Source organism: Mustela erminea, chromosome 16 (genome assembly GCF_009829155.1).
Source record: "Mustela erminea isolate mMusErm1 chromosome 16, mMusErm1.Pri, whole genome shotgun sequence".
NCBI lineage: Eukaryota > Metazoa > Chordata > Mammalia > Carnivora > Mustelidae > Mustela > Mustela erminea.
Window position 1 is genome coordinate 83,379,553 of NC_045629.1, and position 122,841 is coordinate 83,502,393.

The window sequence follows — 122,841 nt, forward strand, 5'->3', positions numbered from 1 at the left end:
CCCTGGGCTCTGCTGTCTCGTGGTGCAGGGATCCAGAAGGGCTCAGTGGGGGCGTGGGGGGTGTGTGTCCTGGAACCCTGGCTCCTGCAGCCAGAGACTCATCAGGGAAAATGTAGCAAAGGGAAGGGAGGGAGGGGTTGGCAGGAGTGAAGGGGTGACGGGCATTTGGGCATCAAGTGCTGGCTTTGGACTCAGTGGGCCAAGGGCACCCCCTCTTGTCTGCAGGGATCTGGTCCTGGTTCCCGTCCCGGTGGTCCTGGAGAGGATGCCCAGGTGTTCGTGGCCCGGGGGCTGGGCCAGCGGCACCTGCACGCGGGACTCCTGGGCCAGCCTCCATGCCCCTGGCTACACTGCTCTGTGCCCGCTCTCAGCCGGGCGCTCGGGCCCTCTGGCCCCTGGGCCCCTTCCCTCTGACCCACCGGCCCCCTCATTCTGTACCCCCACCCCCGAGGCTGCCCAGCCCCCACCCCACTCCTCTGAAGCCGCTTCCCATGCAAATGTGTTCAGAATACATGACATTTCAGAAACATCTATTTGTATATATTTAGACTCCATTTCAAAAGAATTATTCAAAATCGGAGCCATTTGGATAGATGGGTGTGGAACGGATTGTTTCTTAAGTGTTCACGTTAAAAATACCATGTTTTCTAAGTGGATCACAAATGCTGTAATTATTGAAATGGGCACATTCTGCTGGGGAAAATTACCGAATCATGACTTGATTTACGGATTCTGTGTCCCGAGGACACGGCACCGGGGCACCCGCCCCAGGCAGTGCTCTGAGGCTGCGGACAGCGCTCCGGGGCAACCACGCTAAAGGGGCGTGGGGAGCCACTGACAGCTGGTGGCTTCGCCAGCGGCTCCACTGAGACCGCGAGCACCTGCTCCCAGCGGGGGCCTGCCCTGGGGGACGGAGAAGTCCTGGTGTGAGGAAACGGGTGGAGGCCAGTGACTGAGGCCGAAGTGGGAGCTGGAAGTTCTGAGGTCGGGCAAGGGCCTCGCTCTCCAGGGGCCTGGGACATGGAGGGGCTGGAGTCGGGGTGACCTGGGCTCCCGCCCAGCCCTAACACGCGTGTGCTTGCTCAGCTGCAGACTGGCCACAGTGACCCCACTCTCACAAGGAAGGAGTGGGGAAGGGCCTGGAATGGCATCTAGAATGCCCCGTGATTGCTGTGGGGCTCAGCTGCAGGGGGGCGGGCCTCAGCCAGGCCTCATCCTCGCTCTCCTGGTCCCCTCACCCCAACCCCTCCCACCCCCACAAAAAGCTCCGCCTGTACTCCTGCTTCTCTGAGCCTCATGCGAGGCCTCACCAGACTGAGTCCTCTTCCCTCAATAGGGAGCCCAGCCCTGGCCCCAGGGCCTTTGCATGGGCTACTCCAGCTGTGTGAACCACCCTAGACCCCTCTCCCATCTGTGCATGTCCTGCACTTTGGGGGATAACCCCCCAACCCCTGCTGCTGCCCTCTGGGATCAGGACAGCTGGGGCTGGTCTCAGCTCTCTTCGGAGCCCCTGACATCTGGTGGGTAGGGCTCAGTCATGCCACGCAGCGTCACTGCCGGGGACAGATGTAGACCAGGGAGCCAGACGCCACATACTGCAGACCTCACTCGCTGGCTGCAGAGAGCAGGCTAGGGGACCACCCTCCGTGCATGCGTACAGGAGTGAGGCCAGCATCCCTCTGAGGGGTGCCCAAGGCTGCCGGCGGGCGGCGTGTGTGCCACATGCCAGACCCAAAACGGGTGCCCTATCAGGGCCGGTCCCTCCGGTGGAAGGTCTTGCTGGTGAATGAAACCCAGCCCGTGTTTTCATGCCACCCACTGGCTTTGTCTGGACCCCTCCCATCGGGGGAGAGCCCACTGGTGGGCCCTCCCCTGGCCTCAGGGGAGCGAGGTTGGAAGGCTCCAAACAGACTCCCCCCCACTGCCCCACCCCACCACTTGGGGGGTCACTGGACGCCCAGCCTGTCCCCAAGGCCCCTCCAGGCTTCCGAAGGCCACCGACTGGGTGCCATGAGTAGGTAAGGACGTGCGGGCCCCGCCCCGTCGCATAGCGAGCCCCCTGTGGCATCAGAAGGGGGTGCGCCAGCTGACTCCGCGGGGAGACACGCAAGTGGGAAGGTGACTGCAAGACGGGCCCCAGGAAGCCGTCCGGGCCACAGGGGGTGATCGTTGCCTGGAGACACGACACCATTGTGCCACTGTCAGCACCACGGTCTCTTGGGGGGCGGATTACGGGGAGCTCACATTCTGTTTGATTTTTGTTTTTGTGTTTTGGCTACAAAGAGCTTCTGTAATGAAGACAAAAGTCTGGGCAGGGAAGGCTTTCGGGAGTCACTGCTGCTCTTCCCAGCTGCCCCGGGAGAGTAGGGCAGGGAGTGTCCGGGCTGGGACCCGGGCCCCCAGGAGGTCAGGGCAGGGACCAGCCCCCAGGCCCCACCCTGACCTCAATCCCTCACGTCTTCCCTGAGTCTCCGGGGCAGCCTCCTGCGGGCACTAGGCAACCTCTGAGCGTGTCAGACACGGAAACCCACCGATTAGCCCCCTGCCCCTGCCCTATCCCTGTGACTCAGTCCCCAGGGCCCCTCCTGCTAGGGGCTCCAGGACAGGGAACAAACGAAGATCCCCACAGACACCCAGCTCCCTAGCCCCAGCCCCCACACGGGTGTCCCCTGTGTCCCCTGATGAACTGCCACTACTCCCCAGAGAGCTCCAAACAACCCCCGACTCTGGGCAGAGTCGCACCGATACCCGATTGCCCCAAGCTCCTCCCTCATTTCCAGAGTTCGTAACAAATACGCACTGCCTGAGTGCCGGACGATCAGTGCGGAGGCCGCAGCCCTGGTAGAAGGACCCAGGGAAAAAGGGGACTTTCAGGGGAAACCCACAGGGTACAGCGCTGCGATGGAGACTAGGAGAAGAAGAAGCAGTGGTCAGGGTTGGTCAGCAAAGGCATCACTACGAAGCTGACTTTTCCGTCCAGACCAGAAAACAGAAGGGGAGGGAGCCAGCAGATTTGTGAGAATGGTCCAGGCAGAAGGGCAGCACATGCAAAGGTCCTGAGGCACAGGGCACCTGGGTATCCCTGAAATGAGGGGACAGCGCTAGTGTGGTCTGAACAATGGAGAGCAGAGGTGAGGCCTCGGTGCCTCAGGACCTTTGCATGTACTGTCCACACCACCTGGGGTGCTCATCCCCGAATACCAGCCTAACCCACACTCACCTCCCATAGGTCTTCACTCATTTGGCAGCAAGACCTGCCTGTCCTCGGGGGATGCGTCCCTCTTCATGCCATGCCCTCCGCTACTCGTCCCTCTCTGCTCAGTCATCCGTGTGCGGTACTAGTGTCTCTGGGACTCCTGCTCACATGCAGCTCCCCCGACTGGACCGTCCACTCTGTGATGACAGGACAGTGGCTCAGAGAGGGGCTTGTGTTTTTGGTGGTTGCTCTGGTAACCGTCACCCTGTCAGGGGTCCGCGGCCTTCCACGAGCTACTCCAGCTGAAGGGCCCCGAGGAAGGCAGCTCCCACGGCACGCACAGGTCTCCCGGCTCTGCCCCGCCGCTCGAGCTGGTACCGGACCCCCGGGTTCTCAGTGTCCTTATCTACAAAACATGGTAACGCCGGGTCTCGTGGACTCAAGGGAGGTGGCACATGTGGTCCCTGGTGACTTCAAGCCGTAGGCACGCACACTCTCCTTGCTAAGAGCCTCCCGCACGGGCATCCTTCGGCGCCCTGGGGAACCCCCGCACGACCCCAAGTAGCAGCGGGAGGAAACGCCGCCTCTTGGCCGAGAGTCGGCCTCTCCCCCAGCAGCGTGCGCGTGACGATGCCACGGGGGCAACCGCGGTGCTCACAGCGCCTTCCTGGGCAGGGGTCAGAATCGGGGTACAGGCGGGTCTGAGACGATCAGCTGTCGCTCGTCCTCGCCTCCCAACCTGCGCCGCGGGCCTGGATCTGTGCCTCCTCCCTTGGGGTGGCGGCCAGCCCGACCCGTCGGAGGGAGCCCAGCCACTTTATCCAAAGGGGGGGTTCTAGAACCCCCTTGCCCACTGCGTGAGGCCTCCTGCCCCCCACCAGCCTCTTCTCTGGGAGGAGGGCCCCAGAACCCGGGTCTCCATTACCCCAGCCCCCTCCAGGCTGCACGGGAAGTGCTCGGCTCCCCTAGACCCTGCGCCCCCCATTACCACCATCGGGCAGCTCCCGACTTCTGCTGGCTGAGCTCCGCCCTGAGGGGCGTCCAGCTGGGCTACAGAGGTCCCACCTGCTGCTCAGCCCACTGGCCGCTGGCATTCCCCAGAAGCGCGCCCTCCAGCAGAGGCCTCTGTGGGACACAGCCCTCCCCTGCCCCCCAGGACCACCCCCCACTCCTCCCGCCTCCTGCAGACCCCACCCAAATTGGCGCAGCGCAGACACAGATTCGCCAGGCACTAGCAGGGCCTGGGGACTGGAGGAGAGGCGCGGGTCAGGGCAAGGCTCCCAGGGGAGGTCCTGGGGGCGAGGGCAGGTGGAAAGAGAGAAGATCCACACTCTGAGGTCAAGGTCGGGCTGAGTGCCCTTGGCAGCCCAGCCATAGCCCTCGGTAGCCATATCCCCCTGCCAGCCCCGAGCCTGTAAGGACAGGGCCTCCTGGGGGCACCGGGAGCCCCTGCCTGAACACCAGCGGCCACAGCGGCTGCCCAGGAGCCTACGGGGGGCAGGGGTCAGACAAGGACAGTCAACACAGTACACAGCTCCACCAGACAGAAAACAGGCAAAACCGCCATGGAGGGCGGACCACGAGCCGTGGGGGATAGGAGCGAGGCGCGGGCAAGCAGCGAAGTCAAGGCCTCAGGGTGGGGCTCCCCGGGAGGGTACTTGAGTCGAGTGGGGCTGCGGAGGGGTGCATCTGGGCGGAGGGAACAGCCAGAGCAAAGGCCCCGAGGCAGCAACGTGTGGGTGTGGGTGAGGAACTGCGTGGCTGGTCCCAGTCCATGCCTACACCACGCGCTGAGTTCTCAGAGACACGGCAGCCCGGGCCTCGGGACCCCCGCCCAGGGGGGACCCCAAAGACGTAAGCAGGAGAGATGCCTGGGGAAGCCACGTGGGGAGGGCAGTGAGCTTGCTGCCCCCAGCGCCTCCTCCAGGGTGACCCCCTGGGATTCCCCCTCCTGTGCCGGAACAGGTCTGCTGGTGAGGACACCCCGACTTACGCCCCGACCTTACCCCTGACTACCCTCACAAGCCATTAACAAGTCGGCGCCTCAGGGTCCTCTTCTGGAAAGGCCGAGCCCACCTTCCTGGGCTGGAGGGGGAGGGCCAAGGTCACCCATGGTGCGTGCAGAGCTTGGAGCGTAGGACAGGGTCCCTGAGCAGAAATGACAAGTGTCCGGCTGTCGCAGAGGCTGCGGCCACCATCGTCATCGCCCCCGACGAGAGGCCAGAGAGGAGGGGAGGAGCCGCGGCCTGGAGGGGGTCGCCTGTCCCGTCAGCGCCGGACCCTCCCCGCCGCCCCCCACGTAAGGCAGCGCTGGCAGGAGGCTCCCCACCCGAGACTGCCGTCCCCACCCCAAGCCTGTGCCTCAGAATTAGAAAGACACCGTTTGACGTTGTTTCCTTTGGTTTCAGGTGAAAAGACCCAGACCACATTGGAACAGCCGGAGTCTACGGGGAGACGCGACACACCGAACACTCCTCAGCACAGTGTCACTCCTGGTGCCCCCTCTGGGGAGGGGTGCCTGCAGGCTTCCCCAGCTGTTCCCACCCCCGGATTCCTGGCTCGGGAGGGGCCGCGCCAGCACACCTGTCCCGTGCAGGCAGACCCCGACCGTGGGCTCCAGCTCCGCGGCCGACCCCACGCCCCGGGGAATCCTGCTGCCCCGAGACCCCACAGGGAGAGCTCTCGGGGTGTGGCCAGTCCCGTTCGAGGTGGGCATGGTCCCCGGGGACACGCCTGCCTCAGAGGGCAATCCCGGAGCGCTGGCCGGGGACTCCGGGGAGCGGGCTGGGCTGGAGCCGGCAGTAGGGCAGCCTGCTGGGCAGGGGGGACGCCAGAGTACCAGCCGGCTGGACGGTGACTGCCACCTCCCGCAGGGGCTGGGAAGCCAGACCCCGAGGCCATGGGCCCGGAGGCTGGGAGAGCAGAATTCAACGCTCTCCAGAAGAGAGTCCTGATTCCAGCTGAAGCCGAGACCCGGACGTCAAGCACGACCAAGAGGGCAGCCCGGAGAGAACGGGCGGGCGACCGAGGAGCACGAACACGAGCCGGACGGGCCGGTGTCCGGAGAACGCAGGACACGGCCGTGGGAGGGCGGCAAGAGGCCGCTAAGAGCGAACAGACATATCTAAAACAGAAATAAGCTTTTAGAAATGAAAACCGTAATTTTTGAAGACCACCGGCACCACGGGCGGAGACAGCGTGTGAGGAAGGACCGCCGGCGCTGGTGGAACCAATGGCCACGAGAGTGCACCGGTCTGAAAAGCACAAACGCAGAAGTTTGGAAAATCCACACCCGGTGCCTGGGGCTCAGTCAGTTGAGCGTTCCACTCTTGACCTCAGGTCTTGATCTCGGGGTTGTGAGATCCAGCTCTGTGTTGGGCTCCACACTCAGTGTGGAGTCCGCTTAAAAAAAAAAAAAAAAAAAAATCCAGACCCGGAAACATCATGGAAACATTGCAGAACCTAAATGCGGAGACAAGATGTTAAATTAGCCAAAGGAAGACAGATCCCGAAGCAATCAAGGCAGACAGACTGCAGGCCCCATGGCGATGGGGCCCGGGAGGCCCTGGGTTAAATCGCGCTCCAACTAGAGGTGCTCCCTGAGCCACTCTGTGGCCTCACAGACACCAGCCATCAGAGGGGTCAGCAGGGAACCACGCGCTGGAGACACCAGGACGGAGGAGGAAATCCCAGAAGACGTGAGATAAAGGAGCGTCCCTGGAGGGTCCACACGACCTCCAGCTGTGCAAGCCCTGAGGGGCGCTGGCCACGCGAGCACCAGGGCCCGGGGCACGGGGGCAGGAAGACAGCACGACCGAGGGAAGCAGAGGCGCTCGTTCGCTTGGCCGGAGGGAGGCCCCCGGGCTCATGGACCCCCAGGCGCGAGCCTTGCTCAGGAAGGGGCCACGGCCTGAGACCGGGTCACAGGGGGGACACCTGGCAAAAGTGTAAGGAAAACAAAGGAACGACGGAAACACAAAGTAGAAACGGAACACTTCTTAAATAAAAGAAAAACATGAACTAATTTTTTGAAAATGCAGCTGATTATAGACCCGTGACAACGACGTTGGGTGAGATCAGCGGACACGGTGCTGGGATCCACCCCCCCGCAGGGTCCGTGCTCCGCCGGGAGCTCCATGAGCGCAGGTTTGCGGCGGCCACTGACGGCGGAGCATCCAGCACCGAGCACCGCGCCCCGAGGTGACGGCATAACAGGCGTCGAGGGACGGATCCACGGGCGGCCAAGGGGCAGCGACCGCCGGGGGGTGCGGCCGAAGCCCGCAGTCACTCCACACTCTTTCCCGACACGCTTGTGCACATCAGCACCGGTTTTCAAAATAACAGTTAAAAACCAATTCTAAGAAAGGAGCATCCGCAAACAAAGACAAATACAATCCAATGACGTGGGAGAAACTTGAGATGAGGCGGCTAGCACGATCGAACCCACCGGCGGAGAGACAGGGTCACGGCCCAGTTCTTAACTCCAGGCAGAACCGACGTGTCCGAGGCCTCGAGGCTCGGAAATACTGACGCCGCGAGAACGGAAAACCGTGAAGACACGAATCCTGAGAAAGCTGCCACGGACGCCACGGGGAACGGAAAGGCTGCTCCGTGGGTGGTAAGCTCCCCTGGGCCAAGACGAGACAGAGTCCCTCCTCCTACGGAACCTGAGACTTCCCGCTGCGGCACGCGGAACGCCGGCCTTCACAGAGCCACGGCGGGATGGCCCCGATCCCACACCCTGCACAAGCGTTCAGCTGGTTGCAGGTCGGGTGGACCACGGAGGCCACGGACACGGAGATCTCAGTTAGCAAGTGACGAGCTCCCCGCGCCCTCTTCTCACGCACACGTGGGGCTCACAGTCGATTCTCTAAGCTGTAAAGCAAGTTCACGCATCTCAAGGAACCAGCATCGCAAAGGAGACATTCCCCGAGCAAGATGCAACCCTTGGAAAGTCACGTAGCAGGGGCGCATTTCAAACGCCCCCGCTCCCCGCGTGTCACAGTCCGCTTCCTACTAACCCACGGGGCACAGCAAACGCCCTGCGGACAGCGTGCGTTAAGCTGAGCCAAGAGGACGGTCCAGGGCGTCCCGTGTGGGGCGCAGGGAGCGCAGCCCACAGTCGGGGGGTAAGAGAGAGCGGGGTGCGAGCGTTGGGCCGTGGCATCAAGAAGGAGGGGTGCAGGACGCACCCGAGGGAGGGGAGGGGAGAGGCGGCAGAGAAAACGCGGCCCACAAGCCGGAGTCAGCACAGAGCACGGAGGCCCGACACGAGCAATGGAGACCAGCTCCAGGGAGGCTGACGAGGGTGCGACGATTGTGGACGAGCCAGGCCGGCGGGGCAGGTGCAGGGTAGGGACAGGGCCGAGGGTGCACAGGGACAGCAGGGACACGGGGGGCCAGCGTAGGGGCACAAATCCTAAAGGAGGCACGGGCACGTGACAGCATTCTGTGACACCGTGACAGTGGATTATTGTCACAGCTACTTGCTGTGGCCACATCGGAGCTGCCCCAGAGATGCAGGAGGGTTCGGTCCGGACGTCTGCTTCCGCTCCCCCCACGGCCAGGCTCTCTGGCAGCGGCAGAGGCTGAGGACCCGTCTCACAGGACACAAGCGTGTTAACACCGCGAAGCACTCAGCGCCCGTCCAGGACTTGATGCCAGCGACCACCCCACACCGTCCTCCAGCCCTTCGCGAACGTCCTCGGTCTGACAACGAACGTGCCCCTTTCCCGACAGGGCGGTGCCGGGTGCGTCCCTGTCACAGCCGGCCCAGACACCACCAGGGCTGCCCGGCCCCAGCGCCACGGGGAAGCTGGCGTCGGAAGGACACCCGGGAGGGACACATGGGAGGGAAAGCCGAGGGCTGAGCAGAGTCGGCAGACACACGTCCTCCATTCGTGGGACTGCACGCATGTGCACGCCAGCAACAGGCTGGCCCGTGCACCGTTCCCATGAGCAGACAAAAACACGCATTTAGGGACAAACCTCTGAAAAGATAAGAAAGCTACAGGCGGAGGAAATCATGGTTTTAACGTTTCGGCAGCATCGAAGTCGGCAGAAACGCGGAGAGCGACGCGGCGTTCGCAGACGGGAGGACCCGGCGTCAGGAAGACCGGCTCTCCCCAGACGATCTCGAGCCCGTCGAACTGCCAGCGGCGGCCCCGACGGAACCTGGAGTCGGGATCGCGATATGCGTGGGGGGAGCCAAGGGGCGGGAAGGGGCCGTGTGGCGAGGCCGGCAGGCGTCTCTGAGCAGAGCGGTGGCCCCACTCCGGGAGGCGGGAGGCGGGGGAGGGACTCAGGGAGGGGACAAGCGCGGCACCGCGGAGCCCCACACGCCCCGGGGGGTGGGGCAGGCCGTCTCCCCGCACCGCGGGGGCAACTGCGTGCGGCGAGGAGGAGTGAGTGTGAGCGGCAAACAACTGGCAGCGTCTTTCAGACGAGTGTGCACGGCGCCCGGGAGTCACCGAGAGACCCCACGGGGACGGGCAGGAAAAGCTGTAGCCGGGCGGGGTGTCTGGCGCGGACCCGCAGAGCCCCAGCGTCTACGCGGGAAACCCGCGCCCATATGTGTGTGTCTACATTCCAGAAACCATTAGGAAGGAAAAAAACAAACAATCCAATTTTTAAAATGGGCAAAAGGCATGAACAGACTTTTCGCAGCACAGGAAACAGAAACATAAACATATGAAAAATTCCAGCCTCGTTAGTAATCAGGGAAATGCAAATGAAGACCACAATTAGATACTATTTAACACCCAACACATTGGCAAAAATCAAAGAATCTGACATTGTCAAATAGCGGGTAGGCAGAGCTCTCCCACGGCCGTGGAGAACGTGGCGGCCGGCAGCGCGTGGCAAACCGGGACCGGCCCCGCGCTCCCCCATGAGGCCGACGCGGAGTCGGAGCAGGGCTGTGCGGGTGACCCGAGCGCCGGAAGCACGCCACGTCCTGCTGGGAGTCGCTGTCTCGCCGCTCTAGGTCGCTCTGCGCCCCCGTGAGACCCTCGCGGCCCAGCCCGGCGCAGGCCCGCGGACGACTGCTGGGAACGAAGCTCAATGAAACGGGCGAAGCCCTGGACGCAAACGGCCTCATCATTACGCACCTAAAGCAAAACGAGAGAAGCCGTGGTCTGGCCGTCAACACACCAACACCGTCTGTTTAAAGTAACACAAAACCGAGGTAGGTAAGGGCCGGGGGGATCACAAACAGGAACTTTAGGGAGAGCTTCTGGGGGCCAAGCGGAGGGCGGGGCCGAGCCCACGGACGCGCGGGTGTGATGTGGGGCACGGGACCACAGGTGCCGCCCGCAAGCACCGACGTCGCGCCCCGCAGCTGCCCTGCGATGTGCGCCGCGTAGTGGGTCAAGCAGCTGCTCGGAAAAGAGCGTGAACGCCGACACGGACGGCTGCACGACTGTGACCACACAGCAGCCCTCCCTGTCTGGGAACACGGGTCAGGGTCCCCGGCACACCATGATCCTGATGTGCCAGGTTCATGCTTCTTGCCGTCCAGCGTTGCCGTCCGTGAGCCCAGCATTAGGATCCTGACATCCCAGCAGGAGACTCCCCGACTCTCACGTCCTGAAGACACACCCCATAAAGGTCCCGGAAGGCATGTCGATGGCCAAGGCCATGTGGGGCCGTGCTTGCTGGCTGGGCCTCCCTCCCCCACAGCCCCTACCCCGCACTCCCCGCCAAGGCGGCCCCTAAGACAGTGGGGCTCTGGTCCCCACGAGAGGCCCTCACCGTGCAGATGGCTCAGGGTCCCTTTCTCTTGGGCCGAGCCCAAGACTCCCCAGCTGCCGGGTCCCTCCGCCCAGCCCCAGCCCAGCCCCCAGCAGGGGCCAAGAGCCAGTTTCCCAACCCCTGCCCAGTCCCTGGACCGCAGACCGCTTCCTGCCTCTGCCTCCCCCAGACGTCTCTGGGCACGGCCCTGGCTTCCACCAGAGGAGGGATGCAGCCAAACCAGGCTCTCAGCCTGGAGTCCAGCGGACAGATTTGGGGTTTGGGGGAGGCCCTGAGCCTGCTTAGGGTTGGCCCTGTCCCCACCCAGACTGGGACATCCCAGGGCCCCCCGAGCACCCGGTGGGAAGTGTCCGCACGAGGCAGAAGCTGGTCGGTCGTGAACCCTCCCCCGCTATCCCCCGGCACAGCCTGGGCTCTGCACACAGGGCGAGCCAGGAGGGCACGGGCCGCTGCCCAAGGCGGCCGCACCATGCCCTCTTCCCTCCGCCCATGGAGCCCGCGTGATCTCCACAGTCGCACACCTGTGTGCGCAGGTGCCGGCGGCAGCCGGACGGCACCTTGCACCTGCGGCTCTCTGCTCCTCGGCCAGCATGGACGTCAGTCCTGGCCCCTGTGCATCCACGGAGCCTGGAGCCCGGGAGCCCACGGGGCTGGAGGGAGGGACAGGCAGGAGGTGAGGGCTCGTCCGAGGGCCTGAGGATGCGGCGATGGTGCTGACACCTGCCCAGGGGGTGGGGGACAGAGTACAAGGAGAGCACAGGAGAAGTCCTGGGAAAGAAAATCCTGGACACCTAGGACTGGGGGCAGTGGGCGGAGCCCCGTCGGGGCGGGACTGAGCCGCCGGGAGAGCTAGGACGGCAGGCCCGGCAGGGGTGTCCGAACCTGAAGGGTCACGGAGGCTGGCCGGGGGCGGGGCGGGACTGCGGCCCCTCCCTGGACCGGGAAAAGCCTTCACCCCCCAGCAGAGGCGAGTCCAGGGAACGGAGGCACGGGCTGGCGGCTTCTCAGACCCCCCAAGACGGGCAGGGCCTGGGAGAGGCCAGGAGACGGGGGAGATGAAAGCCAGGGCGGGGGCAGCGTCGCGGCGGACACGGGGGGCAACCGAGGGGATGTGGCTGTTACACACTGTTCAGGACGCCCGCGGCCCTTCTGCTCCCGCCCCCGCAGCAGGTCTGGCTTCTGGATCGCTTCATCCCGACAGGAGAGCGGGAGTGTCTCACTGCTTCCACACTGACCCTGGCAAAGCTCGCAGGAGTGTCGCCGGCCACCCCACTCCCCCTGCCCGGAGCCCAGCGGTGTCTGGGGTGCTGCCCGGCCAGTCTGCGCCCTGGAGTCAGAGCACAGGGGCAAAGCCACTACTATCCTGCTGTGGACACGAACACAGACCCAGCCTTGAGCCAGCAGGGTGGGGGGTGGTTCTGTTACTACAGCCACACAGCCTGACAGACAGACGCAGGGACACAGCCTGACAGACAGATGCAGGGACACAGCCTGACAGACAGGCGCAGGGACACAGCCTGACAGACAGGCGCAGGGAGGTGCGGGACGAGCTCCAATTCATAGAACAGAGGCTGGCAAGTCCGGCCACTGACCCGCTGTATGGGGTTCTTAGGATCCCGGCTCCCTCATTCAGAGCAGACAAGCAAGGCTCTGGTCCGTGGGCGACACGGGAGCTGAGGATGGTGGGGGGGGCAGTCACAGAGGCAGGTGGCCCCGGGCTCCCAGAATCCACGGCTCCGCTCCCGCTCACAGCCCAGCGCCTCCCTCGGAGTTTCACATCTGTCCTCGCCGCACCGTGGAAAGCGCATTCGGACGGGAGGTGCACGCTGGGGGCTCACTGGGGCTCCTGACCAGGCCAGCACGGGGCTGTGGCACCTCCACTCCCTGCAGAGCAGAAGCCAGGTAAGCCCCGGCTGGTGGGTGCCCCGTGGCAATCCTGGATGAGGCCAGATCCCAGACCCCTCCCCGAGCAGGCAGCCGGCGGGCTGGAGCAAAGGGGCGCGGCCGTCCATCCCCACCTGGTCAGCCAACCCGCCGCGCCACTCCCCCTGCAAAGGCCCATGGGCTGCAACTGTCCTGGGAACACAGGCATCCCTGGGCTTTGGTTTTTCCTTGAGAACCTTTCTGTCTGTCCTGCTGACAGCATCATTAACAAGCCCTCGTGGGCGTCCTGGAAGCAGATAAGAACCAGGTGCAGAACACAGTCGACGTCGTCCAGAAACACACAGACGTGAGCTGGGCAGAGCCGGACAGGACGGCCACCTGGTGCTCCCGACTTCCCCACGGGCAGGGGGTCACTCGGGAAAGGGCAGAGCCCCACACCGAGAGCCTCACTGACTGACCTTCCACCTGTGCCCCTCACAGAGGGCGAGGGTGAACCGCTGCTCCCCCAGGCCCAGGGTCTGCACCCGGCCAAAGAGGACACAGGGACCCTGGAGGGCGACTCGGTGCCTCTGGAGGGAAGGCGGGCTCTCCCGAAATCCTTCCTTAGACCAGAGCGCATTTCCGGAACGGGAGTACTGAGCCCCACCAACACACAGGACTGGGGGAGGAGCCCCAGTCAGGGTCATCGGATCCAGGCTTCCCAAACCCCGCCTTTGGGCAGGCCTGACCCCCTTGTTCTCAGGGACCTCATCCCACGACACCTGCTCTGGGGGCTTCTCTCTCTGTGGTTCCAGCACCCAGGGCTGAAGGGGGGCACCAGACCCCCAAAAGGCCATGATCACGAGTCGAGAGCTCATCCTCCCTGACTGGGGAATCAGGAGGGGGCACACTATGAGCCCCCCCGTCCACGTCCCTGCCCTGTCCACGCCCCCACACGCCCCACGACGGGGCCCACCGGCAGCTTCAGCACCCGCGGTTCGTCCACTTAGGGCGCACCACACTCCTGCCCGGCCCGTGGCGAGGCTGCAGGACGGCTCTCTAGGGAGTCAGGCAGGCCTGGGAGCGCTCCCGCCCTGGAGACGCACCCCTGGCTCGTTCGGGGAGCAGGTCACATCCTCCGCGGGCCTCACATGCCTTCTGTCTGCAGAGGACGCGCTGGGAGAGGCGGCTTGTTTGACGTCCGGGCCGTGCGCTTGGCTCAAGTCTGTTGTTCTCCGTTCCTGCTGTCTAGAGGTAAACAGACACCGATCCGTCTTCCCAAGGAGGCCAGACAGATGACACATTAGAGCAGGCGGGAGGAAGGGCCGGGCTGTGCCTCCAACCAGCTGTGTGACCCAGGCCAAGTGGCTGTGCCTCTCTGGGCCTCTGCTCCTCGGGTGTCTTTGGGGCCGCGATCCTGCCCCACCCCGAGCCCGAGGAGGTGCCTGCGGCAGTTGTGTTCGGGGCAAGAGAAGGCACCCGTGTGCACTCAGCCCCCGACCGGCTGCTGCCTGCCCCGAGTCACTTCACGGCCGAAACCTGGGAGGAAGGCGTTTCTAGACGAGGCAGCACGGCTCAGAGATGGGACTTAGTTTCATCGGTCTGGGAGCAGGTAACCAACCTGCTGGGAAGAGCCAGGACTCAGGCCAGGCCATTTCCAAGCTTTGCTCCTTCTCTGGCCACGAGCTCGTGGGGACACTGGGGCGCGCTGGCGTCCTGATGGCCGTCACCACCCTCGTCACTCCTGTACGCAGTGGTTTGGAGGCAGGCCTGGGGGTCCATGGCCGCGAGTGCCCACCCTGGCTCCTCCTTGCACTGGGCGGGTCTCCCGCCCTCCCTGCCCCTTGGCTGCTTTATCTGCAGGATGGACACGTCACTTCGGCCCTGCATCCTGCCCAGGACAGGTGTGAGGCTCGGCTGAGCCACGCAGGGACAGGCTTGCTCTCCGTCAGGCCCTGCCCGAGTACAAGGACCACGAGGACGTGCAGAGTTGCACACCATGCCCCCTCCTCCCTGGCTCACACCCTTCCCACCCGACACGGCACTCAGTGGCTCACACCGACTGGCCTCAGACCCGGTGCGGCTCCCCCGAGTGCAGGAGGCATATTAGGTCGCTGGACTAGGCCGACGTGGCTGGTCGGAAAGAGCAGCCTCCGTCGCGGGAGGGGCTCCGGAGCCGCACAACCGGGCAGCCTCCGGGCCAGGCCTGGGTGTCACCTTGTGTGGGGACGCAGCAGGCGCACTCACAGCCGTGGGGACGCAGCGGGCACAATCACAGCGGGGCCGGGACGCAGCCTGCCCCTCCTTCCTGCCACCTCCAGCCCTTTAGACCCAGGGCTGCCCTGGGAAGAGCCCAGCCTTTTCCAGAAGACGGGAATGATTTCACGTAGATATTCCTGGCTTTTTGCTGCGCGAGCAACACAGTTCTGTGTCTCCTTTCCCTCCTTTCTTGGCAGAAAGGGCAGCAGAGCCGTGGGCCCTGGTCCCGTAGGCCTGGCAGCACTGAGGTATTTCAATGAAACCCAACCTGCGTCTGTCTGCAGACAGCGGGGCTCAGCCAGCCGGACCGAGAGGCTCCCTGCCCCGAGGCACTGCCTTCCCCAGCACCGCTACACCTTCCCCTTCCCGTCCATCCTACCCCGCAGCCTAGCTGACCAGCCAACCCCCGTCAGCCCCAGAACAAGCTGCCATGCCCCACCGGGCCCACCGCCCCTCTCCAGCCTGCCTCTACCAGCTCGAGGCCACATGCAGGTTGAATACTCCTCGAGCTTCCAGAAAGCTCCAAATCCCCATCTGTGCACAGTGGGTGGGAGCGGGGCTGCCCCGTGGGGCTGTCTGCGCCATTGCTCCCTGGCCATCTTCTCTGGGTCTTCCCAGCTGCTTGCAGAACACCCACTGTTTCCTGACCATATGGCTCCCTGGGGAATTCAGAGAGCTGGGGGAGCTTGGCCTTCGGAGACCTGGGCTCAGAGTCTTCTCCTCCACTTGCCAGGCCCGTGATCTCAGGCAAATGCAAGCCTTTCCTGAGTTTCAGTTCCACATCTACAAACGGGTGGGCAGCAACACATCGTGAGGGGCGCGTTGGCCCAAGAGTGTGGTAAGGAAGTGGGCCACACTCCCCGAGCTCCTGGTGCTGTGCTAGGTGCCCTGTGCCCTCCATCGCCGGGCGCTGCCCCATGGGAAGCTCTGAGGAGACCACGCAGGGCCCTCTGGCAGGCCCTCCACCCTCACTCTGTGCTCAGCCCTCGGCTGACCCCCAGAATGGCCGGGAGGGGCAGGACTGTGTCTTCCCTCAGGGAGCTGGAGGCCAGGGGGGAGGGGTGGGGCTCTGACGTCCAGAGGAAGCCACTGGACATCATCCAAGGGGAGAACAGGACAGGGTGTGGTCCTGCATGTGAGGCCACGTGGCCAAGAACGGTGGCACTTCCAGAGCCAGGACCACATCTCAGCCTCCCCGTGTTGCCCACCCGCCTAGGGTGGCCTTCTTGGCAAGGCAGGAGCTCTGGAAAAGGCAGCCACTGTCCCCACTGACAGGAGAGCTGACCGTGGAGGGAGGCTGAACAATGGACCATGCCCTCCAGTGCTTGCAGGGGAGGGACATGGGTTGAGACAATGCCCTCACACCAAGGAGGCCTCTGAATAAGGTGTGAACATCTCAGCATGGAGATTTTTATTCCATTTCTCCAGTGCTTTTCACCATGCCTGGTATAGAAGCCTCATAGTGACCACCATCATCGCCACACCATCACCACCACCACCACCACCATTACCACCATCCCCATCACCATCATCACCACCATCACCACCACCACCATCACCATCATCACCACCATCACCACCACCATCACCACCACCTCCATTAGAATGAGTCACGGTGCCATGTGCTTCGCATGCATCCCTGAGAGCCGTTACTGACACATATTTTACAGAAAAGGAGAACGGGAAGCAGAGAGCTTATGCGATGCGCTCAAGGTCACACGCAAGGAGTCATTTACAGAATTGGGATTGGAACTGTCTGACCCAAGGGACCATCTTCATTTGTTTAATAAGTAGCAGCGGCTGCCCCTACTCAGTACAGCTCCTGGAGAAGGGGGTGCTTGCTGTGAAGGAGACAAGATGCTGGGCCGACTCTGGGCCTCGAGAACATGGTTGCTCTGGGCCACAGGTACTGGAAAGAAAATAGGCTCATTTGCATGTAATTTGCATACAGCTGCTGAAAATAAGCCCAGATTCCCCATCACTTAAAAACTGCATTGTTTCTGTCTTGAATGGGACCTTCCCACGCGCACGCCACCCCCAGTCACCCCACTGTGGGGTTATGTCCCCTTGTCACCCCTCTGAAGGAGCCAATTCCCCACTCGGGGGTGACCGTAGACAGGGAACCTCCTCTCTCTCAAGGAGCTAAGTCTTCCCACGGCCCTCCCGGCTGAAGCATGCAAAGTTGGACGGAGGCAGGGTGGGAGGCTGCGTTCTCCTGCAGGGGAGAGGCTGAGGGGGACCACCTTGCCTGGGTAGGTGTTTTGTGAGCCGATGAGTTCCTTGACAGCAGACCTAATGCCTCTAAACACCCGGGCTGGGCAGGATGCCAGGGGCTGCTTCCACGGGCAGGCTGGCTGCCGTCTGCCTGGCCCAAGAGCCTCTCGGGGCCTCCTGCCTTCTCCAGGCCAACGTCTTCCAGCCTCGACCCTCCCACCTGCCTGCCCCTGGGCCAGGGCTCAGGAACGCTGGGCAGCTTCCCTGCTGCTACAGCTCTCCAAAACGCAATCTGGGACTCGAGGCTGTTGGGCTAGGAAGAAGCTGGGCTGGTCGGGGCCCCTGGAGGCTGCCCCTCTGGGTGAGATTACAGAAACGCTTGTGAACAGGTTCTGGGTCTCTCTGGAGATCCACCTGAGACCGGGGTGTGTCTGGGAGATTGGGAGGTGCGGCCACGCCCCCCCCTTTATGGCGGCCCGGGTGGGGGCAGCTCAGAGGCTGCAGGTCGGGCCCCGGGCATGCCGCTCTTCTGCCCGCGTGCCCGGCTCCCTCCAACCCTCCCAGCCCTCACCTGCTCATGGCAGAGCCAGCCACCTCCCGGAGCGGCCCTTCTGGCCACTTGGCTGGTGCCACGCCCAGAAAATGGACCAGTTCCGCCTCCATGCTCCGAACGCTGCCCCAGGAGGCAGACAAGTGCTCAGGGGCACACACCATGCACCCACACACGACATGTGCACTATGCCTGGGCGTACACACCCGCCCCTGCACAGACAAGCATGCACACCCACCCCCCCCGCACAGACAGACGTGCACACCCACCCCCCGCACAGACAGACGTGCACACCCACCCCCCCGCACAGACAGACGTGCACACCCCCCCCACAGACAGACGTGCACACCCACCCCCCGCACAGACAGACGTGCACACCCACCCCCCGCACAGACAGACGTGCACACCCACCCCCCGCACAGACAGATGTGCACACCCACCCCCTCACCCCCTCCTCCGCACAGATAGGTGTGCACAGGCTCACCGCCACCCCCAGGGCGTGCCTGTGCCTCCAGGCTGGGCGCAGGTGCTCCTGGTACCTTGTACAAGTCTCTCCCTCACTGTGCAGGGGTCACAGGCATCTCAGCTCACGGGGGTCCCCAGCACAGGGAGGTTCCCCCACCCTAGGGGGCAGACCTTTCCTGCTCTAAGATCCCTCCTTTGGGAGGCTTTTCCAAATCTATCGGAGCCATGCTGATTTATCCGCGGTCCTTGTCTGGCTCACGTGCTGGCACTTAATTAGCCACTCTCTCTGGCCTCTTCTTCCGGGCCTCAAGGGCACCCCCTGACCCTGGCCCATGAGACAGGAACACAGTGGTCAGGCCAGCCGGCCGCCCCAAGCCGCCCCTCCCAAAGCCCGGTTGCCAGCACCTGCTGGCCCTCCCAGAGCGCAAGGTGGGCGCCCATTTGCTGGAAGAGCACAGCAATTCCACAGGGAGGAGGCAGCACCCAGGGCTCTCGAGGTCCGGTCCTTCTGAGCAGGACTTCTTCAAGGATCAAGAAAGGGTGACGCAGCCTGTGCCTGGGGGGGCGGAGGGCCACACACCTATCGCTGCCTCCCTCCATCAGCCTTGGGGGCACCGCCTGCGGGAGTTCACTCCCACCTGGCGCGGCCCGAAGCCGCCAAGAGCCTGGCCCCAAGGCCCGCACACCTTCCTGAGGGCTCCCCAGGTCCCGACCTGAGGACGCTCACACTGCCGGCCCAGAGACCAGGCGTGTCACCCCAGGTCCCTGGCATCCTGGACGCAGCACGGCAGACACAGAGGAGTGGGGCCACCCTGAAAGTCGGGATGAGCCCAGGCCTCAGGCGGCTCCGAGTAGCCAAGGATACTGTGGGGCAGGTAGGCGAGGGGCTGCGGGGGGCGCAGGGGCTGGGCCGCATCCCCCCTCCTTGCTCGGGAGGACACCGGTGGCTCTGGCCCACGGAGGCGGCGCAGGGTGTTACCAAACCCTAAACGGATAGATTAATCTCCGCCTAGGGCTATTTTTCTGCCGGGTGTTCTCACGGAGGAGGACTGGGGGGGCCAGTAATGCTGTGGCCGGGAAAGGGCAAGGCTCTGGGGCCCTGGGCCTGAGGCCCAAGTGCACACAGGGTCACCCCTCCCCACCCCCCCACGTCCCCGCCAGCTGTCCCTCACGGCGCCCAGAACACAGCTCACATCTACATCACTCAGCAGATGGAGGAGAGAATCTGTAACAATCTGATCAGGAGAATGAGATTGTCCCGTGTTCTCTGCGCCCGGGGACGTCACACGCTCTCAGGCCTCTGCGAAATCCAATTGCTGCTTATTTAACCTGCTCAGCCTCCAAATTAAAAGGCAGCCTCCCCTCCCTGTCCCCTGCCCCCACCTCTCCCCTCCCCCCCCGCAGCAGGCTTCAAGGGCCCCTGGGCTGCCGTGGTAAAAACACCCCGTCCCGAATGCCAGGAAGAGGCCCCCACAGCCTCCCCGGGGCACCCTGGAGCGGAGTCACGGGGAGGGCAGGGGCAGCCGGCCTTCAGGGACAGGGAGCGCGGCTCCAAGCCGGCCAGACCCCGCACCCGCAGGCCTTGGAAGGCTACCTCTCCCTCCTCCCTGCACCAGGGCCGGGGATGACTCCTGGGCCCTGACAGCCGGCAGGCACCCAGCAGAAGTCTCTGCGATTGTAACCAGATCCAAACCCCGAATTTTACAGAGAAAATGGGAAAGGTCAAGGCATGGTCATGGGAAAACCAGCCCAGAGCCTGAGCCCCTGGGAAGCTCAACAGACTTGTGAAGGGAGGGGAGGGGAGGGGAGGGGAGGGGAGGGGAGGGGAGGGGAGAGAAGGGGAGGGGAGGGGAGGGGAGGGAGGGAAAAATTAAGGGGCTGCTGCCAGCTGGGGCTGGGCCACCCTCCCTGGATGGGTCCCGCCCCTCCCTGGAGGCACATGAGCGGGGGCTGGGCCAGGGTGGCCCCCCCGAGGGGTCCTGGGCCAGGCCTGCCCTTTGCTGGGTGTGGATGAGCTCAGGAGCCCCAGCTGCTCGGGCTGAGTTAGTCACCTGCCCAGGGGGCCGGCCCCAGCTGTGCCTCCCAAAGCCCTCGAACTCCCACCGTCCCCACTGCCCAGACGAAGTACGGGAGGACTTTTATTGAGCACCGACTGCATGCTGAGCTCTGTCAGAGGCGCCAGGTGGGGACCACAGCCATAACCCTGCCCCGTGGAGCCTGCGTCCCACCTGGCAGAGACCGCGCCCGGGGAGACAAGTCCCCACGGGGGCATCAGCCGCAGGGGGCATGCATCGGGGAGTCCTCTCTGTAAAGGGCAGCGGTGGGCAGGCAAGGGCTGGGCGGCCGCACTGACGGAGGGTCCGTGCAGGGCAGGCTTGCTGGGCTCGTGGGGAGGGGGCCGGGCAAGGGGCCGCCGCCGAGTTCGTGTTCCACGACACGGTTCCTGGCATCCGTCGGGTCCTCGTGGCAAATGCGAGGCTCCGGAAAGGCAGGTCCCCTGGTGCAGCGTGGCTACGGCTCTGCCCGGGATTACTGCCTCTGCGGTCCTGGGACAGGTACACAGTCCCAGGAAAGGCGCGTCCATGGTGCCCCTTTGCCGTGGGGCCATCTCTGAGGATCAGGAATCTGGGAACTCCCCTCTTTCTCTGGTCTCTAGAAGAGTCTGTAGAGGCTGGACCTCTTCCTTGAAGGTCGGGGGATGGGGGGCACCTGAGGGTGCACATGGGCTGCCTGTGCCCCACGACCCTCTCCAGGAACCTGTGTGTTTTCTACGTTGAAACGGTGCTGGCATCAAATCCTTCACAGAATGCTCCTATTCTGGAATCTTGGCTCCTCCTTCCTGGGTCCATCTCACGAGTGGCTTGTCTACGGTCCCGCTCTCTCCGGCATCGAGGAGACCCGGCCCTCGTCGCCAGCGTGCCCCCCGCCGGCTCGCGGGCTTGTGCGGCCTCCTTCCTCCGGCTCGGACCTCTGCCTCCCGTCTTCACGCGGTCCTCCGTCCGCCTGCCTGGTTGTGGCAGAAGCGTCTAAGGCCACAGATTTCTTCCGCAGGTCCCCAGAGGTCCCCACACCGTGTGGCACCATCACTCACTCGTGACTTTCTCGCGCGCGCAGTAATGGCGCACCACTGACGAGTCCTTCCTCGACCTCTGAACTACGTAGAAATCTTTTTAAACTTCCCAACATACAAAAAACGTATTTTTCTTTTACTACTTACACCGTCAGTTGCATTTCTCCAGCTGCACGTTCTAAGCATCGGGGTGTGTTTTGTTCTTTACGGACGCCCTGAAGTCTGCCGACACCTGGCACCAGAGGGTGAGCACGTCCCCGGCACACTGGGTGCAGGGGAGGGAGCTGCTCCGGGGCGGTCCGGGCTCTGTGGGTCAGGGGAGCCCGGGCTCACTCACCCCGTCCCTGGGCCCCCCGCAGAGCCTCCCCCACGACGCGGGGCTCCCCCTGGCGGAGGGAGAACCTGGAACTTTCTTATCACAGGCTCAGAACCCACAGGCACGGAACCCACAGAACCCACAGAACCCACAGAACCCACAGTCTTCCCTGGGCGTGACCCCCTTTCCCGTCTGCCGGATGCTTTTCCTTCCACATTACTCTTGTTTTCTCTTTTTTATTTAATCTTTTCCTTTTTTGCTCAATAAGAACTTGTGTTTGCTCAATTGTGTTCTCATTCCGTTCTCACTGGTTGGAAAGCCCAATCCCCTCTTACTCCTGGTTCCAAGGGGACCCCTGCCTCAAACCTCACTGTGCTTTTCACTGATCCCGTGAGATCCCGAGATCCCGTCACGCGTGCTCTGGCCAGCGCCACCAAGACCCGCGCACCATGGCCCCGTGGCCCCCCTGCAGCTGTGCCTTGGCCACCAGGGCATTCATTCCGCCACCATCGCCACAGGGCCGCGGCTCTGACCACGTTCTATGTGGGGACTCACATGGCAGGGACCCCGAGCCCGGCCGGTCTGCTCAGAGCCCTTGCGCCGCACCACACCGCGTGGAGACATGTGCTTCCACGGCTAACCAGGAAGGACATCCGGCGCTTCCAGTCGGGGACTCCTACAAACACAGATGCTGCGGACGTCTGAGTACAGGTTTTTGGTGAACAGGACTTTTTACTTGTCTCGGATAAGTGCCCAGGAGTGCGGTTGCTGCGCGGTGTATTTAAGAAACTACCTAACCAGCTTTCAGAGTGGCCTCCCCGCAGGCAGTGCACGGACAGCCCAGGCTCCCCGTGTCCCCACGTCTCGCCTTCTGCCTCTGGGGCAGGTGTGCGGCAGGGCCCCATTACAGTTTTACGCCGCATTTCTCTAACAGCTGGTGGTGCTGGATGGCTTCTCGGGTGCTCACGGGACCACTGAAAATCTTTGGTAAATATCTGCTCAAATATTCTGCCATTTTCTCACTGAATTGTTTGTTTCTTACTGTTGAATTTAGAGAACTCTTTACATATACAGGATACAGGCCCTCTGCTTCTCTCCCTGAATAGCTTGTCTTCCCAGCGTCTTCACATGGGTTAAGTTTTTAATTTTGATGAAGGAGTTTTTACCGTGTGTAATTATTAACAGAAGCCAAAATTAATCCATATTTAACTTCCCTACGAGCAACATGAGCTGAGAAAACTTCAGCAGCTCTTCCCAGCGGCTACACTACCTGTCTGGGTGTCGGTCGGAGCTCTCCAAAAACGTCGCCCCACGAATTAGACGCTATGATCATCATCACTACCTTATTACAAAGTAACTTCACTATTTCACAGTCGTTTGTTGGCCCCGCCTACATATTTGCCGACTTCTCGCCCCCCCCCCCCCCCCCCCCCGCCCTTCCAGGGCCTCCGTCCTTCAGACGTCCCGCTGGGGAGCGCCTCCTCCTGGTGAGCCCGCCGGGCTTTCACCGGCGCGGACGCTCCTGAGTTCGTCTTCGTCCTCGGCAGGCGCTGTTGCCGGCGCAGGACTAACGCTCACGGTTATTTTCGGAACGCTTCACAGACGGCCATGCCGGGCTCTGGGCTCTGGTTGTGGCCGTGATGCGGGCGGCAAGTGCACCTGTCACACTCGTCCGTTCCACGCGGACGGGATCCCCTGCGTTCGTGCTCCTCGGCCTCTCCCCGCGCGGCTGGGACAGCAGTTGCCTCATTTCTGCTGCGGGGTGTCCCCGCGCCCGCCCCGCGCCTGCCTGGCCCACGCCCGACTCCGCGCTCTGCAACACGCCAGCCGCTCCGGGTGTCCTCTGGCCGCCGTTTGTCACGTCCTCTGCCACCAGATGCCCAGGCTCGTGGCCGTCCATGGAGCTCTTCATTCTAGAAGTTGGAGGTGATCTTTTTCAGACACACGTGGTCACTTTTGATAATCTCTTATCGCCCATTGTTGTGATTTCATCTTATTTTAAAGCATTTCGCAGCAACCACCTGCGGCACAGCCGGCTAATTCCCGCAGCTAATTTTTGGCGCCGACTGGCTCGGCGCCCCAGTGGACACAGGCCGGGCGCCCGGGACAGCGGGAACCACTCTCCTCCCGGCCCCGGCGGCTGCAAGTCCGAGCCCAGGACCCGGGGGCGGGGGGTGCTGGTGCCCGAGACCCCTCTGCCAGCGTGTGGACGGCATCTCCTCCCCGTGTCCTCATGCGGTCATCCCCCAGTGCATGTCTGCGTCCTGCTCTCCCCTCGTAAGGTCACTGGTCAGCGTGGATAAGGGCTGTCACCCTCTGAGGGCCCGGGGTGAGGACTCAGCACATGCATCTGGAGACAGAGCTGGACCCATAGTGGGGCCTGTTTTGTTATCTCTGCAACTGGTCCTGCCTGCCCGGCTTTCTGCTCTGCTGCCCCGTCACATACAGAGTGGCCTCCAGCCGTGGGGTCACATGGGCTCATTCTGTGGGCCTCCCACAGGCCTCACTGGCCGCTCCCGCCCATAAAGGGCTTTGCAGGTCTGGGGTCTCAGATCAGTCCTGAACTTGCTTCCCACGCCGCACTTCCCATTAGGGCTGCCGGGAGGCGATGGGGGTGTATCGGTTCCCTTGTCGCTTCCTGGCGAGGCAGCAAAGCACCGGAGCTGGGGGTTTCCAGGTCAGACTGTTCTAGAGCAGGGGGGCTGCTGGGATGGCTAGCCCCGTCGTCCGAGGGCAGATGTGCCCAGCTGCCCGCACGCCCCGCAGCTGCTCCAGGAGTGAGACGCCGAGGCTCCCTCACCTGGGAAGGCAGCGCAGTGAGGGGACGGGTGAGAGCCTGCGGTCCTGACCCGGGCTCCAGGCGCCACCCTGCACCCCAGACTCCTGCACGAGGGTGCACAGAGGCGACCTGCAGCATCTTCCCGATCCCGGCCTATCTGACCTCTGTGCAGTCGAGCCGCAGACCGGCTCCTGCCGCGGCCACGGACCCCTTCTAGATGCCCCACACTGCGACTGTTTCTTCTCTACCCCGCCGGCCCCTCCGGATCCCTCCCCTGGCATCTGTCAGGGCAGCCTTCCCGCTCTCTTCCGTGGGACTGCTCCTGCCTTCTCTCACGGCCCTGTCCCCCTCCTCCCGCACAGGGTCCTCAGAGCGCTGTCCTCTCCGTGCCCCTTCCCTCCTCAGGCCCCACAGCCCCAGCAACACCCGTGCTGCTGGGACAGCCCGCTCATGCACCTGCTCCCGAGCACCCCACTGCTGGGCCCAGGGGCACCTGGGACGGGGACCCCAACCCTGGCTTTACCCCCCACCTGCTCGCTTCCATCCTGAGTCTGTGCTGCTGGGGAGCGTGCGAGCAGAGTGTGCTGCTGGGGAGCGTGCGAGCAGGGTGTGCTGCTGGGGAGCGTGCGAGCAGGGCAGGCTCGAGGCCGGTGGCCGAGCTCAGGCCACTGCAGTCGCACCTGGGAGGGGGCCGTCCTTTCACTGCCTCCCTCCCACGCTCCCCAAGATTTCTCTTCCCGGGACACTCTGACAGCTCCTGTCTAATCCGAGATCACAGCTTTTTCCGAGAGGCCCTTCAGGCTCCCCTGATGCATCCCTGAGAGGAGGTTCCAGAGCCCCAGGGGTGAGGGCGGCTCCCCTCCATGCACGGCCAGCCGGGGCTCTATTCTCCCTGGGGCGTGGCCCGGCCTCCCCGTGCGCGCCGACCCGTGCCCTGCTGACAGGCCGCCGCTGTCCCCATCGTGCTCCTCCCCAGGCCTGCAGCACAGGGTCCCGGCCACAGAGGGGCCCCGAGGCCTCAGAGGCGGATGGACCAGGGGGGCACCAGCTCTCAGGCCGTGACTCCGGAGCCCACAGCAGGGGTGGAGGCTGCTTTTCCCCAAGCTCAGCCCGGACTCTCTGCCAGCCCCTCCCTCCCACCTGCTCTCCGGGCTACCTGACACCTGCCATGTGGTCTCGGGGGCCTCGGCCCGCCCACCTTCACCAGCAAGGCCACCCGCTGCCTTCGGGGGCACGAGGTCCTACCGCGGACCCCCGGACCAGGGCGGCCAGCGGCCCATTTTAACTGCCAGCCGACAGGATGGGACGCGAGCAGAGACGTCCTTCGAGCGGACGCGCCTTCTTAATCCTTCCTCTTCCTCCTGCCGCCTGGAACCTGTGTGTGTGTGGGGGGGGGGGGTTCCTGCAGCCAGCCTGGGCCACGGGCACGCGACCGAGCAGTGCCCGCAGGCCGCGTGAGCCCGAGGACCGCAGAGCCGCCCGCGGCGTCGACTCACCAAGCACGGACTGCTTCTAAGTAAACGTCATCCCGTCCGTGTTCTCCAAAACAAGCCATCTGGGCTTTCTGTCAGATGCAGCCAAATCTAGTCGAACTTAAACGCAGGAAACACTTACCCAGAATGTATTTACTTCTTAGTATTGTTTTCTACGGCCGACCGTGAGCTCCGCAAGCACAGGCTTCTGGTCTGCCTGGTCACTCCAGCATCTTCAGCACCTAGTACGGGGCCCGGGCCAGAGGAGGCTCATGGTAGGTGTTACAGAAATAACAGGGTCAGGGCTCAGGGTAACCCAGGTTAGGGCCCAGAATATAACTAGGATGAAGGCTCATAGTGTGACCAGGGTCAGTGCTCAGTGTGTGACCAGGCTCAGGGCTCAGTGTGTGACCAGGATCAGGGCTCAGAGTGGGACCAGGGTCAGGGCTCAGTGTGTGACCAGGGCCAGGGCTCAGTGTGTGACCAGGGTCAGGGCTCAGTGTGTGACCAGGGTCAGGGCTCAATGTGTGACCAGGGTCGGGGCTCAGAGTGGGACCAGGGCCAGGGCTCAGTGTGTGACCAGGGTCAGGACTCAGTGTGTGACCAGGCTCAGGGCTCAGTGTGTGACCAGGATCAGGGCTCAGTGTGTGACCAGGGTCAGGGCTCAATGTGTGACCAGGGTCGGGGCCCAGAGTGGACCAGGGTCAGGGCTCAGAATGGGACCAGGGTCAGGGCCCAGAGCGGGACCAGGGTCAGGGCCCAGAGCGGGACCAGGGTCAGGGCCCAGAGTGGGACCAGGGTCAGGGCTCAGAGCGGGACCAGGGTCAGGGCCCAGAGCGGGACCAGGGTCAGGGCTCAGAGCAGGACCAGGGTCAGGGCTCAGTGTGGGACCAGGGTCAGGGCTCAGAGTGGGACCAGGGTCAGGGCTCAGAGTGGGACCAGGGTCAGGGCCCAGAGCGGGACCAGGGTCAGGGCTCAGAGCGGGACCAGGGTCAGGGCTCAGTGTGGGACCAGGGTCAGGGCTCAGAGCGGGACCAGGGTCAGGGCTCAGTGTGGGACCAGGGTCAGGGCCCAGAGTGGGACCAGGGTCAGGGCTCACTGCATGACCAGGATCAGGGCTCAGTGTGGGACCAGGATCAGGGCTCAGAGTGGACCAGGATCAGGGCTCAGTGTGGGACCAGGGTCAGCATCTAGAAGGTGACCAGGCACAGGGCTCAGCGAGTGACCGGGATCAGAGCTCGGTCTGAGACTGAAGGTGTCAGCCTGCATCGCAGAGGAGCGGCGCTCACAGCCAGGACGGAAGTGAACGACCCCCTGGGGGCATCTGTTAGTGGACGGGAACATCCACCCTCCATCCGGAGCGAAGGTGAACAAGGCTTAAGAGCCGGCATGAACACGGACCTGCGGTTTTAGCGGAGAGGCTTCCCAGGGAGGGGCCGTCGGAGTGAGGCTGCCGTGGGCAGCCCATGGCATCATAAGCCCCACGGGGTGGGGGGCGGGATGGCGGCTGGGCCACGCCGCAGGGAGCAGAGAAGAGATGGCGCGCTCTTGAGACGAAGTTACTGGCGCGCTGCTGCGCCACGGCGAACACAGAAAACCGGAGTAGGGTCCCGCCCAATGTGCTGGGGACACTAGTCTTGACCCTCCCCGATGCTGGGCTTCCCTGGGGCCCGGGAGCCAGCACACCGTCCCGTCCACGCCAACACTTGAGGCTGCCACTTCTGGAGAAGACTTTTGTCCACATCGGTCAGGAGAAAGAAGCCGAGCGGAGATGGGCAAAGGGCACGCGGCCCAGGACCAGCGAGGACCTGGGGTTCAGGGAGCCCTGCCCTCTCCTGCTGGCCCCTGCGGAGCTGTGTGGCTGCAGCCATGTGACAGGGCCAGGGGTGGACACCAGTTCCCTGAGGGACCCTAGCACGGGTGCGGCAGGTCGCCCATGGAGCAGATCTGAACACCCCGCCAGCGCTCGGGGCTCCCTGCCGGGGCTGAGCACAGCAGCCCGTCCGCAAGAACAGCACCGGGCTCGTCTCATGGGTTGGCGGGCATCATCAGCACGGTTACTGCCTTTTTTTTTTCTTTTTTGGTTATTTTATGCTTATGTAAGAAAAATAACTTCTTTGCGAGAAAATCAGGAGGTACAAAACAGCATCCCACCCAATACAGTACCAAGTCCCACATACGTGTCCGTGTGTCTATCACACCACAGATCTAAAACCGGGAGAAATGACAGCAGGCCCGCAGGACGTGGTTCCCTTGGCAGGATCGTGGAACGCGTCGGAGCGCGGCCCACAGAGCCCGTACAAGCAGGAGGAGGCGGCGGCTTGCAGGGGGGCTATCCAGGTCGGGGGACGCTGTACCCCTGCGGCTGTCCTCCAAGGCACGCAGCCCAGCCGGTGAGAGCGCGGGACGGGAGTGGGGGCTGGGCTCGGCCCCGCCCCTCTGCCTCCTCCAGCCATAAGGTCCCTGAGTAGACGTCTGCCCAGGACCCACGGGCCGGCCCCAGAGCCTTTCCCTGCACATCACTGAGCCCCCCAGGCAATGCCCATGAAGGTGTCCTTCATCCTGACTGGCTCCATGGAGGCCCAGCTAAGCCCAGCTGCCCCCAAGCCCACCTCCCAGAAGGGCTGGAGTCCCTGCTGTGTGCCACCCTCGGGGGTCAGACCTCCTCCTCCACCTTCAGGATCATCCCTGAGAAGACCTCCAGGCCCGGGTGGGGGCGCTGGGGGCTGCCCCGGGAGCCTCCGCTAGGCCCGCGGGCCGCTCCGCCAGCAGGGGTGCCGTCCCCGACGGGGGGCGAGGCTCCCGGCACGGGGCAGGCCTCCACCAGCTTCTCGAGGGTGCGGTTGAGGGCCTCCATGCCGTCGGCCAGCCGCTGGTTCTGCTCCGCCAGCCTCTGCAGCAGCCGGTTCTGCTGGGCCATCAGCACGCTCTGCTGCTGGGACCAGCGGGACAGCAGGGCCCCCTGCCGCCGCTGCGAGTCCAGCAGCCGCTGCTCAAACTCGGAGGCCTCCCCCGCGGGCCTCCCGGGGGGTGGGGGTGGCGCGGTGGGGGTTGGGAAGGGCCCGAGGGCCCCTGGGAACGCAGCCACAGGGGGCACGGGAGCTGGGGAGGCCGGAGAGGCCGGCGGGGAGGGCGAGGACGTAGGCGCGGGGATCGTCGCTCCTCGGTCCGAGGGCTCGGGTTCCAGCAGGCTCGGCTCCTCCAGGGTCCGCAGGGGTAGCCACAGGCCGCTGGGGGCGTCCTCGTCCTCGTCCGCTGGTGGAGGGAGACAGGAAACGTCAGCCGCAGCAGCCATGATGGGGCGACACATCGGAGGGCGGAGGTGACAGAAGGGGCCCTCTGCACACAGAGCTGCTTGGGTCTGCAGGGCGCTTCTGTGGTGGGCAGCAGCACCCACACGAGGAAACTAGGGGGACTCACGGGGTGAGTCTTCATCCAGCAACACTGAGGTCCTAACGTCAGCCTGGAACTGCGAAGCCTCGGTGCCCTGCTGCTTGTCCATACGTCCAGCCAGCTGGCCGCTGTGTGTCCCCCCCCGCCTGCCCACCTGTTCCACTGCAATACCACCCACTCATCTACCTGCCGGTCTCTTCCTCCAACATCCAACCGTCTTCTTCCCTTCTTCTCTCCTCCTCCGTACGCTCATCTGTCCGCGCGCCCACCCACCGGCCGCCCACCGGCCGCCCACCCACCGCCCACCCAACATCCTTCCGTTCACACCTCTGTGCACCCACACAACCATCCAACCTTCCACCCATCCAGGCCCCCACCCATCGCTCTCCGGGTCCTCCGACGAGTGGGTGTTCCGGGAGGAGGGGAAGGTGCACCAGAGCTTCCCCAGGGCAGGAGGACCAGTCCCGGACAGGAATCCGAGAGCCTCGGCGGCAACACGGCGCAGCCTCTTGAGAGCTGGGAAGCCCTGCTCCTCCCGGAACCGCCGGCCCCAACGCGTGCATGTAGGGACGTCACCCTCTCTCTCGTCAGGTGGGGTGGGGTGGGGGGACACTGGCCAACTTCTCAGGGAAAACCTGGACCTGAGGCCTGGGCCTGGGCCCCGTGCTGCCCGCCAGGCTGGCGATGAGCGGGACATTCCCATGCGGCAGCCGTGTGGCCGCGCCTCCCGTCAGGGCCTGCCTCGCCTCACCTGTGGCACAGGTGTTACCGCTCCTCAGCAGAAATGGGGTAGGGATCGGGTCACCAGAGGGTCCAGTGGGCTCCCCGGGAACGGGATGGGGGTGGGGCTTGGGCCCAATGAGGAGCCCCCCCGGCGCCGCCTCCACGTCCTCCTGCCGCTCCTCCTCCTCACGGCCCCGTCTTCGCGTGTGGTCCTGGCACCCGCCGATCCCGCCGACGGCCGGCCCCGGCGGTTCCCAGAGGCAGCCACCGGCCGGCTCAGTGCTTCCCTCTCAAGCTGCCGCGGTAGGGAGGGCGCCCGCAGGCCCCGCCGTTCGAAGAGCTCCCGTCCGAGGGACGCCGGGCCCTGAGCTTCGGGCAAGTCTGCCCTGCATGTCATCTGCGACCTGCACCTTCCACTCCAGGAGGGCCCCAGAAGGACCAGGCCTGGCGGAGAGGCCCCAGCTGGAGGGCCTGGCTGCCCTCTGTATGCTGCAAGCTGCGGGCCGTGGGCCAGGCGGTGCGCCCCGAGCTGACGTCAGCCTGCCTCCACTCCCATCCTGCGGACGAGACCTTGGCCCAGCCCGGTTCTTCACCCGCTCTCACGGGCTGCTGTCCGTCAGCCCGACTTCTCTCCTTCCAGGGCCGCCGATGCAGGAGACGGGAAGCCGACACCAGCTGTGACTTCCCGGGGACCCCAGGCAATGAGGGCATCACAGGCCTCGCTCTCCCCAGGGTGCTGTGCCCTGCTCCCACCCACCGCGGCCCGCGCACGGGGCTCGCACTCCAGCCCCCGGATCCTGAACTGGCCTGGGTGGCTCCGCCTCCGCCTCTGAGCGCGCCGCCCCCTCCACCAGGACAATCACTACTTGGCCTTCAAGATGGAGCGCGCGCCTTCCCGGGAAAGTCTGCCTGCCCCAGCGGCCCAGAGCCCTCCTCTCACTGGACTGGCCCGTCCACTCCACCCTCCCCCTGCGATGCTCCCTCGCGGAGAGACAGGCTCTACAGTGTCCATCTCTGAGTGTCAGAGCACAGCGCGGAGCAAAGGGCCAGTGAGCGGTGAGGAGGGAGTGGGCACAGCCTCCCGGCCCTCCGCCCACCTGCATCAAGGCCGAAGCCTACCAGGCCCCATCATGCGCTCACAAGGCAGCGGCGGGTCGCACAGAGGCCCAGCCATCAGCCCCCAGGACTGCTCGAAGCCCCATCGCAAGAAGATGCAGTCACTCCCTCTGAGCAGCCAACTTGCCCCAAGCCGGGCTCTGATGGCTCTAAGAAGGGGCCGCCCAGACCAGAGCCCGGCCAGAGGCAGCCCCGAGCGACACAGGGGCCTGGGCGGCTGGTGCAGGCAGCAGGGTCAGAGGAGGGTCAGAGGAGGGGACAGAACCCACCGACCCAGCTTGCCCATCTGGGCACAAGAGACGCCACAGAGCTTTCTGGAGAGGCAGCCTGGCGATCACGCTCCTGAGCGCCCACAGCAGTGAGATCCCCCACACGGGCCCTGTTCACATTTACGACCAGTTCCCTGCCCTCCAACTTCCACTAAGCCAGCTGGGCCAAGGCCAGGGCCACCTGCCTCGGCAGGGGTGCAGACCCTGCAGCCCTACCTTTCCCTCCGCAGCACCAGTCCCCCTTGGCTCTGAGAAGATCCTGTGAGCGCGCCCTCCCAAGTACAGGGCGGGGCCTAGGCCTCCCAGGGAAACGGGACGGAGGGGGCCATGGGCCAGCCAGGCCTGTCCCTTCATACTGACTTACTTGATGCCGGCTGGCTCCAGCCAGGAGCTCGCTGGCCACCTCTGTGTGCGAGGATGCAGCCTCAAGGCTGGCTTCAATACTATCTGCAAATCAAGACAACAGAAGGAATTACAGATTGTGACCCTGAGGACACCCCAAGGGCAATGCCTGGGGAGCCCAGGCCCAGAGATGGAGTAGGCTGGAGGGCTGCTGCCCCACCCCGGGCTCACAGAGGCCCCATGCTGGCGTTACTGGAGACCAGGCGAGGAGGCCAGCCTCCAGAGCCGGGAAGAGCACTGGGCCACCTGGCTGGCGTAGGCACTGGCCACCAGAGCCATCAGGAGGCGCCCCTAGGGACAGGGGCATCTCACTCAGGAGAGGACAGAGACCAGCCCGGAGAGAGGCCTGGCCTGTGACTCTTCTGTGCCCTGGGCCAGTCCTCCTGCTCCTGACCACGGCCCCTGCCTCGAAGAAAGGAGCAGGGGACCTGTCTCTGCGGGTCCCGTGGAGCCACGGGGAGGACCCCTGCCTGGGCTGGGAGCGAAGGCGCAGGGGGCCGGCAGCACTGCGCCGGCCCAAGGTCTCCGGACCGTGGCCAACCGGCTCGGTCTTCAGTGTGGGGCCTCAGGCACACGCCGGGTAGGGCTGTCAGTGTGGCGCTGAGCTGTCCCACCGGCGGCACAGTCGAGCCACCCCCACGCGCCCCAGGGCAGCCCTAGGACACTGGAGCACTCCACGCCGCGATGCCGGCGGTGAAAACACGCGCGGAATTCATAACTGGACCCGCTCGGAGCTCAAGGCCAGGCCACGCAGACACACAGAGCGATGGTGAGTGAAGACGGCGACGTCCTCCATGGCAGGAGCTGAGTGTGAATCCCGACAGAGGACGGGTCTACACCGCGCCCTCCTCTCTCCTCGCAGACCAGCGGCCGGGACGCCGGCTGCCGCGAGCACGCAGCTCCTCCGAGGAGGAGGTGACAGGACTCCAGGCTCCAAGGACGTCGTCGGGGGCAGAAACAGCCCGATTGCTCTCTTCCGTCTCCCTGGACCGCGACACGTCCGGTCCGGAGCGGAGCGCGGTGGCAGGGGACGCCCAGCCTCTGCCCGGCGACGGCTCTGAGGGGCGGCTGTCTCCTCCGGGGTTCCCTCCCCCAAGCCCTCCAGGCTGAGCCCCACTGGGAGGAGAGCAAGGAGGGCTTTACCCCTTCTCGTGCTGGGGCAGCCCTGCTTCTCCCCCACCTGCAGCACTGGCAGCGCATCGGCCACCCAGGCCCCTGGTCCTGCCTCGGCCCCGCGGACATGCCAAGGAGCCAGCTCGCACCCCGAGGCCTTGGGCAGCGGCAACCCCGCCCTCCCCCTGCGGAGGTTAGAGACGGACGCCCAAGACAGGAGTGACGACCTGCATGCACAGACAGACTGCAGTGTCGGGGACAGAGCCTGGGCCGCCCTGCACCCTGCTCTCAGGCTCCAAGAAAGCCCGAGTCTGGTCAGCCTCCAGCACAGGCCCTGGGGACACTGGGAACCAGCTCTGACGGCAAGGGACGGCCTGGAGACACGAGCGAGCCCACAGCCAAGCCCACCTCGGACCAAGAACAAACATACCCAGCCCACAGAGCGCTCCCCAGATCGGACTCGGCTCTGCCCTGGGCTGCCACACTAAGCAGACCCGCCCCCCACAGCCGGCTCCTTCCCCAAGGGGCTACTGGGCAGCCCCCCACCACCTGGCCTGCTCGCTCTGATGCTTCATCTGCCCTGAACCACTTCTGCTCCCTCCTAAAGACCCCTGGTTGTTCGGAGCAGATCTACAGGTGCCCCCTGCTCACCCCCACTCCCACGCAGGGGCTCTGCTCCGGAGACCACAGGGTGCCCAGACTCTGGGCCAGGCCTGTGGGGGAGAGAACCTCCTGCCAGCACCACTCCCCAAACATTCAGAGACAGCAGGGGTGCAAAGCACAGAGAGCTGCCCGCTCAGCCCCTGCGGAGGCCCCCAACTCTGCCAAAGGGGCTATCCACAGCCTCTGTGGCCGCGAGGAGCCCCTGCAGGCCTCCCGCTGCCCAGGCACCAGGCCACCGCTGACCCAGACAGAAGAACTGGTGTGCCGCGCCGCAGTCATCTCTGCCACCGCCTCCTGCCCCGAATCAGGGTCTGCAGCCGCCTCCCTGACCCACACTCAGCCCTGCCAGGGAGATCCGGCCCCAGGCCACTCCCTCGCCCTCGGTCGCTCGGCGACAGTCAGCCCAGGATGCACAACCCCAGGAGGGGCTCCCATCACTAAGGGACCAGTCAGCCGCCACTGTGACGGAGGCGAGCCCGGAGCCTGCAGGGTCTAGGGAAGGGGGCTCCCGGCCCAGCTGCGCAGGCAGGGACATCTGTGCTGGACTGGACCCCACCATTAGCCAGTTTGCTGAGCCAGCACCAGCGACCTTCAGGAACAACACGATCACCAAGTTCGGGCTGGGCTGCAGGGCTAGGGACTCGTGGGGTGGGCCCAGGCACCCCAGTGTGCACCCCAAAACCGGGTCTGGCTCTGTCTCTAGGAGAATGTGGCAGCCTCCCCTGGCCTGAGAGGCTGGCTGCATCCCGTGCCGTCCCCCAGGCCCACGAGCAAGGCCAGTGCCGGGGAACGGCGTGTCCACCCACATCTTCCGCCGGGTCCGTACAAGCCGTGGCCAACTGCCGGCGTGCCTGTGTGCAGGCTGAGTCCTGTGCTGCACTGTTGGCCTTCAGGAGAGCTGGGCCTGCTCCAAGCTTCATCCCCAAGGTGCGTCCAACAGCTCCTCAGGAAGCAGAGTCTGTGTCGGCCGAGAGCAGGGGTGCAGCCGCCACGAGCAGCCTGACTGGGACATTCCGAGGCATCTCGAGGAGGAGAAGCGGCAGGAGGCATGGAAGGCGGTGGCGAGCAGAAGTCCAAGCCAGCACCCCTGGGAGCCGGAGGGGGCTGTGCGTGGCAGGGAAGACCCCATCACGCCCCCTAGGCCTTCCTTACCAGGTACAGAAACTTCCAGCAAAGGGGGGCCCTACAGACGGGCACATGGGCTCAGAGTCAGAGGGTCCGTGTACCCTGGGAAGCAGGGAGCCACTGGAGACTGCCCTGGTCAGGGGGCTGAGTGACCCCAGGGAGAAGAGCCCCCATAATGAGAGCATGGGAAGGGGTGGTCCCCTCCCTCACATCGGGAGAGTGGCCCCAGGTGGGGATAGGGAGGGAAGCGTGGCCCCTTGTCCTCTGCTCCCTGAGCCTCTGGAGGCCCTCGGCTGTGCTAGGTCATGGTGGGGGGACCCCCAGCAGGGCTCCCAGCTTGGGGCCAGGAGGAACCTGGCTCTGATCCCCAGCTCCTCAGCTGCCCAGGCGAATGGGCCCCCTCTCTGACCCCAGGCTCAGTTCCCCAGCTGGAAGCAGAGAGCTACCACACGGGCGGTGGGCAGACCCACAGGCCCCCAGCCCTCCCCTGAGGGTCCCGCTCCCTGGGGCCCTTCACCGTACCGCCAGCACGGGGGCAAGCCCAGGGGCTTCACTTACTTGGCAGGGGCTCGGCGGCCTGGCCCTCGCCTGGGGGGGCTGGGGCTGAGAAGGTCTCGGCCACCATGCGCTCGACAGGGGTGAGCAGGAGGCCGGGGGCCGGCGGGCGCTCGGCCAGCTTCTTGCGTACCGCCCCGCGCAGGTCCCGCCACTTGTGCTTCAGGTCGCCCAGGGCGCGCCGGCAGTGGCCCAGCGCGTTCACCGCCTGCAGGATCTTGTTCCACGCTCGGTGCTTCCGCGAGCGCGGGCCCCGCAGCGCCCCGAACAGCAGCGGGTAGTGGCGCGTCACCCTCCGTACCAGCACCTCCGTCTCCTGGGGGCTGAAGTTGGGCTTGCGTGTCTTGGTGCGGGAGTGGGGGCCCTGCCGCGGGGACACACAGCCCAGCCCGGGCAGTGGGGCCGCCACGGCGGGCTCAGGGCTGGAGCTCTGCTGGCACGTGGCCTTGCTGCTGCCGGACCCTGGAAAGGCACCAGAGGCTGAAGGGGCAGGCAGAGGCCAGTGGCCAGCTAGGGGGGCAGGGGACAGGCGGGCTGGGGCCGGGCCCAGCCAAGTGACACCAAGTTCACGGCCTCCACTGTCCCTGCAGAGGGGCACACGGGCCCCTGCCCATCCCCCAGCACAGTAAGACCGCCCACAGCAGCACACGGTGGGGTCCTCAGGTCTCAGCAGCACTTGGCCCCTGGTGCCCCACTCCAGGTGCTCTAAGGTCCCCAGGCCCTGATCACAGTGGCTGCGACTCAGCCCCCTCTGCACCTGCCCCTCCCAACTAGTCTGTCCCTGGGACTGAATGACCACCTGGGTGACATCTGGAGCGGACAGAACACTCAGCACACCCCACCCAGAGGCAGTCAGAGGAGGTAGGAACAGCGGCCACAGCCACGCTGAGGCCGACAGGGGTGCGAGGCAGGAGGACATGCAGCCCAGGCAGGCAGGGGCCTGGGGGGAGTGGTGCGAGGGCTGCCAGGGCACCCACAGCACACCCCAGAGCACGGCTCTACTGCGCAGCCCAGGCTCTGAGAAGGAGTGAAAGGCCCACGTGCTGGGCAGAAGGCCCCGCCCTCCTGGCAGCAGGCCCCGCCCTCCCCAGTCCCTTCCTCTCCTGCCGGTGATGGCTGGGCTGCCCCGCGGGGAGCAGGACACACACAGACTTCAGAACCTGGGAACGGAGCGGGTGACAGAGGCTGGCTGGGAGCTGGCGGTGCTAGCCAGTGGCTCTAGGGCCAGGAGTCGGCCCCATGCTTCTGGGCCAGGGACGCACGGTTCCTATTACATGCCCCCCACCCTCTGGCCTCCCAGGCACTCAGGGCTGCAGCCGAAGAACCACGTGGCCACCTGGGTAGAGAGGACAGGCTAGGTGGGGCCAACGTCCTCACATGGAGGGAACACAGAGACCAGGGCCGGGTCACCCCTGGTGCAGCCCTGCCCCCACCACACACATTTCCTGAGGCATGGAAACCCCAAGGCAGCTCTGGGCTCCACGTGTGCAGCACTCTCTGCTGGGTCACAAGCTGCAGCCTTGACCCCCCCACACACACCCAGCGCAGTCTGTCCTCACCCTGGAAAGTCCTTGGGTGGGAGGAAGGCCCAGGGCGGGAGGCATGGAGGCCCAGACTCCTCAATGAGCAGAAAGGGTGGGCCACCCTCTTGCAAGAGCCTCCCCAAACCCAGCCTTCCTGAGGGGCTGGGGACACCGGGGACACAGAGAGGGAAGCAGAGGCTCAGACCTCCAGAACCTCCCTGGCTCTCGTTTGTCTGGGAGGCAGCCTGCCCACACCTGGGGGGAAGGGCATGTGGCCATGGGGGACAGGTGCTTAGAGTGTAGCATGGGTACCCACCGATGGCATCTCCTTGCTCTGCCACCATGGAAGCCAAGTCCTTGATGATCTGATTGACATCCAACAAGTCACTCTGTGGAAACAAGAGGATGGCCATTAGGTGCAGCGGTCAAGGGCACAGTCGTCAGGGAGTGCTGGGTGGAAGCCAATAACCAGGAGCAAGCCTGGGCCACCACCCCCGAGACGAGGCAGAGATAGGTCTGGGATCTGAATATTCTTTCCTGGACTCAAGGCCAAACCCCGAGGTCCCTGGGTATCCCTGGCTGTAAGGCACCACACGGGGTAGAGATGACCAGGGCTGGCCCCTGGGGCTACAGTCAAGTGCAGAGCAGTGCTGCCAACACCATCTGCAGCTCCTACAGGCCTGTCAGCCCTGGGGACACCTCGCTCCCCGTACTTGCTCTCAGGCTCCTCGAGTAAAGGAGGGTCTCTCTCCCTCTCCACAAACACACAGCCCCTGGCACAAGCCAGCACCCAAGTGCTGCTCGATATATCCTGGAGGAGTTGGGTGGATGGTGGGTGGATGGGGGATGGAGAACGGACAGGTGGAGAGATGATGGATGGACACACGGATGGATGAGTGGGTGGATGGCGGGTGGATGGATGGACGGATGGGTGGACAGATGGATGGACGGATGGATGAGTGGGTGGATGGCGGATGGATGGATGGACGGATGGGTGGACAGATGGATGGATGGATAGTGGATGGGTGGACAGATGGATGGACAGACGGATGGATGGATATGTGGATGGATGGATGGGTGGACGGGTGGGTGGCGGATGGGTGGACGGATGGATAGAAAGATGGTTGTCGGGACAGAGATGATGGGTGGACGGGTGGACGGGTGGCAGATGGACGGGTGGTGGAAGGCAGACAGACGACGGACATACGGATGGGTAAACAGCGAATTAAAGGGTGGACAGGTAGATACAAAGATGGATGCTGGATGGTGGATGGTGGGCGGTGGACGGACGCCAGTCCCATGGAAAGACTGAGTGGCTTCATGAAGCCATGAACATGGTAAGGAGGAGAGATTTGCACCAGGAGGGTTTGGGGCATCCCACGTAAGCATGTCTCACGTCCTCCGTGTGGCCCAACTGTCTTATCTGCATTTGCCAGCAAAGTAGCAGGGCCGCTTGTGAGGGATGTGGCCACACCCCTGGAGCAGTGTTGGGGGCACGTCGCACAACACTGTCATACTCGGCAGCACCCCTCAGGCCAGGTCCCAACGGCCATCTGACAGTAAAGGTTGTGTACACTCAAGGGGGTCCGTGACCTGCGGGGCCTCTGAGAGAGAGAGATGGCTGGGACTGGCACCTGTGCCCACTGGCTCCAAGGCCACACTTTCCCTGAAGGCCACTTTGCAGGGCACAACTCCTCCACCCGCCGGCCAGGTGACTGTGCACAAGACCATTCACCTCAGGGCCAGATTTCCTCATCTATCGTGTAAGCAAAACAAAAGCTTCCTTCCCAGGAGCCCGGTCCATGGCCAGGGCCGAGCACGACTCAGGGAAGAGTCCTTCAGGCCAGTGAGAGTGGCAGGGGAGGCAGGAGTGGGAACCCGACCCCAGGCCCACCCTCTCTGCAGCTCATTCTGGAACCTCAATCGATTTCCACAAGGGTCATCAAGACAGGACGGGGAAATTCATTTCTTTTTAGGAGTGTTCTGGGAAATGAAGCAATTAGCACGATCTTAACCCTGTACGTACTGTCGCTCACAATTCAATTACGGGTTTAGCCACAGTGCAGGCAGACAGCCGCTCGGTAGAAACAGCCCGTGGCTGGGAAGGTGGCGGCCCACTGGCAAGCCTGTGGGTCTCGACTCTGCAGGTTGGCAGCATCCATCCACCCATCCATCCGTCCGTCCATCCATCCATCCATCCATCTACCATCGGAGGGTGCTGGGTGGCCCTGAGCCTGGGCCCTCTTCTAAGCTCCCCGTCATCACAGCCTTCTGAGCGAGGCCATCAGCCGGGGAGCCCAAACCTAGGCTCTACCCTAAAGCCGAGACGTCAAGGTCACGAAACAAAGACTGCAGGCTCCGAGGGCCTCAGTCACTCTGCTTCTCTGCCCAGATTTCCAGGTTTCCACCTAAGCCCTGTCAAAGGCCCGGCACAGGCCATCACACCCAACCTCCAGCTTGGTCACCAAGGCCTCCCTCATAGGAGGCTTGTTAGGGGGCCCTGAGCCTGGCCCTGGGTGCACCTGGACTCTGGGACTCGTAGGAGCCTTTCTAAGGTGACTCGGTCTCCCCACGCTGTATGTGAGCACGCCTGCCGGTAACCGCACTTTGAGGCCTGGGGAGACAGGGAGGCCAAGTCACCAAGAGGTCGAGGATCTCTCCCGAGGACACGAGACTAATCAACGTTGGCGCCAGTAATCACGCCCAAGTCTGGGCTGGCCTGCCCCAGGCCACTACAAAGCCAGACCTCACTGCTTTGGGGCACCCTGGCAGTCACGACACCCGGAAGTCCATACACGGGGGTGTCACCCACATGGGCAGGACTCACGGACATGCACTCCATCACTCCATCTCCTCCCACGCAGGGCCACGGCTGAGCTAGGGACCCAGTCTCCCTCAGCAAAGGAGCGGGCAGGGAGGGTGCTGTGGAGCAAGTGTTCCATGGCCCCACGTGCTTCTGCTGGTGTCTGCCAGGTCCGAGGGCTGCATGAACCCGGCGGGACAACAGGGATGCCGCGAGGGGCCGCCCTCAGGAGGGAAACAGACTATGGGGAAGGGCTGGTGAGCTTGGGGCTGCAGACCCCTCCCGGACCCCCAGGCAGCAGGCCCCTGCAAGCCCCTGCCTATGGGCCCCCCAACAGCTCCAGGGACGAGTGGGGAGGTGGGGCCCTATGGACGGCTCTCCACCCAGGGTGCCTGGCTCCGGGGTGTGTGCCTCCTGCTAGACACTCCCGTCACTGGGGCCTCCTGGGGTGTCTGCACCGTCTGCAGCATCGATGGGACAACTAGACAAGGCTGGCTCTGGGGACAGAGCTGCTAATTTGCCACGAGGGAGGGCCTGACAGAAGAGGTGTGGACGGGTGGCCTCAAGCCGGAGGGAGCGTGCAGAATGGCAACATCTGGGCACAGGCCACTGGCAGGGACGGTGTCCCTCTGGTCACTGTGCCTGGACCCCTGGGCACGCCTTGGTTCCTGGAGAACAAGGCCAAGGGCAAGTGGGACCCAACTCCTGGGCTCCCCTGGAGGATACGCCAAACATGTGGGCCTGGAGCCCCGGTGGGGGCCATATTCCAGCAGAAGCCCGGTCCTCGTTCTGGGGTGGGGGGGTCGGAGCCAGGCTGGTCACGGGCCTGAGGGGGGGTGGGCCCGCACTGGGGGCCCAGAAGTCCCCCGGAGCTGCCCCAGGACAGCGCCCTCCAGGGACGGCAGGCGGCGCCAGCGGTGGCCCAGGAGAGCGGGAGAGTGGGCGACATGGAAAAACGCAAAACACCTTCACTTAGTAAACGTTTAAATCATGCAATTATTTTCCTGATTGCTTCTAAAACTAGAACTCATTAAAAGCTCTCACAGAATCTTCTTTCTCCTCTTCTCCTGGCACCGCGGAGTAACAGCCTTGCACGGGGCGCGGGAAAACCGCGAGGCGTGTGTGCAAGTGCACCTGCGCGCTCCCCTCGCCGTCAGGAATGAGAAGCAAGGAAACACCGCAGCACTTTTTCCATTACACCAGCTCTTCTTATAATTAGGATCTTGGCAACCGCCAGCCTATGAGCACGACCGTTCCAGGTAGCGGAACGCCCAGTTTCACTGATTTATTCACGGATTCATAGTCATCAGCCCCGTCAAACCCCCGCCCCTGCGTTCCGGTTGCACCGTGCCGACCTCCAGGAGGGCACCCCGGGGCTCTGCCCTGCGGAGGCCCCTCGTCCTGAGCCCCCTCCCTCCTGGGCCTGCCACGTAGCCGTGGTGACAGAGCAGTTCCTGGGCTGGGTCAGGCGACACCACCCCAGAGGGAGTGGGCAGCGCCGCCTGCACAGGAGAGATCAGGTGAGGCTCGGCAGGGGGAGCCCGGGGCACAGCCGGCGGTCAGGCCCGATGGGCTGCCCAGGCCAGGAGTGGATGGACACGCAATTCCAGTCCCAGCTCCATTAGCCAGACCCAAGCCGGGCAAGCTTGCTAGGTGCTGGCCTTGGCTGGAGGCGCGGCCCGTCCCGCTGGACCTCCACGGCCTTGGGAGGGGACAGGCTGCCCCACCCTTCGGCTGCCCCACCCTCTGGGTCTCAGCCAGAGTTAGGTAGCGGCCCCTGGGCCCTGCACACCTTGGGGACTGCCTGCACACTTCCCCCGCCCCAGGAAGGCCAACAGAGGGGCGGGGATCGGACTGTACTGCCACCAGCACACCCTGCGCCTGAGTCACGCAGCCCGGGCTCGAGGCCCCGCCCTGCCACACTGGCGCTGCGCCGCGGGGCCAAGTGACGCGGCTTCTCTCAGCCTCCGCATCGTCTCGGATAAAATTGGAACACAGGAGCGCTCACTCTCGCGGGGCTGTTGTGAGGGCTGATAAAGCAGCGTATAAACAGGCAACGGAGCCTCCTCGTTAAGTCCCAGCCCTACTCGGGAGGCCCGCCACGTAAACCTCGCTCACGCCTCCACCGGCCCCCGTGCAGCTGCCCGCGCGCCATCCATCCCTCCGCCCCCCACCCGTCTCCACCCAGCCATTTGTCTGCACGACAGTCATCATGTCATGCGTCCTCTGTGGTTAGGACACCGCGACGACCACGGGCTCGGTTCTCACAGAGAAAAATCACAAGATGGTCCGTGACACGGTACGTTCAACGACGCACAGGGGAGCCCAGAATTTCAGACGGACAACACCTGCACCAAGACTGGAAGGTACAGAGCAGGAGGAAGGTGCTGGAGCGTCTACAGGAACAGGGTCCGGGCAGGAAGGCACCAGCTGGTTCAGAGAGCCAGGGCAGCTGGCGGAAAGGGCCAAGGGAAGTGTGTGTGCTCCCAGGTCGGTGCCGGAGGGCCAGGGGGACCCCCAACCCACCTGCCATGCTGTTCCTAGCGGCACCCCACACGTCTGCACCGCCGTAACCACCTTGACCACCAGAGCCCAGGTGAGGCTGTGGGCTGCCTGCTGCTGGGTCACAGAAGCACCCCCAAGCCTCCTGCTGGGGTGAACCCCTAGTCAGTTCACACCTTCCCCAGGCCCGGCAGGGTGTGAACTGGGGCACGGCCCTCCAGGAGCTCCCAGGGAGGGGTGAGGTAGGGGCTGGGGGGCTTGGGGGGCCAGCAGTGAGCTCCACCCTGCCCACCCCCACCCCCCACTGCCAGATCTGGCTCTGCCCAGGTGAGACCCCCGGAGGCAGCCCAGCTCTGCGGTGCACGGTCACCTGTGGGCTCACAAAGGTTCTTTGGGTTCCGTTAAGCCTTTCAACAACTCCCAAGACCACGGTCCCGTCTTACAGAGAAACGGAAGCTCCCAGGAGACCCCTAGGCGCTCTCACGGCCAGGCAGCGGCACGGCCAGGACTCGAACCTGGGCCAGACCCCCACTTCCCCTCTGCCATTAAGAGCGGACAGAGGCCAGACGGCCCCTCCCTACATGGGGACGAGGAAGTTCCGGCTACCACCACAGCAACCCCCCAGGCTCCGCAGCGAGACTTCCCTTTCTGCCAGGACTGCCCTGGTGGCGGCAGGCCACGCTGGACCACGGATGGGCTTGGCCGCTGCTGTGAGGACACCGGACTAGCCGCCCTCCCCGGCAGCCTCATTCCCAGGAGAAAGGAGTGAGGGGCCTCCTGGTCTGCGGCCTTGGAGCACGAGGCCCTGGACACATACCTTCTGCTCTTCTGGACAAGGGGCTCAGTCGAGGCTTTCAGAGGCAGCTGCCCACAGCCCATTTTCGGAGGGGGTCCCCAGCGCTAGGGAATGGGCTCAGAGAGGGGACCTAAGGCTGAAAGGGATGTGAGAAGCTGCGGCCCAAGGGGCCAGCTCTGCCCAGACCGGCCACGGCCTTGCGGGGCGCAATCCGCTGGGGAGAGCACAGGACGAGGGTCCACGGTCAGTGGGAACGGGAAGTGGGGCCTCAGCCCCATAGGCCGGACTCCCAGGAGGCGGCACTGAGGCCACAGAGAAGAAGGAGCCGGCCACTGGTGGGGCTCCAGCACAGCTGTGGTGGATGGACAGACCACCAAGGGCTGGCACACAGGCCTGGGGGCAAAGCTGCCCACCGCCAGTCACCAGCCAGCCCACGGTGTTGGGGGGCCGGCAGCTCTGGAGGCAGCTTAATGGGGAGCCTCTGCGGTCCTGCTTCCTCCCACCCACGTGCAGTTAAAGCCTGAGCTCCGAGTGGAGCGGAAAAAGTGAAAGCGGCCCTTCCCGCTTTACAGCAGCCCTGATACTGAGCCCCTCAGGGCCACGGGAGGTTTGGGGTCACCCAGGTCACAGCCCACTGAGGACCAGTGTCAGGAAGGGACCCTAGGCTCAGTCCAGAGACCAGCTGCTTCCAAATCAGAGGTGAGAATAAGCAGCCCCAGAAGGTCCCGGAACTAGCCTGGCAGAAGGGGGGCCGTGCCTCAAGCCCCCCGCACTCCTCGTCGGAGGGGCCCATCCTCTGACTCCTGCCCAGATGCACTGATGCCCCTCCAGATGCACCTTGCCCAGGACGAGCCAGGGCTCAGGCCCCGTGGGCCCCAGGAGTTGGCCTCCCGCTTCAGGAAGGGGGTGACGTGTCCTGAGAGCCTGGCCCGGCCCCCTCTGCAGGAGCACAGTCGCCCCTGGGGCAGCTGCCAGGCACTGCTCTCCACGGGTGGTGTCCCCAGAGCTCCCCCTGCCCACGGGTGCCTTCCTTCCCAGCTCTAGTCACCAGCCCAAACTGCAGATAGTGTGGGATCCCGTCTAGGGCAGGGGTGTCTCAGGCGGGCCGCACTGCGTGGCCCTGCCGCCCTCCTCCCAACCCTCCACGCGCTCCGGCAGCCCTCATGGGAGTGGCCCGGCACTTCCCACAGGAGGGAAGCTGAGACCCACGGGGGCCTGGGTCTGCCCTAGGCCACTCTGCTAGCACTGGGGGAAGGGGGGATAAGCCTGCAGCGCCCAGGCCCACGAAGCCAGGGATCAGGACGGAGGACGGCTGAGGCCAGGCCGGGGGTCAGCTGTGCCAACGCAGCCTGGAAGCGGCCAAGCCGCCTGGGGGGTGGAGGGTTAGTAGGAGTGGGGGGCCACAGAGCAGGGCGGGGTGGGGCGGGGCTGAGCTGGGTAGAGCCGGGCTGAGGGGGGCGGGCCCGGCCGGGGCGGGGCGGAGTCACCGTCCACAGGTCCCAGCGGCTCCGCGGGAGGAGCACGAGCCACAGAGCAGGACGGGAGCGAGGGGTGGAGGGACGGTGCGTCCAGCTCTGCGGCCCGGGGTTTGGGCACGGGCACAGACACCCGCGTGGGGGCCCGGCTCTGGTGGACAGACAGCACCGCAGCAGCCAGAGGAAGGGGAGGCGCGGGACTGACAGGGACGGAGGGAAGGAGGTGGGGGCAGACCGCGCCGGTGGTAAGCAGCCCGCTCGGTGGCACGGGGGAGGCCGTGTGAGCCGCCCACAGACATCCCCAAGCGGCAGCCACACCTCTCTGCTGTCCTCTGTAGCTCTGGACAGACGGCCCCGCAGACCCTGAGCAGCTGGGCTTTGGGCCAGCCCTGTGGGGGCCTGGGGCAGCCCACTTGTCCCCCGGGGTCCAGCCTGTCCCGGCTGGCACTGCGGGCCCCTCCCTCCCTGTTTGCTCTGCGAGCCTCCGTCACCAGGGCCAGCCATGCAGTCTGGGAGACAGACCCACAGACAAGGGCTGACCATGCGTCCACGGCCCCTTGTGCCACACGTGGAGACCCTAGCTCCCGCAAGCCTAGCCACAGTGGTCCCCCCTGCTGACCACCCCGAGGCTCTGAGGGCCACAAAGGGACTGGCTGAATTCAGGCAGCTCCCACACTACCCCAGGTCCTGGGGGGCCCGGGCCCCAGGCCTATTCCACTCAGCTAAGGTGGGCTGATCAGCCCTGGTAAAACCCACCCTCTGCCTAGTGACCATACAGAGAACTAGAGCAGGGCACAGGCCTGGGCTGCCCAGTGCAGGAGGTACCCTACTCACACAGGGGCTCCTCGTGTGAGGAGGCCTCCGCTTCATGTCTGCTCTCAGAGGTGGGTGCTCACCTGCTCAGGGGGTCCTGGCCTCTCCCAGGGGCCGCCCTCACCCCGCCCATGTCCTTATGCCCAGGGCCCTGCCCTCAGCTTCCAGCACCCGGACAAGACTCCTTCCTCAAGCACAGCATGGCCCCCTGCCCTCACCCAGCTGCCCAGCCTCCCAACCTCTGCCCCTTCTCCCCACTACCCACAGACAGTGTGCCAGAGGAGCCGCTGGGCCCTTCCTACAGGGACCTGAGTTCTCGAGCCAAAGAGGAGCCAAGTAAGTCTCCCCGCCTCTCGGGACCCCAGCACCCCGTGTCGTCAGGGGCAATCGTGCTCGGGTCCCTTGCTCAGCTGCTGGTGGAAAGCCGGTCTTGCTGTGCCGGCAGACAGGGCTCCCCGTGTGTGTGTGCTTGGTTCTTCTCTGGACGTCTCAGCAGAGCGGAGCCCCATGTCCCCGTGCCACCTCCTGCCTGGGCCACAAGCCGGTGGACTTTCCCCTCCGGGAAGCAGGACAGTGTGAAGGGACGGGTCCTCATGGAGGCAGAGGCTGAAGTGGGGAGGGGGCCCCAGAAGTAAGGGGGCTGAGCTCCGCCTCCCTGGGGGGGCATCTTCCTTCTCCCACGGTGGACAGCAAACACAGCCACAGGTTCTGTGCCACTGACTCAGTTTACCAACTTGCCCAGGTTCTCGTTTTTCTAGAAGAAGCTACTTTCAGAGAATACGCATCCAGAAATGGAGCCTCTGGAAGCAGCTCCGACGTCCCAGGCAGAGGGAGAGACGGAAGCCGGCGGGGGAAGAGAACGCACCCACATCTGCACGCGGGGGCTTGGGGGGTCAGCCCCACTGTCCGCAGAGCCAGCGTCCCTGCTGCGCTCCCCATGCACTTCCAGCACCCCGGGACAAGAGCAGTGGCACCGTCACTCACACAGTTCCGCTGCCCACGCACACTCTGCAGGCCGGTCCTCACCTCGATCCGCAGGACGGCTTCCTCGCGCAGCCGGATGGCCTCCAGGTCCTCCTCCGTGATCTCCGGAAGTAGCGCCTGCTCCCGGCCCTGCCACATGCCATCAGTCCCGTTAAAGATCTTTTCATCATCAGGCAGTTCAGCAAAAGGGGCCCGGGGACTCTGCCGGCAACAGAGACAGACCAGTTAGCGCGGGTGCGCCAGGCTGCCCACCAGGCTGAGGCCACAGCTGCTCCCCGGGCTCATGGCTTTGAGCACCAGGGGCCTCCAGGGATCTGCAGAGCCCCCAGCACGCACTCTCGGAGGGGAGAGAACCCACAGCCACGGGGCCTTGCCACGTGGGGCCACTACAGGGACCAAGGTCCAACAGACACCCCGAGCCCACCTCGGGCCACCCCAGGCCTGGCCACTGGACACACTCAGCAGCCCCCTGCTCCCCACCACAGCCCTGCTGGAGTTCAGACTCCTCGTGTCCCCAACTGCTGTGACACCTGAGAAATGCCCCCTCACACACAGACACAAACGCAGCTCCTCACGGGGCTGTGAGCCCACCGCAAGTCCACTCTGGGGGCGGCCGCAGGTCACGGTCAGGGTCTAGCCGCCAGGCAGGGGCTGTGGAAACGGAGGTGTGGCCACCCACACAGCAGGGCATGCACGCCATGGGGGACGGTGCGTCCCGCACACACCTTCACGGAGACTGGACCCGGGGGAGGGGTGCCAGGGGCCTTTCATGTCTTTCCATTCTGTGTCGACTGCTTTAATTTACCTGATCTTGGAATTCAATAAAATGTGGCTTTTTCCTTCAATTAACTATCTGCTCTCTGATAGGACTCTGAGTACAAGTGAGTGGACGTGCAGGGCTGCCTGTGGGGGGCCGTCTCCGTGCTGCGCACCCCACAGGGCTGAGGGGGGCGGGCGGGCCTGGGTCCCACTCTGGAGCCGTGGCTTCCCACGGAAAACGTGCAACAGCAAAGACGACCGCCATGCCCTCCTCAGCCCCTCCTCCCTCATCAGAAAGCCAAAGCCCGCTCACAGCTGCTCCCCACCCCCAGGTCAGCCAAGCTCGACTTCACATGGGGGCTGGGTGTGTGTGGGTGTGTAGCTACACGTGTGTACGTGTGAGTGTGTGTGCGTCTGTGAGAGACGGGGATCGGCATCACGGAAGGCTGCAGGATGCGCTGAGCCAGCGGACGACCCCAGGCTCCGTGCCTCCCACCAGCTGTCTCTGACACCTCCGACGGCCCTGCAAAGAGCCCTGAGCCCATTTTACAGATAAGGACATTGAGGCCAAGAGGCCAAGGAACCCAGAACAGGCAGGATGTGAAGCTGGGGCTTCAGCTCCAACACAGAGGAGCCCCGGGGCAAGAAGCCACAAGGACGGTGCGCCTGAGACCAGGGGCGTGGGAGGGGCTGCCCCGGCCCCCCAGTTGGAGCAGCTTCCTCCCCAGCTGACCCTGTCCCCCGAGCTGCACCCGGGCCTCCTCGGCAACTCTTCTGCCCTCACTCCCGCCCCAGGTGCTGGCTCTGAGCACAACACCCTTCCCCTGTCCAGAGACCATGCTGGCACAGGGACAGAGGGCAGGGTACAGCTGGCCCCCGGTCTCCCAATGCCAGCCCGAACCCTGGTCGAGCCCCCTCCGTGCGTCTGGGCAATGGGCCTGGACTGAAATGCGGGACTGGCCCTCCGCTCCCTCACAGAGCCTCCCTCTGCAGGCTCCGTGTCTCTAGGACACTCCGCACTGGGCAGTCCGAAAGGAGGCTCTGGAGACGACCACCGGCCTGTCCACTCTCTTCCCTTCGTGACAAGACCAGCTTCCCACCCCACCCCTATGCCTCTCGGGGCCACAGGGAAGGGCGCTGGCCAGGGCAGGGGCCAGCATGGGCCCCCCGCCAGGCAGCGGTCACAGGGCCTCGGCAGCCGGGAGAGCACCACCCCCCACACACCCTCCCGGCCCCCCTGGCCCACCCTGCACCAGCCCCGGGGTACAGCCAGCGGACGGTGAGAGCCCCGCGTACCGACAGGCTTGGCCGGTCACAGAAACCAACATGTCACAAAGACAACGAATTCAGCCCAGTTTGGACAAAGGCCTGCAGAAGGCCCTGTGCCCATGCGAGGGCCAGCCCCGGGAGCCACGGCAGGGACCAGGCAGGAGGCCAGCGCTCCTCTCTCCAGTGGGGCTCACGACCTGCAAGGCGGGCATGCTCACACTGGGGTATAGAGGGGGCGGTGCGGGTGCCCCAGGGGCACAGAGAGGCCCCCACTAACCCAGCTCTGCTTCCAAAGCCAACGTTCTGCCCCCACACCACGCTACGGCGGGCGGAACCTCTTCCCCCAGCGTCGGCAGAGGCCTTTACAGAAATAAATACGTGGAGAAACGAACATAAAATAAAAGATCTACAAAATCTGTTGACAAGCGCTACGGTCCAAGGTGGCAATTACCGCCTCCCCTTCCCAGTGCGGGTGGACGGCAGCGGGGGGCGGGCACGGAGCCGAGCCATGGCTTCCGGCCCAGCACAGCAGGCTCGGGGCCTCAGTGTCCTGGGGACAAGCGCCCCAGAGCCCCAGGTGCTCAGCACACCGCTATTCCACCGGCCAGACCCGTCCCGCATCCCTTCTGGGCGCTGCCGGGCACCCTCGCTCCCGCCAAAAGGGACCGAATGGGGGTCTCCTCGCTGAGCACTCACACCCCGGCCCAGGCGGCAAGGCCCAGGGCGCTCGCTGGCTGTGCCACCTGGCAGGTTCCTGGCCTCCCTCCGCCCGCCCCGGCACCCTCGCCCAGAGTCAGGGAAAGGAGCGAGAGGAGGAACCACCTCGCTGTGTCAGCAGGTGCACGTGAAGATGACGCGTCCGCAGAAGCCGGCGGGGACGCCGAGGGACGCGCCGCCCCCAGAAAGGGGTGTGAGGGCCACCTCTCCCAGGGGCCTGGCCCGGCCCATCGGCTCCAGTGGGAACGCCGCCTGGGCACGGCGTTCGGAAAGCCTCCCCAGTCTGCCCAACAGTCCCCGAGGGCCCCTCATCTGTGCACCCGGGCGGGGCCCAAGATAGAGGAAGGCTCCCTGCAAGCACGTACCCTGGGAGAAGGGGCTGGAAAAACCGCCATGACGCCTACAGACCGACGGGCAGAAGCACTCAGATGTGCCTGACACCACAGCCACCTTCCCTGGATGCGGCCCGCGGAAGTGGCCCAGCAGCTGGGGACAGAGGGGCCTGCATGTCCTCACCTGCACAGGTATGGCCCGCCCCTTCCCCAGCAGCTCACAGCAAGACAGAAGACAGGGCAGCAAGAAATGGCTGGGACACCTGATCTCCCGAGAGCACCAGAAAGCGCCCCTTTATTCTCCTCACAAAGGCCCCGTTTGGGGATTAGGGATTTGCTGGCAAGGCGCTGGGGCCGGTGTGGAGGAGACAGCCCTGTGATGGTTTTCCAGCACAAGAGGCCGCCAACAAAGACGGCTTTCTCCTCCCTCCGAGGCCGATGGTTTGGGTCCCACTCTGTGCGGAAGAAATGCACAAACCAATGTGACCGCTGGGCCGCGGCGCTGAGAGCGCTTTCCCGTGAGAAGAGCGAGGCGGGCGGAGGCACACAGGCTCCCTGGGTTCTCGGTGACTCTGGGAAAGGGGCCCCTTTCCCGCGCACTCCGACCCCGGGCTCTGCGCAGGAACGTCCATGACCCTGATGGGAGGGCAGGGGTCAGGGCGTGAGCCAGTCACAGGCTTGGGAAAACTGCTTTTGTTCAGCGGCCCAAGGCTGGCCATCCATTTCCCCAAGTAATAAATGACGCCGTTTGTTAGCAGGTGGAAGTGCCTGGAGACGCGTCAAAGCCCAGAATGTCAGAACTGGCGCGACCACGGCAATCCTTCCTCCGACACCGACCCGACATAGCGGCACTAGGGCCCAGAGGCCGGGGCACCCGCCCTGTGCAAGCACGACAGGATTTCCAGCCAACACACGGCGCTCTGGCGGAAACGTGCGCCAAGCCGGCTGACGGCAGCACAGACCATGGACCGTCCCCAGCGAGGGCCAGGAGCCGGCCCAGACACACCCAGCGCCCCCACTGGCTCTGCTTGACCAGGTCTGAGACGGACCGTGGACCCGACCCAGAGGGCGGATGCCAGTCGGCTGACCTGCTCCAAGCCGCGGCCGGCACTTGGCTCAGACGGGAGAAGGTGGCTGGTGGGCACCCCTCACTCCCGCCCAGGACCGCAGGGCCTGCAGACGGCGCCCCGGAGTCTGCGAGATCAGGGTCGCAGCCACGCCCGTGTTAAAGAGGGTAGTGTGTCATCTCCCTGTTCGCGGTTTGCAGAATTCCTGGAAATAATCTCATCTCTCATAGTTTCTCAGAAACACTGCTGACCGTTCTCTTCCTTTTTTAAAAAAAAATGTGGCTGAAAGACAGCACATCTGCAGTCCAGAAATCAGACAGGCACAGTCTGAATTCTTACAGAAGAAAGTCCTCAGGCATGACACGGAACCTCACCAGGACCCTGCCACACCCCTCCAGCCCCCCACCATCACGCTGCCTCCGACCAAGGGGAACGTTCTAGCTTCTAACGTGCCCATCCCCGTGGCCTGGCTTTGACCTCCCTCCGCTCTGGTTTCGGGCTTCTCTGGCTCGACACTCTGAGGTCACACGGCGGGCCCCACAGGCGACAGCTGGCTCTTCCTGGCGCTACAGCCTCCATGCGGGAATCCAGCACGAGGGATGTGGCCGCTGCCCCGCAGGCTGGCTGTCTTCCCAGCACTATGAGCCGCCTTCGGCGTAACGTCGGGAGAACACACAGGTGCCTCGCCACGGGCTGTGCACTTGGGGGAGGACTGCAAGGTCACAGGAAAAAGAAGGCGTGAACCCAGGAAGCATTTCAGGGTCCAGGGGGCAGCATCTGTACGCCTCCGTCGGCACAGCCTCCCGGCCCTTGCGAGGCTGACCATGTGAGCGCACTGGTGAGTGTGAGCGGAGCGGCCGGGATTGAGCTCCATGGGCTCCCCCGGCCCGCTTCTGATGACGCCCACTGCGCACACGTCCGTGCACTCTGACCACGTGGACGTCCCCTTTTGTGACACGTCTGTGCGCTACCGGCCACGTGGATGTCCCCTTTTGTGACATGCCTAAGGATTCTACCCTTCCATGATTTTGAAATGGGTTGTCTGCCTCTTTCTTACTGATTTCTCAGAGATCTTCATATATCACGGACATCAGGGCTTCCCAGACACACGTACGTGAACACTGTCTCTTGCGCTGAAGGGTATGTTGATTTAAGGACGTCAAGTTGATCTGCTTTATACGTGGTACCTTCTCATCTGTGCAAGAAATGTTCGCTCACCATGAAGACGTGCAGACAGACTCCCATGGTGTCTTCTAGAAGCTTCACTGCTTTCTCTCTCACACGTAGATCCATGTTCTAACTCAACTCCTTCTTGCACACGGGGGGGCGGGTTTCGGGAAAGGATCTGCTGGCAAAGGCAGCCTTGTGCCTGTGCCCTCCCGGCCCCTCTCAGCCACATAAGAACGGACCACGGCCTGGAGCACTTCCCCACCAAGAGACAGAGCCTTCCCAGCTGTGCTGCTCTTGCTGGCTCGTGAGACAACGTCTTTCCCTGTTTCGGAGGCGATGCAGACTCTTTTGTTCTGTGAAAGCACGTGCATCCTGTGGCACCTGGCCAAGCCCACTGCTGCGTCTGTCCCCTGCGGAGGGTAGGGGGGAGACGGGGTCCCTCTGCGGCCACATGGGGATGCGTGCAAGCCGGTCAACGGTCAGGAGGGGCCTGCTAGCTGCAGGGGACCGCACCCACCGCGGAGGCTGACCCTGCTGGCTCTTCTCTGCACAGGCAATACCAAGATGCAAGGCCAGCGGTGTCTGGACGTGGACTTGCCTGTTGCCCAACAGGATCCCTTTTCCCGGCTCAAAACCCCAGCAGCCCGGCATCGAACCCCAAACCGACCTCCATTCCCTACCGCACGGCAGCACCCTTGCTCCGACGGCTGGGGAAGGCCTCTCCCGGGTCCGGAGCTCTCACAAGTGAGGCCACTGTTCACATTTCTTCGTGCGCTGTGCTGCTGGCACGGTGTCCCCTCAGACGCAGACCCTGTCACCGTCGCTTCTCAGCTCAGTTCACCGCAGGCTCGCCCACCTTTCCCAGCAATGCAGTCGCGCTGTCTCTGCGGGGCCTGCTTCCTCCCCGGTTCCTCTTACACCTGTCGCTTCTGCTTCACGTCTCAGTGCAACGGACACACTCTCCAGCGCGGAGGGGGGAACAGGACCAGACCCTGTGTCTCGCCCTCGGTCTCAGGAGGGACGCTTTTCATGTCCCAGCAGCCCGTGTGGCACTAACCGCAGGGCTTTGGAAGCCGCCCACCGTGAGATTAAAGGCTCTTCCGTCCCCAGCCCACTGAGAGCTCTGCCCCCGCCCGCAGGGGTGCACGCGCTCACCAAGGACTCGTCCCTCCCCACCGCGGTCTTGCTCCAAGGACACGGCGGCCTATGTGGGTTATTCCCGAAAATAAACCAGCTCCACGCCCCAGAGTAAGGCCCGCTTTAGGACCATGGTACCACCCTTTTACATACTGTCAGATCACGCCCGCTGGTGGTGTGGTTAGGGTCTTTGCTCTTATGCTCCTGAGAGAACGCTCCCTTCCTTTTTGTGACGCCGTCGTAGGAATCCGGCAACACAGCTCGCCGCCTCGCCAAGCTAGGAGACACGCGTCCGCCTCTTAATTTTACTTAAGAGTCTATGAGAACTAGTAATGTTTATTCCTCAAACATCTGGAAAAACTCACCAATAAAATCACTGAGGTCTTGAATTTTCTTGGTAGCATTTTAACAATGGAAATTGCAGAACTGTTTATTTCATTTCTGTAACAAATACCGGACTTTCCAGACTTTCGGTACGTCTTGGTAACTTACATTTTTTTCTTAAAAAAAAAAATAATAATTTAGGTGTCCCGCCTGAGCAGCAAGTTTATTGACATAAAGTCGCGTCACGGCTTCTTCAAACCTCTATCGGCCGAGTGCGTGGGGTCCCCGATCTAGCTGTTGTCACTCCTGACGCCCGTAATTTGTATGTTCTGCTTCATGACTGATGTTCTGGGATTCACTATTAATCCTTCTAAACAAAACAAACTCTGGCTCTGCTGGAGCTGAACAATATGCATCAATTTTCTATTTCATGGATTTCTGCTTTTTCCAGTATATTTTCTCAGAATTCAGTTTGGTGCTGCTTTTCCAGCTTCTTGAGACTGAGACCGACCCCGCGATTTTCAGCTTCTTCTCCAGAGGGAGGCACCCAGAGCTCTCCTCCAGCCGCACCCCAAGTCCGGGTGTGCCCCTGCTCTGCTGTTCCCGTCACGAGGGCAACGGTCTCCACTGCGATTTCTTCTCTGGTTCGCGGGTTCCTTCGAATCTTCTCACTCCCACGCTGGGAAACTGCCTCTTTGGTACCAAGTGGGAGCTGAACTGCGCTGACCCGAGAACTTGCTGTGGGTCGCACCCACCCCCTGGAGCCCGCGTCCGAGTCTGGCGCGCACCGCACCCCGGCGGGGACGCCCGCTCTCCCGTGGCCGCTCACCGTGCCGTGAGCCGCCATCCGGCAGGAGCGCGTTCATCAGGCCGAGTCTCTCGGACCCTCCCGCACTTTCCCGTTCCTTCCTCCGCCATCTCCGCGGGTGTGTCCCCGTCTCCGGCCGCGGATTTGCCGTTTCTCCTTTTATCACCGTCGGTTTTGTCCCGCGTCTTCTGAGGCTTCCGTGGTCAGCACGCAGGCAGCCCTGCATCTCGTGTCCGGACGATCTCGCTGTCCTGTGAGCCGGGGACGGCCTCCCCGCGGACTTGCGTGCTCTGGCTCGGCCGTGGGCACCAATCTTCCTCGTGGCTGGCTTCACGGCGTGTCTCTGTCCAACCTCTAACTCCCGTCACATTTCTGGATTTCTATTTAACCGAGTCTGACGGTCTGTGCCTTTCCGTCGGAGGGGTCAGGCCGTGCTCATGGAGTCACAAACAATCTGGTATAAATCTGCCCTCTTACAACTTGTTTCCCGTTTTCTGTCCTTCCATTTTTCCTTTTATTTTGCGGGGGGGGGGGTACTTTCTTTTAAATTAGTCAGGTTTGATTTATTCTTTCGCGTATGCATTAGCGTACTGTGCAACTGACATTCTCCTGTTGTCCCTCAGTGTCCCCTGCACGACATGAGATGCCCCGCGGTTCCCGTCTCCTCCCGAGGACGCGGCAGGCTCCCACGGGGCTCACTCCTGCGCTCCGGCCGGCCGGGCTCTCGGACCCGCCCTGGCATCCAGGCCCCACAGGGCGGGAGCAGCGCTCAACGGCCACCTGAAGTCAGACGTGTCCGCACATCAGCGTTTCCGGGGCGCAGCCCCTTCCCGCGCTCCCGTCAGAGTTCCGTCAATGGCGAGTTCCCTCGCTTTACACTTCTCTAAAAATGTTTTCCTTCCAGCCTCACTTCTGAAAAATGTTTTCAGCAGGCAGAGGACGCCACGGGAGCAGTGCCCTCTCAGTGTTTTAAAGACGCCTCCAGGTTGCCGTCCGGCGCCCACGGGCCCACCTCAGACGCCAGGTGTGAGTCTCCTCACTCCTTGAAAAATGACGTGACTTCTCCTCTTGGGTTTTAATCTGCTTTTAGGCCTTTTTGTCTTTGGTTTTCAAAACTGTATTATGAGGTGAGCTGGTAACAGAGGTCTTCGAGCTGTGGCCTGAGCTGCCCGGACAGCCCTGGAAACCCTCAGCTGTTGCACCGCCGGACGCTGTCTCCGCCCCTCTCTGCCCTGCTCGTGCAGGAGTCCGGGCGTGCTTGCGGCCCCACCGTTTCTATCACTTTCTGCTCCCAGGGGGGCCAGTCAGGTCCAAGTCAGTCCACGAGGCACGCGAAACTGTCTGCACTCAGGACTGTCTTGGCCCATGCTGGGGAGCGAAGGTCCAAATGCCGGTTTCGGGGAAAGGTCCTTCATCGAGTAAGACCCCCTTGGATGGGGCCCTCCGTGTGTCCCACTCCCCCACAGGCACAAAGGGTCCCGGGCGCCCTGTCATCGTCACCTCACGCCCAGACCACAGCAATCACTCAGCACCTACCTGCTGCTCGCTGACCCGCTGTGCCGTGGGAAGCAGGGCTCGGGACTTCTCGGCGATCTTCTGTGGAAGAACGGAGGGAGACAGAAGAACAGAAGGTGGGGAGGAGGGAAGGAGTCAGGTAAGCTCAAGGCCGTGGACGAGGCCTGGCAGCAGAGCCCACCTTCAGCTCCGGGGCACGTCGGCCCCCTGCCCCCATGGAAGCCCTGGGTCTCTGTGTCCTCACCTGTCAGACAGGGGGTGCCCGCTCTCCCCCGCCGCCAGGGGCCCCTGAGCAGCGCCCACAGGTGAGTCTCCCTCCAGCACATGCCCTGAGGCTGCGGCAACTGGCGATGGGCGGCCGTCCACAAGCCCAGCCCGCCCTCTGCTCTCGAGGACAGGACCCCCACCAGGCCAACCCAGACCAACCCAGGGGTGAGACAGTCGGCGAGGGAACCACAGGGCCCGAGGCGCCCCGGCTGGCCCACACGCCCTCCTGGGCAGCCGCACCTTCTGCACCCCGCCGTAGCGCTGCACGGCGTCGGACAGCTGAGTCCTCAGACGGTCCAGCTGGAGGCACTCCTGCTGCAAAGAGAGAACGTGGGCTGTGTAGACAGCCGAGGCCCCGTCCCACCCCGTGGCCTCCCCGTCCCTGGGGCGCTCCAGTCCGCCACACTCCCCATCCTCCCCAGCCCCCAGGGAACGCCCCCTCCTCCCCCGGTCATGGCCACATGGGGGTGGAGCCAGGCCACCAAGCCAGGCCGCTGACTCCAGGGCTGTACGGCCAATCCAGCGCCAGGCTGGGTCTCACCCCCAGGATCGAAACCACGCTCAAACCTTCCTCCTACCGCCAGGCACTCTGCAGCGCACTGCCCCAGCCTGCACATCTTGCTCGCCAACACACCCCGGTGCCCCAGATCACACCAGGCACAGACCTGCCACGCAAGGGCACGAACGAGCAAACCAGGAACCCAGGGCTGCCTGCTTGGGGCAGTGTGAGCACCAGCAGGCCGCCGGGACTCAACGCTCCTGTGTCTCCACACCGCACCGGCCGCACAAAGACACGCCAAAGCCCTGCGGCCTTGCACGAGGACCACGACGGACACTCCTGGCCCCTCCTGCCCCATCAGCCCCAGGAAAGGCAGACCCTGAATCCCAAGTCACAGACGGCCACCCTTGCAGGGGGCTCCTCTTGACCTCCAACCAGACCCCGGCCCTAAGCTTGGCGCCCGCCCTGCCACCACCGCCACGCAGCATGGGAGCCCACGCAGGAGAGTAAGCTGGCCATGGTTTGGGGGCCCCATCTTTCCGACAGGCACTTTTCAGAGGGACTCAACATGGTCCCTGCCAGACTGTAGGTCTGAGGAGCCCGTTTTAGTGTCCAGGCAGACTCTTTTTGAGGGGCACCCTGTGTGTGCCCCAGGATGGAGCCAAGAGCCCACAGACTCCTCAGTGGTCTCCAGCTGTGCAATCCGGCGTCAGCCCCGTGTGACGGGCACAGCCTTTCTTCCGAGGAAACAGGGAGCAACGCCAGCCCCTCCCAGCCAGGCTGTCTGACCACGGAACCATGAGAGCCTCATCCGTGTCCTTCCCCAGCATCTGGCACACAGTAGGCATTCAGTGTTTGCTGGGTTCTTAGATGGGTGATGGTTGGGCAGGTGGGTGGCCCCGTGGGCAGGCGGACAGACAAAAGGACACATTAGGCTAAAGGTGATCCCCCCACCTGCCAGGAACTCAAGCTTGGGGTCTCAGCCTTCGTGGTGCACACAGGTGACAACGTGGACTGTGGACCCAGAGAAACCAGAGCGGCCATCTAGCCGAGACCCCTGCCCGGAGCAGATGCTTGGCATAGGACACTCTCCGGGCCTCAGCGTTCCTCCGGATAAAAGGCCTGAGGACACCCATGGCAGGACGCCCACAGGCAGGATGGCCAGGAGTCCCCAGCGTGAACAATGTGCACAGGGCTGCCGGCGGGACGTGCCTGACACATGCTCTAGAACGAGCGTGGTGTGGAGAGTTCCAGAGAGCCCCCACGGAGCCCAAGAGCACGGAGCACGGCCACGCGCGAGAAGCCGGCACACCTGCACTGACCCCGCCGAGCAGTGTGGACGCTGGTATGGGGAGCCACCACGATTTCCAGCAGCGTCCATGACCAGGCCCTGGCGTGTCGTCCCGAACCACTGGGGGCTGTGCCTAAGTCGGGCTGAGCAGAGCGTCGCAGGCCCTGGAGCCAGAGATGGCCGGCACCTGCTGCCCACCCCGCCACGGACGGTGGACCCTCGCTCCCCTAAACGTGCCTCTGGTACCGAAGCCCAGCTCGCCCTTTGTCTTTGGGCCTCCGTTTCTATGAGAGGCTGACTTAAACTCTCGTAAGGAGAATGCGCTCGTTTTAACTCAAAGCTCTGTAACTGCTCGTTGCGCCGTGACCACCAGCTGGTTTCGGAACACGTCCACCACCCCGAAAAGTTGTCGGGACACCCTGCAGCCCCTCCCAGCTCCCCCCACCAGCCACACAAGCCTCGGCCCCGCCGTCGGCACAGGCCTGCGTTTCCTAGACACCCCAGATGTACGGGGCCACACGGCACAGGCGTCGGCAGCAGCCTCTCGCCCAGTGGACTGCTGTGGTCGCTGGGTGGCAGCCACGGCAGCTTCTCAGGCCCATCACGGAGGCTGCCGGGCACCCTCCACACGACGGCTGGGCCGCTGTCTGCATCCCAGGCATCTGCATGCCCCGATCTCCCTAGGGGCCCCCCAGCCCCCCACAGCCTCCAGGGCCACATACCCGGGAGCAGCCCCGCAGGAGCTCCGTCATCTGCCTCACGGTGCCGGCGCCGGCCGCGATGCTCCTGTTAGCCTCCTGCTGCGTCACGTGCCTGAGGCCGGGGGCGGGCAGAGGAGACAGCGTGACAGCGTGGACGGAGAGGGCAGGGCGGGCGGCCGCGAGGTGACCGGACAGACGTCAGCAGGCGCAGGGCGTCAGGTGAGGCCGCACATGGCGGTGGAGGAAGCAGGAGCAGGGGAACCAGCGCAGAGAGCAGAGCCGGAGACACGGGAGGGGACGAAGGCCAGAGACGCCAACGCGGAGAAGGCGGCGGCCGGGCGAGGAAGGAGGGACAGAACGACAGGGTGAGCTCAGATCGGGAGGACGGCCCGCCGCACCCGTCACCCCCGAGCCGCCGTGGTCAGGACCCCCGCCCCGCACACAAACCGTGTGTGCGCTGCCGCGGCCTGGGCCTCTGGTCTGGGGGTCAGCGCGGCACCTCCTCGGGAGCCCGGACCCCCTGGCGTCAGCAAGCAACCCGGGCACCACAGCCCCCGAGGGTTGGAAGGACGGTCCCACCTCCAGACCCAAGAGCCCCAGGGGCCACGCCCACGTGTGCAGTCTGTGGTTCTGCGTGTGACCTCGAAGGGACTGAAAAGACCAGATCCTCACCTGCATGAGGATGACGACAGCCCCCCGGAGGGAGTGACACCGGGAGCAAACCCTGCCCTCGGGCCTTAGAAAAGCGGTCGGATGCCCCCTTCGCTCCCTGTAGGGCCCCAAGTGGCAGGGGTGGGGGCACCGTCTGACCTGGGCCTGGGTCCCTGACACCCGCCTGGGCCACACGGAGTGTGCAGCATGGAGCCGGGGCTGGCGGGGCGCGGGGTGGCAGGACGGAAAGGACCCCCAGGCCAGCCGGGGAGAGCACCCCTGGGGACAGCAGCACGAATGACCTTCCCAGCAGGCCGCCAACAGATCCCGGGAGCCCGGGGAACATGGCTTCTCCCCTCGACTCACCCACCTCGCTGCACACCACGGAGCACTGAGCCCCCCCCCCCCACTTCTCCCTGCTGCAACCTCCCACGCCGTGGCCCAGAGTCTGCCCCCCTGGCGTCTCCACCTCCAGCTTGGGGCCACGCTGCTCAGGGGCTTGCGGGACCCTCTCCTTCCTGACCTGCCCTGTCTGCGTCCGGAGCTCAGGCCCTGGAACCCCCCTGCGGCACCCCGTGCTCACCTCCTGGGTGCTCTCCTTTAGTCCCGTGGCCTGAAGTCACCTGTGTGCCACTGTCCCCACACACGTCCGCAGCTGGGCCTGAACAGGGGCCCGGCCCTGCCAGCAGCCCACTAGGCACCTCCACCTGGATGTCCGGGGCCTCTCCAACTCCACATGCCCAGGCCACCTGCCCCTCTGTGGTTCAGTCCCTCTAGTTCCTCCAGCTAAAGCCCCAGGGGCGCCCCTCCTACAGCCTCTCTCCCTTCATCCTTGAGAGCAACGCGATTCTCAGGTGCTGACCCAGACTCAGGCCGCCTTTCCCCCACTGCTCCCATGTGCCCCCAACCAAGCCCCCGCCGGCTGCCCCATGCCCAGTGTGGCATCACACCCCACAGTACCTCGCAGCTGGGAGGTCCCGTTCTAGGACCTCTAGGCTGCGTGGGTCCCATGGAAGCACAGCCCCCACCTGTCACCTCGTCTCCCTGTCTGGACAGACCCCTGCCTCACTGCCCGCATCCCTCCCCCACCACCTCTGCAGCCACCCAGACGGACAGCGGGTACAGGCAGCCACAGCCGGGGCTGGTGACCAGCAGCAGCCACCCGCACAGAGAACACTGGACAGACGGGGGGCAGCAGGCCAAGTGCGCAGGCCACCTCCCTGGGGTCAGGCTCACCCCCACCCCACACTCGTCCCTCTCCACTTCTGCCCTGATGCCACCCCAACTCCCAGCAGGGAACGCATCACAGAGGGCTCGCACTGCCACCTGCTGCGCCCACGGCTTAGCACAGCCTGTAGACAGAACACAGGAGCAGCGTGCGGACGCAGCCCCTTTCACGGGCCGGGAGAGCCACCATCTCACGTCTTGCTGGGGCCCCTGCTGCTGTGTCTACGAGGGACATGCAGCGCTTTTCCTTCTGGAGTCCTTGCTTCGCGGTGGTGTGGACACAATGGCAGGGAGGCGAGCGGCCTGTCCGCATCTGGGGGCACACAGTGTTGCTCTGCACTCTGCTCTGGGTGTCGGTGGGAATGTTCTTAAGGTCACACCTATGTCCTCCAAGAGATGTGGAGCTATTTAGGCTTTCCCTTTCTTCCAGAGTCAGTTCTGAAAATTCACTTCTTTTGAGAAATTTTTCTGGCTCATCTTGGTTATAAAGTCTCAATTTATTGTCTTAAGAGCCACAATATTTCCTAATTAGCATTTTCCTATTGGATCTGGAGGCCTGGTCTCTCTCTTTTTCCTTTTTTGTTCCCATTACTAGTTCGTGCTTCATTAATGAATGAATTCCCTCTTCTCTGTACACCCGTTCTCTCCTTCCTTCATGGCCGGCTTCTTAGGCGCCCTGTAAGGTGCTGTGAGGCGGCCCTGCTTCCTCTTCCAGGGCCGCTCTCACTGGACCTGCGGCCCTCCTTCTCGTTCCGTTTTCCGCCGGTCCCTCCTGTTTATGGCGGCACGGGCACTCCGCGCCAGCTTCCCCGTCGTGCTGTGACTGGGTCTCTCCGTGAGGTTCTTGATGGCAAGGAGCAGTGTGGAGATGGCCTTTCTCCAGACGTCTGTGTGACCCTGACCGCCTTGCCCTGACCAATAGGCACCCCTCAGCCCCCCAAAAAAGGGATAATAGATCACAACAAAGAGGATTTCATCCCAGGAGCCCAGGGTGGCCTAACACTCAAAAAACAATGAATGAAATTCCTGTATTAACAGAGTAAATTTTGAAAGGAGAAAACAATCTCCGTAAACTTCACAGAAAAAGCATTTAATAAAATTTTACGGGTATTGATCATAAAAACTCCAGGAAAACCAGAACAAAGAAGGGAACATGTTCAGCTGGACAGAGACTCTAACGGACCCAGGACTCAAGGCAGAGTCACCGGTGTGTCTGCGTCATCGCAGCCAACACCAGAGTGAAATGTGAGCTACGGTACTTTGTGTAACTGAACAAACGCACAGGACGGGTAATGATGGACTGAGTACAACACACACAAGACCCACACACCAACCGCACAGGGAGCTGTGGGGAGAAACGGAAGAACATATAAACCAGAGAAATCCTGACCATATTCACGGGTTGGAAAACTCAAGATTGTCAAGAGGTCAGTTCTCCTTAAGTTGGTCTACAGAGTCACTGCAACCTCAATTCAAGTTAAACTGGATGTGAAAACTGCAGAAATCAACAAGCTATTCTAAAATTGATACTGAGATGTACAGCAGCGGAAGTCTGCAAAAGAGCTTCACAGAAAGATGGAAAAGCCGGAGGCGTCCACAGTGGAGGTCAGGACTTACTGCAGAACATCAGTGATCAAGAAAACCGGAGCGGGGCGGGGGCCTTCAGGAAGACAGGCACACGGGCTGTGAAACAGAGTAACCCAGAAGGCAGCCACACATACATGATCAGGGAATTTCTGGAGAAGATGCCAAGGTACTCACAACAGGGAAAGGACAGTCCTTCCGACAGTGTTGGAATAAGTGGAAAATCATGCCAAAATAAAAAAAATTAGCCTGGACTCCTGCGCCACGCTGCATTTCCAGGGGCTCAGGCGGGACACACGGCAGGCCGCCAGCAAGACCCAGGCGGCCCCCAGCCCCCAGTGCTCAGGCAAGCCTGCGGAAGGGGAGCTGCTCGGGCAGGCGGGGTCGGGAGGCCAAGTGAGGGGCAGCGTCACACACGTGTGACCAGGGCGGGCAGTCCGTGGTCAAAGGAGGGCTGGGGGCTCAGGCCCAAGAGCGGGGAGGAGACACATTTGGGCAGGAAGGCCCAAGGTAAGGTAAGGTGAGGGGTGCCCACGGCCAGCAGCCGTGTCTCTGTGGGGGACAACGGGCCACGGGAACCCCACGGAAGTGAGCTCCCCCAACGTGGGAAGGAAGCTAGAGAAGGAAGGAAGCTAGAACAAGGAGGAGTCAGCGGGGCAGAGTGACTCGTGAGCCACACCAGGGAAGACCAAAGCCCCAGAGAGCCCGGTCTGCACAGGCCAAAAGCTTCTAGAAGTAGGGAGTATCTCAACAATAAAAAGACAAAAAGCCCAATTCGAAAATGGGCAAAGGATCCAAACAGACACACCTCTGAAGAGACAGAAACGGTCAACATGACCGTGAAAAGACACTCACTCAACGTCGTTACTGGGAAACACAAGTCAGCTTCCCAGCAAGACGGCGTCTCGTCCCCACCAGACCTACGGTCACAGCCGGGTAACAAGTGTCGTGGGGCCTGGAGCACTCGAAACCTCACGCACCGCTGGGGGGAAGGCGGGGCGGTGCAGTCACCGTGGAAGACGGCCTGGCGGAGTCCCAGCGTCAGACGCAGCTCAGGCCAGCAACCCCACATCCAGGCATCCGTGCAAGAACGCCCCAAGCGCGAGCTCCCAGCAGCCTTCCTCAGGACGACCGAGAAGGGACAATGCCAAGGCCGTCCGTGACGAACAACGCATCTTCGCCCACTCGGGCCGCCGTAACAAACACCACGAGCCGGACGCCTTGGGAGACAGCAGACGTGTCTGCTTCCAGGCGGGAGTCTGGGCGCCCGGGATCGGGGCGCTGGCGGCTTCCACGTGTGACGAGGGCCACCTTCCAGTCCACAGGCGGCACCTCCCCACGGCTGCCTCGCAAGAAAGGGTCACGGAGCTCTCCGGGTCCTTCCACAAGAGCGCTCGTCCCATTGCGAGGGCTGCACCCGCAGGACCCGCCGCCCTCCTGAGGCTCCGGGCCCCACCCCCAGGGGTTAGGTCTCCGCCTACGGATTTGGAGGAACATCCACACGGGGAGACTACTCTGCCGCACACAGGAGTGAAGGGCAGGTCCAGGCCACAACGGGGAGCACCACGATGGGCCCGGTGTCCTGCAGAGTCACTGGTCCCTCCCTTCAGCCAGCACGCTGTGACAGAGCAGAAATGGGTCCCCTTCCATGGCCCCTTGGTCCTTCTCAGGTTCCTTCAAAGATCCCTGCCCTGAGCCCGCTCGGCAGGAGGCAATCCCAGAGCCTTAGAAGGCCCCGCTGGAAGAGGACCAGGCCAGAGGGGGCTCTGCCACCCCAGAGCCGCGTCCAGGGTAGGTCCCAGGAAACCAGGAGGCAACTGCCCGGTGCCCGCCTGAGCTCACCGGCCCCTGAGCCCCCGGGGGCAAGCACCCGGGCCAACCCTTTCCCAGTCCCACAGGCACGGGCGAGGCTATCCCCCAGCCCGGCAGGGTGGTCCCTGGGGGTGCTCAGGAGTCTCCGCTGCCTGCAGTCGGGGGGGTCCTGGTCAGCAGGGGCTCAGCCCCCAGCCCACCAGGCCGAGGGGCAGCCGTCCAGGCCCTACACAGCCATCCCCCTGCCTCTCCTGCACTCCCTCCGCCCACAGCGACGGCCCACTCCTCCAACTCTTCATGGCCGTCCACCAGGCCACTGCGTTCTAGAACCCTCCACTGGCTTCCTACTACTTTGGAAATAAAGCCTGAGCCATGTTCCAGGCCCAGAAGGCCCATAGGGCCGGGCCTGCGCCCACCTTGCTGACACACCTCCCCTCAGGGCTGCAGGCCCCTCCTCTGGGGGCTCCGCCAACACACCCACTGCCTCGTGGAAGCTTAGAGCAGTCTTAAGGGTGGCCACGGTTTCTGACCGCTCCCCCCCAGGGGTGGCGTTGAGTCCCATCTCCTTGAACCTGGACAGGCTCGCTCCTCCATCCTCCGCTAGCGCTTGCACCAGAGCCCTGAGCTGACCAAGGTCAGCACCACGAGGCCGCAGTGCCCCAGGGAGCCCCGGCCACAGGAGAGCCCGCGTACGGACGCCGCAAGGGACCTCCCAGCTGAACTCCGCACATCTGCTGACCGGGAGTGGAGAAGAAGGCTCCAGGTCCTCCAGCCGCAGCGGCAGAGGACTCCCACGCACTGAGTGCTCTCAGCTGAGCCCCAGGCATCTGGAGCCAACACAAACCTCCAGCGCCGGCCCAATGGCCCACCAGCTCTGTGCTTCAAGCCCACGGGCCTCCAGGCCTGCAGGCTGGCCCCAGGGCTGCTGTCAGCTAGCCCCTGGGGACGGAGCTGAGCATCACGTCCAAGTCCTGGCGGCCCGCCGAGGTCACAATGTCAGGTACACAGCTCCTGCACCTCCCGGGGAGCAGTCCTCCACGGCCCCCGGGAAGGCCTCCTTCCCTGCCTGACTTCTGACATGCTTGAGGAGGTCCCAGCTCGGAGAAGTGGTCAGCCCAGGTGATGGGGCCAACGCCACTGCCGACAACCTGTAACAGCAGAGGACAGAGCGCTGGACGTGCGCCCGCCCCCGAGCCCCAGCTCTTGAGCAAGCCTTGCCCCGTCTCCGCAGATGCGCGCACTCATGACTGTGACCATGACCAGGCTGGAAGGAGCAGCTCACGGGGCTCAGGGCCCTGCTAGGCTGAGGAAGACGGGGCCAGCCCAGGGCCCCTGCATCAGCCCTGGGCCACCCCCACTAAGACCTGCCAGGAGCCCTGGACCCGTACGACCCTAGATTAGCGGGACCCAGGACTCCCTGATCCGCTTGGAGCTGGTCCAGACACAGAAATCCTGCCAAGGCGGGGGAACAGCTACCCACCTGGAGCCGGGGGCTCCCCAGGGCCCCATCCCCCTGCCGCGGCCTCTGCCCTGTCGCCCCACCGGCAGTGGACAGATCCCAAGCAGACACCTCTTGTACACGCACCCACGTGGGTGCCCTCGACCACCACAGGGTCATGCGAGAGCACACGCACACACCGGCCCCCGCAGACCTGAGACGACCGGTCAGGAGACTGTCCCCTCTGTCACACACGAGTAGTGGGACACCAGGCGGTCACCTCCCTCCCCCAGGCACACCTGCCCCATCCAGTCCAGTCCCCGGCGCAGGCCCCACAACACACACCCGGTGCATCAGTGAGTGCCCCACAGAGGCATCCGGTCAGAGCCCCGGATCAGTCGGTCCCCCCAGCCCCGGCCAGGCCGACCGCCAGCAACATGGGGTGGGGTCTCGGAGCTCTGGGGTCCCCAGCGGTCGCCATACCCCCCAGGAAGCACTGCGACCCTCTGAGGCCATCCGCCATCCCCCTCCGGCTCCCTGCACCACACCCCTGCTCTGAGCTGTCCTCCCTCTGCGGCGAGGTCAGTCAGACGGGATCTCTGCAGGCTGAGCCCGGCACCACGCACGGACGCCATCACTGTCTCCTTCCCAAGGAACACCCCCAACAGGGTCTGGGTCCACACGTCAAAGACCAAGACACCCAGGTCACCCTGAACGTCACACGGTCAGAGGGTGACGGGCCGGCCCCCGGGCCCCCGCTGCTACAGCCTGTCAGCACGGGGCTCACCGGCTGAGCCGGCCCGGGGAACCAGGCTACAGACACGCGGGCGCCAGGGAGTGCAGTGGGGGAGGGGCACTGGGGGTGGGAACCGGGAAAGGCGGGCTTGGAGGAGAAGAGGCAGGCCATGCTGGACCCGGGGGCCCTGGAGCTGGGGGCTCACCCCATCCAGTCACACACCTGCTGGGAGGAGCTGGGGCCACCGGGGTCCCAGAGCTGGGGAGCCCTCCGTGTCAGCCCAGAAAGAGCCTCCCTGCCTGTTGTGAATACAAGCTAACCCCAGCACCCTGATGCTGTGCCCAGGGACCTACAGACTGGAACCAGGGCTGTCCCACAGCGTGCCCCCGAGGCTGCAGGGACAGGCCCCTTTCCGCAGCCACAAGTCTCTTGGAACACCCATCTATCCCTCCACAGCAGCCTGGGTGACGCCCCCACAAGAAAGACAGACAGACAAGGTCCCCTGGCCACTGAGCTTCACACCACAGGGGAGAGAGATGTCCATCCCGGCCACCTCAGCCGGCTGGGGAGCCTACGGCAGTGTGCCCAAGGCAGGGTCCCCTCTTAGTCCTGACACAAGTGGCAAAGCCACACGTCTCATGCAAGGTGAGAAAGTCAAGGTCAACTCTGTGTGGCTCTCTGGTCACTAGACTTACTCTTCTCGAAGGAACGTCCCCTCCCCAGATCAGAGCCTGCCGGGTCGCACTGAAGCGTTCTCTCCTCTACCTTCTAGAAAACACGGGCAGTGACGGATGGTGGTGACGTTTTTTTTAGTCCTACGTCACAAAATAAAAACCCACTGACTGTCAACGTGGAGAACACACAGAGCTGGAACTTACACCGGCCTCAGTCACTTCCAGATGCTGCCAGTCCACCAGCAGCACCAGTTATGCCACGAAAGGGGGCCTGGGAGGCTCCGGCCCGCAGCCAGTGTGGAGCTACCCTGCAGGCAGAGGGGCTCCAGGGGGCTGTGGGGTTCTGGATGGGGGGAGACAGGAAGGTGCTAGAGCCAGAGTTCCTGGGTCTAAAAGCTGAGGTCAACGGGGCAGGACAGGGGATGGCCCCAGCCACATACCACGTGGGCAGGGGCAGGAGTAGGAGCCGGCTGTCCTCTCCAACCCATGCCGGTGACATCGGCCTTCGGCCAGCTGGGCAAGGCAGCCCAGGAAACACGCTCAAGGGCCCGGGCCCTGAAAATGCCCGCAGCTCAACCCCGGGGACACGGCTCCAGGGACCGACCCTGGAAACGGGCGCGAACAGGATCCACCACAGCATGGCTCCTGGGAACTCCGGTCACAGGACCAAGGAAGAGGAAGGGCTGGACGAGCCGGCCCGAGTGTCCGCTCGCTAATGACCCAGATCCAACCGTGCCCGCCACGCTGAAGAGCTGCGCCCCGTGTCTGATAAGGGCGCGTGCTCCAGGTTCCTAACAGTAACAACCAGGATCCGGAACATTATTCACTGAAATCCAATTCTGCAAAATGCGTAAGGACTCGAGAAGAGGCTGGCAGGAAATACCGAAATGTTAACTCAGACATCCTGCGTGGCCACGTTTCCCGTAACGAACATATGCTACTTTCACAATCAGAAAACAATACGTTATTTTTAAAAAAAGAAACAAAACGAATAATTAAAGACAAAACTGTACATAAAATCTGCAAAGGGCCCCTGGTTGCCTTAAGCTCGGGACCCCCACACTGGGCAGAAGTGGTCCCAGCTAGTCTCTGTGGACGGACAGGAGAAAAGTCGGATGGACGGGGAGCTGGGTGAGACGGACGGGTGAACCAGCCCCTGGGTGCGTGGGTGGGTGGGTGGCTGCGTCAGTGGGGGCGTGGCTGGACGGTGGGTGGAAACGCCAGTGGGTGGGCACACGGACGGACAGCGGGGTGGGCACACAGGGAAGGGAATGAATGCACGGGGGGGCGGCCGGATGGGCGGACACACAGACGGACTGGGTGACGGACAAAGAGACGGAGAGGGGCTGTGGCCTCTCCAACAGACACCAATGCCAAGAAGAGACACGTGGTCTCGGCCACAGCCACACCCCTCGGAGCACATGAGGTCCACCGGCCCACACTAGCATCCTTCCCAGGCGGGAGGCTCGAGCTCAACCAACGCAGGGTCCCCTGGCCAGGAGGTGGCACAGGGAAGGAGCGCGTAAATGCTAGTCCCACGCTCCCGCTCAGGACTCCCGACCCGGGCCGTGCTGGGATCACGTGGCATTCTCATCACGTGTCACCAGGCCCTGGGTGACGGAGCCTAAACAGAGCGACCCCCTGCCCCATGCCAGCCAGGCCAGCCCCCTGGCAGAGATCTCCCTTCTCTCTCCCCAGAGACGCAGCCCCTGAGAAGCCTTCCTGCGGGGAGCGCAGCCTCGCCCTGGGCTGGCTCTGTACCCGATCCAACCCGGGCTGGGCCGCTGGGCAAGCAGACAGGAAAGCCCAACAAGACGCCCACAGGGAGAACCACAGCCACAAAAACACAGGCCCAGCTGGGTGTCCACAGCGGCAAGCTGCCTGTGCTCCGGCAGCCCCGTGGCAGCCAGCATGCCCACACATGTGCTCACAAGGGTGCAGGGCCTGCCCGTGAGCTCTGCTGTGTGACACACACGTCTGTGCACACAGGTGGAAGCTGCTTCACCACTGAGTACACGCCAGCATGCACGGGTGTGTCTGCACAGATGTGGCAGGCACAGCCGGGCTTCCACACGCGAGGATGGAGGGGACGCTGCTGTGAGCTCGGCCTCCAGCTCCAAGCACAGGCTCGGCTGGCCCTCAGGCGTGTGGGGTGGATGTGGGGCCCCAGCAGGTGTGGGGCTGGTCTGCAGACAGGCAGGCCTACGAGTGGGTGTAGGGCACCCCTGTGCACGCTGATGCCCACGGTCACACTCACAGGCTCTCCCTCAGCTCCTGCGTGTCATTCGGCGTCCCCAGGGACCGGAGACTCTGCTCCAAGGAGGTCACTGCCCAGAGAAAGGAACATGCATCAGGAGCAGAAGGACCCCCGCCCGGGTGATCCCCAGACTCCGGGCCGCGTCCCCCACCCCCAGGAGAGGCAGGACAGGGAGCCCCAGGACATGGGGGCCAAGGCCACAGAGACCACACCGTGACCGTGGGCACAGAACCAGGACAGCCAGTGCTACAGCCCAGCCCCAGCCCCACACTTGGCCAGTCATACCCCCGTGAGGTCCCCCAGGCACAGTCCTCCCCCGCCCTTCAGGTACAGCCCATGGTCTCCAAGCTCTAGGAAACTGCCCCTGAGGGCCTCACCCCAGGTCTGGAGAGGGGTCTTCTCTCCCCTCCCGGTCAGCACTCCCCTGCTGACCTGCCAGAGCTCAGGGTTCAGGGACAAACACCAGCCCTTGCCCACAGGGGCAGCGAGCCACCCCATCTCCCAGGTCTACAGGAACTAAGGATGAGGCGAGCTAGGACTCTCACTCCTGATCCGCGGGAGCCGTGAGGCGGCCCGTGCTACAGGCAGAGGGAGGCTCTGAGGCACCCCCTCCAGGGGGACAGGACGGGTCCACACTGCAGGGAGCAGTGGACACACGGGCTGCACCCACCCTGCCCTGACTGCAGCACTCTCCTAGGACCAACAACAGGGCCTGGGCTGCAGGGCCGAGTCAAGGGACAGCCGGGTCAGCTGAGGGGGAGAAGGGCCCGGCACAGACTCACCGTGGGAGTTGATTCGGAAGACGCTGGCCGACGTCTGCTGGAACAGCTCCTGGAGGTCACCTGGGTCCACCTGGGCAGCTAGGAGAGAGCAGAGGGGAGCACGCGCGTTCACGGGGCTGCCTGCTCGGGACCGTCTCACCCTCCCAGCCTGGGGTCACCTAGAGCCTCGGGGATGGAATGCCACGCCCGCCCTGGGGCACACAAGCCACAGCAAAGGGAGGAAAGCAGGGGGCAGCCCCTCAGAGAGGCCCCAGCGACCCCGCGCCCCCGTGCTGGTGCACTGGAGAGAAACAGGAACCCAGGCCCTCGGGAGTTCCTGCACATGCGCGTCAGGTCACTGCACACGTAGGAGACCCAGGACGGAAACAACCCAACGCCCGGCAACGGAGGCTGAAGCAGGGGCCGTGCCGACGACACACCACACAGCTGACCCTCTCACACACGCCGGACCAAGTGTCCAGATCCACGGCAGCCAGGGGCTGGGCCGGGGACGGGATGGGGCTAATGGCTATGCGGTTTCTTCGTGGATAAAAGAAGGTTCTGGATGATTCGTGGTGACGGCTGCACACGCCGTTGGAGATACTAAAAACCACTGAAGCACACGTTTAAAGACGGTGAATTTCATCTAGTTTAAGTTTTAACTCAATTTTAAAAACTCTATCGAACGTAATGTGGACACCACCAAGTCCTGGGGGCACAGGCCACACACTGTGGCACGAAGGCAAGGTCTGCCTCCCTTAAAGGACAAGGCCCCGCCTGCCCCGTGGTCCGGCCATGGCCCCCCGAGATTCACACAAAGAAACACTAACAGGCCCGTAAGACGCTCACGGTGGCTTCATTCTCAGAACCTGGAAAGGATGCCACTGGCCACCAACAGAACAGGCAGGGCTCTTTGCATGACGGAGCCACAGAGAGGAAGGACTCACACGGGTGTCTACGCTGCCCACCCCCAGCCACAGGGAAGCTGGGACCTCAGCCTGGATGGGGCAGACTGGGGCAGGTCTCCCGGCAATCGACAGGGACTTATCCATGATGACAAGGGTCGGCGGGGAGAGGGGGCGGTGGCCTGGCTGGGAATGGGGCGCCGTGGCCTCTGGACCCCCACCCCAGATTGAGCAGCCTCAAGGCCCTGGCCTGTGCAGCGGCGAGGCTGGTGGGAGTTTTTCTACGGGACAGACACATGCAGGGGCTCAGGCAACACTGGTTCCCTCGCCACGGTACGAAATGCGAGGAGAGGGCGCGTGGCTCTGAAAGCCCTTCCTGTCCTCCAAGTCTGCGTGGAGATGATTCCAGAAGCCATTACACCGGGGCAGAGGCGGCCCATCCCCCTTCTCGAAGCTGTCTTCCTCTGGACATCGCCTAAAGCCCAACCACGGGCTCGCCAGCGACTACCCAGCCCAGTCTACTCCTGACGCCATGGGCTCCGCATCTCTCCAGATGACAGACGACACTGGCTTACCGGCTTTGAGACATTGTGTCTCGGACCTGGGGCCAAAGCGGCCGAGCTCAGGGAGGAGAAGGAAGTAGCCAGGAATGGGCAGAGGCGGGCGGGGAGCGCACACCCCACGGCGATGGCTGACGGGTCTCCGCAGGCGGGCCTGGCTCCAGGCCCTCACGGGGAGCAGGCCCCTTCCTGGCCGGGGTGCAGGGAGCTGGGGCCTGCGAGCCGCCTGGGAGGCCGCCCGCGCAGCGGCCGTGGGTGCGCTAGCAGTCTCCGACACCACGCCCCCAGCCCCGGGGGGTTTCGTGCGCACTGAAGATGCCCTGCGCCTGGAAAGCGTGGTGGGAAGGGGAGGGGGGCTGTCAGCGGGCTGCCTTGGGAACTACTGCAGACCCACAGGGCGCGGGGAAGTGCAAACGTCCCAGCCCAGCACCCAGACAGCCTTCCACCCCCACGGAGGTCTGGGGGAGGCCTGGGGGCTTCTATCCCACCAGCGCACGCCCGGGAATGCCGGCTGAGGCCCGTTCCCCAGGAGCCAGGCTCCCCTCGGTCCTCGCACCCGGCCACGCAGCTCGGACACTCCCCGGCAGCCAAGAGGGCCCGTGGGACAGTCCTCAGCCTGGAGCGGGAGCGTCCAAGAGCAGTTTCCCCTTGTGCTCTTACAAGGAAGCTGCTGGCCTGGATGGCCCCTCGCCCCTCTTCCCTGCTGGGATCTCATGGAGCATGACCTCTGACCTTGGCTAGAGCATGACCTCTTGACCCCTGGTGGTGGTGCGGGGAGACTGAGGCTTAACCTCTTTCCTCTGACACGGACACGGCAGCACAGGGGACAGAGGCCTACGGCCCCAAACACACTGCTGGGGCTGCTGGGGGGTGGGGGGGATAGGCTCACAGGGACGGTGCACCCAGCCCCCACAGCCAGGGGCCCGCCCGTCAGACAGGGCAGGCAGCGAGACGGTGACCGCGCGACAGCAGCAGGGCCGCCACATGCAGCCAGGGGACTGACGCAGGCCTAGGGTCCAGGCCAGGTGAGGGCAGGATGACAGGGTCCGGGCCTCGGGGAAGAGGCTGCGGGAGGCTGAACTTGAGGAGCGGAGGGACAGGAAGGACATCATGCCCCTTGGGCCCAGATGTCCCGCAGGCGTGACTGGGGTGGGAAGGGGCCAGCCACCGGCACGGGAAACACAGAGAAGAACCAGGCAAGGGAGGACACAAAGCGGTCGCTGCGATCAGCATAGGTCGGCAACGCGGGGCGACTCTCGGCTCAGAGGTACATGCCCGCCGACGAAATCCAGAAATTAAGACCCCAAAAATCAGCCGGCTTCTCCCAGAATCACAACGCAGCACAGCTTCTGTCATAAGGGAACGGGGCCCGGGATCACCGCCCCCTGAAAACAGCTAAAACTGCATGAAAGACGGGAAGCGACGTTCTGATCCTGGACAAGCTCCAGCACAGCCCCAGGAGAGCAGCGCCCGCCCATCTCCCTGAGCCAGGCCAGACCACGGGCCTGAGGAGACAGAGGGGAGACTGAGGCAGACCCGGTCCCCTGGTTTCCGGCCAAAGCCATGTCCTGTGCCTCCACAGGGAAGGACACCCCTCGGGCGCAGGGCACAGGGGTTACGAGGGAGCTGCAGGCCGTCTCCTTCCCCAGCGCGGTCGGTGTGTGTCAGGGAAGTCTCCCAGGAGAAGGACAGCAGTTCTGGGCCCCGCGGCATCCGGCAGTGACCGCCCAGGCCGCACCTCCAGAGCAGCGGGTAAAGTCAGTCACAGCGTGACGGCAACTTCAGAAATGCCCAGAGACAGCACAGTGACCCACAAGTCCCCTGCCCCAGAACCGAAATCTAATCCTCCTCAAGTGAGACAACCAAACCCAGCACAAAAGCACTCAAAACTCACAATTAGAATTTGCAGGACACATGAAGCAGCAGGAGCACATACGGGGCCCTTAACTGTAAGAAAAATCGGCCAACAGAGAATCAGACGCAGGAATGACAGAGACGACACCAGTAGTGGAGAAAATCACTCCTCCCGGCTGCAACAGTGCTGAAGGACACGGGCGCATCCACCCGGCAAGGAGGGACCGGAGACGCGGAAAAGCCGCAGGGGCACTTCTGAAGACCCCACGGAGGACATCGCTGTGCGCCTCCCCTGCATGGGGTCGGCAGCAGACAGCGTGCAGCGCACAGGGGAGTGTGTTCGAGGACAGCACGTTGGCTGAGCCACAGGGGACCTCAGGGCAACACCCAGCAGCCCAGCACCCGCGGAGCCACAGGCAGGCAACAAGCAAACAGGTACCAAAAGGACCGAAATTTAACACAATTAAAAACTGAGAGTTCCATGAAGAATTTAATAAAGCCCCAAGCAGAATAAATATTAAAAATTCAGAGCCCAAGGCACAGTAGTCAAAACCACAGGAGACATCAAAACTGTGGTGACGAGGACACTTCCGAAGGGGCCGGAGGAGCATGCCCGCCGCCACAGACGGAGACACAGGGAGCGCTTCGCCCAAACACGCCACGGGGACAGGGCAAAGTGCCAAAAGAAGGAAAAAAATCTTTGAGCCAGAATTTTATACCCAGCAGAAATATATTCCAAACAGAAGAAAAAGAAAGACTTCTTTAAGACAAAAAGGCTGAGAGACTCCATCCCGGCCGGATGTGCAGCCCAGGAAGCGCCAAACAAAATCTCTCCAGTCAGAAGAAACAGTAAAAGGAAACCGGGTCTACATGAGAATCCAGAGTGTGGGAGGGCGGGCGTAAGGGCAAAGGAAAAAGACACCTTGTCTCATTTGAGGTGATCTCAGAGAACAGGGATTACTAAGGTAGAGGCAGGAACAAGACGCCGTTCCGAAGGGCCGCAGGGGTCGGCCGCGTGAGCCTCCCGCGTCACACGCAGTGACCGAGCGGGACCGGAGGGCACACACAGGCAGCAGCTCGGCGGACACCAGACTCCGAAGCGGCCACTGAAACACAGAGCGGGCAGGTACCGCTGATGAGCCACGAGCGGGGGCCAAAACGGAATAAACACGCAGTTCCTCCAAAACGCCACCGAAGCAAGAAAGAAGAAAGGGCAATCGGAGAGCAAACACCAAGACGGCAGCACACTGGCTTGAAGCGCGCGACCGAGCGCAGTCCACGTGCGGCCACGCTGCAGGGCGCAGACCACGGAACCCGTCGTCAGCAAAGCCCCCGTGGACGGCACCAAGGCAGCCGCTCCGGTCGAGGCAGGGGTGGTGAGACAGGGTCAGGAGCAAACCCCACGGACGCGGAGCTCAGAAAAAGCACCTCATACGGACATCCAGACGTAAGCCGAAGGCGGGACTGGAGAACACATTTTGTAAGACTGTGACCCTGAGAAAGCTGGGCCAGCAAGGAGAATTGAGAGCCACGCGCGTGAGCAGAGACAAAGGAACATTTTCACGGCGACACAGGGGTCAGCTGGTGAAGACGACACACCAGTCCCAGGTGGGCGCGGTCCCCATACCACAGCGTGAGAATGTCTGAGGCAGAGACGGACAGGACTGAAAGGAGGAACAGACAAATTCACACAGTTCCAGGGACAGTCGTCCCCCGCGGGCAGCAAGCGGGGCGGCAGACGGGAAATCCATGAGGACACCAAGACCTGAGCAACACCGTCGATCGACTGGACCCGAGGGACGTTTATAGGACGCCCCACCCAACAGAAGCCGGATACACTCTCGTCAAACGCGCGGTACACACACCAGGATACGCTGTATTTCAGAAAATACGGCTGCTGACATCAAACGACACAGTCTCCGAGCACCACGGAATTAAACTAGAAGTCAGACAGACAGACATCTGGGAACAGAAAGACTTATCTGAAAATTTAACATGCTTTTGAACAACCATTCATTAAAGAAAAAATTACAAAGGAATCAGAAAATATTTCAAATAAATGAACGAAAACATAGTATGTGCAAAACTGTTTAAGGGAAGCAACACGCAGAGGAAAACTTACAGCAAAAAACACTCACGTTCGGAAAAAAAGGCTCCAGTCAACGATGCAGCAGAAGCACGTTAACCCCAGAGCGAGGAAAAGGAAGGAAATAACAAAGATGAGCAAAAATCAATTAACTCAACGTTGGATAAACAGAGAAGATTGACATCGAAATCTGGTCCTTTGAAACAATCCATAAAATTGACAGACGTGCAGTCGGACCAGTCAAGTACGAAACAGAGAAAACACAATTAGAAATGTCAGCAGTGGGAGAGGCAGCCTCCGTGCCGACCGGACAGCACGCCAGCACCGCGCGGGGAGTCCCGCGGACGAGAGCCCGCAGCGAGCGACACAGCCTTGACGCAGTGGGCAGGTTCCGTGAAAGCACCCATGACCAAAGGTCTTATGAGACGCGGCAGAAGGCCGGGCAGCACCGAACACGTAGCACCGAACACGTAACATGCGACACTGCGACACACGACACGCGATACGGGACACTAACGCACGACGCTGTGTGTGACACACGACACGTGACACGGTGACACTGTAGCAATCACGTGACGCTGTGACGCTGAAGAAACTGGAGTTTCCGATCTTGCCACAGTGAAAATCCCAGCTCAGAGGCCTCCCCGGTGAGATCTGCCGGAGAGTTCAGGGAAGAATAGCATCAATTCTACACAAATTCTCTCAGAAAACTGAGGCGGAGAAACCCATTCCCCGCCTGCCTCAAGACCTGCTCTGCAGTTACCGATAGGCATGGCGGCCTGGCATTGCGAGAAGCAGGGACCCAGATCACCAGGAACGGGACGACCTCCCGGTGGCGTCGTGACGTGTCAAGGTGACTCAGTCTCTTCAAGCAACGGCTGCCGACAGCTGGATGTCCGCCGATCCCCAGTCCCAAAGCAACAAAACTCACAGTCAACTCTGCACGCATCAGTCAGACACAAAAGCTAAAACTTCAAAACACAGGGCCCCCGGGTGGCTCAGTCGGTCAACCATCTGTCTGCCTTTAGCTCGGCTCGTGACCTCGGGGTCCCGGGAGCGAGCCCCACGTCGGGCTCCCTGCTCAGCCGGAGTCTGCTTCTTCCTCGGCCCCTCCCCCCACCCGTGCTCTCCCCCACCCTCAAAAGAATAAATAAAGTCTTCAAAAAAAAAAAAAACCTTCAAAAAACAATACTCCTGGGACTTTGGAGCAGGTGAGAACTTTGTAGGTGCGCTACAAAGAGCAGAAAGCCCAAAAGAAAACACTGATAACATCAAAACCTAAAAAGCTTCAAAAAGACCATCAAGGAAAGCAGAGGCAGCACAGAGCCCGCCAGACGGTCTTCAACGCAGCTGCTGTCCCACGACCCCGGAACCCAGGAACCAGGACGGGCGGAGCAGGCCCGAGCCCGAGGCGAGCACAGGGGAAATGCACGCACGGCCCACGAGTGCAGGGGCGTCCCCACCAGGGACGGGCGGGCTGCCGCTGCAGGGACACCCCTTCCCGCACCTCCGGGCACCGGCCAAAGTCACACCCACGGCAGGAGCTCGTGGGGCTGCCGTGGGCACGGAGCAAGACAGCACTGTGGAGACTAGTCTGGTGGTTTCAGAGACGGGGAAGCGTTGTCTGCCCAGCCACCCAAAACGGTGACCGCGTCTGCCGCGGCAGAGGAGAGCAATTGTGGACCTTCACTCAGCCACAAGCCGCCAAGCACGGAACTGCGCATCGAGGCAACGGGACATGAACTGGGAGATGCCCAGTCCTGAGCAATGAGAGGACATGCCACAGGACCCCGACCCTGGAGTCCACGTGCCGCGGGTCCAAGAGGCCCACCCCATGGCGGCACAAAGCACGCCAGCAGCTGCCCTGCGCCGGGGCAGGCAAAGTGAGGGGGCCCCTCGCCAAAGTCCGCCCCGGGGGAACTGGTAGCGGGGGGACCCGGTGGGGGTGCGCTCGGGGCACGCCTCACATGTGGATGCGCCGCAGGCTCACGAGCTCCTCCCTGTGAAGCCGGGTCCCAGGCCCCACCTGCGGCGCGGATAAAGTAAAATAAAAAAAGGAAAATCGGCAGAACTTATCCGGCTTTTCTCCGGGAGTCCTCCTCCCCGCCCTCTGCTTCTACTGTGGGCAGAGATGATGGGACGCGGCTGAACCACCAACTCAGGGTTCCTGCCCCGGTGGCATCTCTGGGCAGGTGCGCAGCGCGATCTGCCCGCGGCACGAAGGGGACCTGAAGCCGCCGACGCACGCTTGCCAAAGCCTTGCAGCCACCAAGGGGCCCGGCCGCGCGTCAGCTCCAGCCCCTGCCCTTCCTCTCCCAGGCCCCCAGGCAGCTGCCGCAGCAGCCCCACCAGTGATACTGGAGGAGGGGGTAGGAGCACAGAGACCCCCTTGGAACCCAACACTGCCCCCACCTGCCCTGCCGCATGCGCCAAGCGGACAGCAGGCTCTGCCCCTCCGCAGCGGCTCCCGGGTGTGACAAACGGCTAGCGTCAGCTCGGGCTGGGCAGAAGAAGGCCGAGTGCAATACAGAGCCCCAGACGTGGGATGAGCCAGGGAAGCCAGGGGACCTCTCAGCTGCAGGGCGGACAGGCCTGGGCGAAACCCGGCACCGCAGCGCCCCGGCACCCCAGTGCACAGGCGCCGCTGCCTGGGGGTGTGGGGCCAGATCCACGTGTGGGCGGGCTGCAGGGACCCCAGTGGGCAGCAGCACATGCGCCGGGGCCCGTAACAGGGCAGCACCCCACGGCGCTCAACAGCCCCCGAAACTACAGTCAACGGCCGCTCACCCCGCGAGGGCGGGCCGACCCTCCAGGGCCTCATGAGCGGAAACGTCTGGAAAGCCATTGCAAAGCCGTGCGAGCCAGGAGCTGGGGCTTGCTCCTGCTTTGTTCTTGACGCCCCAGGTGTATTTTCCAGCCCCAGTTCAAAGTCAAAGACCAGGTGAGGACGGAGAAGCGGTCCTCAGAACCTACCGCCCACCTACGACGGAGCAAGCACGCACAAAGGACAGGCCCACCTCCCTCCCCGGCCCTAACTGCCAGAATCTGGGCTCAGCCTCCATCCTCCCCGCTCCCTGCCCGTGGCTGCAGCTGCCCCTACGCGTCTCTGTGCCCCATGAGCCCCACAGGGACTGCGCACGTCCATGTGGCAGGCCCGTCTGGGACCCAGCCCGCTGGGCTCTCGGACACTGGGCTGATGCCCATCGGCCCCCCAACCCACCGTGCCGGAAGAGAAGTCACAGCCCGCAGAGAAACTCTCCCTGGAAAACAGCCACGGAAGGACCTCACGGGCTCCAGGCGACCTGCCCCCCAGCCACCCGTCCTGACACGGCAGGGCTGGCCCATCCTGGACAGAGGCCTGTCCTGCAGGTTAAGCCGGCAACAGAGCCCGGCCCTCCAGACCACAGCTCTGCCACCCGGTCACTCACTCAGCGGACTGTAGGAGCCGGGCTGGAGCGGGGCAGAGGCGACAAACATCAGGGCGTGGAGGACAAGGCGGAGGAACCCGGGCCTTGGAAAGCTCATAGCTCGGGTGTGAGCGCATAGTGGGAGCACACGAGAAAAGGCGTTCCTTCCCGTAGGTGCCAGTGCAGAGGCAGGAAGCAGACATCCGCGTCTTGTGGACGCCCAGGTCCCCACCCCACAGCCAGGCGCAAGCGGGCAGAGGCAAAGCCCAGGGGAGGCAAGCGCCTCAATGTCCCCGCACGGCCACGCGAGTGCCACGCGAGTGCGGGCGCGAAGGAGCAGGAACCGCCCAAGAGCAGCGGCGGGAAACCCCCGTGGGGAGGGACATGGAGCAGCCACAGCGGGTCTCTGCTTCCTGCCCGCTGGCCCGCGCGGCCAAGGGACTCACCTTGGGGCGGCTCCGGGCGGAAGCCCTCAGGGCACAGGGCCTGGCAGGAGAAGGTCTTGGCCACCGCCTGCTCCACGGGTGTAAGGGCCAGGGCCTGGGGCCCCCCAGGGCCGACAGCCGCACGCCGGAGGTCAGCCAGCTTGCGCCGCACGACAGCGCGCAGGTCCCGCCACTTGTGCTTGAGGTCCACGAGGTCGCGGCGGCAGTAGCCCAGCGCGTTCACGGCCTGCAGGATGCGGCTCCACACGCGGTACCGGCGGGCCGGCTCGGCCTTCAGCAGCCCCGAGCCGAACAGCAGCTGGTGGTGCTTGCTGACCTTGGACACCAGGACCTCCGTCTCCTGCGGGCAGAAGTTGGGCTTCCTCTTCTTAGCCCGCGTGGCACTGGGCCCCACCAGCCGACTGTGGATGCTGCCGGCGGAGTCCTTCCTCGGGCCAGCCGTGGGTGGTGAGGGCAGCTCCGGCGTCCCACTGCCGTCAGGGGTGACCCCTGGCCCTGGAAAGGCACCAAAAGGTGGGTGTTTAAGGCCAGGGGCTGGTGGGGGTGGCAGCCGTGGCTCCCAGGGCGCCACCTCCTCCTCTGTGGCTTCGGCTTCAGGCACGGCTGCCTGCACCCAGCACCACCCCCTCCCTGCGGGGTGTCCAGAGGCCCAGGTCTGAGTCCCAGCCCTGAGACTGCCTCGGAAACCATCCACCTTCCTGCCGAGCCATGAGCGCACAGCAAGTGGACAGCGGGAGCAGAAGGGCAGGCGGGTCGCCGTGGCCGCGGCCTCCACTCCCTCTGTGCCCCCACAGCCCCCCTCTCCTGCGCTCCTGGGGGTCCCTGGGCTGGGCAGACACAGAGCACCCAGCCTGCAGGTCTTTGCCCACTGGGGGGGCCTCGTCAGCAGCCAGCCTGTGCCTGCCTGGGGGCAGGGGGACCCTCTATAAAAGCAGAAGAGGCAGCCCGCATGAGACCAAGCGTCTCCCAGTTGCAAGGAAAGACGGAGCCCCCGACACTGAGAGCCCCTGAGGGCAGAGGGACACGTGAGCCCCTGGGGAGCACTCAGAGGGCAGCCTGTCTCCCCCAGGCCCCTATCAACTGAAAGACCACCTCCTCAGAGGCCCACACCTCCTCCCCTCCCTAATGCACATCTCAAGCACCCTGACGCGCCCTCCCCTCCTCCCCCTAAGAGCAGCAGCCGGGCTCTGGAGTAAAGGGGCCGCGTGAACTCGCCCCACAGGCTGAGCCTCCTCCCTGGAGCCCAGGGGCCCTTACAAGCACCGGCCATCACACGACGGCCCTCGCACCGCTGGCCCAGCCACATCACGCCGTCTGCCATCCTTGGGGGAGGGGAAGGTGAGTGGGGGTGAGGGGCGGGCCACCCAGAATCCGTGCTGCAGCTTGCCCCCTGCTCCACATGCCTGTGCCCCTCCAGCGGACACACCCAGTCCCCGCCCCGCACCTGGCGTCTCCGGGTGGTCTTTCCCAGGCCCCCCAAGACCCAGCACCCACGTGGAAGTACCTCGCTTCCTGGCCCTTGGGCCTCTGGGCGTGCCCGCCGACCCCAGATCACCTTCCCCATCCTTGCCCACACAGGGGTCCTGCAGGCTGCTCTCTGGCGACGGGCAGGGGAAATGGCGGATCCCGTACTCGGTCCAACATTTAGCGCACTCTACAGACAGCAAGGGACATCACAGTTACACCCCGCCGCCCACAGAGCAGCTCAGGGTGCTGCTGGCAAAGCAAGGCCCCACACGGGACAGCAGGTGCCCTGAGCCCTCCAAGCATCCACGCTGAGAAGCTCCACTCGGGCCAGCCTCTTCCAAGAAACCCTCCCAGATGGCCACACCTTGTGCAACAGCCGCTTTGGCTGAAGACCAGCGGCAAATCCAGGACTTGACATGTTCCCAATCTCGAAACCATGATAATTCTTTAAAGCCCAGACAAGGACAAAATCCCCGAGAACAGGGCTGCAGGTTGGCCTGCAGACCAGACCAAGCCTTCCACGGTGTCACCTGTCAGCAACAAAAAACATACAAAACCGGGGGGTGAGGACGTCGGGGTTTTGGCGACGACGTGAAATCAGCACGGCACCGTCCCATTCATAAAACCCGGTCCCAGGGCACAGTGAGTGAAAGTACAAACACTCGTCCTTCCTGGCGCTCGACTGCAGGGCTGAGGGGCAGGGCCAGCACCGGGCGGCCTCCTCCCCACACGCACCCCCAAACAGCCCGCACAGGGTCGGACCCCAACGACATTCTCATTGATTCAGAAACACGTCCTAGACCCGTTCTGCCAGAATTCATCAACCATAAGACACACCTCATGAAAACATCTCACCACCTCTGGGAGACGAGCCTCTCGGCCCGTGGCCCCGGGGCCATCTCTGTGACCTTGTCTGCTCTGGAGCTCTCTGAAGGGCAGTTTCTGCAGAGTGAGCTCTAAGAGGTCACGGCTGGGCTGTCCGAGCACACCCACAGCTGCCCTGGAGCCCAGGGGACATGGCCTGTCCCGGCCAGCCCCAGCACCCAGCTCCCGAGGCAGCTGCTTCTCGGAAAAGACCCTGGACTCGCATCTCCCAAGAGAATGGAGAGCAAAGAACACCCGTCCAGCTCATGCACGACAGGGACAGAAGGACTGCCCCAAGGGATCCCCCCTGCACCCCAAGTGGGGTGGGAGAGGCCTCAAAAGGCCACCTCGGCCATCCTCTGCCTGTAGACAGCAGGGACCCAAAGTGCACAGGCGGTCCATGGGGCTCCGGGCCAAACCTGGGGGAGAAGGAAGGGCAGGGCGGCCAGTCACCTTATTGGGGAGGGAGGTCCCCACACAGCCAACTACAGCAGAGTGGGTTTCTGACTCCAATGACAAGAGCTCTCCTAGACATCCAGGGAGGCAGGCACAGACCTGGACAGTCACAGTCCGGGAGAGAGAGGCCATGGCCGAGGCCCTATGTCCAGATGTCTCCGTGGGTCTGAGGGTCTGACCATGAACTTTCAGGACAGGGACCATCTCCCAACAGGGCAAATCAGAGCAAATCACTTGCCCAAATCACTGTCACTTGCCCTCTTCCCAAAGCGCTTGGTGGGGAGCCTGTGGGATGGGTCCTCCCCATAGACAGCCGCCGCCAGGCTCTCCTGCAGGCCCGGGAACGTGCCTAGACCAGTGTGAGAAGAGGCACAGCTGTCAGGGCACCTGGTGACCAGGGTCACCATCTGCTTCGGAGCCCCCAGAGCCCCTCCTGTGGGGAGCAGAGAGAAAGGGGACCAGCTGGCAGTGGCCACGTCACTGCCCACATCACCATGCGATGACGCCCCCGTGCTGGCATCCGGTCCCGGAAGCCCAGTCCCCGCCCACCTCCTCCTGGTTACCCCATGTGGTCCAGACACCTGTGAAGGGGCCAGGCCGGGCCCCCCTCCAGAATCACATGACCTTAAACTTTGGGGTGGGGGGCTAAGGCAACACTCCTGATTATTAGAATAGACACAGTTACGGGGGAAGGTCCAACAGACGATTAGAAAGAAACGATAAAGACCGTTTGCAGAGGTGGACACTGACCGCCGGGCGGGGTCTCGCACAGGCAGAAGACCGCAGATGCCCCTTCCCTTCCCTGCGTTCCGCGCACCTGTCTCCTTGTCCCGACGTGTGCAGAAGCACCCAGCGACCTTCTGCAGCTCCAGCTGACGCCCACGTCACAGCCACCTCCCTCAGCACAGTGGTGACCGCACGCACGCGTTCTCGGCCCACGCCGCCTTGATGACATCCTAGTGGCGCAGGAGGAAGCAGGGCCCGGCCCGGGAAGGGGCGGAGAAGGGGTCCGGGAGCAGCCGACCCCTGCGCCCTCTCCTCCAGAGCAAACCGGCTCCACGGGCACATGGCCACCTTCAAGTCCGTCTGTCTGGGCAGCGGGTAGGCTCAGTCGGCTTTCCTATCTCTTCACAGGGCTGGCCCATTTGGAGGAATATTCTTAAGGTTTCCTTTGATTTATGTGAGTTCTTTATGTGTTAGTAATCTACCAGTTGGCTTTTTGCCGGTTTTTGCCGTGATCCTACCTCAAGGGATCACCCCAAGCTCCGCGTAATCACCTGCAGGCTCGCGTGTACCCCGCGGTGCTTGGCACACGGCAGGTCCCGAGTGATGGCAGCGGCAGATGGGGGTCTCCGCCTGGCCCCAGCGTCCTGCCCAGAGCACCAGCCCAACCATGAGAGCCTTCCAGCGTCCCCACGCAGAGGAGAGGGTGGGGTGCCAGCAACAGCCGGGCCTCGACAACGGTCAACAAATCAGGACCACGTAGGTCCTTTCCTGACGAAAATGCAATTAAATAGACCTCGTTTTTAAGAAACAACTAGTAAAAAAAAAAAAAAAAAAAAAACCCCGGTTGGAAACAATGAACTATGGTTCTAAGTAAATCCGAGGGGGAAAAAACAGCAAAATAAATAAATAAAAAACAAACAATTCCTGAGTCAGAGAACAGATCATAATGCAAATAAGAAAACACAACCGAACCTTAATTTAAAAGCACTGCACACCCCTGAACGTCCGACAGCTACCAGTGACCACCCGCACACTCACAACCTCAAGAGTTTTTACTACAAAAGAACAAAAACTGAAGATGAATGATGTAAAGTAAACATCCAACTTAGGAGTCAGAAAAATGAAACAGCTTCAACTCAAAGACAGAAGGAAGACGATACAAGTGCGAGCGGAGAGCGGCCTAGAGTAGAAGACCCCGGAGTCAGTTCTTGGGGAGACTGTAACGGCCAAGCCTCAGTCAACACTGATTATAAAAAAAAGGAAATAGGGAAAGTACAAATGAGCCCTTTGAGAAATAAAACGGAGGGTGTGATGCGGATACCGGGACCGTTAACAAAACAGCGGCACCACAACGGCGGGCCGTGTGCAGCCCTCGGCCTTCGCGACCGCCCGTGCTCTGGCAGGAGCCGCAGAGTGGGGCAGGCAGAGCCCGGCCGGGCCCGCGGCCACACCGCAGCGCTGCCCCGTCGACACCAGCGGCTACTGTCCACAGTCAAGTTCAATAAATCCGCGCATTTTAGTGAAGCAGACGTGTCTCAGAAAACGCAGTTTAGCAAAACTGACCCAAGAAGAAACGGAGAGCCGGACGGTGCGGACGACGGGAGAAGTGCTAGTCCAACAGCACGCCGCGAGGGAAGCGCGGTTTTATGAGCCTGGACGGTTTCAGAGCAAAACCCCAGAAACACTTCAGGACCGAGCAGTCCCATTCTTCCAGACACCACGCGGGACAGGAGCACGTCACCCAGCATCACAGAGGCTCCGGGCAGCTCGGAAAGGCGGAGAGAACGGGCACGTTGGGAGAGGAAAGAAATGCTGCCACTTACACACGACCCCGTCCAAACACAACACCTGAGAGTCCCCAAATTCTTACAGTCGACAGGAGCTCAGCAAAATGGCACAACATGAAGCCAGCAGACAAAAACCAATGACACTCCCCAGGAAAACTGTGGTTCCTTCCAGAAATTAACTTCTACAGAAAGAGAAACAAACGCCAAAACACTGGAGGCGAATCTCAAGCATCAGAAAGACTTGAAGGGCCAGTCAGTCGACTGCTGCACGCAGGTCTTCCACAGCCCTGCCATGCACCACGGAGCCACCAAGTCCTCAGAGATGCCCGGGTGCGTGAGATGCTCTGGTTATGTGCACAGGGAGCACCCCCCCACCCCGCAGAGGCACGGGCACGGGTCGACGGGAGGCATGCTGCATCTGGGACTTGCCATGGAATGACATGATGGCTGCCTGAGGTCACAGCGGCTGGACCAGCCACAGCAGACTCTGGATGAGGTAGAGGGAGCAGCACTGGGGACCGCTGCCTCCTCACGTCTGCTTCCCCGTGTTGGAAACTGTCCATATTTAGGAAGTTTGAAAACAAGGCATTTAAAAATCAAAATCTCTGAACTAAGCTTTTTTAAAAAAACCAACCGTCGCACACATGTACCAGCCACAAAGATTTGGAATGTGTAATGCTCCAGCGGTACCTCTTCTAATAGCAAGAAATGTGGCGGGGTTTTTTGTTAAACTCAATAAAGGATATATAAAGTCTTTATAATGAAAGTTATAAACCTTGACTGAAAACCACGACAGAAGATTCGAGAAAGAGACACATGTGCTCGTGGACTGGGAGCCCACGAACAGGACGGACGCTGGTCCTCGCCACGTTCACGCCGCGGACGCACGGTGGCCGCAGCCCAAACTCCAAGCCTGACGAGGGGATGCTGAAATGCGTGTTCTGAGCAAACACCCGAGACCTGTCCGAGGGAAGACAAGTAGAGCCACTTGCTGTGAAAAACATCAGAAACGCTGACTTGGAAAATTAAGGCGGGATTTTGCACAGGAAAGGAAAAACGGACCGGGAGAACCTACACGGAAACGCCCTTCAACGCAGAGCTCGCACCCTGCGGGTCTGTAGGAAGGGGACGGCACTTTGAATAAACAGTCCCAGGACCACGTGTGGTTGAGAGAGAGACATGGGGTCATGGTTCCGCCTCCCCACACGCCACCCCACAAAGATCAAAGCCCGGGGACAGTGAGGACAGGCCCACAGATGGACACAGTCCCATCAGCGTCTGAGGAGAGTACACGAGACAGCAGGGTCCTCTCCTGTAGGATTCATCACACCGGACAGGGTCGCAGACCAGTCAGAAGAGATGGGCGCACTCAAGCGAGCCCCGAAGGAGAACTCCGCGCCCCAGGAACGCACACTCCCCAGCAGGGGCCACACCGAGAAGCCAACTGAAGAGACGCAGGGCGAGCAGACAAGGGTTGCTCTTCCAGAGCACGTCAGGAAACCTGGCGAGTCAGTAAGATGATGGCAAACGGGAGTCCGCTGGAGGACCAGTGGGTCCACGCCAGTGGTCGCCACAGAAATGTAGATGAAAGCCCGAGGAGACCACGCCGGCCCTCGGACTGCACACACTCACCCTCCAACACCGGCCCCCACTCCGCGGGTGAGCCCGGGACGCCAAGGGCATCCCAGGCGGTGCCAACAGCCCCCCACACTGCCACGGGCCACCCACGCTCAGTGGCCCTCACACGTGGACCAGAACGGGTGCCACGCAGCCACGGAGAAGGAAAACAGAAGGGAACAGCGACTCACAGCATCAGGGACTCGGGAGCCGAACTAGCAAACAGCCGATAAGACAAATCCTGGGGTTCCATAAACAAAGTTCTGAGACGCGCAAAGCCAGCAAGGTGTGGTGTGGGGACAGAGCCGGGTCAGCTAAACCCAAGAGAACAGCAAGGAAGCCCCCAACACGGCCCTCGGGGCAAGGGCATCTGGGGAGACGGCAGGCAACTTAGTGCTATTCTGTCCTATGCCAGAAGCTTGGTGCCTCCCCGGCCCCACAAGCCTCGGTTTTCTCCTCTGGATTTGCAAAATTAAGGCCTGCACCCCACGGTCATTAGGGAGACCAGGCCAAGCCGTCCATCCGCTCTGCCAGCGGCCAAGCCCCTGGGCACCTCTAGAGCAGCTCAGTACCCCCATGGAGGGCCGGCTTGGTGCCAGGAAGACCTCAGACACCAAGTCTGCCCCCCTCGGCAGGGCAGCCGCACCCAGAAAAGCCTCCCATGCTGCTGACCCAGCCCAATACGCACAACCCCACCCCAGCCAAGGCTGGGGTCGCTCACCCCTAGCCACAGGCAACGTGAGTGCGAAAGAACCCACCTACCCCTGCTGCCGTCACGCCAGCAGAGACCCGCCCACTGCCACCTGCCCCCCCACCCGCCGCCAGCACTGCGAGCCGCTCTCATTACCTAGGGGTTGATAGCCTTGTCTGGAGGGTCCCCCGAAAGGGCTCCCCGGGCCACCACTGCCAGCGACGGATCCGTAGGACATCTTCTCACCGAGAGCAGGGCCTTCCCGCAGAGCTGGAGGAGACAAACCCGGGTCGGGACGGAGGACAGCAGTTAGTGCTCAGGTTCAGGGAGCACTCGGACCCCTGCCCGCCCACCCACCAGCCCGCGCCACATCCTCCTCACCCCAGGCGGCCCCAGGCCCACATCTCAGCTCAGCTGGGCTCCTCCCGGGCCCAGGCAGTGGCCCCACTGAGCCCCTTCAAGGTGCCCCCTTGTCCCACAGTCCTGTGTGGGGACAGGCACTGGGAATAACCTCTCGAAGACTGTGGTGGTCCCAAGCAGAGCCCCAGGGCCCCGTGCTCTCCCCTGCAGACGCCCACCCCCACCGAGCTGAGAACCCGGGGCTTGAGCACCTGCCCCCCACAGCTCCAGCTCAGTCCTTCTGAGCCACACAAGACAGCAGATGGCCAGGGACAGGCTTCCGGGGCTGAAACCACCTTGACACGGTCCCTACGGAGCTGCAACAAGACAATGACCATCCCCGGCCTCAAGGTCCTCATCCACAAAGCCAGGATGAGAGGACCTGCCCCTAGGCCGGCTGTACAGAGTGGGTGACACACACTGATGGTGGGCACAGACACCACCGCCTGTCTCGGCGCCTGAGCACGACCCCGGCCGTCCCTGCCGGAGATGGCTCGCATCCCACACACCGGATCGCCTCCGCCAGCGAACTGCGGCTCCGGGATGGCGGGGATGGGACGTCTCCAGCCTGACAAGGACCCCTGGGGCCCTCCAGGGTCACTGGTTTTCTGGGTGTCTGCACGGAGGCCACTGGAAGCACAGGGACTTGCCCAGCGTCTGCCTGACAGGCCACACGTTCCCAACGCCACGCGGCTCACGCAGCGCTCCCAGCGGGCCGGGCGGGGCTCTCCGCACCTGCAAGCCGCAGTTCCACTCAGCCGGACCCCGGTGAGCTCGGGGGCGGCGGGAAGCAGGCCCAAGTCCCCGGGGTCGGTGGGAGCCTGCACCCCCGCGGCTAGGACTCACCCAGAACCCCAGAGAGCTATGGCTTACATGGGTAACATCTGCCAACATTTACTACATGAGAAATTAAAAAGAAGTTTTTAAGATATATTACTCTGCTTCAAAGTGACAAGAAACCCATTACACATTAAATTGGCGTCTTTACGGAACAGAGCCGCATTCTCCCGGACAAAACCATTCGGTGCGAAGAGCCAGAGCATCTGATTCTTGGCGACTCTCTCAGCGGCTTGACAGACGCGCTGGTTCTCACGCCTGCTTCCGGTCAGCTGTGACGCGACACTGGCCCGAGCGTAGGACAGAATCTGGCCGCACAGAGGGGAGTTGTCTGCAGGGGCTGCTGCGGACCCGACAGGGACTCGGGGACCCCCAGGGATGCCCAGAGTCTGCACACTCTGGGGACTGGGGAAAGCACGTGGTGTTCCTTCCACGGGTCCCAGGCACCCGCCTGCCTGGGCCGCACGGGGAACACATCAGATGAGGAGACGGAGCCCAGGACTCGGGGGACGCAACGTGGAGAAAGCAGACCCGGGAAGGACGGAGTAAAGGGGTAAGCCTGCAGCGGGCACCCGGAGCCCCAGGCACAGGCCCGCACGTCCCCACACACCTTACACAGGCTCACACTCCGTCCGCACGGAGACTGAAAGGAGGCCCCGCTGCTGCCTCACGCGCAGACGAGGACACTGAGGCACGAGGGATAGGGCACCCAAGGCCATGCGGCTGGCGGCCGGCAGAAAAGGGCCTGGGATCCGGCAGGGCGACCCCGGTGCCCGTGATCTCAGGGCACAGCCCCTCGCCCCCATCCCCGGAGACAGGAGGCGCTGCCCAACACCCAGCAGGCCGCTGTCGGCGCTCAGAAGCAAGGGCGTGGTGGGCGCGGAAGTGCGGAGCTCAGTGGGAGGGCGCTGGGACAGCGTGGGGGACGCCACCCACCGAGGGAGCGGAAAGAAAGACCAACAGGCCAGGACCAACTGTGCCGCCACGTCCGGGGGACAGCAACCGTGGGGACACAAACACGCCCAGGGAAGGGGACACACGACCAGAGCTCATGGCTGGGAGCGCTGGGAGGGGCCTGCCCTGCAGGGCACACGGCCCACAAAGACAGCACCAAAACCTCGGCGGCCCCAAGCGGCACAGAAGACGCTTCCAGTCAGGGATCGGCCCTTCCCTGTCCTTCCGGGGCAGGACGCAGGCCGTGCCCCGGCCAGCACAGGTGATCCAGGAAACAGCTGGGGCCGCCTGCAGCAGGAGCAAGGGGAGGGCCCGGGGCAGACGCTGTGCCCGAGCTGGGGGAGTGACCGGCTGGCGGGGTGGCCGAAGGTTCCAGAGAGACTCCCTCGGGGAGAGAGGGAAGACGGTGGCATCGGGCCACGACCAGGCTCCAGGGAAACGCAGTGAGCGGGAAGGGAGGGCGATCCAGGTTCACCACGCAATCCGGCCCCCAGCGGTTCTGGCGTTAGGGAAGGCCTCCTCCACCTGCCACGGACGGTGCAGCCCGGAGGGGGCCCGGGGGAGCGAGGGGCAGCGGACGAACGTGCGTGTGCTCGGGTGTGCGTGCGCAAGTGCTCCAGCATGTGGGGACATGTGGGCTCAGGAGCTGTGCGTGTGCGGGTCTGCACGTGCGTGTGTGTGTGGAAGCGTGAGTGCGAGCGCGTGCATGTGCGTAAACGCGTGTGTGCGAGCACGTGCGTGTGTGTGCGGGTCTGCACGTGCACGCGTGTGTGAGCGCGTGTGTGTGAGAGTGTGTGTGCGAGCGCGTGCGTGAACGCACACGTGAGTCCTCACCCTGCACGCCGACAGGCCAGGTGGGCAACAGCAGTGACGGACGAAGCCCGGGACCGAGGGCAGCACCTGCCGTCCACAGGTCTGCGGGCTCAGACGCAGCTAACTCGGGAAGGAGAAAGGAACGGCTGCTTTGTGTCAAACGACCGCGAAGGGCTCGTTTTTCCTCCAAACTTCAGACGTGATTCATCTTGACACACCAAAGCTTCATTCTAATACTCCAGTGAGACTATCATCCAGAAAGAGGAGTCTGGAAACAGAGCAGCAGGCTGCGGGGGTGTCCGCCTTGACCGGCTTGCCCAGACGGGGACCCAGCACCCTCCTCTGATGTCGGCCGGGCGGCCCCAGAGAGGCCGTGTTGTCCTGGGGGGCGACGAGGAGCCCAGCCGGGCACCTGGGAGGCCGGGGCACAACTCGGCAGATACACCCTGTGTCCACCGTGTCCAGTGTGAACGCGGTGGCCTGGTCCTGGCCTTGGGGACGTGAACGTTAGTTGGGAGTCAGCCAGAGTATCCCATGATGAGGGCTCCAACGGGAGGGCGCAGGCGCCGGGGGACCTGGGGGCAAGAACCCGGACAGGGCGGGTCTGGTAGCCCCCGAGGAAGTAGCTCAAGCCACATCCGCGCGGAAGCAGAAAGGAGCTGGCCACCCGGCTTTAAAGGGAGACGCGCGGCACAGCCCAAAGACGGGAGGGCGGCACGCACACCGCAGGACCAGCACCGACAGCAGGAAGTGACAGAGGCCGGGTGCACAGCGCTAGGGGCTCTCGCAGCCCAAGAGGTCTCCATGCGCCCAGCACAGGAGGGCGGGCAGAAGAAAGGGACAGAGGGGCCGAGGCGGCTGCCCTCAGCGGCGTCCGGGCACGGGAAGGGCAATGAGTGGCTGGTCTATGGAGGCAGGAGGGACAGAAGACTTCTAGCCGCCACCCGTCTGACTTGCGATCCATTTTGCTGTGCCCGGAGCACATGTCCACGCTGTGTGGGAGATAGAGGTGGCCCACGGCCCGAGCCACGGAGAGGCACCCCAACTTGGGGAACAGAAACACGAAATGCCAGCACCCAGCCCCTGCCTGCCGCCTGCCCGGCCCAGCCGGCCACTCAGCGCCCCGAGCCCCTGGGGGGTCCGGCACCGGAACAGAGCGAGGGGCCACAGGCTCGCCCCAAGGCTCCCCAGGTGCCCCGTGCCTGGGCTGTGCCAGCCCCGGCTCCCCTGCGAGCGAGGGCGGGCAGCGGGCAGAGCCAGATGAGAAGGGAGGGGGCAGCTGGACAAAGGAAGTTGGAGCCACTGGTGGCCCGGCTGGGCGGAAGCAGCATGAGGGCCCGGCCGGAGGGCAGGACAGATGCCGCCGGGCTGCAGTGCCCAGGAATAGCCCTGGACCGCCCCAGAGGGGTAGGCCGGAGGCCACAGGAACAAGGTCAGCTCCCAAGGAGGCCTCCCACTGGGCAGCTTCCTTGAGCCAGGCCGGCCAGCCTCCTCCAGCCCTGTGCCCCCAGGGCTGGCGCCAGGCTCTTCCCCGGCCACCTCCCCGCGCCCCCTGCCAGCAGCAGCCTGGAGGGGGCCAACAGTCCTGGCACAGCCCAAATCCTGCTCTTTGGGCAGCAGAGGAAGCAAAGGTGCCAGGGAACGCCCCAGCAACGCGGCCCTGCCCCCAGAACAAAGCCCCTTGGCCCAGGAGGAAGTCAGAAGGACAGCAGGACGTCACTGGACCCCGGTCAGGAGGAAGCACCCGGATACAGCTCTAGGCTGAACTCCAGTGACCTGGACTCCGGGGCCAGCGCTGAGACAGGGCCGCCTCTGCCCCAGACGGGCTCCCAAGCAGGACACACCCCTGCCTGCAGCTTTCCTCCATCGGCCTGGGGCGCTCGGAGGCAGTGAATTCCGGAGACTACGGATGAACCTCCTGGCAGCAGACACAGAACAGTATTTTCTAGACTGGGGTGCCCTAGAACAAACCCTGCTTCCCGCAAGCTGAAGGGGACCCCAAAGATGGAAAGCAGGTCCTTCCCGGGGGGGTCCGTTTCTCATCTGTAACATGGGCGCTGCCCGGCCCTCAGAGGACCAGAGTGAGGAATGAATCAGTTCATCTCAGCCTTGGTCCAGTGCACCTGACCTGCACCGTGAAGGAGACACAGCAAAATCAGCATCACACAGTGCCCTTGGGGACCTCCTGCTCCAGCTGGGCACAGACAAGGAGGGCTGACACGCCATCATGTGGACCTTCACCCCAAGCACCCGGCCACACAGACCTTGCCCTGCCAGCAGCCCTGGCGACCTGGCCCTCCGGCCTGTGCTCTGGCCTGGGCTGCTGTCCTTCACCCGAGTCCTCCCTCCTCTCTGCCCGGCACCAACCCCAGGGCTCCCCCTGCTCCCCCTGCCCTGCCTTTCCTCCCCACCCTTGCACAACCACACCCCTGGTTACCCCTGCTTTCAGGCAAGACCTCGCCAGCTCCCTCCCACCATCCCGGCCCGCCCTAGACACACGGTGAGCCCCCTCGGGCCACACCGCCAGGCCACAGCCCCGACCACGGGCTTGTTCTGCTGCTCTGCAGCTCAGTGTCCTTTCTGTCTCATCCACCCAACCAGAGCGAGCAGAGCCGGCTCGGAGCAGAGTCACAGGACGCAGCCCACACCCAGAGAAGCGCCGACACAGAGAGCGGCCAACGGACGCCCGCGCTCCTCGGCGCCTCCCGTGTGCAGAGTGTCAGCAGGGGGAGACACACGCGGCGCTCCAGAAGGAAAGCTGGCCGCCCCCACCCCCGGATCCCCTGCTGGGAACCACCGTCTGCTCACCTGGGGGCCCGCGGAGAGGAAACCTGCAGCCCGCACCGCCCGGCACGGCTCCCCCGGGCCCAGCCGCCAACTCCGGGAGGCCCAGGGCTGCGTTGCTTAGAGACCACAGCGCTGCCCCAAGAGGGCAAGGTGAGCCCACGGGGATGCCCGGTCCCGCCCCCACAGCTCCAGGCAGCTGAGCGGCCCAGGCTGCCTGATGATGGGAGGGCCGCGCGGACTCCACGAGTCAGCCTTGCGAAAGCCGTCGGGGGACTGCCGCCATCTGGACCCACACCTCCCTCCAAGGGCTGCGGCCCACAGACAGGCCCACGGACACGCGTCAGCCACGTGGGGTGCTCGAAAGCCAAACCAGCCTGAGAGCCTGGATGAAGGCCTCAACGTCACCAGACTTGGGGCCGAGGCCGGTCACACCGGACAGCAAGACAGGACCCACACATGGAAGACATCTAGGCTGCGTGTGTGGTTGCGGGGGCCGCAAAGAAGGCCGGACGGCGGTCACGGGCTCGCGGAGGGGTGGAATCCCCCGGGCTGGGGACGCCCAGATCTAATCAAACATTTTTAATATAAGAAAACCAAACTCAGAGAGAGAAAGTGACTTCTTCCAAATCACAGGCACAGGCAGGATCTCAGAGCGGCCACCGCCCATCGACCCGCGGTCACCCCTCCCCAGCCCTCTCTCGGCAGCAGGCTCTGGGCTCAGGTCCACCTCACGGGGGTCTTCCTGCCGGACCACGAGCCTTGCCCTCACCCCTCCCTCACCCCAGCATCACCTCTGCCCCGACAGGAGCTTGGAGGCGCATGTGAACTCCGTGCTCAGCAGACTGCGTGTGTGTGACATTTGTGACCTGCCAGCTTGGCCGCTCACAAGCTCTGTCCCGTGGACACGAACACGACCCTGGACGAGAGTGTCGCATCCGCGTTACCTTCCCGACGGCATCCCCGCGCTGTGCCTGTGTGAGACCGGGACCCGGGAGCATCGCGGCTGCAGCTCCCGGTCAAGCCGTGCAGAAGGAAACACGTGCGTGTGCACACGGACGCGCGGAAGGACGAGCCACTGCGGGGAAGGGGGCTGTGGCACGCGCAGCGCGCCCGCTAATCTGGGGACTCTTGTTTAATCTAAAATTACTGTGTCCAAAAATATTAAGTTAAAAATAAAATTAAAACTCACTGCAGACTTTTTTAAACTCTAGAAGTAAGTCTGTCCGGAAGGTACAGGATCTGAACACAGAGGACTGAGCGTGTCTTGAACAAAAGGCGAGCAAATGCACCCATGTCCACGGATGGGCGCTCGAGACGTGGGGATGAGGGTCCCGCGTCGGCACGGACACGGTTTAAGTGCTTCCTAAAACTAAGAAGTCCCTCCCATTTTAAGCACAAGCCACTAAACAACTCTTAGGGGAAAAAAAGAAAAAAAATACTAAAATTAAGAGAATTCTAAAAAAAAACAAAAAACCCGAAAGTGAAAACCCTGCGTAAGAATGGTGATCAGGTACCTTCAAAGCAGCGATCAGAGGAAATTCGTAACGCTACGTGTCTCGTGACAAAAGGTGAAAGCAAACGCATTTCTCAGCTGGAAGGTGTAGGAAAAGGCACGCGGCACCGTCTTCTGAGAGCAGCTCGCTCAACGCCTGCCCCACAGGGGCTCTGAGCGCGGAGGGCAGCGCCTGGGAACGGCGTCTGCTTGGGTGGCCGTCACCCATGCGCCCTCGGCTGGGAGCAGCCGCGGCCCTGCCGTCTGTCATCACAGCCCGGGAGCCCGAAGCAGCTCGCACGCCAGAAGGCCACGCCGAGGGGGCTGTGCGGGAACACGGCCATTCCCAAGACCCGCCGCATCCCCCACGCCCCCCTTCCCACGAGCTCAGTCCGGTTTTCCGTCACTCACAGCCCAAGATTCTTTAATGAATATACCTATGTTTTAAAAAAGTTCAAGAGAAACGACACACTAATCCAAGGGCAACGAAAGAAAAGAAACAACACAAATAAACGTAAGCATTAACATGGCAGAAAACAGAAAGCAGCAGCCCTAACTTACAAAACAAAATCCAGTTTCCTAAAACACACTCACGAAGACGACGGCCCGGGAGTGAGCGCACTCAAGCAGAGAGAGTGGAAACACGCGTGTGCGACCTGGAACGTTCCAAGGGAAGAGTCGCCCGGAGCCAGAGCTCAGGTTAAGGCAGCCTAAGGCCCCACTTGCAAATCCCTGTGCAAATCAGTTGTCAAAGCCCGAGGAAAGGGGTTCCGTCTTAGGAAAGCGCAGTCTGCCGAAAGCGACCCACGGGAGGCAGCCTAAACAGACGAACCCAGAGAGAAGAAACAGAATCAGTTACCGCGAAGCCACCCGCAGCGACACCAGGGCCAGACGGCGGTGCGGGGGTCCCGCCACGTCCCCAGCGCCCCGAGGAGCATCCCGGGTTGCCGATGGTGAGGGAGGCATCCTGAGGCTTTGTAACAAAGCGTGTGTAGCACCGGTCCCCAAGCCCGAGAAGCGCCGTCCAAACACAAATGGCAAACAGCTTCGGCATGGACGCAAGAGCACCAAACAGAACCCTAAAAGACAAAACTCAGAACCCCGCTCCATATTGTCCCAGGAACGCGAGGCATGTCTGCCGTCCAGAAGTCCACCAGCCCAACAGACCACACAACTAACGGACCAAAGGCAAAGACTTACAGGCCCCCCACAGGCGCCAACCACATTTCTGATGCAAGCGCTGAAGAACTTTCTAGAAATGATGAAATAAATACCAGTTAGATAAAAGGTCCAGAAGGTGGCCTGGGCACCTCCACACCCAGCACCGCCCAACTCTGCTCTGGAGGCTGCGGCCAGGGCCACTGGACAGCAGGGGTCATCGCAAGACGACAGAGGGCTGGAAGCAACGGTCCCTCGTGGCCACTGGCTCAACGGCACACTCGCTAAATGCACACGGGACGCCGTGAGTCCGAGCTGTGGGCAGAGCAGCCGGCGAGGGGCTCACAGAGAGCAGCAGCCTCTGCACACACCGATGCCCGGCAGGAGGCCAGGCGGGCAGAGAAACCCCATTCGCAGCGGCAACGACGAAGCCCGCACACGTGGGAACCGACTTCCACGCACGTGGAGGCAGACAGGAAGCACCAGTCACGGGAAACCTTAGAACGCCCCACGACGACAGAGAGCCAGCCCCAGCTCTCGGACCTCATGAAGACGTGCCTTCTCCACCCCGATAACACCACCAGCAAGCATCCTTCCAGAGAGGGGCAGGCTGGCGGGGAGGTCCCGCAGGAAACCACAGGACTAACGACAGCCAGGACGAGGGCAAACAGACCCGCAGAAGGGACCACTCTCCCCAGACCTGCGACATCCCCGAGAAGGGAGCGCTGGCCCAGGCGGCGACACGCGCGGGTCTGGAGCACATCCTGTGGACCGAGGGGGTCTGACGCGGAAACGACGCGTGTGCGATTCCACTTTCCAGGAACGTCCCGAAGAAGCAGATCCACGCGAACAGAGAGCAGACAGGAGGCTGCCAGAAGCTAGGGGCAGAGGGGTCTGGGGACGGACCACTCGGGGTGTGCCGTTTCTTTTAGGCTGGCGGGAATGTTCTGGAACTGGAGAGTGACGGTGGACACACAACTCTGTGCACAGACCGAAAACCACAGAACGCTCATTCCAAACCGAACTTCCGGGCGTGCGAAATCTCCCCCCACAACCACCGGAAATCTTCTACAGCTGAAACTCTGTGCACGAAAACACACGCCAGCGGCATGAGGACGTCTGAAGACAGAGCGGCCGGGTAAGGGATGCGGCGTCTCCGCCCAAAGCGGGACCGTCTGATAAGCGGCGCTGGGACATCTGGTCACCGTGGGGGACGACAGAGCGGTCCAGGCCCACCCCAGTAAAAAGAACACGTTCCTAATGGCCCGTGGCTATCTGGGTGCAAGCTCAAAGGGTCTGCGGAAATGAAACGGTGGGCTCCTCTAGCCATGTGCGGAGAGTTTCCCAAGCAGGACACAACATCCAAAGGCTGCGAAAGGAAAGGCCACCCACAGGATGGGCCCCCAGCCCCCTCCGCCCCCAGGCCTCCGAGACCAGGCGCTGCCCATGGCCCCGCCGCCCAGGGACGCTCAGGGAGGACACTGGCTCCGTGGAATGTCCTCCCACTGTCCTCACTGGGCCGCCTCCCCGCTCACCAAGGCCAGCCAGCTTGTCCGGTGGGCTCGTCAGGGCCCGGCCCCACCCCTGCGTCTGGTTTCTCCCTGCTCTGCTCCCCCCCCTGCTCCTTCGGGCCGCCCAGCCACTCGGACCCCCACCTTCTTCCCGGCACTTTCCCCCAGCCCGGCCGGGGTGCGGGTGCGAGAAGAAAAGAGAGCGGAGGGCAGGCCCAGGACCGGGTCCCTGGGAGGAGCACCCTCTGGTCTCCGAAGCGGCCACAGGGCACAGACCCCGCTGGGGCCTGCTCGGGTGTCCCAGCCCGTCACGGCACAGCGCAGCCGTCTTAAAGGCCCTGGGAGCCCAAGGCCCCGCTGGGCCAGGCTCACACGAGCAGGAGGGGGAGCCAACACCCAACCCAGGGGGGAGGCAGGGGAGGGCCGTGACTCCAGGACTCTCCCCCCCCCCCGACATTCCACCCGACCCCCAACTTGCCCAAGACACCAGAACAGCGTGAAGACAACGCAGTCACGGGTGCCCTCCAGTTGGAGGCCAGGGCGGGCTTCAGAGCTCCTGCCAGGGCTGCCCCTCAGCCACGGTCCCCCAGGTCCTGCTCCTGGCTGCTGCAGGAGCCTGGGCTGGCGACAGGCGGGAACTGTGACAGCGGGAGACCCCGAGACCACCACGCAGCAGTTCTGAGAGTCACCACGTCACCAGCCCCTCGACCGCGCCAGGGTCTGCCCTGACACAGGGACGCCAGGGAGGGCGGGCCCAGGGGGCGGGCCTGAGGGGGAGGGGTGTTGGGGGCGGGGCCGGGAGGGCAGGGCCCAGGGAGGGCAGGGGGAGGTGGAGGAGGGCCAGCGGCGAAGGAGGGGTCAAGGGCAGCTGCGGGGACACAACCCAGCCCCGCTGGCTGGGGCTCCGAAGATGGACGACCTGGGCTGACCCGCTGCTGAGGGAGCCCAGCAGGCACTGTGGCCCCAGCAGGCAGAGACAGACGGACGACAGGGAGGGAGGGAGGAGTCACGCAGGCAGGAGAGGGCAAGCGGCAGGATCAAACGGCCGACGGCCCTTGCAGTCTGCGAATGGGCAGCTGAGCGCAGCAAAGCAGGGCGTTAGCTCCAAATCCACGGACTCGGACACGTTAGAAGACCACAGCCCGGCCGCGGGGAACCTGGCTTCCAAGCACAGCCCTTCAGAAGTGGGAAACCCCTGACCCGCAGGTCCCTCAGTGAAAACAGTTTGCAGCGGGAAAGAGGCACGAGTGGGCACGGAGAGGCCAGACCGCGAGAGGACCCCCCCGGGGCCTCGCGCCCTGCCCTCAGGGGGGCCTGGGAAGGTGTCCTCCCCCACCAGACTGCTGCGGCCCACACATCCACGCCGGACAGAACCTGCGGGACAGACACCAGGCAGGTGCCCCAACACCGGGAGCTCGGGGTCCCCTTGGCCCAGGGAGGCAGCAGCCTGAGCGGAGAACAGGGCCTGGACTTGCCTGCACAGGCACCGCGCGACCTCCCCCGAGGGCGGCCCCGTCAGCAGACCACACGCCCAGAGCCACCCAGCACCAAGCCCTGTAACACACCACTTGGGGCTCCTGGGCACCCACAGGGGTCTCTGGATCCAGGGGCCCCAGGAAGACACGGGCAAGTCTCGCAGCTGTGCCCTGGAGGGACCTGGCCTAGCCTGTGCCTGCGGGGGCAGGGGACAGGGGGCAGGGGAGGGCCACCACAGTGCACGGCCGTATGGGTGGCAGTAGGCCTGCCCCTGCCCCCGGGCTGCTAAGCACCTGCGAGAAAGAGGAAGGTGGGCTGGCGGAGGAGGAGACGGGCACCCGGCAGGCCCTGGGGTGGGCAGCAGCTGGCTCTGCCCCTCAGGATGTGCCTGTTTGCTGCCGGCCGCAGGGCCAGCCCACTGGGCAGTCCTGGCCATGCCTCCTGGCCATGCCCACTGCCCAGTCTGTGATAGCGCACTCGGCAGCCGCGCAAAGCCGTGGTCCTTAAAGGAACAAGTCAAGTCATTCCCGTTAAACACAGCACCGCGCCTGCCCATCCACGTCCCGGGAGGAGCAGCAGGGCCTTAAAAGCAAATGCCTGCTTCCCACCCACACAGGGGTCCCCACGCAGGAGACGCAGCCCGGTCCCCCCGGCCCGGTGCAGACAGCAACTGGAGCGCGGCGCGGACAGAGGAAGGGAGGACGGACGCCCGGCGGGTCGCTTGGGACCCGCTCCCTCTGCAGGATGGGGGGACAGGAAATGGCAGGTGCCACCAGGTCTGAGTCCCCAGTCCCCGGTCTGCCCACAAGGAAGGCCTGCTCTGTGCAGGGAGCCCTGAGAACCCCGCGGGTGGCCCAGGAGAAGGGCAGGGTGAGGGGAGAAGCCAAGGACCAGGGGCTGCCAGATGCAGGACCCCCGGGGCCACAGCCTTGGGGCAACGAGCTTCCAGTCCAAAGGAACACTTAGGAACCCACCCACGACACCCATGGCAGAAAGCCCACCTCCCCCCGGGAAGCAGCAGCTTCCGGCCGCCCCCGTTGGGACCTGGGCTGGGCAGGGACACAGCCGAGGACAGGGGTCAAGGACAAGTGGGCTTCAAGGAGCTCACCCATGTGGCCACCGTACGGGGCCTCACCCAAGTCACACCCTCGGCAAGGACCTGGCGCACGAGGCGGGTGGAAGCCTCACCTGAGCTCACACAGGCTCCAAGGAAGGAGCCCCCCCACCCAGAGCCCGTCCCTGTCCCTTCCAGGAGCCGGTGCTCGGACAGACCTACCAGCCGGTTCCCCAGCTCGCAGCCTCGACCAGAACGGTCCAGGTGGACGGGAGGCTGAGGTTGAAAAACAAGTCAGAAGTAAGAGAGCAACGCAACGTCACATACACACAGAGAAAGCACGTTTGGCAGCACATCAGACAAACAAACAAAAAAACGCAACACGGGCAGAACCAGGAGACAACCAGCACGTAGAAACCGGCGCCACGAACGGGACAAAGGCTGCTCCCGTTTGCATGCGACGCACTCGTACAACATGAATTTTAAACACATTCGAGGTGCCGTGAACACGCGAGGACGGCGCAGTCGCTGCGAGGAAGACACTGGCATGGCCCGCCTGCGGGAGGAGCCACGTAAGAGCAGCCCAGGGCGCCCGGGCGCGGCGGGAAGGCCGGGACAGCGCGCTGGGATGCTGGCGGCAGGACGCAGCCCGCACCCCGCCTGCACGCCCGCCGGTCGGACGGGAGCTGCTCGGAAACATGCAAAATAAACAACACAACCCAGAAACAGCCAAGACACCCAACGGCGAAGAGCCACGTGTGTACGGGCCCCCTAAGGCCGAGGACGACATCGTGACCCTCAACAGCCTTGACGGTACACGTTCAGCCACCGCGGAGACAGGCCAGCCTGAGAGAGAACCGAGCCGGACGTGCTCCCTTCAGTCACCCCGAGGTGCGGGTGGAGTGCGGTCTGCTTGTGGGAGCCCCTACCGGGGACACCTGCCGCACGGTTCTGTGTAAAGACCCCCGCTCCCGGTCGTCACTCCCACACACAGAACAGCCCAGACTCAGCCCAACAGAAAGGACAACCCCCTGCCCGTCCGTCCCCCCAAGGGACACAGGGCCTGCCGAGACGCAACACATGGGGACGCCGGGTCACGCACAGGAAGCCAGCCCACGAGGAGGTCACGTTGGACGACACCACACACCCGAAAGTCTAGAACACACGACACACACGTCTGCTGCTGGGGTCACCAGGGGGCACAGGGGCCGGAAGGGGCGGGGAGACCTTCCGGGGAGCCCGTGCTCAATCTGGCCAGCAGCGGCCACTTCACGGGTGAACACGGCGGCCGAAAGGCTCCAAACTGAACCCGTGAGGCCTGTGCGTGCCGGGGCCTCAGCTCCAGCACCCCAAACCCCATCGCTGTGCCGATGACAGACTGGGAGGGGCAGCTCCACCTGCTGAGTGTCATCCCGAGAGACACCCCGAGACGGGCCACCGGTGCCGCCGGCAGAGATGGGCCCCTGCACGGCGGACTCCGTTTGCACAAAATGTCCATGACAGACCCATCTATGCAGACAAGGCGCACACCAGGGGCGGCCAAGTGGATGCAGGGCAGGGGTGGGGGGTGACGGCGGCGGCCGGGCTCTACCCGAAGGATGAAACCCCGGGGCAACTGCGTGGTGACGGCTGCACAAGGCTGAGAGTGCCAACACTGACCCGTCCGCGCGGACTGGGCCCTGCGGGGTGCGTGAGGACACGCCGAGGCAGTCACAGAACCAGTCGGCCGCTGCGGCGGAGGAACAGGGCAGAGGAGGCCGTGGGCGGGTGAGCCGCGGGCGGGTCCTGGGTCACTAGGGGGCTGTCACCCCAGCCAGCCGCAGCCCGACCCAGGAGGAGCCCCAGCTGACCCTGGATTCAGTCAGCACATGAGCCTGGCTGGAGCTCACGGTGAGCCCTGACCCTGCATTTCCTGACTCGGTTCTCAGGGACAGACCCACACGTCACAGGTCCATCCAACCCGGAATGTCCTTGTCCCCCAAGAGCCTCCAACACCCACAGGGCACGACAGACAGAAGAGGGGCCATGGACAGATGGAAGCAACACCAAGGTCAACAGCCGGGCCCCCCAGTCCCCACAGAGGTCGGCAGCCGGGCTCCGCAGCCTGGGGGCCCCACCCAGCCTCCCCTCCAGGAGTAGACTGGCCTCTGCCGCCAGCCCTAGGGCTACAGGCCACTGTGGCTCCGTAGGGCCAGAAGACCCTGGCTAGAGACCCAGCCTAGACCACCCTCGCCTATTCAAGTCCCTGAACCACCCGACAAGGGCCAGCCGCTCAGATGGGGGAGACGGGTCCAGTCTTTTTCCTCCCTGCGTCTGAAGAGCCTCTTCTCTGTCCCACAGGAGGCAGGAGCCAGAGGGAGGCACCCACGGGCGCCCAGGGAACCCGGCCCGGCCCCAGCCCTTCCTCCCGGAGCACTGGGCAAACACCCCTATGTCCCCAGACATCACTACTGTCCCTGCCGCCCCCTGCAGCCACAGGCGGCCCAAGGCCGGCGCCCATCGCAGCCACCTCCGCACCACCAGCCCCTGGCCCACTCAGGAAATGTCCGGATGAGTGACTGACCCACAGCGGGACACCGGAGCCGTGAGTCAGCACGAGGCAGCCAACCCTCGCCCAGGCCCAGGCCCTGAGCCTTCTCCTTTCCACACCCTGTGACCTCTGCTGTCGAGGCCGGCGACTTCCGAGGGGCTGAGGTGCAGGTCAGGGTGTCTGGAGGGAGGGGCAGTGGCCGTGGCAGGTGTGGCTCTCGCAGGAGGGGAAGGAGGCAGAGGCAGGAGACTGAGGGCAGCAGCTCCGTTCCACTTCCTCCGCGGGGTTTGCCCCACAGTACAGCACAGACACAGCCACCCTGACGGGACGGGCCGGACCAGACCTTCCCAGACGTCCCCACGAGGCGGGCACAGCCATCCCCCAGGTCCTGGGCACATGCTCCCGTTTGTGCTGTTCAGGAGTAAGACTTGGCCAAGACCCCCACAGGACTGCGCAGAAGCAGGTCCCTCGGCCATCTGTCTGCCAAGGTGGCCCATGAGTGTGGCCAGAGACTGGCTGCTGGCGACAGACACGTGGACGCCGGGCATCCTCTCCCACAGCAGGCGGCTGCCCCAGGCAGGCCGGACCCCAGACCCCCTGCCAAGGGCGGGGCACGAGAGAGGAGTGGCTCACAACGCTGACTTTCCCGTTTCCTTTGGGGGGTGCCGGCCACAGGTGGAGTAGGTCCCCTCCCCCACAGATGACCTCGGCACACACCCTCACCTCGCTAAGGGGCATATGGCCACGGAGACCCTGAGTCACAGAGCCTCAGGTCATGCCCGCAGGCACTCTCAGCCACTCTCAGCCCATCCCCCTAACGCACTTCTGCATCCCCCCTGGGCGCCCACCCAGGCCAGACGCTCAGCCCCACGTGCCCGTGTGCGCCGCAAGCCAGAGGCAGAGGAGGCCCAGCTGGGGAAGCAGCGGTGGCGCACCTCGGGGTGTTGCTATAGCAACCTGGACTCCACATCACACCCGGCGCCAGCCAGGCACCCCAGCCTCCTCCCAGACCAGCGCCCAGGATGGGCCACGGTGAAGCACGGCCGCTGATGGCACCAAGGGGCAGTCAGGATGGCAGCCACGGGACGGCAGCCACACACGCCCGTCTCTCTCTCTGCCTGCCGTGCCGCCTCTGCCCACCCCCCCCACTCTCTGGGGAGGCCTCAGGAGGCCAGGCTTCCAGGCCTGGATCTGCCCACCACCCAGCTGTCTGCCCCGCCCGCTGAGCCCCCTTCCAGGACGGTAGCAGCAAACAGGCAAGAAGACAGCCTGAGTCACGGGGTGGGGATGACGGCCACCCCCAGCTGCACGAGACCCACAAGCCACAGTCCTGCTCAGACCTGGAGGCTTCTGCTGCAGGAGGGGTGGGTGGTGGGGACAGGGCTGGGGGCACCATGGCCCCCTTTTGCCTGGGCACAGCCCACCTGGTCACCATCTAACCCTCAGACCCACGGGAAAGGAACCTTGACTGTCACACTTCAGATGGGAAACTGAGGCACAGAGAGGCAGGATCTTGCCCAGGAAGCCCAGTCAGGGGCCGAGGGGGGATAGAAACCCGGGTCCACGTCCTGCCAGGGTCCGTGCTGCCCCGCCCACCAGGCCGCAGCTATCGGGAGGGCTCATTAGGCTGGAAATCAACTGGGCCTGGGGGTCAGCTCTCTGCATGGAGGCCAGCAAGGAAGGATGACCACGGGCACCAGTGAGAATGTTCCATGAGACCGCAGAGCCCCAGGTCCCCTCGTGTGGGGCCAGGCACAGAGGGGCTGCCTGACGGCGATGCTGAGCCCCCGGTCGCAGGGAAAGAGGACAAAGCACACACATGAAACCTCGATCCTAACAGCGCACCCTTACGACCTCAGGCCCAGAACACCTTCTCCCTTAGGAAAGGAGGGTACAGGGCGCTGGGGCACTCAGCCCCACGCAGGCGAGCGGAGGAAACACGGGCCTGAGCGCTCCTCCTGCAGACACCATCACTCACAGCACCAACACATCGACGTGGCAGGGGTCCGGGTGTGGCTTCACCCCCGTGTCTGCCGTACTGGGAGCAGCACCAACAGCAGGGTGACCCTACCAAGGCTGCCACACATCCGACCACCGGGAAGCCTCCCCTGGCCCTGCCACCTGCCGTCACCCCAGCCACAGGAACCTGCCCTCCAGGAGTCAGTTGCCACCGGGCCACCACCCAGACCACAAACACCCGCTCCTCCCTCGCAGCAGGGGTGCGGTGGCGCTCAGGGAGGGGAGGCTGGGCACAGCTGGAGTGACACCAGCAGGTTAGCAGCGTGGGAGAGAGGACCCTCACCACAGGACAGGGGCAAGAGCAGCAGCAGGGTCTCAGGGAAGGTGGGGGTGGGGACCAAAGCAGAGCTAAATCACAGAGAGGCACCACCTGGCAGGGGCGGCAGGGTGGCTGGGGGCAGGCCATAGCACAGCCCAGGGCCCCAAAGGCTACTGCTCCCCACAGCACCGGGAAATGCAGACCCACCGCAGAGGGGTCACCTGGTGAGAGAGCTCTCCCTCAGCCCCGCCCACAGCGGTACCCCTGACTGCACACCCCGCCTGCCAGTGATGAGCACCAGGACAGCCCTGGCCCCTGGGGTCTCCAGGGAGGAGACATCCCTGTGGGCGGACAGGCTGCCGGGGACGGAGGCCCCGTGAGGGTGAGGGGCTCCTGTGGGATGCCCTGGAGCTGTCCGCGGTGCTGAACGCAACAGTCCTAGTCCTCTCCTCCAGCCTGGGCTTGGCCCTTCCTCACAGTCCCACGTCACAGAATACGTGCTTTTTCTACTTCCTTCTAGAAATCTCATTAAGATGATGAGAAGAATGACCCCCCAAAGTAATCAAACAAGAAATTTAAAAGCTCAGACTCTGTATTCAGAGGAAGCAGGAAACGTGTACAGTCTGCAGGCCCCACGACACAGGCACAGGCTCCCGAGAGCAGGTGAAGCCAGCGGGGTCCTCGCTGAAGGAGGCACCAGCATGCCGAGAGCAGCAGCCGGTCTCAGAGAGCACCTGCAAAATACGTTCCCTGTGTGCTCCAGGCTGACCCTGCGTCACCGAGGACAGAGCTGCACAAGCAGGGCTGGTGTCAGAAGGCTCGAGAGGTCAGTCAGGCTGCAGGAAAGAAGCCGCTGACAGAGAGCTGCCCAGACAGGCTCTCCCTCGGGATGGGCTCTCCCGCAGGACAGGCTCTCGGGAGGACGGGCTCTCTGGGGGATGGGAACGCCTGCAGGATGGGTTGTCCATGGGACAGGAGGATGGGCTCTCTGGGGACGGCCTCTCGGGAGGACGGGCTCCCTGCGGGACAGGCTCTCAGGAGGACTGGGGTCAGGCTCCCCCGCAGGACAGGCTCCCCCACGGACAACCGTCTGTGCCCACAAGCTGCTCACGGCTAGCTCCCCACACCCTGCGTCTCTGAGAAGGGGGCAGGGAGGACCCTTACAAAGAGCTGATCCAGGGAAAAAAATTTCATTCCAAAATGAACAATAAATTCTCAATTGCCAAAATAATACTGAAAAATAGCAAAATTGGAGATATCACATTCCTGATTTTAGAACTTACAGTAAAGCTATAGCCATCGAGATACTGTGGTGTTGACATAAAGACGGACACACGGACCGTGGGGCGGACAGAGAGCCCAGAGACAGCCCGTCACGTATGTGGCCGAATGATTCCAAGCAGGGCCCCGGGACCGTGCAGCAGGGAAAGGAGAGCGTCTCCAACAAGGGGCGCTGGGACCCCGGACACCCACGTGCGGAGAAACGAAGGCGACGCTGACCTAACACCACACACAAAATCAACGCGAAAAGAGGTCGAGGACCTAACTGTAGGAGCTAGAGCTATGAACCCCCAGACACAGGCACAGAGCAACAGCTTCGCGGCACTGGGTGTGGCTGTGGTTGCTCGGGTCTGGCACCAAAAACAAGAGGAGAGGGACGCTCACCGCCCAACAGAAGCAGGGCAGGAGGGTGTACCCGGAAACGCACACGTAGCAAGTGTCCCCACACAGGAAGTCATCCAAGCAGAGCTACGAGACCTCGCTCAGAGAGGGAACCCTGAGCGGGCAGAACTCAGAGAACAAAGGAAGAGAAGGAGCATTGAGGACAGAAATGGAGCAAAGCCGCCCGGAGGAAGAGCAGGTCTGCGGCTCCCGCACAGCGACACCCCGAGTCGGGATGATGAGGGAGCAGGAGGCCGGCTGAGGACAGAGCAGAAGCTGGCGCCTCGCACCCCCTCTGCACCCTCCGTAATATGTGTAGCGTTCCTCAGGCACCCCTGACTGCCATGAACGATAAACAGATGGTTAACTTGCAGAGATCACAATCCTGCAGGACAGGAATCTCCCTTGCTCTGCAGATGTCCTGGAGATCTACAAACAGGGAGGTTACCTTATCAACAGCACAAAGTTCCAGAGGCAAATAACTCTCTGATCCTGAAGCCCTAATGTCTCCCTCCCACCATAAACTGGAGGAGGCTGAGGTAGAAGGGAATGTAAATGACAGCAGGATCATAACACCCCACCAAGGATCTCCCAACTATCTTGATGTTAATGGCTGACCTAAAGACGACATTGATCAAGCCACAAGGGCAAGCCCCCCCACCCCTGCACCTCCCAACCACAAGGTATATAACCTGCCATTCCTCACAACCCAGGGCAGCTGCATCTCCACCTGCCCACGGGTCCTGTCCCTGTGCTTTAATAAACCACCTTTTTGCACCAGCGACGAAGAAAGAATTCTTCCTTTAGCTGTCGGCTCCGAACCTCACCCCACCGAACCTGACCTAGGTTCTGGGACTTCATCAAGGAGACAGTGCGGGGGCCGCTGCAGGACTGGAGTGGAGGTCAAGGATTCCTGCCACGGGCGCCCAGCCCCCCACGCCCAGAACACGCAGGCCCCGGCCCAGAAGCCATTCTGAGAAAGCATCCGCAGGGCACACCGCAGCCTGTCCGAGGCCAGCAGGGGAACTGGATCTAACAGGCGGGAGCATTTAGCACACGCCCCTGGGGGTACAAGACAGACAGACAGACACAGGGCTGGACTGAACGAGCCCAGGTAACATGCTGACTCTGGAGAAATGACCAACTGGTGAACACGGAGGGAGGGGAGAGGAGGAACAGCCAGCCCACTGCCCACCGCCCATCAGTGAGAACGCCCAAAGCCCGTGATTGACAGCGGACATCTCTGTCACAAAACAAGTATTAGCAGGACAAAGATAAACAGGGAGAAAGGGAAGGAGCCACAGGGACTGCAGCTGAGTGATGGGAAGAATGCAGAGCACAGCAAGGCCACCAGCGCCCGCAGAAGGAGCCTGTGTTTCTTCCGGCAGCCGAGCAGATGACCATGAATTTGGCAGCAAAAGCACACAGATGTGCCATCACCCAGTTTCTGTAGGTGAGGAGTCAGGCTGGGCTGCAGGGGCTCTGGGAGAATCCGAGAGCCCTAGCTAAACCAGATCCCCATGGCCAGAGGGCTGAGGTCACGCCTCCCGTGCTGGCAGTCAGCTGGTCAGCCCGGGACCAGAAGCTCCCCTCAGGTCATCGCACACGGCCCCCTGCTCAAATCCTTCCCACACTTGGAATCTCTCTCATGTCTCGCTGGAGAAAGTTCTCTGCTTCTAAGGGCTCAAATGATCACTTTGAGCCCACCCAGATAATCCAAGATAAACTCTTTTAAGGACCACACAACCTTAATTACACCTGCAAATTCCCTTTCTGCCATGTACTAGAACGCACTCACAGTTTTCAGGGGTGAGAACAGTGACAGTGGCTCTAGGGGGCTTCGGAGGGACAAGGGCAGGGGAGATAATGTGCTGCCTGGCGCAGCGGGTCCTTATCAGTGGTCCCCACAAACAGGGAGCTAAGAGCATTACGTGAGGGAGCATGACTTAAGACAGAAACTCTCCTAAACGTCAGAAACTTAGAAACTTTTTAAAAAAGAAAACGCACCAGAGAGTAAGAGACAGTAAACACACGCAATGGAACTAAAACCAAATACACATGACCTGCCAATTCCTGTAAAGCACTTTAACTTCTCCAGCGAAATTTTAAAAATTGAAAAATTCTCCGGTGGGATCTCAAAGCTAAGCCTGACTTCCAGCGGCAGATGAGACGCAGCTGAGGTCACTCAGAAGGGGCGGGAAGAGAAGGACCAGAGTGAGCAGCACGAGTCACGACCCAAAGCAGACGACGCAGGAACGAGACAATGGTGGCAGGATGACACTAACAGACGCAATCCAGAATAAAAATAAAATAGTTTCGAACAGCTGCGCATCAGGTCCCACAGCAGCCAACACTCAGGGGAGACACGAGGAGAAAGAGACAGAAACGTACCCACGGCAGGGCGCACAGCAGAGCAGGCGGACAGAGACCAGAGACAGGCGTGACCCGTACGACAGCACTGAGGGGGCACAACTGACGGACACCCACATCAACATCTCCACGTCCAAGTCAGGACACAGACCATCTTTTCAAGATCCTGGGACGCGGTGATGAAAACCGGCTCCGTGTCGGGGCCACAAGGAAAACCACATAAAACCCAGAAAGAAGACAGTCAGTGTTCTTCCCTAAAAATGCAGTTACACCTACCAAAATAAGAAAACCAATAAATCAAAACACACTTCGCTTGGAAATTTTAAAACTTGCGCCGAAGCAACTCTTGGACCAAAAATGAAAATAGAAACCAAAATTACAGACCCTCCAGACCGCGATGTTATGGAAAATACCCCGGATCCGAAAGTAAGGAAAAGCTCTCAAATGCTAACCACGTTTTGGAAAAGAGCCAATGAACGGCACACACAAATCACACACCTAAGAAAAAGGACAAACTGAGAAAAAACAAAAGAAGTTAATTGTAAGCAAAACGCGATGAACTAAACAGCAGAAAAACAGGGGCGCCTGGATGGCTCATTTTGCTTAACAACAGAACAGAGAACCCGGGAGTAAACCCACACGCATTCGGGCAACCGATCTCCAACCAGGCGCCACAGACACACACAGGGAAGAACAGGCTCTTCTGCAAAGGATGATGCGTATGAAAAAATGACATCGAGCCCAGCTTGCACTACGCACAAAATCAACTCAAAATCAAATCTCAAACATCTGCAAGACCCAAACTGTAAAACCCTAGAAGAAAACCTCAGGGCAAAGCCTCTGACGTCCGTCTTGGCAATGACTTCCTGGAGCACACGACAACAAAACCAGAAACAGAGAAGTGGGACAACATCAAACTAAAAAAAGTTCCTGCGAAGCCAAGGGAACCATCGCCAAAGGCACGTGAGGAACAGGAGGAAACGTAGGGGAACCACAGATCTGATAAGGGGTCCGCCTCCAAACCCACAAGCCACTGTTACCACATGACGGTAAAAACATCAAAAAAATGAAAGCCACCAAGCGCTGGGAAGGACGTGGAGAAACTGGAGCCTTTGCACACTCTGCACACAAAACAGCACAGGCACTACCCAGAACAGAATGGAGGCTCCTCAGAAAATTAAAAATAGAACTCCTGTATGATCCAGCAACTCCACTTCTCAGTTTGCATCCAAAGGATCTGAAATCAGGATCTCAGACAGGAGCTTGGCCACGATCCCTGCAGCATCAGTCCCGAGAGCCGAAAGAGAGGAACGGGGTAATCATCCGTCAACAGCTGGACGACGAGCACAGGGGCACCTCCAACGGGGCACGGAGCATCTCTCGGCCTCGAAAAGGACGGAAACCCCGCAACACGCACCATCGCGGGTGAGCCCTGCAGACACATGCTCCGTGACATAAGCCAGTCTCAGGAGGACACACACCGTGGATGCCACGGACCTAGCGCGTCTACAACAGCCAAGCCCAGAGTCAGGACGGCCCATGCCGGCAGGGGTTCAGGCAGTGGGCCACGGGGAGCTGCTGGTCAGCGGGCACGAAGCTGCAGTCAACCAAGTCAAGGGATGTGCTCTGCCAGCCGCAGGGCACGCCGGCAGTGAAGACAGTAGACCTCGCGCTGAGTGTTCGCATCATAAACAAACGCACCTGTAAAAATCCGAATACAGCAGGAACTGACAGCATGACTCGGCTAGAACGAAAACCAGGGGCAGAAGCGGATCGCGTCAGTGCCCAGCTGGGAGCGCGAGCAAACCACGGGGAAAGAGACCCCTACCTCACACCGCTCACCACGACGGAAGGGGAACGAGTGAGAACTCCAGAAGCGGCCGCACGCAGCCGAGGAAACGCGGGCCTTCGGAAAGGTGAGGGAAAGCTGCCCTCGCTAACTCCACCGCAGGCCCAGCCACGACGGAGGAGCGGAGCGGAGGACGCCACCGCGGGAGAGCCTGGACGCGGCGGATCACAAACGGGAAGCAGAGCGAAGGCCGGAGACGGACTCGTCTGGTCCTCAAAGAGCTGATCTCCGTGATCCACGGGGAACAGATCCACAACCGTCCGTGAACCATGAACAGAGGCACGGAGAGCTCACAAAGAAAATACAAGAGTCTCTGATATTTGAAACGACACCGACTCATTCCTCATAAAAGGAACCTGACATGTCCCTGCCGAAGCCCGACGGCTGCGGGCACGGCCGGCACGGCCCCCCAGGAGCACCAACCTGGAGGAGGCCGGCGAGCGTGCCTCTCTGGGCCAGCCCCTGCACACGTACGAGCCACGTAAACGCGTACGGAGCGACTCGGGAACAAGGCGGCTCCTTCTGTAGCGGGCGGAGACCGGAAATCACGGCAGGCGCCGCCGACGGATGGCGGGACCGATGCTGGCACCACCACACCTGAAGCAGTCTCGGCTGTCAAAGAGGAAAAGAGAAGCTCTCTGTACCAAGAGAGAAAAATTTCTGGCCGTTCCATTTAGTAGGGGAGAAATAAAAACCAGGGGCACAGGCCTGAGAGCACACGCCTCGCGCGAGACCGGGGACAAGTAAGAAGGCGGACATCTGCGCTGACCCGGGGCTCGCCGAGCCGGGAGCACGCGAGAGACCGCGAGGCCGCGCTGCCTGCAGATGTGGAGCCGGGGCTGGCTGTCGGGGACTGCTCACTTCCGGCTGCGTGCTCCCCACGTTTCACTCTCGAACCCACAAACCACTGCCAGCCCGGCAGGGCACGGACACCAGCGAGCCCCAGGGCGCTCCCTCCGCCCCACACAACAGGGCTCGGCCTTGAAAAGCAGCAAGCTCCCGATCCGCGTGGCAACCTTGAGAAATCTCCAGGGAACCACAGCAGAGGACCGAGCCGGTCCCCAGACGTGACGCGCTATAGGACCCCATGTATGTAACCTTCTAGAAACGCCATTAGAGCAGGAAGGACAGACGAGCGGTTCCCAGGAGCTCCGGGGTGAAGGGCAGCAGGCAGGGGGCACACGGGGTCCCCTCGTGATCGAATCTACTTGGACTGCGCCCACGCGTGCATCCTGGCTGTGACCCCGGTCACCGTGAGGAAAACCGCAGAAGGGTCCCCAGGATGCTCAGAATCATTTCCTACAAGTGCACGTGAATGTACCATTGTCGTGAAATAAAATAACTGAATGATGCAGAAGTGACACCAGCCTGTCCATCTCAAAGCACGAAGTCACTAAGGGGACGGAGCAGAGGCCACACTCAACCTGACCTGCTCTCCCAAGCACCGGCCTCCTGGAGCCTGAGACCGGAAGGCAGGTGGGCAGCCACGGGGCTCAACCTCTCCGTGCACAGGGCACCCCCAGGGGAAAGGGAGGAAGCCCAGGGATGAAGCGTGGTCTTCCAGACACACAAGGTTGCCTGGCCCAGCAGCATGAGCGTCCGGAAAGCTGTCCACCATCTCCAGTCCCCTCCCCCGGGAAGCAAGCCCACAGGGCACTCCTGGGTCTGCGGGGGGGTGGTCATGGGACTCCTTCTGGACTGTGAGTTGTGAACCAAAGCAACCCAGCTCCCTGCTGAGCCAAGCATTTCATTCCCAGGACAAGGCCCCAGAGTTCTTTTCCTCTGGCAGGGAGACCACACAGTCCCCACGGCAGCTGCTCCATCCGCCCAGGGCTCCAACTGCCCTGAGCCAGTCCTGCCGATCCCTGGTGGACCCGCACCCCTCCGGCTTCAGGCGACTGACACTTGGGGAAGGACTGTGGCCACAGCAAGGCCTGGCCTGCACCGTCAGAACCTCTTCCCACCCGACCGCGCCCGGCCTCCAGCTGGATGCCAACCCGCCCTTCCCACAACAAGGACAGACGCCTGCATGCTGAACCGTCTCCTACCACGGCCTCCAAACCCCTCCTGCAGGGCGGCAGAGGCCCAGAAAAGCAGCGGGCATTCTGTCCCAACATCCCGTCAGACCAGAGGACGCAGGGCTGCGACCCCCCCGTGGCGGACAGCTCTGGCCCAGACCTGCCCACACGGCAAAGGATGGCTGAACTGGCTTCAGGCGACGCCTGAAGAATCCCTTCTTCAAGCACAACGGAACTCACAGGGTCCAGGGGACCCGTGACATCAGAGGTATCCTGGGGACAGAAAGGCGGCACGCATAGCAGGGAAGATTCGAGCTCCCATCCCGTCCCAATGAGAAGCCACAAGCCTGGTCCAGCAGCCCCCCACAGTCCAGCCTCCTCGGGGCTACAGGGCAGCACCGTCAAGTGGGGCCCAGGTCTCACGCAGGACACACTGTGTTCCAGCCCCAGCTCCGCTCTGCTCGCTGCTGGCCTTGGGAAAACCAAGTCCCTCTCACAGTCCAAGAGAAAGAACCCACCCACTGCCTTGCTCTGATCGGTGGCCTGAAGACCACCAAGTGGTCTCGCGGTCACCAGCACTGACCCCCACCCCACGCCTCCACCTGCCAAATGGTCATCTGCTCACGGCGGCAGGGCTACCTACACCCTGGGAAGCAGTGAGCTACAGGGTGTGGACGACTCCACCCCTGCAGCTGTGGTCACCCCTCCCCCTGCCCTGGCTCCAAGCGCGGGTCTCCTTTGGCTCTGAAAAGTGGACCTCATGTCTGGGAAGCACCTGCTCACGGCTGGCCCACCCACGCTCTCGGTGCCCCTCGCCGCTTCCTCCCACCAGGCCAAGAACCAGCTTCCTCCAGCCGCTAGCTCCCACTTGCACAAGTGTTCATGGAGGGCCTGTCACATGCGCTTCCCAGCCCAGGGCCACAGACACAGAGAAGACACAGGTAACCTGGGGGAGCGCACTGGAGCCCAACACCACGGCAAGCAAGGACCTGCCAGGCGGGACCGATGGCCTGAGACCACCCAATGCCCCGCCCTCCCGAGGGACTGCAACAAACAGCAGGGGCAGACGGGTGGCTTCCAGAGACGACGCGGCACCGAGCCTTCGACACGTGGAGCAGGTCACCAAACGGGGCCAACACCGGCCCTTCTAGGCAGACAGCCGCAGTAGGACACCCGAGGGCAGGCTCGGGAGGCCAAGGAGTCAGCCAGGCAGGCTGACCAAAGCCCGGAAGATCAGGTCAAACCACGAGGAGCTGCAGAAGCCGGGGGAGGGAGGCGGCCGGCCCCAGCGCGGACCAGCACCCCGAAGGCCTTCCAGCAGAAGAGGGCCACGGGCACTGCTCCCAGCAAGGGGGGCCGCCACGTCAAGAGGAAACAAAGGTGGCCCGGCTGGAGGCTGCAGGCCAGCGAGAAGGACCGCCCCTGCGACTGGACATTCTCTGGGTCCCGGCTCAGGAGGAACGACTGGACATCGCTCCCCAGCCCCGGCGCCCGCTCCTCACCCCCAGCCCAGGCACCCTCATTAGCACCTTCACGGTGGGGGGGGGGACGCAGCGGGGGAAGGTCAGACCCGAGTCATGAGCCCGGGCCCTCGTTAGCGCTGCTTCTGAAAGCCCGTGCGGAGTGGGCAGCCGAGCCCAGGCAGGAGGCGGAGCCCAGGCAGGAGGCGGAGCCCAGGCAGGAGGCGGAGCCCAGGCAGGAGGCGGAGCCCAGGCAGGAGGAGGAGCCCAGGCAGGAGGCGGAGCCCAGGCAGGAGGCGGAGCCCAGGCAGGAGGCTGTTGCGCTGGGTGACTTCAGTGTGGGGGAAGCCTGACCCCCCCACCCCGTCTTCCCCAGATGCCATCACGCCCTCCTCGTTCGCCACCACCGCGCACCCCACAGCCCGGCTTCCCGGCCAGCGCAGGCTCAGTCCGCGCCACGCAGCCCGCACCCAGGGTCTGGCTCCGGTGACAGACGGCAGACGAGAAGCCGGATGCCTGGTGGCAAGAGGCCCCCAAAGCCCTAAGAGCGCTGACTCAGTCACAGGACACCCTGCACGGGTCGGGGAAAGCCAGCCACCGGTCACCAGCGAGCTCATTCTACACACGTCCGTCCAGCCTCACCGGTCACGCCGGCCTCCAGTCTCCACGTGCTGGTCGGCACTTGGATGCCCAGAGTCCCTAGAGCTCTCAGACCTCCGCCAAGCTCTCCTCTAGAATGAGCCCGACGGCAGCTCGATCTGGAGGAGAAGTCCAGGAGTCGGTCTTTCTTAACACAGCCACGAGGTCCTCTAACCCACAGGCATCCTTCAGGATGCACGCGCCTTGCGATCAGGTCCCCCGCAAAGCAGCGGGACAGGAGTGCGGGAAGGTGGGCCAGCTCAGGGTGAGGGGACTCTGCAGCCCGGGGGCTGGGTTCACATCTGCCCATGCCTCTGGATAAGCCTCCCAACCCGGGGGAGTCTCCTGAGCTGAGGACATCAAGAACCCAACAGGGGCTGGGCGGACACCAGCGTCAGCAAGCGGGGATGGCCACTGCGTTGACCACGGTCGGCTGTCCCATGCTTCCACTCAAAGGCAGCCCACACCTCGCCCTGGTCATCCACAGAGCGGGAGCTCCGAAGAAGGAGCCAGCCCAGCCCCCGGGCCCCACGGGGCCCTCCTCCCCCCTGCCCTGGGCTTGTGTGCCCGCCCCTGCAATGGCACTGGTGCCCCGGTCCCCAGGGGGCTACAGGACCAGAAAGGGCAGGCTCGGGGACATGCTAAGGAGGGACGTCCGTCAGGATGCCAGAGCTGCGACATGGCACGGCCACGTCTGGACATCCCTGTTTCCCTACCAGGACGGAACTCAGTCAGGCCGGGGCCCAGTCCCTCCCTCAGGGGAAATCAGAGACGGAAAATAACACCGATTCAGTCACAGAAAACGCCAACGGTGTGTGGGGCCAGAGCTCCAGGCTGGGGGCTTGCGGGGTCAGCGTGACCCCTGGGCTTGCTCCCCCACGTCTGCCTCCCCCTCCACGAGCGGGAGCCCGGCACTGCGGGGACAGCAGCACCCTGCCACCCCCCGTCCCGCAGGGAGAGACGCGGCGGTCCCCAGCCACCAATCGCTCCCTGGCAGGGGCCTGTGGCCTAGCTGCCGTCCCCATGGACCCAGCCACAGGATCCTGAGCCCAGGTTCCCCGGCCTGGACCCCGTGGACGGGGGTAAGGCACAGGCCTGTCACTGCCTGCAGCAGCCTCCTGCCATCTGTCCCAGACCCCCACCCCACCTCTCCCGGCTCAGGAACAAAATCCAGGCCTTGCCTGGCTCCCAGGCCTGACAGCCTGACCCTGGTCACACAGGCCTGTGGGAGACCAGCACTGCTGTGCCGCCCCTCAGGCCTCTGTTGCCGAGAACACCCCCCCACCACCACCGCATTCCATCCGACTGCTACTCGGTTTTTAAGACTCATCTCAGGCCTTGCCAGCATCCAGGACCCCTTCCCCATAGGGAAGGACCCAGACCCTCCAGCCCCACCCACAGCCGCACACACTTGGGGGAGAGGGTGGTCTCTCTAGCCCATCACTGACCCCTCCCTGTGGCCTCCCTCCATGCCTTGCACGCAGGAGCCTTGGTGACAACACCAGGGATGGCTTTCGGGCAGCCCCCTGCACTCACCGCATCTCCGGACCTGCGTGCAAGACGGGACCTTCAAGAACCCTTCTGAGCATTGCTCATCTCCGTGGCACCCCTGGGCACAGAAAGACCAAGGCAGGGCCCTGCCAGAGATCCCGTGCCCCAGACACTGCCCCGGTACATTGACGCGGGCAGCCTACCACCCGGCCCCCTCCTCGCAGAGCTTCCCTGAGCCCGAGGTGGGCCTGAAAGCTGGGCAGGGCTCCATCCCGCATGGTGCGGCTTTGAAGACAAGTGCACGGTCACCTTTACCTCAAGCCTGTCCTGCCCAGGCTTCAGGCTGACGGGGACAATCCCGCAGCTGCAACAGGTTTCCGAGGACAGCCCCCGGCGGCAGAGAGCACACTGACCCGATGCCCGCCAGGAGGCGTCCCTGTCAGCACCACGGGCTCAGGCAGCTGCAAGGTACCGGGTCCGGCTCACAGGCAAGTCCTGTCTTCTCCGCCGGGACTCGGGCCAAGGCAACCACCTCCATTCCCACAAGACGTTCTGGAGCCACGGCAGTGCTCACGGGCCCGCGTGGTGCGTGGATGCAGTTCAGCTCTGCTCCGTCCCCACGGGTCGCATGGTGTGTGGATGACAGTTCAGCTCTGCTCCGCCCCACCAACCTCACCACTTCGCCGCACCCCTGCAGGCAGCCACTGGCCCCGGGCCTGGAACCCCAGGTGGGCAGCAGAGACGCGGCTCCCAGACGCGGGCAGCCGGCGGGGGAGCGCACAGAGGCCCCGGTCGGGTGCAGTAGCAGCTCCCTCTGAGCCCCACATTCATCACCCAGAACCAGGAATGGTGATTCCCGTCGCCCGCCTCCCACCCCCGAATGGGAGACAGGTGTTCGCGGCAGGGAGCCGAAGCAGGGCGAGAACCCTCATTCCTGCTGTCAGTCGGCTCCTCTCTCACAGGCTCCGTCACCGGGACGGGATGTGGCAGCGATGGGGGAACTACCGGAGAGCCGGGCAGTGCAGGGCGCCGAGGCAGAGAAATTCCACTCGCAACATGTGATGCCGTCAGAACAAATCCAGGAGCCACAGGCACACCTAAGCCGTGGCCAACTGTCCACACAGGAGTCCGAGCGACAAAAGGCCCAGCCTCAGAAGCCTTGTGGCCGAACGGGTAATGTCTTGGGACTTCGCAGTGAAGGGACTGGGGGCAAGTCACCTTTTCCGACCTGGTTCTTCACCTGTTCTGGGGGGGGGGGGGGGGGTAGTCACAGGCCCTTATCCTGGGCTCACTGGGAGGATGAGCTGAGGCCCTGGGCTCCAGCTGCTGAGGACCAGAGCCCAGCACCCGAGTGCCACGTGAGTGTGGCAGGGATGACGGGCACCTCCACCCCCAGGATGCCCCGCCCATCCTTTCTCCCAACCAAACCTTGCCCTGCTGCCTGGCCCTGCTCAAATTCCACATCCTAGGAGGTCCTCCCTTCTCTGGGGTGCTGCAGCACACATCCAGCCCTTGTCACTAATGGCTTGGGACAAGCTGGGCCACAGTGGCAGTCTTCTCCCCCAGCCGGAAGGCAAGCCCCACCTCCCTGCCTCAAGCTTCCCCACATGGTGAACAAACGCCCAGCCATGGCTGATTTCTCACCACCGTCTCCTTGCCGCCTCAGACTGCCCGTCCACTCTCTCTTGGCTGCCGGCAAGTCTCTGCTGGGCACCCAAGATGCAAGGGTGACCGAGATGCAGGCCTCTGTGTGGTCACGTGCAGAACACACACAGACACAGGTCATCTCAGGGTGACACAGAAGAAAAGCCAAGCACCGGGGGCTGCGGGCCACAGGTATGGGGGTGGCCCTCCCCCAGGGGCGGCAGGGAACAGGGAGGTTCCAAAGGGGACATCCAGAACACAAGGGCCTTCCAAGAAGGAGACTGAGCTGTCACACTAGCGGAAGAGAGGTGAGTCGCACAGGCGATGGACCCTGACAGAGCTGGGGTACGTGGTAGAAGATGTGGCTGGAGCGACAGGCAGGAGCCAGACCCCGACCTTCACCCTACCGGCAGCAGGGAGCTGGGGAAGGGACACAAGGATGCCTGCCTGCCCAGAAGCCTGTGAGCCCGCCCCAGATGGCAGTCCCTGTGCACAGGCACCCACGCCGCCGCCACAGGGAACTTGCCCGGAAACAGTCAGGGCAGCCAGGCCAGCAGAGCACAGGTGTGGAGGGGGCCCAGCTAAAGCTCCACTTCTTCCAGGAAGCCTCCTTGGACTTGCCCATCTCGGACGGCTACCGCACCACGACTTGAGTCCTGAACCTGCCCTGTCCTGGGCAGGCAGCTGCGGCACCAGATTTCTCCGGGGGACCCAGCACGCCCCAGGCTGAACCTTGAGCGTCCCCTTCGCACGGGCTGCAACACCCCCACACCGACCCGGTTCATCCGCATCCGTGCCCCAAGTCGCTGTCCCCGGGGGGCTCCGTGAAGCGCCGTCCCCACGCCGGGCTCCCGCGGGCCCCCCGAGCCAGAAAGCAGGCAGACGCGCGGCGGGGACAGAGCACGGGGAGCCGAGGGCGGGAAGCAGCGGCCGGGCAGGGCCGTCGGCGGACGCGCCGCAACAGGTGCGCGGCCAGGCCGGGGGAGGGGCCGGCAGCGGGCGGCGCGAGGGAGCCGGACGGCCGCAGCCCCCGCGCGGGCGCCACAACTTTCGGCGCCGGGGCAGGGCCCCTACCTGAGCCACGCGCGGCTGCCGCGCCACGCCGGACGGCGCCCCCGGAGCGCCGGGAGCGGACCCCCGGGGGTCGCAGGGGCCAGCGCGCGGCGGGTCCCGCGCGAGCTCCGCGGCCGGGAGGCCCCAGTGCGCGGCACCGGGAGGGCCTCGCAGGCCGAACGCGAAGGCGGCGGAAAGGCGCGGACGTGACGGCCTCGAGGGCGCGGAGCTGATGGCCGCCCCGCGCGCCCCACAAGTGGGACCCGAGGCCTCGGGGCGACCGCGCGCATGCGCCCTCAGGTGGGTACCCCGCACCGGCGCCCCGGGGGGCGGAGCCGCAGCACCCCCGGCCCGCCCGTCCGCCCCGCCCCACCCACCGTGACCACGCCCCCCGGCGGCCCCGCCCCCTACCGACCCCGCCCGCGGAGGCCCCACCCCCTCGCCCCGCCCCGGCCCCCCGATCCCCGACCCCGACCTCGGACCGCGCGCCCTCCCGGCCGGACCAGCGTGACCCCGCCGGCCGGACCCGGCCAGACCCCGCCTCACCTGGGCCGGGGTGGCTCGCGGGCGCGCTCCGCCGGCTCTCGGCGGGAGGGGCGGTGCAGGGGGCGGAGCCGGGCCCTACACGTCACGTGACGGCCCCTCCCGTAGGCCGTCCCTCGCCCGTCCCGTCGGCCCCGGCGCCTCGAGCCAGCCAATGGCCTCCCGAGCCGCGCCGCGCCGCGGACGGCGTGCGCCCGAGGACTACAAGTCCCAGACCGCCCCGCGCGGACGACCGGAAACGGCCGGAGACGGCGGCCGGCTGGGCCGGAAGTGCTTTCTCAGCCCGGCGTGCCTGAGTGGCGTCGAGGGTCCCCGGGGCCGCGCGGTCCCCTCCCTGGCCGTGTGAGATGGCAGGCCCGTTGTCACCCCGAGCCAGTCTCCATCCGTGGAACCGAGGCTGGCCGGGGAGAAGGGGGAGACGGTGACCGTGAAAGTGACTGAGACAAGACGTGCCCATGGCCCAGCCTCCGCGGCCTTTGGCTGGGACCGCGGCCCCGTGGAGCCCCTTCCCGGGAGCAGCACCTGCCCCTCCAGAGGCCTTGCCGGGGCCGGGTCCCCGCCCGTCCCCACCCGTCCCCGCCCGTCCCCGCCTCCCCTGCAGGCCGCCCCCCACGCCCCCCCGTGGAAGGACCGTGGGCCAGTGTGCCCCGTCTGAGCCTGCGGCCCCACGGGTGAGCCGCCCCAGGGCCGGGTCCTCCGCACCGCCTCCCTACACCAGCCCCGGCCTCTCCTCGCGGGGCAAAGTTGGCCTCCCGGTACCTGCTGGTGGCCAGTGGTCGCAGGGGCATTTCCACGGCGGGTCCGGCAGGGGCGGCCTCCTGCAGCGGGCTTCGGGGACAGGCGCTGCTTCCTGATGCTCGGGTGGTTCTCGGGTCTTAAGTTTGCGCACGGGTGTGTGCGCCCAAGACTTGAGTGAGAACAAATCCGTGTATGTGTGAGCACCGGGCACTGGACGCTGAGCGGTGTGGACACGAGAGTGTGTGACCGAGTGTGTGAGGGTGAGTGTGCATGTGTGCTTGGATGAGAGCGTGGGGACGATCGCGGGTGTGTGTGCGTGCGCACGTGCAGGGGGGAAGGAGGAGGGGGCACCAGCAGGCCCGCAGGCGTTTGCTCAGATCAGCCGGTGCCACAGCCCGTAGTCATCGTCACCATGGCTGTGGGCCAGTGACATGTGCCCATTTCATAGACAAGCCAGGATCTGGACGGGGCTTCTCGTCCTGCCCACACGACAGCTGGTGGGCGAAGGAAGCCCGTTCTGGTCCTGAGAGGCCGTGGCAGTGACTGCCGACCACAGCCTAGGGCTTCAGGGGAGAGGTCTCCCGAGACAGGCGCCTGCCTGAGAGCCAGACGCTCTGGCTCCACGGGCGCACCAGGCCCTTCTCTGGGCGGATGTCCACTGCCAGCAGAATGAGTGGCGGGCACTGGCTCCTGCTGGGAGGGCTCTTACGTGAGAGCAGGGGTTGGCTTGTCCTTAGCGGGCAGTCCCCTCATTTGGATCTTCCCTTTAGACCTCAGCGGGGCTGCGAGCAACAAGGTCGGGGACGGGTCTTCAGAAGGAGCCTTGAGGCACCTCTCACTAAACTTGTACCTGGAAAGGCTTCTTGCCATGAGAAACAGCGCAGGCTTCCCTGTGGTTATGCTGGGTCTCCGGGGGGTGAGGGGGGCGGCTCAGCCTGCGGTTTGCAGGGAGCCTCCCTTCCTCCCGTGCTCTCCGTGCGCTGGAGCCTGGCTCCCTCACCCCTGCCCAGACAGTAGGCTCGCACAGCCACACCGCTCCCGTAGCTCTCTTTTGCTCCCCACCAAGTCCCATGAACCCGAGACTCATGGTGGCCTAGTCTCCCATTGTCCCTTGTTCGGGGCAGGAGTGTGCCCAGCCTCACCGTCAGCAAGGGCCGGCTGTGTGACCGTCCTGGCAGGGGGATGACCATGGGAGGCACAGTAGTCTTCAGGCCCCTTCAGAAGGGAAGGATGTGGCTGGCCAGCTGATCGGACCGTCCTGCTTCCTCTGTGTCCGTGTCCTTTCTCCAGAGTGTGGGCAATGTTTGGAAGACAGTAGCCACATGGGGAGCTAGGGAATGGACCCCAAGCTGGGGATGGGGAACCTTTGCCCCAACTGCACCCCCGGCCTCATTGTCATGGAGGAAACAGGCCCCTACTTCTTCCCTGCTGCTACGGATGCCATTCCAAGCAGATGCGACCCCTGTGCACCTCAGGATGGACCTGCTGCCCTTTCGAGTGTGTGTCTAGCCAGGAGGGCTTTCGGAGGGCAGGCAGGACATTTGTGGCCTCAAGGAGCAGGGACAAGTGTGTGAGTGAGCATGGTTTCACATGGTGCCTCCGTGTCACTGGTGAGGCAGGCCCAGGCACAAGCTGGATAGAGGGAATCTGGACGTGTGGGCGGGCCCGGGCACCTGAGCAGGGGGCACGTTGAGAGGGGCACGGGCTGGGACAGGGCTGGCAGGGGATAGCAGGTGGCCTGCGCCACTCCCCCACACCGACCACGCCCCGACCGCGCCACCCCCCCCCCCCCGACCAGGCTTGTCACCACACGGGGCTCCTAGGGCATCAACTCAGCCGTGAGACTTGTAACAGCCTCCCAGATACTTGACGCCAAGCAGCAGTGGCGAAAAAAAAAGTAAAAAGTAAAAGCGAAGCCATGAGTGTTATCTTTGCTAATCACCTCCTCGGTGAGGGGTACGTCTGCCGCCCCTCCTGGGAACCCCAGCCCTGAGGGAGGCGGCATCCCCATCCCCCAAGGCTTGCCTTCCACACCCGCCGCCCGGGCTTGCCGCCTAGCAGCGTCCCCTCCCGTGTCTCACCAGATCGTGCCCTGTTCGCCGTCGTGTACTCATTCCACAATCCTGGCTTCCGCTGTCAGGCAACGTGCTGGGCCCTGGGGACACCGAACAAGCAGATCGGGTTGCCAAGGACAGAAAACCCCAAAGACATCGGCTTAGACAAGGCCAGAGTTTATTCACTTCTAACACTACAACTTGGAGGCCAGCTGGGCGGCAGGACTGCAGGGTGACCTCGCCGTCACCAGGACCCAGATTCCTTTACTCTGGGTGCCCTCCAGGTAGGTCTGCCGCTGCGGAGACCTGAGGGAAGAGGGCGGGCTGTGGGGCGGCGGACCGCTGCGCTCCGGCCCCGAACCTGCCTGCTGAAGGTCTCCTCCTAGATCCCCACCCCCTTGGCCAGAGCTGGGTCCCTGGGCCCCTGCCCGGGCAGCTCGGGGCCAAGGAAGTGTCTTCCTCCTGGGAGCTAAGCTCCTAGCTGCCCACTGGGCCCTCGGGTCTGATCTGTGACGGGGATGGGCTCACCTAGCCTTTGGCAGGACGCAGCCTGGACACACACGGTGCTCACGGTCAGGCAGACGTGAGTGGGGACTGTGCAGGAGTGGGGTGGGGGGCAAAGGGGACCTAAGGGGGCTGGGGTCAGGGAAGCCCCCGCAAACCCCCAATAAGGAGGCCAGCATGGGGAAGCCTTGAGTGGTAGCGATTCCGGGAGGGGCGGTGGGTGTCCCTGCTGGGCTGTCCCACGCTCCTTGGGGGACATGTCCTGACCTCTGCAGCCACCACGGACTTCCGAACCCCTTCCGCGGCACCACATCCCACAGGTGGGACACCCGGCCAGGCTGGAGGGCTACACGCGGGACCGCTGGGCGCTCTCTGCAGGACAGGGTTGTGAGCCGAGGAGGCAGGGTCCCCCCCGCCTTCGCAGTCCGTGGCACACAGTTTGTGCGGCAGACCCCAGGGTGGTGAGCTGGGGACCCTTGCTGGGCATGTGGGCGGCCCGCGGTCGCTCGGGGTGAGAGCACGTGAGCAGGGAGCTAAGCTAAGGGGCTGTGGCCATGATGCTTGCTGCTTTCTGGCCCCCTGGATGCGGTCACAGTCCCGGGTCACACTCCCTGGCAATGCGGTGGCTCGCCACAGCCCGCAGTGGCCCCCAGACACAGGACTGTGAGCAGAGGCCGGTACCTCTTCCCACTGCCTGAGCCCGCCCTACTGTCCTTCCAACACCCACGGCAGAGGGGCTCAGCCTCTCCAGGCCTCCCGCTGATGCCCCAGGGCCAGAGGAGGGAGGACCAGGCAGGTAGGTGGCTTTCTTAGGAGGAGACTGAGTTCCAACGGACAAAGGTTGGGTGACGGGAAGTGGACAGAGGCAAAGGCGTGGCCTTCAGCAGGACCCAGGCTTCTGTCTTCTTTTTTTTCTTTTTTTTTTAAAGATTTTTATTTATTTATTTGACAGACAGAGATCACAAGCAGGCAGAGAGGCAGGCGGGGGGGGGGGGGGGGTAAGCAGGCTCCCCGCTGAGCAGAGAGCCCGATGCAGGGCTCGATCCCAGGACCCCGGGATCATGACCTCAGCTGAAGGCAGAGACTTTAACCCGCTGAGCCACCTAGGCGCCCCAAGGCCTCCATCTTCTTGAGCTCTAGGGGTTACCTGGGGGTTTGGGGACAGCGCGACAGGCTAGCACCCCTTCCTGGGGCTTAGGAAGGACAGGACTGCTCTCATCGTGGAGAGCAGGGGTGAGGGCTTGAAAATCAGGGGCAAGAGAAGTAGGTGGCAGGGATGTGAAGGGCAGAGCCGGGCCCCCTCCACCTTGCATGGGGACACCCTCACCCCACACTGTGCTTTGGGCTCCGCAGGGAGCACCCACGGAGCGTGCCCTCAGGGCAAGGCTGGAAAGGCAGGCCTGGCAGTGGGACTTCCCACGAGGGAGGAGCAGAGCCCGGGCCCCCAGGGGGCACCCATTGGGGTTCCCCACAG

The 122,841-nt window shown here is 63.4% G+C and overlaps 1 protein-coding gene across 6 annotated transcripts; it reads right to left on the reverse strand.

Annotated features, from left to right (window-relative positions):
• Positions 1-27,367: 27,367 nt before the first annotated feature.
• TSNARE1 (t-SNARE domain containing 1) lies at positions 27,368-118,140 on the reverse strand. 6 transcript variants are annotated; one of them, XM_032315914.1, is made up of 14 exons: positions 117,550-117,880; positions 109,647-109,835; positions 86,210-86,323; positions 79,950-80,099; positions 78,446-78,940; positions 69,209-69,286; positions 68,427-68,496; positions 58,069-58,159; positions 55,797-55,871; positions 55,311-55,370; positions 46,234-46,392; positions 37,135-37,207; positions 35,299-35,757; positions 27,368-29,191 (listed from the first exon to the last, which is right to left on the reverse strand). In XM_032315914.1, the coding sequence occupies exons 3-14, from the start codon at positions 86,289-86,291 to the stop codon at positions 28,593-28,595; spliced, it is 2,391 nt and encodes a 796-aa protein (XP_032171805.1). In that variant the 5' UTR covers positions 86,292-86,323; positions 109,647-109,835; positions 117,550-117,880; the 3' UTR covers positions 27,368-28,592. The 6 variants fall into 6 exon arrangements, with proteins under 6 accessions (XP_032171805.1, XP_032171803.1, XP_032171804.1 ...); XM_032315912.1 differs by lacking the exons at positions 109,647-109,835; positions 117,550-117,880 and adding an exon at positions 118,075-118,140; XM_032315913.1 differs by lacking the exon at positions 109,647-109,835 and having other exon boundaries at positions 117,550-117,628.
• Positions 118,141-122,841: the final 4,701 nt, after the last annotated feature.

Bases quoted from the DNA above. Each gene is read 5' to 3' on its own strand.
- TSNARE1 (XM_032315911.1), bottom strand. From the start codon at position 87,495: ATGCTCTGGCTCTTCGCACCGAATGGTTTTGTCCGGGAGAATGCGGCT. The intron at 78,941-79,949 runs GTACTTCCACGT...GTGCCTTTCCAG, and splicing joins CCCAAGGGCCAGGAAGCGAG to GGCCAGGGGTCACCCCTGAC. The intron at 29,192-35,298 runs GTAAGTGAAGCC...TCCCTCCACCAG, and splicing joins GGCCGCCGAGCCCCTGCCAA to CGGACGAGGACGAGGACGCC.